Source organism: Arvicola amphibius, chromosome 5, assembly GCF_903992535.2.
Source record: "Arvicola amphibius chromosome 5, mArvAmp1.2, whole genome shotgun sequence".
Taxonomy (NCBI): Eukaryota; Metazoa; Chordata; class Mammalia; order Rodentia; family Cricetidae; genus Arvicola; species Arvicola amphibius.
Genome location: NC_052051.1, coordinates 4,102,984 through 4,246,810, shown reverse-complemented (window position 1 = coordinate 4,246,810; position 143,827 = coordinate 4,102,984). Strand labels below are relative to the sequence as shown.

The window sequence follows — 143,827 nt, the reverse complement described above, 5'->3', positions numbered from 1 at the left end:
TGTATGTGTGTCGAGGGACTGTTACCAAAGCTGAGATGTCTCCGACTTGGATACATGCTCTGAAATGGTCTTACTGCAGGACCTCACATAGAATGGCTGATCTCATGTTCTGCAGAGGTTGGCCTAGTGGGAACGTGTTTATTGGAGGGAGCCGAGATCTTACTGTCACTAGGACAGATGTGCAGACGCCCTCTTCTCTCTCCCCTAGCTCCTGCTCTCAGTTGGTTTTTGCATAGGAAGGGTCAGCTTTCCTCGATGGTGCCCAGCGGGACCCAGCACTCCCCAGTTTGCTGAGAAATGCCCATCAGTAGCTGTGTCTCAGGCCATGTAGAGCTTTGTTTCCCAGGATTTCTAAGCCATCATTTGGTTTCCTAATGTGGCGTGAAACTTTCTGAGTGCACATTTAGAGAGGCTTTGAGAGCGCCCATCCCTGAGCCAACTCCAGGGCACTAGTGACAGATAACTTCCTGTTCTCATGGGGTCAATGGCATCCCATCTCTTTGTGCTCTGTCGCCAGCTGTCTTGGTAGGGGAAATGGCACCGAGACACGAAGAGAAAAATGGGAGGAAGGGCTTTCAGAAGGTCATCATATCGCCAAGTGTGGATTATGGATGCCACTGAGCAAAACCAGAAAGATGCACACACAAATTATTCCCAGCGTGACTGATGAGATGGGCAGGTGGCAAAGCCCCCATGCAGCTTCAGCTCCGTCTCCAGAGGGATTAGCTCTCTTCAGCCACTCCAGTATGTTATGTCAGTGTGTGGAGACATCCTGAGAACGACGGAGAAAGCACCGAGGCCAGCATCCCTCTCAAAGCTAAAACACATTTCCTCCAGGGACTTCAGTGGTCCTGGGCCTTTGTGGAAGGGCAACCTAGGGAAGGGGATGGAGAGAGGGGTCACAGTTATTCCTGTGCCACAGAACACACGGTGGGGTTCGGTGGTGGCATCCCTTCGCTCCAGAACTGGGGAAGTAGAGGTCAGAGGGCTGTAAATTCAAAGCCAGACTGGAGCTTCATTGTAAGTTCTATGCCAGTCTAGGATCCATTGTGAAGCTCCCTATAAAAAAATTTAAAAAAAAATAAAAAAATAAACAAAAAACCCTGTCCCTCCAAAAGGGAAGAAAACCCAACACTTTCCTCCCCCAACCAGAGAGCAAAAAGTAGATGAAACATGTAGAGAAAAAAGCTTTAGCCCAGGCTGAAAGAGAATTGTTTACTGAAATCGCCAATCACCTACTCCCTGACCCCGAGGTGACCCGGCCCTCCTATTTTCTTGATGGGCTCAATTTCCTCATCTCAAAAGTAGACAAAAATGGAACCTCACCATGGAAAATCAGCAGGCCTGTGAATTAGGACGCCATCTAAAAGCGTTAAAATGCAGGCGATGAATCAATTCTGACATATTGCCTTCTTGTCAACTTGGTGACCGTTGAACATGTTGCCGATCTAAAGGGTATTTCATAAAAACACTGCGTTATTAGCACAGGCCAGACAAGAATTCATCTCATTAAGTTTGGGAGAAGAAGCGAAGCAGCTCTTGGGTTACTTGGGGTGACAGTTTTGAGCCACTGTTTTTCACACACCAGTGAGACAACGGAAATGAATCCCCGTCGGCCCCTGGATCCATTTTGCAAGTTTCTTTAAAAACTAATAAAAGGAGAACATGCAGACAGCCCCGTGCATCTTGTCTGTCCTGGGTGTCTGCCCTCCCTGGGACGGCATCATTTTAGGCTGTGAGGTGTTGTTTCCTTGTTTTTGTTTGTTTGCTTGCTTTTTTTTTCTTTTTTTTTTCTGCTTAAAACAATAACTTCTTTTTCTTTTCTTTTTTTCCAAATAGGTTTTCAAATTGGGGATTAGAGACTTGATTATGTGGTGACAGACAGCTCCTGGCATCTCAGGAAGTAGGTGGAAAGTGGGCATTTTGAAGAGGATGAGCCATAGGGGGATTAGAGAGGCAGCCAGAGCGGCTGGAGGCAGAGGCTTTCCAGCAGATCTCAGGGCTTATTCTGGAAGGCGACATGGTACTTGCCTTTGTGAAGGCCAAATGGCAGACCATTGCTGACGCACAGAGAGCAGCGGGTGGGATGGTGGGTGACAGGGTACAGACTGAAGAGACAGGTGGATCGTGCCCTGGACAAGAGGCTAAACCCTCAGCTTGCCTCTGTGGGTATGGCTGTACGAGGGGCTCTCTCTGTGTGTGTGTGTGTGTGTGTGTGTGTGTGTGTGTGTGTGTGTGTCTAGGGAGCCATGCAGGTCAGGCTGAACTGACACTTAGTGGCCTTCTCATTTGCTCCTCACCTAGGGTTTGGAGACAGTCACTCACTGAACCCAGTGCTGAATTGGCTAGATTGCCTGGCCAGCAGCTTCCCTGGGATCTTCTTGCTGCTGCTGTCCCAGACTTTTAAAGTATGTGCCGTGAATGCGAATTCATATCCTTGTTCCTGCACAGCAAAGCCATCTTCTGAGCCCATTTGTTTTCTGAGAGAGGGTCCCATGGTGTAGACCTGACTGGTCTTGAACTCGTGATTGGTTCTCAGGTGGTTAAGAGAAACTCTATAACGAGCCCAAATCTCTGACACACAAGCTCTTTCTTTCCCACCATCTTCAGATCTTGTTGTTCAAACACTGGAATATTGTACTGAGGCCATAATATCTCACTAATGAATTCCTGCTGGGATCACCTGTGTTCATAACCAGAGGGACAGAAACAGAGCATGGCTTCAGGTGTATTTGACATCCTTACTTGGATGCATCTAAATTTTTCTCCGGAAACCTGACCCAGCAATCCCAAGTTGATCAGAAAAGGCCAGTCTGGGCTGGATCTCTTGTCACTTGTCATTGCAAGAAACTTGAATAAACAACAGGAAGTTAATACTTGTTAACTGAGCTGGTCCCAGTTGTGTGGAAAGTGTCCGGCTTTCATGATACCGGTGGGCAGCTGGTAAGTCCCACATGGGTGAGAATCTTGGCTCGCTCTGGTGTTAGGCCTTGTCAAGGATGGCTGCCCCAACCAGAACGGGGAAGGAGGCCGCTTCATGGTCCAGAAGATGGTTGCTCTTGTCACCTCAGCCTAGGGTTGGCACTGCTGATGTGTCTCAGGTTTATGTATTTGTTGTTTATTTATTTATTTTTAAGACAGAATTTCAATTACCCAGGTTGGCCTTGAACTCAGTATGCAGTCAAGGCTAACCTGAACTTCTGGTTTTCCTGCCTTTCTCTCAAAGTGCTGGGATCAGGGCATCAGCACACGTGGTTCACGTGGTTCACGTGGTGCTGGAGATGAGGGCCACGGCCTCATCACGTCAGGCAAGCACAACCACCAACTGTGCTCGCAGCACTAGAACTTGATTTGCATTTTTGTTTTTGTTTTTGTTTTTTTTTTTTAGTAGTTTTGACAGAACTCTAAAGATTCTCAGCATTTCATCAGAGAAAACAGTCCAACCGCATAAGCAAGCCCCATTCCTCTTGTTAACACCCTGGCCACTGACCCGGCGTGGGCTCCCGGGTCTTACATCTGGGCCGGTGGCAGTGGTCATGGCAGGGAGGATGTCCTCTGTTGTTTGGGGGCTGTCTGGAATTCAGTGTCTTTTCCCTTGGGGGACGAATCTCTCTTTTCCCTGGGGGTAAGCGGGGACTGTGTTCTCAGCCTGTGGCTCAGACAGATTGACCAGTCGACACAGACAGATGTCACCCGGCTCTGTCTGAGGAACAGGAAAGGAAAGCTGGGACTCTGTCTCTAGAAGATCAGAGAGAGCTGAGGTCTCTGCTTCATCTCTGCAGACTGTCCATGGCTACTGAACTCAGGTTACATGCAGATGGCAATGGGTCTCCTCACAAACACGAAACTAACGAGGAAGATGGCTCATGATGTTAGCAGCCCTCTACCCCCCTGCCCCCTCCTTCCAAAGTGGAGTCTGCTTCTTCATTACTTGCAGCTGTCTAGGCTGTCTGACTGAAGAATGTGGCCATCTCCATACCTGTGAACTTCAACCTGTCTGTGCACCCTCCGTGCCCCTGGGATTCCCCAGGAATCTTCTGCCTTGCTGGAAGAGCTTGGGACTGCCTGCTTAGAATGGGACCTTTTAGGGGAGAGAGTCTTGTTATCGGGTGAGGTCACCTTGACCCAGCCCACAATCAGATACTTAAGGGCTCTGCTAAGATGGGTAACTCACCAGAATTACAGCCTTGTGCACAGCTGATCCCAGAGGAACCATGCAGCTGACCTTCAGAGCTATGGAAAATGCTTGTTGCCCTAGGCTGTAGAGGTTTGGGGTTATTTGTTACTCAGCAAACGCTAACTATTACAGATACCACTCATTAGGCTTGTTGGGCACTGAGCAAGTACTACTGCTGTGGCAAAAAAAAAGTTGTGTAAACACAATGTAACCTATACAACTCCCCGAAGCGTTGGGAGGTCACTGACTTTGAAAGCACAAGATATTCTTGTTGCCATGGATACTTCCATTGAGACATTAGAGTGCAGCTAGAAACCTAGTGTTGCCTTGACAACAGGGTTGCAAATTGAAATCCGGGAAGGCAAAGGACTATAAAAAATAAAGAGGGGGATTAACTTAAAAAACCCCGTCCCCAACATCTTGCCTTCGTGCCCTTGATGGCCTATCAGAAGCGAGTGTCATCTGAACTGGGAACTGTCACGTGAGCCACAGGCAGCCCTTCCCTCATCAGGGCCGACAACTGCATAGCTAAGAAGCAGCAGGAGGCAGGGCCTCTGAGAGGTCCCTCTAAGAGTAGCAGTTTGCCCTTAGCCAGATTTCACTCCAAAGGTCAGGGTCTGCCTAGCAAGAGGGGGCTTAACAACCTCCAGTGCCCCATGCTTGCCTTCCTTTGGCAGGGAAGGAGATCGAGGCATAGAGAAGGAAGCAGGCTGCCCAGTGCCCAGTAGCATGCAGGCAACACTCTGTCCTGAAGTCAGGCAGCCTTGGGCATGAGCCCAAACGGCCCCGTTCCCCAGCTGTGGGAGGCCACGCAAGCCTGACGCTCTTAAATAGCCTGGAACCTGGGGTCACATGACATTGGCCTCAAGGAAACGCAAACTGTGGCCTGCCGTGGGTGCGAGACCACTGCTTGCCATTTAGTGATATTTACTGTCGTGGTCACTCTGCCCAATTCTCCGGAGTCACTGAAGTCAAACAGAGACCCAACGGGATCCAGGATCTTCTAGGGAAGGCCTAATGGCGCCATGTTTCTGTACCTCAGGGTTTGATGTCACACTTTCTAAGCTTCCAGGCAGCTCTGAGTCCCTATTTCTTCCCCGATGGGCAAGCAAGGTGGGTTTAGACTAAACTAGCTTTCCACTTTATCAAGGAGGGAACTGAGCTGCAGGGAGGGTTGAGTCTGCCCAGAATCTCCAGAAAGTTGCTGGAACTGGAGGGCTAAACTGTTCCCTGGACCGTGTCTCCTTCCCCCACACCTTACTGCCTCCTGCAGAATGGCACCCCCACACAGAGGGCCAGATGTTGGGTTTAATGAAGTTAGAGGGGAAGGAAGAAGTTCGGGGCATCTGTTTGTGAGGGAAAAATCGCCAGTCGTGTGTGGAAATCTTACGCATAGCAAATAAACGGTAGGAAAATGCCCATGTGTGCATGCAGAGGTACAGCGCAGCCATGAACATCTTGTCTCCACAGAAACAGCGTGGCTGAGAAGCCTGCGGGGGTGGAGGAGGTTTGCTTTGCTTTGGTGGGGCTTCTCCAAAGTGGGGAGAAAGGGTCCCGAGGCTGACCGTCACCATCTTATGCTCACAGTAAAGGAGGAACTGATGGGCACAATTTGGAGCAGGAAGGGTGGTCAAGGCAAGTATGTGACCAGTCCAAGGAGAAAAAAAGGACAAAGGAGACAGGCGTGGAAGTGGCACAACTTCCTGGACCCTAGTGTAAAGGTCATAGGTGTGAAGGTCACTGGCGTGAAGGTCACTGGTGTGAGGTCACTGGTGTGAAGGTGTGGGCCTCTTTGAATTCCTGGGAGCCTGAGACTTCCCTGTACTGCTTCTGAGGTTCAGGGGACCTTGTCTGCCTTGTGTCTGAGTGGCAGGGTTCCCCCCTGACTTCTTTCACTGAGCACAAACCAGTTTGGAAGCCCTGCAGAGCGCGTTTGAAGTATGTGCCAAGTAAAAGGATATTGAAGTTTTGACTGGTAACTAGCTCGGCCAGGGCACAAGCAGGCAACACAGGTCCCTTCCTGCCAGACATCTGCCATTCCCTGTGAAGGTCATGGATGTTGGTTCAGGTGCTGAGACTGGAGGGGACAAGGAAGGGGGAGTAAAACAATCTGTGTTGGTGGCAACATCAGGTGATTCTCTGGAGGCTGAAGGGGGAAATTGCTCCTGCTAAGGCTACTCCATTCCTAAGATTTGGGGTGTGTGTGTGTGTGTGTGTGTGTGTGTGTGTGTACATGACTGTTTATGTTCTATTACCTCTGTCTCTAGGGTCACTCCTCAGGCCCCCCTGGCAAAGAAAAATGGCGGCTGTGTTGGTGGCCTTCTCTGGACTCATATTAGGATGTGCTGGCTGGAAGCAGAGCTGCATACGGATTCTAATTTTGAATAAAATTATTGCCTCTCTTGTCCATTGGCAATGTTCCCCAATGGCACGCAGGGTTTGTTTTGGTGTACCTGATTCACCACCTACCTGGTCAGGGTTAGCTCTCTGGTAATGTGAGTTTTGCAACCATGATAAGCGGTGGGCCTGGCTGTTGTTGACTGTGGACATCTAGTTGGGGATTACAGGTATACATAATATACTTCTTGGTGGGCTAAGATGCCTCCTTGAGTGTAATATGTCCAGGAGCATCCATTTCAGTCCCTGGTCCTCACAGTCTGACAAGAAAAAGTCCCACAAGGAGACACCAACTTTCAGTGAGAAGAAAGGGCTCGGACTACATCAAAACTCTCTGACCTTCAGCCCCTTCCAGGAGGAAGGCTCCTGTGAGACACTCACTGTGGATTTGGGGTTCTTGCCTAGTTTGGGTAGCTAGCCTCCCTCACAGTGGCTATATACAAGGGTGAAGCTATCATCCCCAGACAGGCATGAATTCTGACTGATGGTCAGTCCTGGTCATCTCAGCCTTTGATTTGTGCTTGGTTGAGTTGGTGTCTTGAGTCTGACCTGAGACTCAAAAGGATGCTTGCTGAGGGCTCTAAGAAAGGGCAGAGCAAGCAAACAAACCACAGAAAAACAAACCTAAAGGAAGCTCGAGGGGGCTGAGAGGACGATTCCATGGGTCAAGAGATTGCTGTGCAATTGTAGACATGAGCTCAGATCCTCAGGACCCACATAAAAAGTCGAAGTTAGTAACTCACAGCAATAACCCCAGCCCTGGGAGGTCAGAGACAGGAGGCTCAGAAGTTCATTGTTTAGCCAGCCTCGCTGAATCAGAGAGCTTCCTTTCAGAGCCAGTGGGAAGCGACTGAAGAAGACACCTGGAGTTGACCTTTGCCCCTGCACCCACAGGCACAAATCCACATTAACAAGCACACATGCCCTTCCACATACAACACAGCACATACACACATGGATGCACAGTACAGCATGCACATATGCCAGAAGAAGCAGAAAAGTGAGAGTCATAGAGAAAGACGCTCGTGTTGACCTCTGGTCTCTACACATGTACCACACAAGTGTATTCATGTTTGCACACACACCCCCCACACACACGACTGTGTACACACAGCACAAGCACAGGGGCTGACGGCAGGGAAGGTTCTTGCTTTTGGCTGGAGCTGACTGACTGTGATGGTGTTAGCTGTCTTGGGACAGAAAGTCTACATGCTGTGGTTGCAAGATCAGAAATATACAAGGGTCCCAGGTCCCTGCTAGGAGCTGTGGAGCCCCTGCCTTTCCCATCCCTGAGGGTGCTTTGCTGTGGTATGTGTATGTGACATTCTAAAAAGAACCTCCCTTTGGCCATTTTGAAGGCCTGGTTTCAGTTGCGGGCAGAGTAATGTCCTGAAGCCCTTTTTCCTTAGGACGGGGCTCTATCTATAGTGTTAGCACCCTAGCTGCTATACAGAAGTCAGGCATGGGCTGCATGCATACCTGAACTCGCTGAATAATGGGAAGCTGAGGCAGGAGGATTGCTGAGAGTCTGAGGTCAGTCTGGACTACACGTTGACGCTAAACAGGAGAGAGAGGGGGAAGGGAGAGAGAGACACAGAGAAAGAGAGAGGAGAGAGAAAGTCAGAGAGGAGGGAGAGAAACAGAGAGGGGGGGAAGAGAGAGAGGGAGAGAGATGGGGAAGACTGGGTGGTGGGGGGTGGCAGATGGCTGGGATCTACTCCTCGATATTTCCCAGGATGCCTGGATGACGGTGTAGTGGTGTCGTCTGGGAAGACCTGCGGCAGGGGCATGTTTTTCCGTCTGACAAGCCTACTGAGGAGAACTCTGGTTTTGACAACAGTGGACTCAGCTCCGCCCAGGATAGAGAGGAAGGTACTGTCTGTTTGGATTGGAAAGTCTCACGGTAGGCCAGAATTGAGCAATGTTCGGAAAGATGGAGGCCCAGCAGGCCTTGAAGTGACTTTCTGCGGTGCCAAACCACTTTTCATTGACTCCCATTTGGGTACAGCATCGATTTTAACCTTGAGCTGTGAGCGCAGGGAAATCTCATTAATTCAAGCCTCACCAATTCTGAGGTGCTAATTAAGGTGGAGGCTGGGCTGCAGGATGGGCAGAGCGAGTAGAGGGGGAGTGAATGTCATGGGCCCTGGCTCTCATGGTGGCTACAGAGAGACGGTCCCAATTACCGAAGACCCTCAGTGTGTTCAAGCTCAGTGGGAGTCATTCTTGAAAATCAATCCATCAACAAATATCCAGCAAGTGTTCCTTCTGTTCAAGCCCCCAGCTGGCAGAACACACTTCAGTGTTGGAGACAAGTGGATGTTTTTAGGAAATGCAATTTTTTACCGGTCTGTGTTTTTCCTGTCTTCCACCAGCCTCTCCTGGCACAAACCCACCTCCCTCTTTGCTCATCCTGCTCCATCCCCAACCCTAACCGTGCCCCCCCAACCGCACCCCCCGGGGTACTTGTAGTTTGCTGTTATTTCTGTCATTTCTAGAGAAGGAATCTCTCCAATCTCGAGTCTGTGTTTCTCTGGCTACTCTTATTTTGTTCTCTCCAAAGAGTTAACCCTTCTCTGTCCCCGTTCCTCTCAGCTCTCATCCCACCTCCTTTCCAAGGGTGAGCTCACAGGAGGCCAGATACCGCCACAGACTAGGTCTGCGTGCTGCTCTCATCAGTGACCTTTAGACACAGTTGGTTCTTCTGTTTTTCCAGAAACATTTTTTTGGGTTGTGATCGCTGGGAATTGAACACAGGACCTTGTGCACGCCAGGTAAGCACTCTGTCACTAAGCTATGCCTCTGTCCTTGGTTTGTTTGAAACAGGATATTGCTATGTAGTTTAGGCTGGCTTTGGACTCATCATGTAGACCAAGATGACCCCAAGCTTGCAGTTCCTCTATCTCTACCTTCCCAGGGCTGGATTACACGTTGGGTGTGGAAGTGTTTTTCTGGTCCCAGATCTGGATTCTCCACCACCTTAACGGTCACTCCGCTGGCCTCTCCTCTTCTGTGTCTCCATGTTGCTGTGTCGATGACAACTTCTCCTGGCCCTCTCTCAAGAGGTATAGGATCCAAAGCTTTCCTGGCCTCTTACGTGCTAGACTCCAGGTTTTTGCTTGATCTTGGGCCTCTCCACGCTGCAGCTGTCTTTAGTCTTTATTCCCCTGCAGGGAGCTTCTGCACCCACATGTTCACTGAGTCCATTCCAGTGCTGTGTCCGGTTCTGCACGCAAGACTTTTGGAGTAAGCTCTGACTGCGCTCTAGTTCGTGCCTTTCGAGGAGTCCACCGGGTCCGTCCTTCTGGGTCTGGCCTTCAAGAAAGTTTCCAATGTGTTTGTTTCCTAGCCCTCCTTTCACATCTATGCTCTCTCTCTCTCTCTCTCTCTCTCTCTCTCTCTCTCTCTATATATATATATATATATATATATATATATATATATGTATATATATATCCTTTTCTTTCTTGTCTGTTTGACACAGGGTCTTTCTGGGTAGCTTTGCTTGTATTCACTATGTAGCAATTCTCCTGCCTCAGTTTCGAGATTACTTGGACTATAGGTCTTTGCTAACCAAGCCCAGCTCTCTACCTCTTCTCCCAAGCCCAGTCTTGTCCTCCCTATCTCTTCAAGCTACCTGAGTCTTTGATGTTCCTCTGCTGTTGTAACGTCTGTGGTTTAGATTCTGACTCTTAGTTCTCTATGTGCCCGGTGCTCACTTCTTTCATGATCAGCACATGGGCCTCATTTTGTGTCTGTTTTGACAGCTTACTTGGGAGGCATTGTGCTCTGATCCGGGGACTTTAGTAGTGGAGAGCGGCTTCCAGATCAGGCCTTCGTTGTTCTTGTGGCTGTGGTGTCCGCTACTTCCCTGAGTACCAAGTCACTTGCCAGACAAGAGGAGGGCGAAGACTTTTGTGCTCCCCCATGCAATCAGGCACCAAGGTAGGGACAGGAGCTGCAGAGTCCACAGTCAGTGTTTGGCTCCTGCCGTCTGTGGGTCAGGGGGCCCAGGGAGAGCACCACAAGTGCCTGTGTGCATGGGTCCACATGTGTGGGCTGAGGACAGACACCAAGCAACAGAAGAAGCAGGTTGTGGCAGCACACACCTGTCATCCCAAGAAGACTGATTCTGAGGCCAGCCTGGGCTACAGAGTGAGAGGCCTTATCTTAAAAAGCAAACCCCAACAGGAAGGGTAAGGCAAATCACTAGGACTGTCACTCATGGTGAGGCCGGGCCTGAACAAGATGTTAGAAAGTCCTAGGTCCCCTGTGTAGAGTCACACAAGCTGAGTGTGGTGGCACATGCCTGCAATCCCAGCACCGGGAGATGGAGGTAGGAGGATCAGCAGCCCAAGGCTTGCCTGGGTTACTCGAGACTTAGTCTCAACAAAAATGTTTTCCGTTTTTGTTTTGTTTTGTTTTTTTAGGAAATGCCTTTTCCTGTTGCTGTGATAAAATGTTTTGATAAAAGTATCTGACAGGGAAAGGAAAGGGTCTGTTCAGGCTTGGGGTCTGGTCATCAGCTGTGGGTCTAGTCCATCATCACCTGTGGCTTACTGCTCAGTGTCTGGTCTGTCATCAGCTGTGGCTCACTGCTCAGGGTTCAGTCTGTCATGGTGAGGACACTGGGGTACAGGACCTTGAACCAGCTGGTCACTTGCTTCCACAATTGGGAAGCAGAGAGCAAGGAACACATGCTGTTGATTCGCTCCCCTACTTCACGTATTATAGTCCAGGACCCCAGGCAGTGGAATGGCCCCAGCTCAATTCACTTAAACTAGATAATCTGGCGTGGGTGTGCTCAGAGGCCCGTCTCCTAGGTAACTCTAGCTCTGTCAAGCTGACAACACTAACAATCAAAGGAAGGGAGAGGGACACCAGTGAGGGGAGGCTCTTAATTGTGCATTGTCACATTTCAACCTGGTGTAATTCCATGTGGTAACTGCTCAACTGGGTTGAGCTGTTAGATCTGGCAAGCCACGGCCAACGTTTATAGTCACACCTGGGTCACCTCCACTTTTCTTCCTTTCTCATTGATCCTTGGAGGATCTTTGCGGTCAGCAGCGGGGAAAGGTCTCTCTGAAGAGTGATCACCTGAGCAAAACCCAGTAGGAGAGAAGGCAGAAGAAGAGGAGGAAGCCACGCAGAGCTGGAGAGGGCCTAATGCCCCATTGGAAGATCTAGGGGGTGGCAGGCTAGTGAGGAGGGCATAAAAGGGGGCCAGTGGGCAGACTGCATGAGCCCTATTGACCTTGGCCAACCCCATGGTCTTTGTGGCCTCCTACAGGCCAACAGGTGTGCCCAACCTTTTAAAACATCAGCATGGCATCATTGTCCACAAAATCTATGCCCAAGAGCTGTGCAATCAAGCTATTTAAGTAAATTGACAAAACCTCAATGTTCCAAGAAAGCTTATGTTTTTGTGTGTGTGTGTATGTGTGTGTCGTTTGTAGCTATCCAAGGGTGTATGCAGTTTATGAATCTCAAGTTGAACACATCTGTAAAAGTATATGTCTCCAAGGTACTAAGAGGTCACAAGAGTTTAACAAGATTTGGTCACATTCTGGACATACTATTGCATACATACAAGCATGTATCTATTTAGTATCCACGTGTCACAATGAACATGTGGAGGTCAGGTGATACCATTCAGGTGTTGGTTCTCTCATTCCACCACAAAAGAGCTTCAGACGCTGAACTCAGGGTGTCAGACTTGGCCGTAAGCACCTTTACCCACCGAGCCATTTCACTGCCCCCACCCCCGAGGAAATACATCTAGTTTCTTATGACTTAGAAATGATTTTTAGAATTAGAAGGAGTTACCAAAGTCACAGAGTTCCCATGAAGACTTGCCTAACTTTCTAGATGATGACATCTTACATAACCATACACCTTGTCAAAGCTGGGAAAACGACATGGGCCTCCAACTAGAGGCATATCTCCCCAGGTGAGTGTGTGCCTGGTGTGTGTGTGCATGCATGTCTGTGTGTGTGTGTGTGTGTGTTGGGTGTACAAAGGTCTTTTTGCTCATAGATAAGCAGCAGGGATACCAGAAACATTAAATATGCAGTATTATTCCTTCAATGGAGAGAGATGAATAACCTGTTTTTCTGCCCAGAAGACTGGAAATGGAGGTGCTGATCCCTTGGTGATCTGTGCTATCTGTAGGGCCAGCTTTTAGGGCTCCACTCAACTTTTGTGGGTGTTCATCCTGGAGTTCTGAGCACAGAGGCATGTTGTAATAGGCTGCTTGTTTGTTTCCTGACGGCTTAGCACTGAAATAATCACACAGAAACCATATTATTTGCAATACTGTTTGGCCAATAGCTTAAGCATATTTCTGGCTAACTCATATCCTAAACTAACCCATCTCCATTAATCTGTGTATTGCCACGTGGCCATGTGGCTGTGGCTTACTGGGTAAAGTTCCATCCAGCGGCATCTGACTCTGGCGGGGGCTACATGGCTTCTCTCTGACTCTGCCCTCTTTCTCCCAGCATTCAGTTTAGTTTCCTCCCCCAACTAAATTCTGCCCTGCTATAGGTCCAAAGCAGTTTCTTTATTCATTAATGGTAATTACAGCATATAGAGGGAAATCCCATACCACCTCCCCTTTTCTGTTTAAATAAAAATGAAGGTTTTAACTTAAACATAGTAAAATTACATATAACAAAGCAGTTATAGAGCAAGAATTACAATTACAATATTTATATCTACTTTTTTCTTTCATCATAACTAAGGAAAACTATAACTATATATTCTTCAACTCCATCAAAGACTCCAGAAGGATATAATATTACCTAAGTAAACAGGAAGTACATTGTAAGCACTTCCAAACTCTAGAATTGACAGAGGAACATCTCACTGCCTGGAGAGTCACCCAAAGTTCTTCTGTAATGTTGGAGCATCCATCTTCAGCCTATAGTCCCATAATATCCAGCAGATTTTTCCATGAAGCAGTAAATTTCAAAGACAGTTCTACCTGTATTAACAGTTTATCAGTCACTTTCTTCTGTGTCCTGAAGAATATCTTGCAGACTCTTTCATGAAGCAGGAACCCTGAAGAGCCTTTCTCACCTTTAGGCAAGTTCAGCAGTTATTTCTCTGTGGGTCCTGCATATCCAGTTTATATAGCATAATATCAAGCAGTCCAGGCAAGAGCAGTTTCTTGCCCAAATGGCTAACCAGCTCCATAAGTAGCCTCTTCAATGCCCATATTCCTCTTGAAGTAGATTGGTGCTACCAGGAGCAGATGTGTCTCACTGTCATGAAAAGTCCTAAATTCTTAAACATTTTAAATGCCATATTCTATAGTCTTTGAAATATTTGAAAAATCCCTATCCATCTGAAATATATCTAGAAAATCTAACTAACATGACAAGCTTGACTATTATAGATGACTCTCTATTTACCTATATTTCTTAATTATACATTATTTTTTTTTTTTTGGTTTTTCGAGACAAGGTTTCTCTGTGGCTTTGGAGCCTGTCCTGGAACTAGCTCTTGTAGACCAGGCTGGTCTCGAACTCACAGAGATCCGCCTGCCTCTGCCTCCCGAGTGCTGGGATTAAAGGCGTGCGCCACCACCGCCTGGCTTACATTATATTTTTAAATGAATTGCACAAACACATTACCTTAAATCAAAAGCAGAAATATAACAAAATTGACCTTAAATTTGTATCAATAAGCAAGATCTACACCAATGCAAATCTCTATAGCATATACCTCTTTAAATATAAACAAACATTTATAGACAGTATTTGGGAATATAGGCATAGTTCTTTCCAAACTTCTTCCTGCTGTCTATTGTGTGAAGTAATTTTTTGTGGGTGTTCATGGTGACCTTTCAGGGGCTCTTGGTGCATCAAACCACATTAGCCTGGAATGAATCTACATGTTCTCATCCTCTGTGGAAACAAAAGAAGAACCTCTTTTCCAAAGCAACATATTCTTAGACTCAAATTCTGAAGTCAAGATGCATTTAAAGTATATATATTGGTTACTTAGTTCCTTCATAGTCAAAAAATTCAAAGAAAACACAATATAATTTTGGACTCTGTATATAATACAAAGATGAACTCTGTATAGTTCATCTTTATGTGGCTTATTTTTATTACTCTATTAATTTTTTTTACAAGTTTAATATTTTTTATTATCATCACTCCTTTAATCTATGACTGTACTCTGTCTCTTTAAAGACCTTGTTAAATATATATATATATATATATATATATTACAAACCATTTATTTCCTTTTATGACTCTCTATACTCTTTTTCTTCTCTCTTCCAAGCCTACATACATTTATCCAACACTGTGATCCATTTAGAGGTCTTTTTAATGCCTGAATCTGTCTTATTGGTGTACTGTAATTCTTACTGTCTTGAAGAGCTTTTAAAATGGTAAGCAGTCTAGTTGCAGCTGCTCTGGATACTGGCTCCGCCTCTCTCCACTTTCAAAATGGTGGAGGTACCATTACTGCCAGGTCTGGGACTGCCAGGTAGGAGCCACGCTCAGCACTTTAACTCTGAGAATGAGCGTGCAGCACATAAACCCCTTTTATCTGAGTAATAGCTAAATCTGCCATGCAGAGCATTGCGTGGCCTGGAAACACCTTTGTGTATGGTGGCAGGAACCTGCCATGCTCTCCTGCCTGTGCACTCCTAGCAGTCCTGATTCTGCCACCTGCCCAGGTGGGGGGGGGGGTGCTGAACTGTGAGCATAGTCTCAGATACTTTCCCAAGTGGGCATACAAGCACCTGGCCCCACAAACCCCACTCAAGTGTTCCATAGCCAGACCTCCCCAAAAAGCCAGAGCTGTTTGTGCTGGCAGACCAGGAAGCCGCCCTTTTGAAACCTCAGCTTTTTTTTTTTTTTCCTATTACTGAACCAGAAAAACCTCTCTTAAAGGAGCCGCAGCGTGCTGCCAGCAAGCAAAAGCCATTTGGGAAAATAAATACAGCTAAACTTTGTGTGTGTGTGTGTGTGTGTGTGTGTGTGTGTGTGTGTACAATTCCTTTCCAAGCCCTCTCAGGTTTTACATGGATCTAGCCCACGATGGGTGCCAATTTGATGTAATAGGCTACTTGGTTGTTTCCCAACTGCTCAGTCCCAAAATAATCACACAGAAGCCACGGTAGAGGCACCAGATGTGGGTCCTTCCATCTAAGATGTGGTTGTGTTGGGAGCCAGAACAAGAGGCTTGAGGCCATTGGCTCCCTTCTCTCTAGATGAAGAAGCTGAGCCTTATGAGCCTGCCCATGGATTATGGACGTGGTTTCTCTGGGTACACAAGATACTCCTTTGTTACAGGCAGACAGTGACATTGGGAGCTACTGCTGGCAGAAAGGTGAAACCAAGTTGGAATTGCATGGGTGAAGGAGTTCCCAGAACCATGCTGGGCATAAAGATAGGCAGGCTTTGGAGGCTTGTGGGGGCCCATCATGTCTACATATGATGGAGAGCCATCATACAAGGACTGTAGGGTGGTTTTTTAGTCTTTGCTTCTAGGACTCTGGTGTGGATCCTGAGTTATGCTCCAGCTGGTACTTGTCACGTGACTCTAGCTTGTCACTCATCTCTGGAGCTGCTTGTGCTCAGCTCAGGTTGCCTGTGAGGTCCAATAGAGAGGACCCATGGGGGTACACTGTGGGAACTCAGTAAACAGGAAGTGTTTCTGAGTCTTCCCATGTGACATCTCAGGGAACGAGACCCTCGCAGTGATGTGCTCACAGTGAGGTCTGCTTTCTTACCTTCTGTTTCCTCTTCTTTAGTGTAACTTTCTGCCACCCATTGGGGTCACCACTTCCCTTCTTAAAGTTGCCTTTTAGGTAGAGTCCAAAAGTCCTGAAGAGACATGACCCCAGCTAATGACAGTGGCAGCATTCAACCCTTGTGATGATGCCCAGACTTCAGTCCCCACACACTAACTTACATGTGAACCAACGCAGGGGTTTCTGAGACCCTAAAAAGAGGCATTCCATACCTTGATCGACAGAAAGAGCATGGCTTCCCATGCCCACTGACTGGGCTGTTTTCAGAGGCCTTGGCCTCAAGGTATTTCTTCTGTTCCGTGCCCAGTGGCGGTCTGAGTCATGCCCTTCTCCACTTCACAGTCCCCGGCTTAGAACAGGGAGTCCTGTTTTCCTGTATGGGCACAGTCCTGGGAGAGGGGTAGGGTAAAGGCCTCCAATGCAACCGCAGGGAGGTGTGAGGCATGACCTACCCTTGAGCAATAAATGGCCCTTCAGGCTGATCTCCCACCAGGCCTGGCGAGAGCCCATGGCAAATGGTGCTGTTTGTGCTTCATTAAGTTTGTTCCCTTCTTTTAAAATGGAAATGGTTTTTATTGTACTTTTTCTGATTATAAAAATGATGCATGATCATTGTAAAGAACTCAAACTGCACAGGAAAGCATAAAGATGAAAATTAAAACCCCTCTGGTTCTTTCCGCGTAGGGTAGCGTTGGTCCGCTGCTGCTCCGGTGTCTCGCTGTGTGGGCACACGCATGCCCCATTGTGGGAGTAATTTGGCATAAATGGGAACATCGTCCTGTGCTGTTTTGTAACTTGTTGGATTTTTTCCTTCTTTTTTTTCCTTTTTGCTCAATAATATGATAGAGACATCTTTCTAAGTAATAACAACAAAGAAAAGGCAATGTTTTATCAGCATTTTCAATGGCTGCCTTGTGTTCCACTATATGATGGCCATCCCTAGCCAAGCAAGTCTCGGTTGGAAGTTTCTCCTCTCCTCTCTATCCTGGCAAGTCTCTGACATCACTAAACCATCTCCATGGTTAATCACAGTGGTGGTGTTGACACATTGGTCCCCCCCAGAGCTTACCCTGTGTGTGAATTGCTTTCCTTGCTGCTGTGTGACCAAACACAGGAGAAGCCACTCAAAGAGCAAAGATGTACGTTGGCTCATGTTTTGCGAGGGTGTGGTCCATCGTGGACAGCATCAGCCACAGCTGTGGCAGCTGGAATGGGTGGCCTGCTTGCTCACACCTCAGGGGACCAGGAAGTGATGCAGGAAAGAGTGCATGAGGCCCAAGGCCAGGCCATCAGAGACCTGTTTGCTCTAGCTGGGCCCCACTTCTCAAAGGTTTCAGAACCTTCCTGAATAGCTGGGAGCCAAGCCTTCATGCACGCAAAACCGTGGGGGATGTTTTGTACATTAAACTTTGATTCCATGTGACACACAGTCCACAGGGCAGAAGCACTTTCTGTGCCTTACCTTTCCTGGGTAGGTGCACCTGGGAAAGGCTGTACTTTGCTGCCGCTCTGATAGGATAAGCACCACCACGTGTGTTATCTGTCTTCCTTTCCATGCATGAGCAGTGATGTGCCGTTACTTATTCTCTATGGGTCTGGTGGTGTATCTTCTGGAAATGTCTTTTCTTATGTGCCCCTTCTGAAATGGATGCCTCGTCTTCTTCCTAATTTGTTGTATGTGTGCTTGCACATGTTTATGTGTGTCTACATGCATGCATGCATGTGTGTGTGTGTGTGTGTGTGTGTGTGTGTGTGTGTGAGCGCACGCATGTGCGTGCAAATGCAAGTGGAGGCCAGAGTTCAATCTCAGGTATCATTTATTTCTCAGATACTGTGTGTTTGAGGCAGAGTCTCTCACCGTGAAGTAGGGCTAAGCCGGCTCGTCAAGGAGTCCCAAGGACATACTTATTTCTGCCTCCCTGGTGTTGGATGTTAAGTGTGCACCTCCCTGCCCAGCTTTTTTACCTGGATTCTGGGGACTGAGCTCAGGTTTTTACAATGACTAGGCGAGCACTTCAGTCGCTGAACCACATCTCTAGCTCTTGTTCCTACTCATTTTAAACCTCCAAATCACCAGGCTAGTGGGTTAAGTCAAGTTCTCCGTAAACCCTGATCTTAGCCTTCAGCAGCAGATGGGCTGGGGAGGTGGTAGGCTGCTTCCAGCCTTGATGGTTCCCCTGGACACAGGCCTAGACTCACCAGGCTAAGGACTGCTGTGCTGCCACCCCCAAAGCCAGACAGTGGCCCCTTGTGCTTCTGACTGGGGCCGGCTGCTCAGGCGATATGTTAGGTGGCATTCAACCTCTGGTCTTACATGACCACGGCAGGGTAGTCTCGGCAGTTTCTGTGCTTATTTTTCCAGTAGGAAAACACACGTACCTGTCAGACCTTCACCCAAGTCAATTTCCAAGATGATTTCAGGAATAAAATGCCATGCAGCTCTGTACATAGGCCTGTCTCAGCCGAGCCAGACAGCCCTCCCTATGGACTGGCTGAGGGGCTCATGTGAGTCTCTGTTTAGCAGTTGTCAAGAAGGAAAACTATACAGAAAGGGTTGATTGATGGCTCCATGTGCAGGTCTGGGTGCAGGGCAAGCACACACAAAGGTTCATGATACAAGTGAGGAATTCTCACACGCATGAGCACCAAAATTCAAGGACACTTTTAAGCTCCTCTTCCCTCCTCCCCTCCCTTCACAGCTCCGGAAACTGAGACTCAGAGAAGGATACTAATTCACCATGTCGACCAGAGCCAGAGCTCCACTCTGGTCCCCTTCTCTTTTCTTACAGAGCTTCCAGTCTGTTAGGTCCCAGGACTTGAGCATTGATGCCACAAGGCCACTGCAGGGTGACCAACACTCTAGCATGAGGTAACTTGTTACCCAGGGCCACTTTCTTTATCTCCAGTGGCTAAGTTTCTCAGTGACCTCCCTAGAAGGGCCCAAGTAGGCTGAGGACTGCTGCAGAGCTCTCTCACACAGTGATGCTCAGCCTGGCTCTGGAGTATGGACAGAGGGTCATTGTGACAGTCCACAGATTCCCAAACCCTCTCCCTGCTGCAGCGAGGGCCTGCAGGTTCTATGCCCTGACTGAAAGGAGCCAGCATGACTGAGATACAGCTGAGTGTGGCCCCCCATGGCTTGTTTGTTGGACACTGGTCACCCAGGGAGGTGCTGGGAGGTGGGGACCCATGGCAAGAAATTGGGTTTCAAGAGTGTGTCGCTTCGGAGGAATCAATGCAATTTTCAGAGATCCTGGTCCCATGCTTACGAGATTAAGGTAACGCCTGGACCCTCCGTGGTCTTGCCAGGTCACCATCCTTGAAGGCATCCCTGGCCAACATGATGCCTCAGGGTGGTACTGTGCCCTGGAGCCATCCACCCTGATAAGTCAATAAACTTCTTTCTTTGATGGTTTTTCCTGAGTTTTCGGTATCCTGTATTCATCCAGAAATGGCTGTCCAGGTATCTCCATTCACAGTTACCTTCTTACTAGAATTCTTAAGTGGGGCTGTCTTGTTCCCCCTGAAGCCCAGCACCCAGGACACATGTTAGAAAGCGCTTCATGGCTCTCTGAACCAACTCTCCCTAAGCTGAGAAGGGGACATCCATCTCCTTCCGGAGACTCTCAGAGGAAGATGCTCCCATGTCTCTAGGCTGTTGGCTAAAATCAGTTCCAGGTGCTTCTTGAACGGAAGTCTTTTTTCTTACTAGCCATGGACCAGGAGACATCAGCTTCTAGAGGCCACATGGTTGTCTTCTGACCCCCGCCAAGAAGGCAGTCAGCAGTGACAAGAGCTTTGTTATGAGGAGGGCCGCTTGTTCGTTTTCCTGGCTGCCTGGCAGCTCAAACATAGAAACTGTATTAATTAAATCACTGCTTGGCCTATTAGCTCTAGTTTCTTATTGACTAACTCTTACATATTAACTTAACCCATTTCTAGTAATCTGTATATCACCACATGGCTGTGGCTTACTGGGTAGAGTTCTGGCATCTGTCTCTGGTGGGGCTACATGGCTTCTCTCCACTCCACCTCCTTTCTCCCAGAATTCAGTTTAGTTCCCCCCACCTTCTAACGTCTGTACTAACAGGCCAAGGCAGTTTCTTTATTCACCAATGGTATTCACAGCAGACAGAGGTGAATCCCATGTCAGGGCTTTCCATGCTCTGTGTCTTGTTTCTTATTTCTTCTGTTCAGGGCATTACACCAGCCTCAGGAGATAACTGTAGGCAGAGACTGCTTGTTTATTTCCCAGCCCCCCCCAGACTGGGAAATAATTACACAGAAACTATATTAAATCACAACACTTCTTGGCCAATCACTTAGATGTATTGCTAGCTAGCTCTTATATTTTAAATGAACCCAGTTTTATTATTTTATATTTTACTCTGACGCTCGTAGTTTACTGGTAAGCTTCCTGGGTATCTGCCTCCTTTAGTGGCTACATGGCATCTCCCCGGCTCTGCCTACTTTCTCCTCTGTCTCTGTTTAGAATTTTTCCTCCCTCTAGTCTGTCCTGCTACAGAATCAAAGCAGCTTTATTCATTAACAAACACATTCACTGAATATACAGAAAAAAATCCCACATCAGATATCCCAGAGTTTTCCTATCTTAGGGTTCTTATCAAAGGGGCCATCGCAAGATCCCTTTGCAGTAGCATGTAGGCTAAACATAGGCTAGAAATATTTGGGGGACATCTTAAGAACTCTGGCCTTCACATTCACCCCTACTCAGTAAATGATGGGCAGGACCTAGCTCTGTCCCATACCCCTGGAGCCTGGGTGATATTTGGCTTCAGCTTCACACTGAACTCTTGAGTAGACATTGAAAGTACACTCCCCTGTGGTAGACAGCTAGCACCTCCCCTGGTTCCCATCTCTGAAGTCTGACACCCTCTGGACTTACAGGTGACATGTTGAATTGGGCAGTATTCTCTTTCCCACCAGGTTCCAGGCTCATGGAGGGTAACACGGTTCAGGCTGTTCATTGTTCCCAGTGTCTCTTCTGGCTGCCATAGGCACTAATCCCCAGATTTTAGCTGGACCCATGATCATACAGAACAGAAATAAAACTTCCAGGTGCAGAAGAGGCTACCACGCAAAGAGCACCTGCTTCTCTTGCAGAGTTGGGTTCCCATAACTTATGTGGCTCAAAACCATCTATAAATGCAGTACCAGGGGACTCAACACCTTCTTCTGGCCTCTGAGGGCACTGCACACACAGAGCACACATTCACAGGTGCAGGCAAACATATATGTAAAATAAAAATAAATATTTAAAAGAAATTCCCTACTTTTCTGCAGCAGTTACAACCTGATGTCTAGATTCTGGGCAAAGAGCTACATGTTGGGCAAAGGCTGCTAGTTCATTTTCCAGCTGCCCTGACTCAAAATAATAACACAGAAATCTGTATTAATTGCAATGTAGTCTGGCCAATAGCTTAAGCATATTTCTGGCTAACTCTTATACCTTAAATTAACCCATTTCTATTATTCTATGTATGGCTACATGGCTGTGACTTACTGGCAAGGTTCTGGTGAGCACCAGTGGAGGCATCTGTCTCCTGTGGGTAGCTACATGGCTTCTCCCTGTTAAGCCATTGGCCAAAAGCCCCTTCTTTATTGACCATAAAAGCAACACATATACAGAAGGACTTCCCACACCAGCTACATACATACATGTTAATGCCATTTCTTTCTCTAGCCTTTAAGGAGTCATAAAGACAACATTGCCACACTGAGTAAGCTGCCTGACATATGAGGACCACATCAGCTGAGTATGTGGAGCAAGTGGCACTAGACAGAGCAGGGACGATGAGAGAACTCTGGGCCCAGATGTGTTCCTTCTGACTCTGATCCTGACTCACATCCCTTTCTTCCCTGTTTATCCATCCTGGGATGTGGTGACGCACCAACTCAGTCCATGTGAGTCCTGATGTCATCTCAGTCCACGTGAGTCGTGATGTCATCTCAGTCCACGTGAGCCGTGCTGATATGCCAGCTCAGTCCATGTGTGCTGGGCCATTTGGTAAGAAGGGAACAGACCAATGAGAAGCAGTCCAGGTCTGCAACCAGACTGCTGTGAGATGTGTGTGTGTGTATGGTGTGTGTGTTAATGTGTGGTCATGTGTGTATGTGAGAGAATATGTGTGAGTGTGTATTTATGGTGTGAGTATGTGGTAATGTGTATATGTGGTGTGTGTGGTGTGTGTTGTGTGTGTGTGTGTGTGTGGAGTGTGAGTGCAGGTGCATACATTTGGCAGTCAGAAGACAACCTCACCTTCTGCCTAGCTTGAGGCAGGGTTTCTTGTTATTTGACACTGCATACACCAGACTAGTTGGTTCTGAAGCTTCCAGAGACTCCTCCTTCGTCTCCCATCTCTGCCAGGAATACTGTGATTACGGATGTGTCTGGCTTTATGTGGGGTTCTGGGCATCTGGGTTTGGGTCCTGAGAGGTACACAGCAGCACTTGCCCATTGAGTCATCTCCCCAATCCCTATATTGTACTTTTTATGTAAAGAAGAAGGAAAAGAGGAGTGGAGGAATGGAGTGGGGAGAGAAAGAGGGGGAATGGCAAGAGGAGGGGCAGCAGTGGTAGCAACCCTAGCACCTTGATTAATTCACTGTTAGGGTTAGGTTGTGTGTCTATTATGGACATCCAAACTGTCCCCAGACACCAGTCCCCAGACGGCTCCAAGCCACTCACTCTAATATGTCTTCAGTACCCTCCCACTGTGCCTTTGAGTGCGTTTCTGAGCTCATCGTCAAAGTGCTGCCTGTAGACAAAATGTCCCACGTTTCTCACTGGTCACATAGACACCCATCACTGCTAGAGCCCGGTGGAAAACTCCCTCAACATGCCTGACGTTTCTTGATGTCCATAGGTCCCCCAAAGTGGCCAGCCTCAAATGCCAGCTTCTTCAGCTTCTCTCGTGGCTCAGGCTTCCATGGGCATGAAGAGTGACAGAAAATCAATGGGAAGGAAAGACTGAGGAGGTCAGGTCAGTCTGTCGTCTCCAAGCACGTTTGAGCAGCAACGTGGGGACAGGGTGTGGTGGGCTCACTTGTGTTGTTCTAAGTTAGCATCTGTGGGGCTGAACGGGAATGGCCCTAAAGGCTCATATATTTGAACGTTTAGTCTCTAGGTGGTAGACCTGTTTGGGAAGGGTTAGAAGGTGTGGCCTTATTGAAGGACTTATGTCACTGGGGAGGGCTTTAAGGTCTCAAAACCTTATGTCAGGCCGGGGCTTTCTCTGTCTTCAACTTCTGATAAGATGTGAGCTCTCAGCAGTGCTCCAGCTCCATGCCAGCCTGCCCTCTGCCATGCTCCGGTCACGAGGACCATGAATTAGCCCTCTAAAACTACAAACAAGCCCCCAGCTACATGGTTCTTTCATACGTGTCTTAGTCGTGGTGTCTCTTGATGGCAATAGAAAAATAATTAGGGCATTCTTACTCTGGCCTTGCAATCAGACCCCTAGTCCTCCGTTTTAATGCACATGTCACTTCTGACTCAAGGTCAAGATCCCTATCCGCCTCCCTGGCCATCCAGGGAGAGTTCTGAAGGCCTTTTGAATGTCACTCACAGGCAACCTGCTCTCAGGAATATTATTTTCCATCTCCAGCCATCAGGTACCAAATGTCATTAATTACTTGATTATTTAATTACAGGATTAATGCTGAGTCCCACTGATGGCTTAAGGACACACTAAATGTATTATTTTGAAACTATTATACTAAATGTATTAATACCAATTTGGCGACATTTTGGAAGACTAATTAAATGATTGAGAACCAGGTTCTAGTGTTGCAGTGTTTGCTCAGCGAAAGCACATGTGGCAATTAGGTGTAACCAAACTGTCTCATTACACAATTAGTTTTTAAATTCTGTCTGCAGGCATTGGAGCTTCTGGCTGGGATGAAGTTGTCGCTTCCATAACAAACTCAGACTGCAGGCCAGGGCTCCTCCAGTCTGCTGGCCTTAGCTTATCCACCCTCTGCTCGTCAGAACCGCTCTGCCTTTGTGCTTGCTTCTCCCCTCCCCTCCTGCTCCCCCGCCTCCCCCTCTTCTCCCCTCCCCTCCTGCTCCTACTCCTCTCCCTCTTCTCCCTCCTCTCCTGCTCCCCCTCCTCCCCCTCTTCTCCCTCCTCTCCTGCTCCCATTCCTCCCTCTCTTCTCTCTCTTCCTCTCCTGTCTCCACTCCTCCCTCTTCTCCCTCCTCATCTTGCTCTCTCTCCTTGTCCCTCCTCCTCTCCTGCTCCCCCTCTTCTCCCTCCTCTCCTCTTCCCATTCCTCCCTCTCTTCTCCCTCCTCCTCTCCTGTTTCCACTTCTCCCTCTTCTCCTTACTCTCCTGTTCCCACTCCTCCCCCTCTTTTCTCTTCTCCCCTCCTGCTTCCACTCCTCCCTCTTTTCCCTCCTCCTCTCCTGTTCCCACTCCTCCCCCTCTTCTCCCTCTTCCTCTCCTGCTTCCACTCCTTCCTCTTCTCCCTCCTCCTCTCTTGCTCCCACTCCTCCCTCTTCTCCTTCTTCTCCCTCCTCCTCTCCTGTTTCCACTTTTCCCTCTTCTCCCTCCTCCTCTCTCTGTTGCATCCTACCTGCTCCTCTTCATATAATTTTTGTTCTTCTCCCAAGCACATGGTGGACGACACTCCACTCCCTCATCTTCTTAAAACCTGGGTATCCCTAGTAACTAAAGCATCGTGGGCAGAAGGGACATGTACCATTTCTGGGCAGAAGCTGCACAACCCCATGGAATCTACCCCATCTTTTCTCCTTTGCCATGGCAACTGGAGATTTCCCAGGCAGGAGCTCCTCATCCCCTTGGTCTTGACACCAGGATGCTGAAGTTTGTGATAGGGAGTACATAGTTTTAGTGAACCTCTTTTATTTTAAGACACCGAGAACTGTGGATTGTTTTGTGTCACCATGTGAGCTAATATGATCTGATAAATACAGCCAGGTATACCTTTCTTCTCTCCACCTCCCCTGAGCCACACCCGACTATATTTTTACTTTTTTTTTCTTCATGGCACTTTTTGCCATCTGAAACTATTTAATTTTCCCATTGTGTCTGCATTTCATTCGTTCAAAGATGATCATGGTTTTCCCTATTTGTCCTTCCCAGAGAGTTTGGCTCTCATAGTCCATGGCGTGTTATTAACATCATGATGTAGCAGCTGGGTAGATAGCGTGATTGTCAGCTCTGACTTTGATCCCCAGAGATCTATGCAGGAATAAATAAAATAAAAAATAAATAAATAAATAAATAAATAAATAAATGTAGGCTTGGTGGGCACTCATTTGTAATCCCTGTGCTGGGACGGAGAAGAGAGGTGGCTCCCTGGGTCTCACTGACCAGCCAGCCTAGCCTACTTGGCAAACTCCAAGGTAGTGACAGACCCTGTCTAAATCAAACAAAACTAAATAGAGCTGAATTGTAGTTGAGGAATGGCATGAGGTTGACCTCTGCCTTCCTTGCGCGCATTGCCTTCCTGGCACAGGAACGGGCAACACACAGACCATAGCATAGTTGAATTGTAGTGTGTGTGTGTGTGTGTGTTGTGTGTGTGAACATCCCAAGTGGCCCCACGTAGTCCTGAAGCTTTATTCTGCACTTGACAGGAGCCATTCACACTCCAACACATGCCAGAGAGCAGCATTGGAACATGGCAAGAGCATGCAGAGTCCTGACCGCAGGGCCCTCTTCTCATCTCTGTGAGCATCGGTTGTTGAAGGAGCACAGAAGTGGACATGTTTGGGCAGCTTAGGAGACACAAAGCAGAAGCACAGACAAAAATTTATTTCAGAGCCCAGTAGCCATTATTCTTAATCTTGTTTATTGTTTATGATATCAAGTGCCTTCATCTATTACCCTCCATCTCTTATTTTTTGGGACAGAGTCTCTCCCTGGGTCTGGGGCTCAGGGTTTAGGCTAGGACATTTGGCCAATGAAGTCCCATGATCCTTGTGTCTCCCAGCACCTTCCCTTCCCCCAGATTATTTCCTTACGCGGGTCCTGGGGATCTGAACCAGGCCCTCGTGCTGTACGCACTGAGCCATCTTGCCCGTCCCTCTCTGAAGTCTTTGAAGGATTGTTGCCTCAGATGTACTGGCAGATGGAAGCAGATGAGAAAGCGTGGGCGACCCTGCTAGCATGGGTCTGAGCTGAAAGTCACTGCCAGTTGAGTTCAATTTAGAGCAATCTGAGGACTGATGATCAATGATTCTGCATGTATCTGGGATTTTATGTCTGCCCAATAGTAATAAGCGATTAAAAAGTTGTCTAATTAAGTCCCAAAGATTCTTTCAATAAGTCAAATTTAAAAACTTCTCCGCGATAATGAAGCATTGTGCCACGGTTAATTGGCAGCATATTCTTTCCGAGGCAAACAAAGACTGATGACTGTCATTGCAGATGTGGGACTCGGACGGAGGCAATGCGCATTCCCTCGAGTGCGTGGCCCTACCACCAAGGCGTCTGCTGAGTCACCCCTGCAAGTGCAAGCTGGTTGAAGGAAGGCCTGTTGAAGACGGGAAAGTTGGCTCCATGACTGTTGAGCTTCCTGAGGCTTCAGACTCAGTTCGCAGTGGAGGAAGATGTGACTGAAGCTCCTGGGTCACGGCTGATGGGAGACCCTGCCCTGGCCGGGATGGGTCCCCAGCACCCAAGAGCAGCCATCACAGACTACACTCATGTGGGTGCCTCCACCACAGATCCCACCTGTCCTTTCCTTCCCTCTCTTCCTCTCGTCTCTCCTCTGCTTTCCCCTTTCCTCCTTTCTCTTCTCTTCTTCCATTGCCCTCCCTTTCCCCTGTCTTCAATTCCCTTTTTCCTTCCTTCCATTCTTTTCTTTCTTCTATGAGCCAGAGTCTTACCTATCCCAAGTTAGTCTCAACTTCATATGTATCCAAGCACGTCCTTGAATTTATATTCCTCCTGCTCCCACCTCCCAAGTGATGGGATTACAAGTATGTCCCATTATGCCTCCCTAGATTTTATATGGTTCTGTAGGTGGAGCCCAGGGCTTCAAGCATACGTTGTAAGCACTCTATCAACTGGACTATACCCCAACCCTACAGTTTTTATTTTTTATATTCATGAATTATCTGAAGCTATTCAATGAATAGCTTTTTTTGTGAAGCCTCTTATTTCTAATAGGCCCACTGAGAATTCTAAAGAGTCTAGAGAGATCCCACGGACCATTCACCCAGCTTCCCCAAAGTCAACAGTATGTTTTTTTAAGACAGGGTGTTATTATGAAGCCTTAACAGGCCTGGAACTCTGTGTAGACCAGGATAACCTTGACCTCAAAGAGATCTACCCGCCTCTGCCTCCTAAGTGTTGGGATCAAAGGATTGCACCACCATGCCTGGTTAATGGCAAAGCTTTATGATACTGAAGTACACTATCAAAAGCAGGGAACGGATACAGGTTCCACACAAGGAACTGTTCCTAAAGGCTGCAGTCACCATTCAGGTGTTCATGTTCTCACGTGTCTGCTTGTGTGTGGTTCTATGCTATAGTGCTACTCACTCAGGGTCGTGTGGTGCTGGGTTCTGTCCATCACCAGAGCGTCCTTTTGGGTGAAGATGGTCCTGGCTGCAGCCTCATGCTTATACCTTGACTCGCCTTGCTTCTCTGTCTCCTTGGCTGTGCCATTCTCGAGGACGCTATTACACTGAACATTCTAGGACAGTGCTGTTCTCCACTCAGTTTCTTTTCTAAAAAATTAATTGTATCTAACGTTAGTGTTGCTCTGAAGGTATCAGACCCCCTGGAAGTGGAGTTACCATACAGTTGTGAGTTGCATGTGGGGTGCTTGGAATTAAATTCAAGTCCTCTGGAAGAACAACCAGTGCTCATAACCACTGAGCCATTTCTCCAGCCCCTCCACTCAGTTCTTGAGATTTCATCATTTGGTTGGGTGTGTCCTGGGTGTTTCTTTTGTTTGAACAGTGTTTACCCAATTGAAGTGCAGCATAACCCCATCTTAATCCCTTACCTGTTGAAAGTAAGTTTATAATTAAAAAAAAAAAAACCTCTAAACGGTTTACAGTGTGTTTTAAAATATATGTAGACTTGGGAGGGAAAAAAAGAGGATAGAGAAAGTCCTTTAAAACAGAAATAGGTTAGCCAGGTGTGGTGCCACACGCTTTTAAACCCAGCACTTGGGAGGCAGAAGCAGGCAAGTCTCTGAATTTGAGGCCAGCCTGGTCTACAGAGTGAGATCCAGGATCAGCCTAAGACACACAGAGAAGTTCTGTCTCAAAAAACCAAAAACCAAAACACAAAATAAAAGAAATAGAATAAAAACAAAAGAAGCCATGGAAAGATGGAAAATACAGAGTGTGGGTATTGTATGCTATTGTGTTGTCTTTGAATTGTTTGACTGCTGAGGAAGGAGCAACAGCTGCTAAAAGACATTTGATTATAAATGCTGCTGGATTAATCCAACCTATACATTTTGAAGATGCCTTCACTTCAAAATTTAAGTCAAAGATATGATACTTTTGGGAAGAGATTTGTTGTAGGAAGACCCCCTGAAAAATCTCCAATAGGAGCAGATAGCCCAGATGATCCAACATTTTCAGAACATTTCTGCTGCAGTTTTCCCTCTGTGTTCTACATCCAGAATGGCCTCAAGGACTGCTGGCTGAGGTGTGTTGATCCAACCTCAAAAAATACTCCTATCAGGACTTGACCATAATCCTACATTTTCTTTGTGTCCCTGTAAGATTATTAGTGCCCCCAATCAGCAGGAAGTAGCCTAGAAGACAATGCCCACATTCCCAAGACATGGATTATGGATGTTTGTCTTTGTTTAGAGTGGGGGCTACAAGTTGTTATGGATAATGGTCAGAAGAAAAACTAAACAAAGGAGATTCTATTCAGAGTTTTTGTTTTGAAAAGAAAAAAGGAAAGTGCTGTGGGATCATGCTCTTGTGCCCTGTAAAGATTTGTCACTTGTACTGGTTTAATAACACACCGATTGGCCAGTAGTCAGGCAGGAGGTATAGGTGAGGTGACTAGACCAAGAGAATTTGGGAAGAACAAAGACTCAGTGTGCAGTTGCCACACTAGCACAGAGGAAGCAAGATGAGAATGCCTCCCTGATAAGAGGGTGCCAAGTCACATGGCTAACATAGATAAGAATTATGGGTTAATTTAAGTTAGTTAATAGAGTTAGTTTAATAATAAGCTGGGCTAATAGGTCAAACAGCTTATAATTAATATAAGTCCTCTGTGTGTTTCTTGGGACTGACGGACTGTGGGACCAGGTGAGACAGAATCTTCTGTCTACAATATTTGAGTTGTTTTAGGTCTTGACTATTGAAATCAAGGCACTCATAAATGTTCAGATGCAACTTTCCTTGTATTCTGTTTATGATTTTGGACATACACATACAAACATGTACACACAGAGAGCACTCTCTTGCAGGAGAAAGTCAGACTTGTAAGAGTCGGTTCTTTCCAATGCCCTTGGGGCCCAGGGACCAAACTCATCATTAGGGTTGTCTTCCACCCACTGAGCCATCTCACTGGCTCTAAATAGTTTTGAATGTGAAACACAGATTCATTTTGCTGAGCTGTCTGGTAAGGTACATCTGCTGGCTAGTTTTATGTCAACTTGATATAAGCTAGAATCATCTGAGATGAGGAATCTTTCATTAACAAAATTCCTCTAGCCAGGTGGTAAGGGCACACACACTTTTAATCCCAGCACTCAGGACGCAGAGGCAGGTGGATCTGAGTTCGAGGCCAGCCTGGTCTACAGAGTGAGTTTCAGGACACCTAGGGTTACACAGAGTAACCTTGTCTTGAAAAACCAAAAGCCAAATAAACAAAAAACCAAACAGCAACAAAAGTCTCCATAAGGTTGGGCTGTAAGCCGACCTGGAGGGCATTTTCCTAATTAGTGATTAGGGAAGGGCCCAGCCCTCTGTGCTTGGGGCCGCCCCTGGGATGGCAGCTGGGGTTCTGTAAGAAAGTGGGCTGCACCCTCCATGGCCTCTGCCATAGCTCCTGCTTCCAGGTCCCCACAAGCTTGAGCTCCTCCCTGCACTGATCTTGATGGTGGAAGTAATGAGTGAAATAACCCTTTCCTCCCCAAGTTGATTTTGGTCATAGCACTTCATCAAAGCAACGGAAACCCTGAGACAAATTGATACCAGGAATGGGATAGTGCTACCACACACCGTGTTATTTTGGAGAGGATTGGGGAAGGACTTTGGAATTTGGAGTCTGAAAAGCCACCGAGTGTTGAAAGCTTGGTGGTCCATTCTGTAGGAGCTTGGATAATAAGGATTTTGAGAGCAATGCAGACAATGGAGGCCTAGTTCATGAAGTTTCAGAGGAAGCAAGACTACTGGGTCCTTTGTGTGAAGAATTTGTGGTATCTGGTCAGCTGGAGCTGAAGAACTGGCTGTGGTCAAGAAGAGACCAGGACCACTGAAGTGAAATCATTGCTTTGACGGGATAATGGACGCTGGTCAGCTGGAGCTGAAGAATCAGCTGTGATCAACATGAACTACTGAATTGAAACAAGTGAAACCTTATTTTGCTGAGTACTCGATGCCAGTCGGCTGGAGCTAAGAAATTAGCAGTGATTAAGAAGAGACCAGCAGTGCTAGGTGTTGGTGGCACACACCTTTAATCCTGGCACCTGGGAGGCAGAGGATCTCTATGAGTTCAAGGCCAGCCTGGTATGCAAGAGCTAGTTCCAGTACAGGTTCCAAATCTACAGAGAAACCCTGTTTCAAAAAAAAAATAAGAGAGGGGGAGAGAGAGAGAGAGAACGCATCCCAGCGTTACTGAAGTGAAATCTGGGAAGTGTTTCCTGAGAGCACAGAGAAGCTATGTTCCATAGGTGGCTGTGGTTGTAATTCATGCTGGCAACTGGACTTGGTAATGTGTAGGAGTTACCCAGGTGGTACAGGTTTTGAAGGCATGAAGGGGTCATGGAGAGCAGCTGAGGCTTGGCACTGAGAGAGGCCAGGAGAGGCCATTGGTGAAGGTGTAGCCCCAGGACAGTTGGAGCCCAAGACTGAAGGGGTCATGCAAAAAAGCTGAGGGTTTAGCACCATGAGGAGAGCCTATGAGAGCCTATTGGTGAGAGTGCAGCCCAGTTGCAGCGTGTGACCCTGTAGTGAGTCTTTAAGCAACATGACTAGGATTGAATTCGCAGTTTAGGTGACTGGATCCGCCCCACCCCTTGACTTCCTGAGAGTCCAGCTTCATGGTAGAGGTACTGGCGGGAGCCACTTTTTTTTTTTTTTTTTTTTAAATTACAACTCTGTAGAGTTTTAGATCCATGCAACTATCAAGAAGCCTGTTGCTGACTGGTCATAAACACCATTTAAGTGTTTTGTGGCAGGGTCTCTCAAAAGAGTTGCAAGGTTTTTGCCACTAATGCTGAGTCAAGGAGCTGAGCCTCTGCTCACCTCTAGAAAACAGAGTCCACCCGAGAAAACGCTTTTACGAAGAAGTCGCGCTTTATTCTGTTCTTTTATGTCTATAATCTCTTCTCGAGCTCTTTCGGGTTTTATGTGGACGTAGTTGCCTGATTTTGACACTATATGAAGCACAGTTAATAAAAACTCAGAGAGAGAAATTGGGGTTCAACCTGAAGATCTGAAAAGCAAAACAGCCAGGCGCTGGCTCTTACTTCAACCTCAGTCCAAAAAATGATGACCCTGCCTCCAGGAGTCTCAGAATGAGACTGTGAGGGACAGCTGTCTCCTCCAGTTTTCTAATCCTCTCTAGTGCTGGGATTAAAGACATGAACCACTTGGTTTCTATGGCCACTGGTGTGGCTACCGGGATTAAAGGTGTGTATTACCATTTCCTGGTCTGTAAGGCTGACCAGTGGGGCTGTTTTATTCTCTGTTCCTCAGGCAAGCTTTATTTATTAAAAAGCAATTGAGATGACACTACTGCCTGAGAACTGGCTGTGTCCTCGTCCTTCCCCATAACCACCCCCCCCACACACACTCCTTAGCTTAGGATCCACAGAGAGCTAGGGGTAAGATGATCTTAGGGTGCACAGAACCTGGCTCTAAGGAGTGGGACATAGCATAATGGAAAAGTTATTCTGTTCAATGACTTTGACCAAAAGCAGTGGAATGAGGGCCAACACCTGGTCCTTCCTCGTGCCCTCCACACAGGCAGGAAGTATAGGTGGGCAACCAGGCTAGGAAAATTCTGGGAAGAGAAAAGGCAGAGATGCAGTCACCAGCCAGATGCAGAGAAAGCAAGATGAGAATGCCTTACTGAGAAAAGATACCAAGCCACATGGATAAACATAAAACAAGAATTGTGGGTTAATTTAAGTTGTAAGAGCTAGTTAATAATAACCCTGAGCTAATAAGCCAAATGGTTTATAATTAATATAAGCTTCTGTGTGTTTTGTTGGAACTGAATGGCTGTGGTACCAGGCAGGACAGAAACCTCTGTCTACACCAGGGTCAGAGCATGAGAGTGGGACTCTCAAGGCCAGACTTTAGCAAGACTGTTCTGTTGTAATAGTTTTTAAAATCCATTAATGTGTTTGTTCACGTTTGTGCACATAAGTGCACATGTTGCCTGTGTGGGAAGGTCAGAGATCAAGTTCTGATGTTTTTTTGGGCACTGTCCACCACTTCCTTTGGGTCAGGGTCTCTCACTGCCTGTGACTTGTGGATTGAGCTGGACTGGCTGTCTAATAAGTCAGGGATCTATTTGATCTTTCTGTCTTCTCACCCAGGCTGGAGTTACAGCCATACATAGCTTTCTGTTTTTATGTGGTGATTCAACTTGGGTGCTTTTGCTTCCTGGACAGGCACTTTACTACCTAAATACCATAGTAATTTAGCAGCCCATGTTCCCTTCCTTAGGTATTGTGTGGTGCTGGGAGGAGGTTATAATTGTCAGCCAACCAATAATTGATTTGGATCTCTTTTGGATTCCTCTTTAATTTTGTTCACACCAACCAATTGTGACCCTTTGAATTATGTTCCCAGGGCATAGCAAAGCACAAGTCCAGGAGACCAAGAGCTTAACCACCACCTTCCCAGTGTTCCATACCAAAGCACACGTGTGCTAGAGGAAGGTGCATGGCAGTCACGTTTCCAGCCTTGTTCAGGTCCCCATCAGCACTTGAATGCTGCTGGAAGGTTTACCCACCTACTGGGGCATGGCCTCATAGACTATTTACCTGGAAGCCAAAGTGCATCTGGCCCCTTCTCTCTTCCCCTCCTGGTTCCCGTTTTGCTCGTCTGGATTGTTTGGATCTCATCTCCATCCACCGTTCAAGCAGAGAATCCTGATTTGTAAGTTTTCACCCTAAATAAATAACTGTCTATCTCTCAGTTCTGAGCCAGTGCGAGATTTCTTTTAAGCACCCAATATCTCTGCCTTCACATGAAGGCTGTATAGCTCTGTTCTGAGCCACCTTGGGAACTTAACTGCCTACTCTTCCTCCATAGTTGCTTTGTGGGGGTCCCTCACACGGTCTCTCTTCCTTGTGCCCAGGAGGGCTTTTCTGTGCCTCACTGGCATGAGCCTACCTAACTCTACAGGGTGTGGACCACCCTTTCCTGGGCCTGGACCCTGAGTTGGCGTTCCTGTGGAAGTGGGAGGCCAGAGTGTGGCATAGTCTTCTCTGAGGCCGTGCAGTCTCCAGAGCATCAATCTGTGCTGTGGCCTCCTGTGATTGGCTGTTTAATAACTGTCCTGTTCCAAGCACCCCTGCAATTCCTGTTAATGCTTTACTTAGAAGAAAATCCTCAACCCAGGCCTGGCACATTTACGTGTTGTCGACATAGCCACTCGCCTCCTTCAGAGTGGAGGTCAACAAATAATTTTCAGCTTTGTTTAAAGCCTTTCTAATGGAGTCTAGAGAATGCTCTAATTGCGAGCGATTATCTGCTGAAGTGCTCCCAAGCTTTTGAAGGCTTTTCTAAGCTTCTCCACACCGTTTCACTCTCGTCAGAGAGTTCAAGTTGTTGGAGGAACTTATGAAAGATGAGGCAGGTTTTTTTTCTTTCCTTTTATTTCTTTCCTTTTTTTTTTTTTTTAATCACATAATTTGGACTGTTTACAAGGAAGGGCTAGTGCTCTCCCCTTTGGCTCTGAAATAGAGATTTTACTTTCCACCCATTTCCATCCCGTCCCCCACGTGAGTGAAAACTGTCAGAACGACCTGGAAGTTTCTTTCTTAGCTAAGGCGTGGCTGCCTTCCAGATGCCTGAGGTTCCTCACCTGCACAAGTTGGTCACAAGAGGACCAATTCAGCCCTGGTGTTATTGGGGACTGGACGCTCTTTGTGGGGCTGCCGTATGCCCCGAAGGACGTTCAGCAGCAGGCCCTAGTTTGTACTCTTGGCCCTTTGCTCTAAGAAACAAAAGGTTTCTGTGTCCCCTGAGGAACAAAATTACCCGCAATTGCCAACAGTTGACCCAAACCACTCTGTGCTAAGGAGAGGCATCCATATGATGGGAGTGGCCCTGAGGGTTGAGGAGGTCACCTCTTACCTTACATAGTTAGGTTTTGTCAACTCAACACAAACTGGAGTCACCCAGGGAGAGAGGACTTCAAATAAGAAATTGCCTCTATCAGATTGTTCTGTAAGCAAGACCATGGGACATTTTCTTGATTGATAATTGATGTGTGATGTGGGAGGTCCCAGACCACTGTGGATTGGGTCATCCCTGGGCTGCTGGTCCTGGGTTCTATAAGAAATCAGGCTGAGCAAGCCATGGGGAGCAAGCCATTAAGCAGCATTCCTCCATGGTCTCTGCTTCAGTTCCTGCCTCCAGGTTCCTGTCTTGAGTTCCTGCCCTGATGTCCCTTGATGGTAGGCTATAATTGTAAAGTGAAATAGTCCTTCCTCGCATTGCTTTTGGTCATAGCGTTTATCACAGCAATAGGAAGCAACTAACTACCGTTCCTTATGTGTGCCGATGACCTTCAGCCACGCTCCAGCTCGTGGGAGGCTGTGTCCTGTCCCCTTTTGTCCTGCTGTACTGACATCACCATCTTCTTTCTTCTGCCGTTGTCACCACAGTATGGACCCTTCAGTCACCCAGAGTCACCTCTCCAGGATCTGTGCCTCAAGGTTCTGATCTTCCCATCCCTGGAGACAGTCTCTGAAATCCCATCTCCCAGCTTTGGCACGGTCTATGGCTGGGAGACCCTGGCAGATGGTGTTACAGAGACCCGAGAACACCCTTCTTCCTCCCATGGGCTCTGAGCTGTAGAAATGAAGCAGGGACCCACCTGGAAAGGAGGTCCTAGCAGCTACTCACCGTTGTGAGAAATCAGAGTCATCCACATTTTGCTCTTGTTCATGACAGAGCCACGGTCTCAAGTTCATTGATAGCTGTGGTGCCAATCAGAGAGAGTCCTGAGCTGGTGGACCCTGACCTGCTCATTTGCACTGCTCTCTCATCTAGGGTCTTACACATTCTAGAAATACCTAAGTGAAGTGAAGCAAGCCTTGACTGCATGACTGTTCAGACCCTTTCCCTGCCCTGAACTGCAATTCTTCCTGGGCACAACTTCGAGGCTTCGTGAAGTAGTCTGAACTTGGAATCGGTTTCCCTTTCGAGCAGGATCCCCTACCACTGTTCTCGGGATGTCCTTTGGGGGGAAAAGTCACAGAGCAACAGCAGTGTTCTCACCTGGCTTCTTGCTGACTTGTTCTAAGGTAGCTTCAGAACCAAGAAAGACACCGCACCTCCCAGTATGAAAGTCAAAGAGGCTTTTCAGTCATATGGCTTTGAGTGGGACCCTGGAGGAGAGAGTGTGGCTTAAGTGAATGGATCCCAAGGCTTGGTGAAGGTTCTTGCACCCTGGCTCCTGTCTACACAGTGGTGGTGGTGGTTGCAGGGGCGGAATGGTGGAGGAGAAGCGCTCAGGGGAGATCTGAGGGGTCAGCAACCACCCTGACCTTCCTCTTGGGAAACCCTGGAGCAGAGGAGAAGGGGAAAGTGTGGAGTGAAAGAAGGCAGAAGTTTCCTTTTGTGCCCAACGGGTTTGTTTTTTTATCTGTTTGCAAATGTTCAGTGTAATGGTTTGAAACCCAGCCGTGAGCTGCCGCCGCCCACACAAAGCTGCCGTGGTGCTGAGCTCCGGCAGGCAAGCCATCTCCCCTGTGTCGGCCATTACCCCGAACCCACACCAGGGCAGCTTCCTCGCCACCCCCCAGTGTCCTTCTGCCACCCCCCACCGCCTCGGCACCCCGACTCCCACCACCTTCCACACACACCATCCTTCTTTTTTTAAATCTCCAGCTCTCGGTTTTCTCTAGAGGAGGCACAGAGAGAAAGCAGAGATGGGACGAGCAGGGAGAATGCTCCTGCCTCTTCGGAGCCACCAGCTTTCAGGAGAGCGCGGCAGCCCCCCTCTGCCTGTGGACTGACCACTGACAGGTGAGAGAAGACTTTGTGCTTTCTTTGTGCACCTGGAGCTCTGGGGTGCAAGGCCAGGTGCAGGGCTCTGATTCTTCCTCCTGGGCTCTCGCCTCACAGTCACCCGGAGGCAAGCATGACGGGTGCCTCCTTCCAACACACGCAGTTGTTTCCGACACAATCCCCCACTCGGGCACACAGGAGCTCGGAACCCTGGGGTTCCCTCCTCCACCTCCAGCACAGCGTCCAAACCCTGAGGTGTGGAGCAATGTGTGAGCCTGCCTTCGCCTTGACCTGTTGGTTTCCTACTGAGGCTGCTGGCCCTTCCTCCCTCGAGTGAGCAGTGACCCACACTTTGAGGGCCATATGGAATGGTCCTCCATCCAAGGGGCTTTGGGAAACCTCTTTTCCCTAGTGGCCCCGAGCCCGGTAATCAGAAGCAATCAGACCCAGCTGCCCAGCTAATCTGTATGAAAGAGGCTTCCTTCCTTGCAGAAATCAACAAAGTTTAAAATAGATGGGACTGTAATCGGAAGCGAAGCTATAGAGCTCTATGTGATGTAACAGGCAGGGGCATCCGCATGGAAAATATTAAGTACAAATGACACGGTTTCGGACCCTGGGAGCCAGGAAAAGCAATGATTTCCTTGCTTATTAAGCATGTTTGTGGGTCAGAGGGTAGCTGAGTGGGACCATCACTTCCGGAAGTGAAACCTCCCAATGCAAAGAAGAGAAGGACAACAAAGATGGAGAGGAAGATGAGAGAGGAATGGGGAAAAAGAGAGGAGAGAGACAGAGACAGAGACAGAGACACAGAGAAAAACGCACATGTAGAGCAGAAGCTGGGAGAAAGGCTCTGAATTCTGTGCAGTCAGAGATGAGTCAGTTGGCAAAGCTCTATTTTTAGTGTTCAGACTCTGCTGTTACAGTTTGCCCGGCATTAATTAATGTCACAGGCGTGTTCCGCACTCGGTTCTGAAGGGCCTTGGCGTGCCGTTCAGACTAGAGGTGTTGATCTTAAGCACAGACTCTCTACAAGGCCTTTCGGGCTGGTCTCTGACAAAAACGTGTCCAGTATGTCCTGCCCTCTGCCCTTGGCCTCTCCGGGTGTATCCGTTCGTCTCTTGGCTTCGGCTGTTAGCTGTCTGGCCATTGGCCAAGGGAGAACTACAATTGTTATGCCTTGTTTTTCCAAAAGGAAAGGTTGTACAAGCTGAAATTAGTGCGTGTTGTGGGGAGATGTTGGGTCAGGGCTTGGCATAAGAAAGGGAGGCCCTAGGGCATTTCTACCACTGCTAGGAAGAAGGATGCTGACTTTGATAAAAATCAGTTTTATTACCACCCCCAAAGCTTGCTTCTGTTTCAAGAGGTATGTCTGTTCTTATAAAGACCCATACCTGAGCAGGAGAGGCCACTGGCATGGAGCCATGCTTTGTGAGGGGATGGAGGCAATGGGCAAGTTGAGCAAAAGGCAGAGGGAAAATTGGAAGGCCAAGTGATATCCAGTGTCTGTGATAGATGGTGTGTTAGCATCACCATGGCCAATGAAAACACAGGAGTCCCTCTCCCATAGTCCTGTCTGAGGAGAGCACCCTTATGCTCTCTTCAGTGATCCAGAACACTTTCCTACAACTCAAGAGTGAGCCTGAACCATCCATGGTTGTGTCTTACATCCTTGGAGGCCAGCACACAGGTTTCACTAGTGAAGAAACACTCTTTGGTTGGCCAATCCAAGGCCGGGCCACTGATGAACTCTTCAAAGTGGGATGGGGGATGTCCCCATGTGCCCGGTAGCATGTGAGAGGCCCCACTGTTGAGTGAAGAAATCTGGAGTGTGAAGAAATTCTGATAATCCTGGACAGTTTTATTTCCTGGCCCTGGAGAGGAATTGCCTTCCCTCAATCTCTGAAGACTTTGAGAATAATGGCCAGAACCAAGGGTGTGCGCCATCAGGCCGCTGGCTTTGGTTTTGAGTCCTGACGTCTACTCTAGCCTGGCATTCACATGGCGGCATCAAGAACCCTGAGCTGTCCCACCCCAGGTTCACAGGCCCGGGTGTGATCTATTCCCCTAGACATCCCCAGGACCTCTGATCACTTTCCCACAGTCCCCCTCGGAAGCACCTTCAGCCTAGGAGAAGTTTCCAGGTAGAAGCTGTAGGCCAGGGATACTGTCCATGAGGGCAGAGACAGAAGATGGGTCTCTATTGGTCATGAAAAAGTCCCTAGTCCTTTCTAGGCTGGCCATACTTGTAACTACAGATCTATGGTTACATCTTGCCAGTCCGAACAGGAAAGTGACTTGTAGACCCCTGGCCTCTCTCTGTTAGAGGTGTGACAGTAGCAATAGCATGCTATTAGCAACTCTGCTGAGAGCCTGGTGGCTGCTTCAATGCTCTAGCTGCCTTTGCTGCTTAGGGTTTAACCATCCACATGGAAGCAGATCCCACCGGCTCCGATTCAGTGGAAACCTAAGTTCCCAGAAGGAAGGTCTCATCAAGGCTGGTGGTGTCATGGAAAGGTGGTGCTATGTGTTGCGTCATCTTTGCAACTTGCCTGAAGGATGGGGTCTTCCCAGCACTATGTATGGGGGAGCATGGAAAGCTTCTGTTTTAAATTTGGGATTTTATCTGGTACTACACTCTGTAACATACCCACTGATCATACCGTACAGGTTCCCTTCTCTATAAATCTTGATGGAAAATAGTCACTCTTGGGTGAGGTACATGTTTACCAATAGTGTCCCAGCTCCCCGGTGTGCAAAGCCTGGCCCGACAAAGCCTCCAGGCACAGAGCTGATGCCCTAATCACCACACATGGCTCATGCAAGCTTGACGTGTATTCTCTTCTCTTTCCCCTCTGTCTCGGGTCTCTGGTAGCCTAAGATGGATGGCCTGGAACTTTCTTCCAGGCTCCACCTTCCAATGCTGGAGTGACAGGTGTGTCACACAGTGCTACAGATCACACATGCAGGGCCCTTGTGCACACTCGATAAGCACTCTTCCTCCCCAGCCACACGTGGCCTCTAACTCCCTTCCTAGTGGTTCTCAGTAACTAATGGAGCTGGACTTGAACTCAGGTACTGATTTCTGCCCCACACTGCACAGTGCCCAGCTTAGATAAAGACTATAATCAAGTAAACCTAGTATGGCTCCGAACTCTCCAACGGGGTCCAGAGAACTGAAGGCTGATGGAGGGATCTGCAGGTAACTACAGGTTGGACTCCTGCTCCAGACCCTGGACTGAAGCAGCCTAGCCCACGTGCCCCCCCACCCAAGCTCCAACCCCCACCATGGCTCGCCCTCTTCCTCTGTGACCTGCCACGGGCCTCACATCCTGTGAGGAGGCCCTAGAAACGGGCTCTGTTGATGAAAACACGCGTGCTCTCACCACAGGAAGCATGGCCTCACGTTCGCAGTGATAACTGCCAGGCTCCTCACAGAGAATGGAGGGGAGCACCCGTTAGCTCTGTACCTAGGTTAGGAAGCGCACGTTCTTTCCCCTCCCCCTCAGCAACTCTCAATGTGCCTCCCACGAAGCCTCCTGCCCCCCCTTCCTATCCCAGAGTAGGAAGCAGGACATTTAGGAAACGGGGACCATGTACCCTTGATCTCTGGGAGAGCAGCGAGAAAACAGGATATTAGTAATAACTGGAGCCCTGGGGCCTGGGCCCCAGGTATGGTGTTTTTATAAAATCTAGGTCACCCGGCTAACTTTTAAATTGCAGTTAAGCAGTGACAATTGTCTTGATAGAGGATTGTATAGAAGCTGCTCTTTCTAAGACATTACGCACCATCCCCTTGAAATAGAAATTTAACCAAAAGTCCTGTACTTTTGGGTCCATGGCAACAGGTCCTTGAGGCCTAGGGGACCCACTTCTTCACCTAGCACAACTCTTGGCCCTCCAATACAAACAAGAGCTCTCTACACATTAGCAGTACTTCCCTCTGGAACACCTTGTGTCAGGAGTTTTGATACACAGCTGTCTCGGTGTCCACTGCCCAGAGGAGAAACTGAGGCAGGGAGGCTGGTGTGAACCACTGATTTGCAGCTCCCAGCCAGTCTTGATACATAGTGCTCCCTGGCAGTGGGTGGGTTAAGTGGCGCCAACTTTAGAGAGGCAGTAATAACAGGTTAGCTTGGGAAAGCTCTGTGCAGAGATGGGGAGGGCTGTGTCGACACATGCAAATTATATGCAAATACACTTGGCCCTCCTGGCTGGCTCACCTAGGTGGGAGACCCAAGAGCACAGTCTCAGCTGTCCATGGGTTCTAGTATGGGCAAGAGTAGCAAGCTGATAGTCGCCGGCTCCCTGGGAGGCCTGAGCTCCCTGCGCACGTGGGCTGGGGTAAATGCACACACGTGTTCCGTGTTCTCTTGGCATGGATGCGGATGTGAGGAGGCTGGTGTGGAGGGTGGATGCTTGAGGCTGTGGGGCGTGGTGATGTGTGCATGAACCTGCCACCTTGATCTGTGTATTCCCAGCAAGCCACATGGCTCCTGTCTCCTGGGATGACCTTCCCCCAGTGCTCTGGCGTTGCTTTATGGAGAGAAGAAAGCAGTCTTTCCTGGGGTTCCTCTACTGAGATACCCTTGGAGACCAATCCTAACACAACAATACTGCCAATGGCATCGGCAGGGACTGATGCTACACCTGGCCCTGGGGTGCGCACCTTGTGTTTAGGTCTACAGGCCCCGGGGTTTGTGCTGCCCTAATCATACACCCAGTAGTTGGCATTTGATACTTAGACACAGTGACAGAGGGGAAGGTACAGCCACTTGATCACAGTTAATGGCATGTTAAGCCAAGATTCAGCTGCTCTGTAGTTTGGCCATGCATCTTAGCATGGAGGAGCAGGAGGGTAAGGCATGCTGCATCCTGGAGTGGACTTACCGCAGAAAGAAGGTTCCATGGTAGTTTGTATTAGTCGTGACAAAGGTTTTTTTTGGGATTCGTACTTTTAGAGTTAGTAGGTTGGTCTTCAATGTTGATTCTCAGTGACATTATATGTTGAAAGATACTCTCCTGGACAGGAGGACACCCAGGAGAGGACCTTCCCTGGATTTTCCATCTGGCAGTATGAGGGGAAGGTGTCTATCACCTAAGGTCAGCCTTACTTTTCTGTAAGTTAGAAAATGGGTCATGAAGCCTGGACCTGTAATTGTCCTTACTGATCCCTTGCTGGCTGGTTTAGGGTAAGTTACTTTACTGCTATGGGCTTCCTGTCTCCACTTGTGGCACAGCGTGTCTGGTGAGGTGTTTCTGTCCCATGTAGCGTGGAGGTCTCACAGGCATCTCATTAGCTGGTCACACCTCTCTCTCTACACTAGAGAGAGAAAAAGGAGTGTTTCTCACCTTTGAAGATCTTAGGGGTCTATGAAGAAAGCTGAGCCCACTGCAACACAAGACAGGCAAACATTCACCCAAGAAACTCATAGAGATGGTGCTGGCAGTGTTCAGGATATGGAAAGAGCATTTCTAGTTAGGAAGAGACTCCTTAAGGCCTTTCTTGAGGAGGCAACCCCTGGGATCCACTATGTAGGGGAGGATAGGCTTTGGGCGTGTGAATCCAGGACAGGATGGTCGTTCCAGGTGAAAGGGGCAGCATCTAACAACTGTGGAGGAGAATTCAGAAGAGGAGAAACTGTAGCTGGCGTGGAAGGTGCCACCTACCAGTCATCTACTTATCCATCTACCCATTCCCTTACTCAACTGCCCATCCCCTCATCCTCCAGCCGTCCATGATTTGCGTACCCATCGATCACTCATTCATCCATCCAGTCCCCTATCCATCCGTGACTCTCCAACAGGCATCTCCCCAACACATCCATCTCTGGCCGTTGCGTGTGGGACAGCTAGGAGAATATGTTGCCCTGTGGAAACCAGAGGACAATAGGTACATTAAGGAATTACCACTGTGCTAACGTGTACTTGAGGATCTGAGATGGTTGTAGCAGCAGCCAGGGCTAGTGGTTCTCAACCTGTGGGTCACGACCCATTTGGGGTCACGTATCAGATACCTGCATATCAGATATTTACATTACAATTCATAAAGAGTAGCAAAATCAAAGTTATGAAAGTAGCAATAAAATAATTTTATGGTTGGGGGGTCACCACACCATGAGAAATTATATTAAAAGGTCGCAGCCTTTGGAAAACTAAGAACCACTAAGGCAGGGCTCCCCTAAGGATGTGAAAAGTCAATGGGAAGTAAGGAGGGATGGAAAAAGCATCCCAGGCCATGAGTGCAGCTCTCCAGGGATACAGGCAGGAACTCAAGAAGCTAGAGGCCAATGTGTGGCTTTGCTGTAGATGACAAGAAATGGGGATGGGAGGTAAGCGGAGGCAGCAAGTGTGGGACCGTCTGGACCAGGGAACGTCACTGTCTCATGGGATAGAGGTTTAACTTCATTTGTACAAGGTTTCTCTTCACCTCTGAACACCTTGACTGAAAGAGTCCTCAGAGACTCACCAGACAGTGTCTTGGACAAACTCCGTTCCTAAGCTCTGTGTCCCACTCGGCTCCCAGCACCGTAGATCCAGAGAACACGTGCATTGGCTCTGGACATCTAGCTCTGAGTTCCTTCTAGTTGAGCCAAATCTCAAGGAACTTCACCCAAAGAGAACAGGAAGTCCACAAAATATTAGACATGCTTAAGACCTGGTCCTTAGCTTTCACGAAGGTTAGAGAGTGATTTCTGTCTGGCCCTTCTTGCTGTGCCGGGTGTATCCTCACAGAGTGGTTCCCTGAGGAGCAAGAGGCTTGGCAGAAGCTGTGATTGCTTCATGCAGCATGGACTCTAAGGCATCCGAGGTGAAATGCTTACTTGTGCCCACCCTGTCTGGCCTGTCTAGGTCACTCACAGCCAAGATTTCTGATCATGAGGCCCAAGCAGATTGAGTTTTGCTTCTCCCTAGGGCTACCAGCATGTCTTAGAAAGTGCCAGGCCATGAGGTGCATGTTCCCATGATCTCTAGAAGGTCAAGGGTAGGGCGGAAGAGGAACTTTGGTCACTGTGGTCTGGAGAGCAAATGATGTCCATGTTCTCTGTGTGGTAGTGAACAAGCTCTTTCTTAGATAAAGCCGCAGGCAATCTTCACTTCCATAGAGCATGCTTCCCTGGGCACTTGCTTACCATGTGACCACTTGGAATTAACTAAATCAAGCTAGTTTTTTTTTTTTTTTCTCCACATTTTCAAGGAGTGCATGGTTTTGTGGAGAAGCTTGACCTAAGGTTTCAAAGTGTTGAGAATGTGCCAGGGACAATGAGACCCTAGAGGCAGGCGTGACTCCCTGTGCCTTTTGGCTGCGTCAGGCCTTATAGAGAGGAACATTTGGGGCCTGGATCTGTTTTCCTCACTTCACAGGGAGGAAACAGATGTATCCAGAAACTGGCCTTTCTCCAAAGATACCTGACATACATTTCCACACACGGCAGTGCACTCTATAGAATGCACACGTAACCCCCACAGGAAGTGGAGCCTCCAGTCTCCGAGCTGGTCTCTGAACAACAGACTTGGAGGTACAAAGACTTGATGACTCTAGTTCTTCCCGGTGTCTCTTGTGAAGAAACAGGTCCACGTCAACCCTCCAGAACATCTGCTTTAATCACCCTGTCCACCATCCCAAGAAAGCACAACATCCGTGCTTTCCTTCTGTCCTGACACAGGCGTTTCTCTCAATCATCCCCCTCCACCCCACTCCATGCCCAAGTCCTATACTACTTGGCAGATCACTTACCCTGGAGACTCTGTGCCACTTGTCCCCTGCACGCCCTCTGGCTTCTCCCAGCTCTGTCCTCACTAGCCTCTGGTTGGCTTTTGTGACTTGTAAGCAATGAGCCATTTCAAGGTCTTTGCGTTTGCTGTCTTCTCCGCCCGTGTCCTCAGATGCCTGTGGTTGGGCCTCCTGTTTCGTACAAACCTATGTCGTAGGTTCACTGTAATGACCTCACTGTGCCAGCTGCTCCACTTCACTCAATTCCCCTCTCCCTTGTATTAAGTAAACAGGGAGTTTACTTAATATATTTTCTTATTTATGGACATCTCTACAGGACGGTCAGTCTATGTAGACCCATCTTCTTCCCAACTGGTCCTCTAGCTTCCAGGAAGCCTAGGAATAATTTGGCTTTCTACCTGTATTCGTTGAGCAAGTGTGTGACGGTTGAATGTGACTTGCCTGATACCTGGGAGAGTCTGTGTCTTCTTCCCTTCTGGATTTTTGGGGTTAGAAGCTGCCCGTCGAGGTTTTCGTCATCTGTTATTCTCTCTAGTTATCCTGATTATGCCCCACTCAAAAGACGGTAGGAGAGTTGAGCAAAGACAAAAGTGTCCTTGGCAGGAGGAAAGAATTGAAACAAATTGGAAAAAGCCAGGGCTCCTTTTAGCCACAAGGAAGTGGGTAATGCCGGACACAAAACACACTGATGTTTTTTGATCTGCACACACCTGTGTGTATGTCTGTGTTTGCACGTGTGCTCAGAACACACTGGTCTGAACAGGAGCACTGGAACCATGGTGGTGTGGTCTGCTGAGAGGCGGGGCTTCTGCCACATGCTCACTAGCTGGTCAACAGTCTTCCCTGTTTTGTGACCTTTAAGATAAGAAGGTGACAAATTGGTTTTAGCTCAGATGCTAACTCTGACTGGGAAGTGATGGGAGAATCATGTCGCTCAGCAACACCTGCCTTAAGTGTCAGAGGAAGGAGGGATGCTGGGCTGGACTTGACCTTGCTTGATTAGATGATCTCTAAGGCACCGTTGCTGCTCAACTCTAGACTCCCCTCATGTTCTGGGAACAAGAGTTGAGTTGGGGACTCTGAGAGCAGGGAGGGGTCTCTTTCTCTAGGATTTGGCTTTAGAGGACATAGGAGGAAGACCCTTGGGGACAGTGGGAGGTGACCGTCCCTTGGATGATGAAGGCATGAATTTCACCATTTCTCTGAATTTTCAGCACTGAAAAGTGAATCCCTAGGAAAACTGTATGCACTGGATAATTTGGGGGATAAACACACACACACACACACACACACACACACACACACATACCAATGAAACACACCGTTAAGGTGACTGGTGACTAGAACCTCTGCCACCTTCTATAGTTTCCTCTCTCATTGAGACATTGGTCGTAGGAAAGCATTCCTTGGTTCCACTTCTTTGGAGGGTCCCTGTGGGCTCTGCAAGGGCTGTTAGCTGCAGTGGCCAGCTTGTGTAGATCTCTGGAAGGCATTTATCATGGTTGGCATTGATCATCAAATCACCTACAAGACAAACCTCTGGGCATGCCCGTGGGTGATTATCAGGATTAGGGTAATTGCACAGGAAGATGGGTGCAGGAACTGGGGTCTGGGGTTGGCAAAGCAAGCTGAGGACAAGAGCGCATTGTTCTCTGCTGCCCAACTGTGAATATGATGGGAAGCAATCAGCGGCTTCCAGCTGCTGCCAGTGTGACTTCCCCACCATGATGGACTGGACCCTTGAGCTCTGGCTGAAATCAACTCTCCTTCCAGTTGCTTTGGTCAGGCCGTCTTGCATGTAAGCCAGGAGAAGTAAACTGATAACTAATTAGCTAATAGAGCATCCGTCCCTCTGACAGTTGCTGCCACCATCTCCTGCTCATCGTCATTTAACTCTGGCCTGCGGGACAGGATGCGGAACTTGTGGTCTTCATGCCTGGCTTGTTTCCCTTAGTGCAGTGTTGTCAATGTCTCAATCCTGCTGCGAAGGCCAGGGTGCCTTCTGTTTTTTAAAGAGTGAATGACTATTTCCATAAAGTGCTTTTAATGAAGAATAAAAATATATGAAAATAAAAACAAAGTCCTAGTGGGAGCCAGCTGGTGAGCCCTGTGCTTAGGGAAGAGATGAAGTCACACCAGAGCCCCCCCCCTCCTTTGGGAGATGTGCTTCTGAGCTTTTACTTAGGAGTCAAATTGAGTGAGTGCCTTTTGATCTGAGTTCTGACTCTTTGCAACAAAAGGATTTGAAGGGACTTAGAGTAAGAACACAACCAGAGGGCAGATGTGGAAAATAAGCCACAGGGAGGGCTCAACAGGCCACAAATCAAAGCCCCAAGGAGGGTCAAGGCCTCGCAGAGCAGCCTTTGGATTCAGGGACCTGTTGTCAATGGGTTTCACAAGGACAAAAGGCTTCTTGTCTTGTAGAGATGGCTAGCTGCGGCCAACACACAAATCTGTGTTTTAATCTGTTTATTGAAATGTTTAAACAAGCTGCTTTTATAAATATACTCAACAGGCACTGATTTAACCAGCTTCCCCACCCCATCATGGTGGTGTGTCAGGGTCTCAGCCAGCCATATTGGTCCCCATCTGGACTGATGAACCCATCTCTTAAAAATAAAAAGGAAACAACTCCTTTCTCAGGGAACTTCGCAAACATAAGGAGAGGAGGGAGCAAGATTTGGTTGTTTGTTTGATTTCACTGAAATTTCAAGATTTTTTTTTCTTTCTTTCTTTCTGGTCTCAAAAATTTAATTTACCAAACAGTGGGTGATGCCAGCAAAATCACTTCCGGTGCCGAAAAAACAATTTCGTTTTTACACTCTGTAATTCGAAGTGGGAGAGAGCCAAGTGCTCAAGAGCCACATCACAGCTTCGTAAACAGGGACACAGTCTTAGGGGACATAAACGCTCTGTTTTTCCCTGATTTTTCGGCTGTCACTCAGCCACCTTCATTACATGTAGCACTGCGTGAGCTCAGCCCGCAGCGGTGGTTTGGGCAATTAACCTGCAAAAGAACATTGGTGTGCCAGCCCCTGGGAGGTGAGCCATTGTACCTTCCCCCCAGAGCACCAGCCACATCCCTCTTGATGGAGCCAGCTCTGCCAATGTGAGGGGAACTGTTCCAAAATGAGCCCCAGGAGCATTTATTTCCCAAACAGCCTTGGCTGCCCAGGGAGAGGATGGGGCTGCGGGCTAGAGGAGGTGAGCGGGTACATTGTGGGTAAAGTTGACTGTTTGGGGGGTCAGAAGGATCTTTTCTTTAGAGATTTGGCCCATTCTGAGCCCACTGGGTCTCTGTGATGGCGGTGTGGAGGGTCCATCTCACTGCCATCTGTCACTACTGTCCCTACAGAGTTTTGAGCCAGAGAGACCAACCCCAGTGCCACCTGCCTGATTATTGGATGTATGGGGGTTCTCAGATGTACAGTCTGGTCTAAAATTCCCCCAAGATTGGTCTGTAAAGCTCTCTGGGTACAGGGTAAATTTTTCTTTTTTGTTTTTGTAACTTCTCTTTTTAACTTTAGAAGGGACATCTATTAATAATGATAATTATTATTAATAATAAAAACACCTCACTAAACGACTATTAAATATGTATTATTAAATATAAAATTATTGTAGCCTCTGAACTTTTCATTTGGAATTATTTTAGATTTGTAGACAGTTTGTAAACTTACCACAAATGTCCTTTTTCTCTTGGACACTGTGACCCTCATGTGTCATTGGCCATAGCTGAGAAATGCAAAGACTGAGGTCAAACCATCTCCCGTGTACTACCAGTCTCCTGGATACTACCCTCCAGCTGTCTCTTCAAGCTGTGCTTGACGGTGCCTTTTATAGCACAACTCTTTAAAAAAATATGTTTTTATTTCATTTGCATTGGTGTTTTGTTTGCCTTCTAATGTCTGTATTGAGGGCATCAGATCCCCTGAAAATGAAGTTACAGACAGTTGTGAGCTGTCAGGCAGGTGCTGGGAATCAGACCTGGTCCTTTGGAAGAACAGCCGGTGCTCTTAATCTCTGAGTCATCTCTTAGGCCCAAGCAACACGACTCTTTAAAAAAAAAAACTGTACTACATAGGGCTGGGAGCAATGGCTCCATGGATTAGGAGGCCTGCGTTTGGGTCCCCAGCACCCATGCAAATGCCAGGCATAGTGGCATGTGTCTGCGTCCCAGCGAGACAGGTCCCCAGAGCTTGCTGGCCAGTCAGACTAGCTGCTTCAGTGACCTCCAGGTCCGATGAGAGACCCTGTCTCAGAAAACAGGGTTGAGAGCTGCTGAGGAAGACACACAGTGTCAACTTCTGCATCTACATGTGCAGTTGAGTGTGTGTGCTCCTATACACACACACACCGCCATGATTATGGAATATTTCGATGGATAAAATACATTATTATGAAGTACAGATTGGACAAATTAAATGATAAAAGCAAGTCGGCAGGAATAAAGGTTTCATGCACACAAATAAGAAGTCAGAGAGAGTGAGCTTTCAGAATGGGACATTTATTTGTTCCACAGATCCACTGGGAGGCTGGGCTGCTTCCTTGTCATTCTGCAAGGTCAGAGCCCTGTCCCGGTGTGCTGGGATTGGATTTGAGGCACCATGTCCCTTTGATCTCCCTTCGGTGCTGCTTTGAGTGCCCCATGAGGACCCGCACCCCAGCTGGGGAGCCATGGGAGGAAGGGGGGAAGGAACAGAGAGAAACTTCCAGGTGGAATAAAGGTTCTGTTCCAATGATTCAGCTGACCCTTGACCCCCATTACCACGGGTAATCAAAAACTGGCTGCATGCATCACGCCTTAAATAAAAACGTCATTTACCTGGCCAGAGGACGTGCAGACAGGTAATTGCATGGGGCGCTGGTGCAATCACACTTGGGGAGAGGCACTTTTCTGTGTGTGCTGGTAGAACAACGGCCCGGCATGCTGCCTCACATCTGTGAGGGCTCCTCCCAAAGACACTCCACAGGCACGGCCTGTTTTTCTCAGGACACAAGGGTGGTGATTAGTCCCTGCTTTTGACACTGGAAGGAACCCCACAGAGGCTGTCAGGGGGACCAGACCCCCATAGGGCTCCAGTTCAATGTGAAGCCCTGGTATATGTGTTTACAAAGCAGGGTGTTGTTAAACCCCACAGAGAAGCCTAATATGGGGTGTGACAGACAGCTCTTGCCTTTGTTCCTGGCTTGGGTTTTTTTTTTTTTTTTTTTTTTTGAAGCCTTTGAGGTCTCTCACTATGCAGAGTTTTCACCTGGCCTGCGATTTAAGTGTCTCCTGGTCATTGTCAGGAGCTTTTCCACAGCATCGTTCAGCAGCGAATGTGGCCTGAGAGTTGTTTGTTCTCTGAAGGGGTACTGGGGACCCCAGAGCTGAATGGGTAACCCTCTGTGTGAGGTGGATGCTCAAGTCTCCGATGGCAAGTGGTGTTAATAAGCCAGAGAAGGGGTGGGAACACAAACCCAGAGTCAGCTGCTGGCCATCCTGAAGACAATGAACAGCTGTTTCTCACAGCTGGGTGGGGAGTGTCAGCTCTTCTCAAATTGTGTCCTGTGGTATAAACATCAGCACCGAAACATGTGAGAATATTGCCCGACTCCACTCATCTGGTCAGCACATACTTTGAGAGTCACGAATTTGGTCCTTCAAAGAGCACAGAGAGACGTGCGTGGTAATAGGGCCCTGGCTCCCGCACAGAGCTCAGGGAATGTGTCTTATGGTCACCACGGATTTGACTCACGGAACACCAGAAGCCTTGCACATCACTCTGGTTTGTGATTCCATCTTGAATACCCACGCTCAGCATCTGTCATGTGGGATTAGGGAAGCCCTGCAATTGAACCCCGAGCTCCCAGAGACAAGGTAGCCCATTGTTGCTCCCAACACAGTGGCCTACAGGGACGAAGGAGCCACAGCACGAGAGCAGCAACGCCAGGCCCCTGAGCGTGCCCTTGCAGCTGTGACCATTGAGCGCGGGCTCCTGGGGTCCTCTCGAAGTCTGTGTCCTGTTCACTTGGCTGTATTAGAGTGTCTTACCTTTAAAGGCAGGTTATATGAACTGCAATTTGCCCAAAGAGCCTTGATCTTAGTATGGAGCAATTTATCATTCTTGTTGATTTCTTGTTTGAGAAAATAAGAATCCTTCATTCTTATTTGAGCTGGGGAAATGGCCTCAGAAAGCAAGTTAGCTCTGAAATGTTCTGGTTGGTTTTCTTTGATGACTACCACCATCAAAGCTGCTCGGGTGCTGGCTGCATGTTGTGGACAAGCCTGTTGTGATCTTAGAAGAATTTCTTAGTGTTCTGATAGGATTCACATACCGCGCAGCTCACCCTTTCATTTTTATTGTTTTATCAGGGTTTTTTTTTTTTTGATGGCATCTCATGTGTTTCAAGTTGACTTCAAAGTCCCACTGTAGCCGAGAATGACCCTGATGTCTCCTCCTACCTCCCTCGTGGGTGCTGGGGCTACAGATGCACAATACCTCATACAAGCATTTGCACCATGTACACATACACACCATGAACACACTCAAACACACTTGGACACACACACACACACACACATACGTTATAGTGAGTCCCAATAAATCAGAGGGGATGCTGACACAAGAGACTGGTAGCTTCCTCACGTGCTGCAGAGGAGGCGCTGGAGGCCCTTGTGAGGCATGCCGTGGCTGCAGCAAGGCCCTGTGCTTGCTGGGTACTAAACCTGGCCCTGCGGCATCGTTCCTACCCCAACTTCACGTTCCCGGGGCTTCTTATACCTGTGGTGACTTGCGTGGCTCAAGCAAGGGGTCATGGGAATTTGCTCCATCTGATCCTTCCAAAGTCCAGAGGAAACATCCCCCTCCTAATCTAGCTGAGAACCAGGCTGAAGCTTCCAACCACCTGGAAACAACTGATGTCAACATGGAGCGAATCTGTGGCCGTCCTTTGAGTTTCCAAGTCATAATCAATCAGCCTGCAGGAGCCCACAGTCAGTAGGGCTTCTGGCCGGCCATGTCTTAAGATCCTCTCTTCTGACTGGACCCTTCTCTGCTTCTCAGATTGCATCTAGAGAAACTGTTGTTTGAGGGCCAGTAGAGGAATCACTGCTTTACCATTGCCGTGCTCAGAGAGAGCAGAGGAAGAAACTCCTCTGGGGGGAAATCATTCTGGTGCAATAGTCTAAGATAAACATAACCATACTGAACAACTTCACAGCAGTTTAAATGAAAATGGCACTCCAGGGATGACTGGATGCTCCCCGCTCCTGCTCCCTGCCATGGCCATCTACAACGGAAGTACTCATACTGAGCCTTGAGGATGCTCACGTCAGACCCATCTCCAGGAAGACCGACACCCTGGCTCTCACCCAGCCCCAGAACAGACTCATCTATAGGCTCGAATGTTGCACTGGCACTTTCAGGGCCTCTTGGGTTTCCAGATCAATAGTTACGGTCCCCAGAGAGGAGACGTTTGAAGTCTCTGCTTCCTGTTTCTAAGTGTTGCCACTGCTGCCTTAAGTACAGCACAGAAAACAATTTACTTCCTTTCTCTGAGGCAGCCCGAGCCTCATCTCCACTGGAGTGTCCTCCAGGCTTCTCAAGATGCTTTATTTGCTTTTCTTCAGAGAAACATGGAGTTGACTCAGCCGCCAGCACCTGGGGCACCGTCTTGTTCTCTTTCCTCCTCTTTGCTGAGGTGTGTGGGGTGTGGGTGCAGGACGTCTTTCTGTGCTGAGACTGCTTGTGCATCAGGCACCAATCAAGAGTGACAAGATACCTCCCTGGTAGAGTAGCAACTTCCCCAGAAGATGAGGAGGGAGGGGGAGGAGAGCAAGCAAGCAAGCGAGCCAGCTTCTAGGCTCCCCTCACCTCCATGGACCTGTGACTGTATCTCTCAGGATTGGCCCGGGCCACAGAGCTTTAGAGCAGAGATTCACTGGCTGAGAACTCACCATCCTTCGTAAAGGTACGTGGGTGTTAAAGGGCATCAACACGTAGAAGCTGCTCACGGTGTTTTTAAACAGCTCCTTTGCCTCTGGTGTGCTTACCTCCACGGTTGCATCTCTCAACATGTTTACTGCAACTCATAATGGTTGTCAGAAGCCAGGCCCACGACTGATGTTATGCTCAGCAGAAAAAGACAAATAAGGGGGTTGGAGAGATGTGTCAGCCGTTAAGAGCACTGTTACTCCTGCAAAAGACCTGTGTTGGATTCCCAGGACCAAGAGGGAGGATACCCGTGACTCCAGTCCCAAGTGATCCAATGCCTTCTTCTATCCTCCTTGAAAATCAGGCACACACATGGTACACATATGTACCTACAGGCAAAATACTCATATACATGAAGTAAAGTGATCTACAGTTTTAAATATTAATAAACAAACACATTGTTTTATTAGCTGGTCTTCACCAAAAGTGGCCTAATTAAACCAAAGACGTGAATTGACTAGAAACATATATTAGCCCAAGAGTTTGTAAAGTACACCCATCTACACACATCTCACACCCCCACATCCACCCCTAAGTATCCAATATATTTGATAGTAACAGTATTTACAGATGTTCCCTTCAGCCACCCAGCAGAATCATTTTTCAGTGAGGCTTTCAAGGGTTAACAAACCATAAATTTATACACAGGCTTGGCTTCCCAGACTTCCAGATGGCTAAGAATTGGAGGGAATCTCAGTTGAGGGGAAGAAGGTCTGAGGATAACTAACCTCTCCTCTCCTTAGAGAAAGTGCATAGTTTAAGGCCAAGATGCTAACTCTAACTGCTGACCAAACAAAGGACAGGATGTGACTGAGAGAGGTGCAGTAAGCTCCCAGGCAGGCAGAGTAAATGTTTGGACTGATTTAAAATAGTACTGTGGCCCCTAGCCACCCTACCCATTATTCCTGCGAAGAGCAAGTTTGGGATCACAGGTGAATGCCAATCAGAGCAGGACCTTGCATTCTGGAGCCATCTCAGGTTCTGCAAGGAGACTCCAAGACCAGGGTGTGAATCTGGTTTCCTTTGGCACTTGGCTGGGCAGCCAGGGGAGGGATGGCCACAAAGGAGGAGCCCCATGTTCGCAGGGTTACCCAAAAGGGCCCCAGTGTCTCCTGCACAGCTGCCTGGGGGAAATGAGCTCACGGTGAGGGGCCAGGGGTCAGCAGCCAGAGACACCTTTCCCCTGGCAGAGGCCACAAACATTGTGTACACAGATCCAGGCCTGGAAAAGGAAGGTGAGAAGGCCTTGGCTTGATGCAGGGGCAAGCCAAGGGGGAGTGAGCTTGGGTGGTCAGTCACAGCTGCTTTTAAACAAAGGCCCAAGAGCCTATTGTGAGACACGGCAAACACCCCAGAGAATAGAAGCCTGAGGTCCATAGGTAGGAAAGATGCAAGGACAGGGATTATCTCTGGGGTCTCAGGACTTTCACCCTGGAGCATGGGAGTGGCATACAGCTGGTCTTGGGACAGAAGTGCCTATATTTCTCAGCAGATGTACAGTGCAGGTCAGGCAATGGGTGACTACCCCAGGCAGGGCCTTGAGTGTCTCCTTCACACCGGATGACGTTTGTGATGGTCTCCAGCTCACAGCCACACTGAAGCACTTCCACGTGTGGCAGTAAGGCAGATTTCCTTCCACTATCAGGAAACTCAGAAGAAAGTCAAGTGAGCTAGAATTAAGAAAACCATTAGTGGGATATGAATTTTGCCAGTCGTTCTGGCTTGGGGGCTTCAGGCAGGAGCATCACTGGAAGTTCCAGGGCAGTCTGGTCTATAAACCAGCCTATGGTACAGAAAACGGCTGGTCAAAGCCAGTCAGTGGGACACATGGCTGAGGGTGCACAGTCAATACTCTGGGCTCATTCGATTACACAGCATGGGCTTTTCATTTTGACTCTATTTATTAACTTGCTTTTATTTTAATGAATTAGTCTTTTACTTATGGAAGTAACTGCAGACTTGTGAGAAATGAGCGGACTTCCTTCTTGTGTTTCCCCCAGTTTCCCTGCTGGTTGTGGTATAGACTGTCCTAGCATGACCTGCTGGTGGCCAACTGACTACCCTGCCATTCCACCCCCTGCTCTTCTCCCCACCTCGGTAACCATTCTCCTGTCCCCTTTACTCCACAGTTTACCACTTTAGGAATGTTTTATACTGGGGTGGTGGGATGACCCAGTAGGAAAAGGCACTTGCTGCCAAACTTGATAACATGATTTTGGTACCTGGGACCCCCCATGGAAGAAGGAGATTTTCCTCTGGCCTCCACATTTATGATGTGGCCTGCTCATACCCACAGACCTGCACGTATGCACACAAGATAAACAAATGCACAGTAAATGAATGCATTTAACCTCCAATTCTACTTCATAAAATTATTATTATTATTATTATTTTTTTTTTTTTGGTTTTTCGAGACAGGGTTTCCATGTAGTTTCTAGAGCCTGTCCTGAAACTAGCTCTTGTAGACCAGGCTGGCCTCGAACTCAGAGATCCGCCTGCCTCTGCCTCCCGAGTGCTGGGATTAAAGGCGTGCGCCACCGCCACCCGGCTTACTTCATAAAATTATTAAAAGAATATTTTATAAAGAAGATTGCATAGTGTGTAACCTAATTCTCTGGAGAGTCACCCAACTTATTATTTCATCCTCTTATTTTTTATTTCCACTTTAGATTTGTTTTGGTGTGTGCGTTCCTCATGTGCAGGTGTTGGAGCTGTGGGAAGTGCCATGTTCATGCTTAGAACTTGCCAAGTAGATTAGGATAGTTGATCAGTGAGCCCCAGGACTCTCTTGCCTTTGCCTCTCTGGTGATAGGGTTGTAAGTGTGTATTACCATGCCTGTCTTTCTTCGGCTGGGGTCTGGAATTCTCATGCTTGCCTGCCTGGTACTTAACCAACTGCGATACCTCCCAGTCTCCCGTCTGAGTCTTCTTATTGCTGAGTAAGATTCTGTGACACAGATACGCACAGTTAGCTTAGACATTTGTCTGGGGAAGATCAAATGGACTGTACTGTCTTGGGCTATGCAGAATGGAGCTGGGATGAACGTGTTTGGTGCAGGCTTTGGTGAGAGTCTGCTTTCTTCTCTTTGGGAAGCAGTAGTGTTGTGTAAGACAGGTAGCTGACCACACGTTTGTAACAACCACACGGTTTTCCAGAACGCTCACGAGCCGGCTGCCACAAGTACATCTTTAGAGACCTGTCTGTTATGCTTTTCATTAATTTTCTACCTGTATTAATAATTGATTTAAGTTTTCATGGCTCTTTATATATTCTAGACATGAGTCCTTTAGTAGCTCTGTTAATTGCAGCTATTTTTCCCATGTATGTGGCTCTGGTTTTCTTCTCCTTTTATAAGCAGAGGCATTTACAGAACAAAGAATTTTTATTTTGTTGAGGTCTAACCTAGCAAAGCTCTAACCTTGTCTCACAGTTCCTGCTGTGTGAGTGACTCCCACCTTAGATCTGCAGGGTTTCCCCCAATCCCTTTCCCTCCAATGTTTAAAAGTTTCTCAATCTGTGCTTAAGCTCACTTTCCAGTTTGAGTTCATTTTTGTCTAACTAAGAAAGCTCAGGCTGCAATTTCTCTTTCTGCTTTTGTGCACAAGAATCGATTCCCCATTCCAAAGAGCTGATACCTCAGTGCCATGCGTGGCAAAGCTAGGCTTTCTGCACTGAATTGCCTTGAACCTTTGTCAAAAATCACTTGGGGTGTGGTGGCACACACCTTTAACCCCGCACCAGGGAGTCAGAGGCAGGTGCATTGCTGTGACTTGAAGCCAGCCTGTTCTACACACTGAGACCTTGTCTTAGCTGTTTCTACTTTGTGTTGGGATGACATGTCATTGACCAGTGTATCTCTTCTCCTGAAAGCACAGCCTTGGTTGCCATGGCTCTATAATGAGTTTTCAAACCATGTAAGTCAGTGTTTTCCTCTTTTATTGTCCTTCTAGATGTTAAGAAATTCTTACTTGAATTTTATAAGACCTGATTTACATCTTTATACCAATTAGGGGGATAATTGAAATTTTTACTAGCTTGAACCTTCTAATTCAGGGATCCAATAAGTCTTTTTATTATTTATATTTGCTTTGAGTTATTTTGTCAATGTTCTGTAAGATGCAATCTCTGAGGTCTTGGCATGCTTTGTTAGAGTATCATGTAAGTAGTTTTGAGTATAAATGACATTGTAATTTGAATATTGATGGAGTTCACAGGTAGCATAGAAACATAATTAATGTTTGTATGTTGATCTTGTGCCTGCGGAACTTCTTATTCTGAAGGGTTTTGTTGTTGTTATTGTTTAATTTTTTGGGAATTTATACCTAAACAGTTGTACCAGCTGCCAATAAGTGCACTTTTATTTCTTTCTTTGTTGTCCGTGTGTCTTTCTGTTGCCTATATTTTGTATTATTTTTCCCCACTTTAGTTCATTGGTTAAAGCTTGAGAGGTATTGGTTCAGAGTAATGGACGCCTCCCTCTCCCTTGCTAGTTCATCTTGCTGGCTAATGTTTGCTTTGTAGCGTTATGAATGGCACTTTTCATACTGAGATGAGGAGATCTTTTCTTTCAGTAATGGATCTTGGCTATAACTATGTGGCCTTTTCCTTTACTCTATTAATGTGGTAGAGCACATTGAATATATCCCAAACCCTTGTTCATGGTGTGTGATTTTTTTAATGTCTTAGTATTTCATTAATAATGCTTTGTCAAGGGTTTGTGTTTAGATTCATGAAGGGTGTTGTTTTCTGCTTGACTCTCTTCATACTATAGATGTCAAGATGGTATCTGGGTACATAAAACACTCTCTTTTGTTCAGTTTTCAGATAGAGCTGGTATTAATTTCACTGTGAAATTAATTTTCTACACCAGCACCTAGAGACTTCTTATTTGTGAGTTTTGAAATTACAAATTCAATTTGATAATAGTTAGAGCACTGTTCGTAGTATTGATTTCAGATGAGGTGGATTGTGGCAGTTTATGCCTTTTGGAGAACTGGTGCATTTCATGCACATTATTGAGTGCGTGGGGGTTGAATGATTCCCTTGTGAGCCTTTTGAAGTCTGTGGGGTCTGTAGTGATAGCCCCTGGTTCATTTCTGATATTGATAGTTTGTGTCTTGCCTGATTTTTTTCCTTTGTCTGTCTTTGAAGAGATTCTAAATCAATTTTATTAAACTTGTCTAAGAACAAGCTTTCTGTTTCATTGATTTTTTTCCTCTGTTATTTTTGTTTCAGTTTTATTGATTTCTTCCTCAACCATTATTATTTTCTTCCCTCTACTTTAGGATTATTATAGTGTCTGTCTGTCTCTGTGTGTGTGTGTGCTTGTGTGGTGTGTGTGTTTGGTGTGGGGGGGGTGCTAGATTGCAGAAGGAACGTGGCACCTCCCCCTCAAGCCCTCTTTCTAACGCTAACATTCCACGCTGCAAGCTTCCCCTCAGTGTTCTCTAAGGTGTGGTCCACTGCCTTTCTGGTTTTTCTCAGCAATGTGCTTTCGATTGCCTCTGAGACAGCTTCTTTTGCCCATAGGTTGCATTTAGTTTCCAAGCATTTGGAGTTTTTCCAGTTTCCTCTCTCTTATTGATTTCTAGTGTTATTTGATATTGTTTAAGAATACACTTGATCTTATTTTAAGCCTTTAAATCTGCTTAGGCTGCTTCATGACTTAGGATGCAGCCTCTCTTTGGATAACTGTTTAGATCTATTGAAGATGCAGAGGCCACACAGTAGGTAGCACAGAAAACATTTAGAAGAAGAATATCTAGCTCTTCAAGAGTCACTGTGAGACATAGTAGTATCCCCACGGATGATGAAGAGAGTACCAAGAAAGGAGAAATGTGGGGGTGAGACTGGACACTAGGGTAGCAGATCTGGACACTGGGGTAGCAGAGCTCTTGGCTCCTGTCACCTGACGGTGACTTGTAGGGAGTTGCCAGGCACACAGTGGGTAACCTTCCAGCATGTAAGCTGGAGACAGTCCACTCCCAGCTAGAGACAGAGGTGTGTACTGAGAGCCCGGGTGTGGGGCATATGGGTCTTCTGAGCTCCGAGGTCACAGGTGAGAACAGGGTTGTTCTCCATGGACGTGCCAACCAGAGACAGACTGCCCAGATGGCAGATGTTTCTGAGTTGCTAGACCTCAGGAGGCTGCTGAGGCTGAGCTCCGGGTCTGTGCTGTGGGTATTGTGGACAGGTTGCTTCTCGGATGAGGCTCTCCTGGGGCTGAGGAAGTATGTTTAGAGGCTTGTGGCTAGGATAGTTCCATGGTCTACCCCATGCCCACACCCAAGGCCCTCAACTTGGAATGTTCAGGAAACTTCTTTCTCTTGAAGTATCCCTCCAACATGCCTTGCTGGGTAGAATCACTCTATTTCCCAGACAGCACACAGCAAAGGGTGTGTGGGGTGCTGAGTGATGATATGTTTGTAATTGACACAATTATAATAGGCATGCAGCAGCATCTGCTCTTCTATATGGTGAACTTCCTTCCAACTGCACAGGTCTCTGCTTTTGCCTCGCAAGAAGTGAGCATCTGTCCTGCTGAGGAAGCTCTTACCTGTCTTCAGGGTGAGAAGACAGAGGTGCTGTCTGCTGCCAAAACTCTGCTTGCCACTCTACTAACTCAGCGAGGGTCTCACTAAATATTTTACTCACTGAAGACCAAGTTTTAAAGTTAAGCGCCGGCATCTCATGTATGAAACTCAAAAATTAGAAGCAGAGCCAAGAAATGCAGCCTGGTCAAACAGAGATAAAGATATTTGTGCAGTGTTCAAAGTCATCCCAGTGGCTTCCCAAGTGAGTAGCTGCCAGTGAGCTACTAGGAGATTCAGCTTTGTTCTTCACTGGCCATTCCACAGCTTCCTCTCCATTGCTCTTTGCTTCTTGGAGCCTCTGCTAATCCTGAAGACTCGGAGGAGTCCCTCCTCTGATGCTGCAGACAGCCTTTGTGATGGGGGAGGGGCATGAAAGCTGTGGCTCCCCACCTGGGCACTGGAGTCAGGCCCCTTGCTTTTGTGCTAGCGATTTTCTCATATAGAGGTACCAATATTTAGCAAGCTGATAATTCTTAAACTGCTAGGGACACCATGGCTTAGCAGTTGCTGTCACAAGTCTCCATGTGCCAGAGAGATCACCTTGTGGGTGTATCACCATTCCCTGTAGTTGTCAAGCCAATTTTGCCTTTGACAACCAAGTGCTACCACATCTGGCCCTTGCTCTACTATTCTGAGATCACCTCTGCCTTGTGATGGTAGAATTACTCTTCCTAAGGACATCACCCACAGCTCTCCCTGTCTACCCAGTTTTGGACTGGACTTCTCAGTGTTCCACCCAGGAGTAGTTATGAATCTTCATGAGAAGTGTAGTTGACTTAGGCCTTTGGATTCCCTTATCCTTGTCATGGGAGGGAAGCCCTGATGCTCTAACTTCATGAGCTGGAGGCTACTGTCACATCCAGATCTCTGCCTCCTGGCCGAGGACACAGTTAAAGCTTTATCTACCTATTTAGCCACATTAAACCCAAGAATTTCTGGCATAGTCATCTGTGCCAATGAACTCTTGGGATCACTGCTTGTGGTCCCTGCCCTCTCTCACGGAAACCCTCAGGCCCATTTGCATATGGTGCTTGGTGTCTGCTGGTAGATGGTACAAGCACGGGTTCCATGATAGTGCCACCTATTTCTTCCTGGGTTATATAGGGTGCCTGATCCCAGCCACCCTGGTCATGAGTTTTGGCACACTGGGGGTGGTCATGGTAAGTTCCAGGAAGGCTCAGCTATCTTTTACAAGGTTTTTGCCCCAGGTGAGGGTCTCACAGGGATCCCTAGCTGAGGACAGTAACTCTGCTAAGAGAGGGAGACACAGGAGGGTTCAGAGCAGCTGACTCAATCCAGTTCTTTCTTGTGAGTCTGAGATGTCCTCGTTCCAAGTTCCAGGATTCCCACTAACACTCCCTGCCCCTGCTAAGTCTCACATGAAAAGCTTGGCAAGACTTTGAACTTATCAACTTGCACCAGTAAATTCTGTTTAATTTTCAGCTATGTCAGCCCCACAGCTCCAAGAAACAAGAAATTCTTCAGGGCTGTCATGGAAGCTGTCTGACTTTCAGAGCATGACTTGAGCTGGGAGTTAATGGAACTGAGATTGTCATTTTCTCTGTGTAAGCACTCAAGGCCTCTTAGGAAAATCCATTTAACACCGCAGTCCTTACACGCGCCACCACTGCTGTGTGCACAGCCATGCCACTCCAACTCCCAGGCCACCTGCTCTGGGTGTCACTTTATCTCAATTGACCCCAATTGACAGCTTGATTAATTTTGATGCCCTGGCATGCCAGGGGTTGCAAGACTCAAATTTCTCATTGGAAAGGAACTTAACCATCATAAAGTCCATCCCAATATCCCATAGGAATCTATTTTTGGGACTGTGTATCCATGATCAAGTCTGGACATTCTGTAACTAATCAGAAGATTACAACCACCCTGGAAGTCATCTTGGGAAGTGTGACATAATGATGTGACAATCAGAGAAGAGCTCTTAGATATCAAGGGGCTCTAGGCAGTACCCTGAAAGGGCACATATGGATGGTGGGCTTCTGACCTCCTGGGGAAGCTATGGTTTAGACTATCAGAGAGGGGTGCAGTCCCCTGATTTGAGCAGATAGGGTTAGTCTGGGAGCTGAAAGAACGGTGATCAATGCATCTGGAAAGCAATCACAGCAAGTAGGTTTCAGGAGATGGTCCTACATCAGTGTTGTGGTTGTTGGAGGTATCATGTCAGGTACAGTCAGGTACAGCACTGTGTGGATTCAAACAATTATGGATCGAACATATTTGAAAAGGAGGTAACTCAGGAAAAAGAGAAAGTTCTTTGGGCACAGTGCCTACTAGCCAAGCGCAAAGACATGACTTGGGATCCCCAGCTGTAATTGGACATTTCCTGTCTCGACTACCTGCTCCCAAATAACCGACACAGAGGCTTAATATTAATTACAAATGCTTGGCCAATAGCTCAGGCTTGTTACCAACTAACTCTTACAGCTAGATTAATCCATATTTCTATTTATGCTCTTCCACGTGGTGGTACCTTTATTAGCATGGCACATTCATCTCCTGCTCCCTGTGTCTGCTTGGTGACTCCTCACTCTGCCTTTCTTCCTATCATCCTTAGTTTGGTTTCCCCACCTATACTTCCTGCCTGGCTACTGGCCAATCATCATTTTATTGAATCAATTCAAGTGACAAATTTCTCCATCTTTAGTGGCAGAAGTTTAATGCTGGCATTCTTTGGGTTAGGGTTAGGGTAGGGTTAGGTGTTCAGATTAAAGGCTAGTTGTTATTCTTAGGCTTAGTGTTTAGATTTGGGCTAATGTTTGTATAAAATATCAGGTTAGTGTTCGTTTTACTTTTTGTAGATATAGTTTTATGCCTTTTGCTGTATTGGAGTTTCCATTATTCTTTCTTGAAAACTTTCTTTCTTTTTTAATTTTGTATTTTGAGAGATGATCTTGCCCTATAGCCCAGGCTAATGTTGAACCTGCAATCCTCCTGCCTCAACCTCCTACATGCTAGGATTACTGTAATTCACTAACAAGCCATTCGTCATTTTGTAAGTGCATCTTTTTATGTGTGTGATGTTTGTGTGTCTGCACATGTTTATATACATGACTACAGACGCTCACATGCCAAGGAGTGCCTGTGGAGGTCAGAGGGCAATCCCGGTGTCAGACATCACTCTCTACCTTGCTTAAGGTGGTGTCTGTTCTGTTCCTTGTTGCACTGGCCAGACTAAGCAGCTCTCAACCTTGCTGCAATTCTCCTGTCTCTGCTCCCACCTTGCCATGAAGGTGCTAAGACAGTAGATGTGTGGCCACACCCAGCTTCACACAAGCTCTTTGGTATCAAAATCAGGTCCTGATTGCATGGCAAGGACGTTCATCTACTCAGCGACCCTCAGACATCTTCATATTTTGTAAGTCCCACTTTCCTTTTCCTGTTTTTCCAGAATTCTGATGTCACAAATGTCAGATCCTTTTTAGTCTCCCGGGCCTCTGGCCCTCCTGTCTCTACTTCCTAATGTGTTTCTTTATGTTGTCCAAAGAGGTTTGCCTTGCTTATCTGTTTCCAGATCTCTAGTTCTTCTTATTACTTGGTCTCTTTTGTTTGCTGCTGAGCTCTAAAACTTTTGGTTATAGTGGTTTTTTTCTGTCATTCTAAAGATGACTGTTTTAAAAATCTTTGATTTCTTTGCCTGTCTTCCCATTTCCATGTGCTCAGGATTTATTTCCAAGTGTTCCTCAAAGCAGTGCAGTTAGGCCAGATAATCAATGGCCAGATAGCTGATGTCACTGAAGCAGTGCAGTTAGGCCAGATAATCAATGGCCAGATAGCTGATGTCACTGAAGCAGTGCAGTTAGGCCAGATAATCAATGGCCAGATAGCTGATGTCTCTCATCTTTGGCATTGTCTCTCTAGCTCTCTGTTCCCACTCACTTTGAGGTATTCCTGGGTCTTGATAGGACTTGCGATCTGGGGGGGGGGGGGGATTCTATTGTAAGATCCCGGGCCCATCGAGCGCTCTGCTACAGCTGGTGTGACTGATGTCACTTTCCATTATTGACTTGATTAGGTCATGAAACACCTGAGCTCTTAGGAGAGGTCCTCTGGGCACACCTGTGGGTGCATTTCTAGAGTGGATTAGCTGAGTGGACATAGGAAACTCTGTCTTGTAGGCTGTAGGCCCAGACGGAAGGGAAAAGGAGGGAGTGTTGGTGCAACCAGCTTCTGTATTGGTGGAGATGTGGGATCTCAGCCGCGTAGTCCCAGTGCCGTGGTGGACAATACTGTGGATCTCAGCCACATAGTCCCAGTGCCGTGGTGGACAATACTGTGGATCTCAGCCACGTAGTCCCAGTGCCGTGGTGGACAACACTGTGGATCTCAGCCACGTAGTCCCAGTGCCGTGGTGGACAATACTGTGGATCTCAGCCACGTAGTCCCAGTGCCGTGGTGGACAATACTGTGGATCTCAGCCACGTAGTCCCAGTGCCGTGGCTCCCTCGTGCCTCTCCTGCCATGATGCACAATACTGTATCTCACTTAGCCACATCAAGCCTTTCTCTCAATATGTTGCTTTCAGTGGGGACCTTAGTCACAGAGATAAGGACAATGATAGCTCCTGTCTTCCTTTGATCTGCAGGGGAAGGGGTGGCTGAGATGCAGGTTCCTTGATCAGCTTCTCTATCCTCCTGCTGTGCCTTCATCCCTGCCTCCCTGTCTCGTCCCTGTCCCGTGCGCCCTGCCCTCACAGTGTAGCACACCTCCCCAGTGGAGCTACCCTCAACAGTGGAAAGGAGTGGCTCCTGAAGCACACGTGGGCGAGTCTTCGCGTCATTGTGTCTGACAGCAGAGGCTGGGCTGAACAAGCTCTGTCACCTGCACCTCCATTTAACATGATAGGCTAGAAAAGGCACACTTTGGGCCTAGAAACAGATCTTTGGTCAGGGTTTGAAGGTTGGTCCATCATGGCAGGTAAGGCAGGGCAGCAGGAGAGAGCCACAGCTTGCTCACCTCTGGCTGAATCAAAGAATAGAGAATGCTAACGTTCACCCAGCTTCCTCCCTTTTTCGTCTGTGCTAAGTCTGGACTGGTACTTCCTGCGTTCAGGGTATGTGTTCCCTCTGCAGTTAGTCCCCTGGAAAGACCCTCAGAGGTGCACCCAGAGATGTGTCCCCTAGGCAGTTCTGAATCCAGCCAAACTGACAGCCACCCGTGCAGCTAAGAGCACTCTACGCTGGGAGTGTCCAGCCCCAGCCTTAACTGTGAATGCAGCCCCAGACCAAACCTTTAACTTCATTCTAAGTGAGACTTGTTTGCTGTTTTAACTTGATTGCCCGGTTTCCAAGCATAAACTCTGTAGGCGACAACATGGGCCAGAGTAGCCAAACATTTTTCTTCATCCAATCAAGGTGACAGTGGAATCAACCACCACAGGGGGTTAAGGCTTCTGGAACTCTGACTCACGCAGGCTGCAGGGACTTGTTCCTATCTCCCTTTGAACTCAGCATGTTATCTGTTTGCTGGTTTCCTGGCAAATTATTGTAATTATATGAAACAATAACCATCCCCAATACAGTGCTCCGAATTACATTATCTCCCAACCCTGCTTATAGCCCACGGCAACCGGGAGCAGCATCTTTTTATCTGAAATGTTCTAGGCTTCAGGGATGTGTGGACAGCCTCCAGCTAGCTGGCCGTGGTGTCTGTGAGGCTCTGTGTTCACTGGAGGAAGGAGAGCAGCCTGGGTGCTTTGGTCTCAGCACCATCTTCCAGCAAGTAGAAAGGCTTAAGATCTGTGTTTCCCACTTACTACTCAGCAAAAACTGTTCAGGTCTGAGACCTGCCCCTCCCTTGTCATTGAACACAGCACAGTCTCAAGATTCTCTCACTTCAGGCCATTTTGTACATGGATTGGTTTGTTCTTTCCTTCTTTCCTTCCTTCCTTCCTTCCTTCCTTCCCTCCCTCCCTCCCTCCCATCCTTCTTCTTCCTCTCTCTCTTTCTTTCCTTTTCCCCCAAAGCCCCAGAGAAATAAAAGACTTGCCCAGAAAGAATTGCAAAATATCATCTAGCATCGACAAATGTGGTTCCTTTAACTTAGAGGGCTAAGCCTTAGGTCCAAGAATGTGGTTCAGTGGAAGAGTACTTGCCTAGCATGTGTGAGGGCCTGAAATCCCCAGGACATGATATATGTACATGTCTCAAACATGTGAGGCGTGCTCCTGGCTCGGGCTCATTGCATTGCTGTCATCTGCATTTGGTTTTGGCCTTCTGCTTGTGTCTTCCCCCAAGTACTCATGTGTGTTCCTTTATCAGATTTCCAGCAGGTTTATTTAGCTCTCTCAGTGAGACTCACCCAGCCCATGCCATGTAAAACTGCCGCCTTCAAGTCCTTCCTTCCCCGCTCACATTTCTACGTGAGACCTCACTCACCCTTTTCCATGATGTATTATTTTCCAACACGTTATATAATTACCTTTAAAAAGCAGTCTCTTGCAGCGTCACTAAACCCGAGTCCCGCAGTAGGAGGTTCTTTCATTTAGCGGTGTCCTGTAGTGCCAAGCCCCTCATCCTTAGCGCTCCCTCTGCCCAGAAGAATCGGGGTCCGCGACTGCCAGTACACAAGATAGTGCCGCCATAGAATGAACGGATTTTTTTGCAGGTGGAGGCTGCGTTGGAAGAGTGTTGCCTGGATTTTCGAAGTCACAGGCCTGTTCGATGTCCTTCCGAGCGTCACTTTATTGCCACTATATCAACTCACTGATCTGAGAAAGCAAGAGTCCTAAGTGGTGCCAGCTGCTGAGCCACGGTGCGGCAGGCTCAGTGTGCCATAGGACCTAAGCCATCTCCATGTCCTGTTTGGTGTCGTGTAGTCTTGCTGTCCCTCTCTCTTGCTTTCTTGAATTCTAGCAAAATGTTTGGCCCGAAATGGTGTCCAAAAGTATCTAAACAGGACTGGAGAGAGGCTCAGTGGTTCAGAACACTGGCTGCTCTTCCAAAGGACCAGGTTTGAATTCCCAGCACCCACATGGCAGTTCGCACCTGTCTGTAACCCTAGTTCCAGGGGATCTGATACCCTCAGACAGACAGACATGCAGGTAAAGCCACAATCTATATTAAATAGATAAATATTTTTTTAAAAAAATTATCCAAGCATTGGGCAGGGAGATGCTTGCCATATTAGCAGGAGTTTGATCTCCACCCACACGTAAAAGCCAGGTGTGGTTACATGTGCTAGTAACCCCAGTGCTTGGGAGGGAGAGACATGTGGGTCTCAGGGGCACGCTAGTCAGGCAGCCTAGTCTGATGGATAAGTTTCAGGAGAGACCTCAACTGGTTTAAATAAAGTGGACAGTGCCTGAGGAGCTATATCCAAGCTTGACTTCCGGCCTCCATGTGTGTATCCTTACACTTGCACACACATGAACACACACACACACAGACACACACACACCACCCCCCAAAAAGGAAAAAAGGATACAAGTGATTCAGTTGGATGGAGACAAAAACCCAAGGCAGGGAGCGCTCCTGATGTTAATGCTATGAGCAGAGCGTCCAAGGCCCTTGAGGATGCAGGTAAGAATACACAGGCTGCGCACTGGCCTTGAGTTCCCACAGGCTGAAGGCACTCTGGTCAGGAACGCTGGTGCTCAAGTCTTTTGATTCAGTCCGGAACCCCATCCCTGGAGAATAGAGCCTCTCACGTTCAGGGGTGGGTCTTCCCACTGCAATAGGCCCAGTGTAGATACTATCCTACAGAGGTGCCCAGAGGTTCATCTTCTAGGAAATTCTGGATCTTGTCAAGTTGATGAGCAATCTGAACAGACCAAAGCTGGGATATGAGCTTAGGTTTTCTTTCCCAACTGAGCTCAGGACCCAGGCCCTGTCTGCGGCAAAGCCAGCTGGACATCAGGGTTTCTCCTCTAAACATCTGCAACCCGTTACCCTTCTTCACACGAGCCACGCTATTTGCTCATGAGAACGAGGGAATTGCTTTGTGCTTGGACTCACTCACTCTCTTTCTGCGCATTGTGTCTTTGTAAACTCTCTTGCCCTGCCCAGTTATCTTAATTTGTTTAAGCAAAATATAATTCCATCACCAAACAGAATTAATTTAGGTGAAGCTATAGTCTGACTAACAAGCAGTTGAGCCTGACAGGTCCTGGGCATCCTTGGTTCTCATGTTCAGGGAATGGCATACAGAACCAGGAACCCCACCATTAGACAGACTCTTCTATGTTCTTCTTGACCATGAAAAAAGTTACAAAGGTCCTTTTTCTGTGGGAAAATTCACACATATACGTAATTTAAGTTCCAGTTCGTGTGGGCCCTGGAAGGTCAAACACATGCACGGGGGTGGGGAAGAAAGAGAGAGAGAGAGAGAGAGAGAGAGAGAGAGAGAGAGAGAGAGAGAGAGAGAGAGAGAGAGAGAGAGAGAGAGAGAGAGAGGAGAGAGGAGAGAGAGAGGGGGGATGGAGAAGAGACTTGCCCGCATAAACGGCTCAGAGCGTGGTGGGGTGCTGTTTATACAGAGTGGGCCTCCTTGAGGGCTGTGGACATTTAGACAGTAGCAGAGCTGTGGAGGAAGGGTGTTGTCATCTCGGAACCATGATTAGGATGGGAGGGGACCTCCTGGAAGAAGTGTAGCCAGAGGCCATCAGAGCTAATATCCACCTTCCCCCTTTTAATCTGCAGTGTCTCCCACAGAGCAAATCAGCTCGGTGCCAGACACACAAAGCCATTGCTACTACTGTGGGTGCTCAGAGAAGGGAGGAACTGAGGGTGTCACAGGTTAGGATTCAAATTAGAGAAGTCACATAGCGCACAACCACATCCAGCAGCCCCTGACACACACTTAGAGCAGTCTAGCTGACTGTTTATTTTAGTGGTCCCTGTACTGACAAAGCCCTGCAATATGGTGCATGCTGTTGTAGTAAGGATGGATGCCAGTTCATGCCTAGCTCTTCTAAACATTGCCTGGATAAAAAAAAATGGTTAGATGATAACATTTTGAGACTAGTTTTAGGCAAATTAAAAAGTGACTTGGGAAACAGCTGAGGCTGGGGAAAGGTTTCATCAGTGATATACTTATCTCAAAGGCCAGGGATCTTGACTTTTGAATCCCTAGAACCTACATCTAAAACCAGAAGTGATGGTGCATGTTGGAAAATGAGATCCCACTTCGCAAAAGCAAAAACAACTGAACACTGTGAAGAGAAGCCTAGGGAGTTGGGAGCTGCTGTGCTGAAGGCCGTCTTCCACGCAGTTCCTCCTGCTATTGTGTCCTGTGTTAGTGCGGTACGTATGTGACAGCTGGTCAACCCAGGCTATGCTGCAGAGGTCCATGCTTACCTGAGAGCCCACTCTTCCCATGGTGTATATGGCTTTGCTTGTGTTTGCACATGTGTCTATGCACATGTGGAGGCAAGAGGTTGATATTGGGTGTATTTCTTGGTTGCTGTCCACCTTTAAGTTTTGAGGCAAAGTCTCTCACCAAACCTATGTCTCACTGATTTTGTGACAGCCTGTCCAGTGAGCTCCAGGGATGCTCCTGTCTTCACCCCCAGCCTTGGTGTTGGGATTACAGGTGAGCTCTGCCATGCCTTACTTTTAAGTAGCTTCTGGGCATCCAAATTCAGGTCTTTACGCTTGCAACAGCAAATGCCTTATCCATGGAGCCACCTCCGCACTCTGGGTTTTGAGAGTGGTCGGCCTGGAACCCCTTGACAGTATCATACAGATGGTTTCACTGCTGCAAATGTTCTTTAGGCCATGTCTCTTCATTCCTTCCTCCCCTCCAACTGTGGCATGCACAGATCCTATTGTCCCACAGTTCTGTTTGTTCTAGAGTGTCTGCAACAGGAAGCAGCCTGTTGAGCGTGGCTTCTTTCGCTTAGCAGCATACACCGTTCCTTGTGTCTCTTCGTAGCCTGATGGCTCATTTCTTCTTATGGATGAATAATACTCTATTGTCTGGCTGTGACAATGTCTGTTTATTCTTTCGCACACCGAAGGACATCTCAGGCACTCCCTGCTTTTCTCAGTGATGAATAACCAATATTAATTATCTGGGTGCCAGTTTTTGTGTGAACATCAAGTTTCCAGCCCATTGTGGAAGGATGAGTATTTGTTCCTGAAAGTCACAGTAGATGCTATGTAACATAAAAGGGGCATATCCCGTTCACGCTCTTGGGTATGCCATTCCTTCTTAAAAGGGGTCTTCTGGCAAAAGTGGGATTTAAGCAGGAAGGAAAAGATATCAAAGCTGAGTGCTGACCCAGTGGCCAAGCCGGTCACTGGGGCACATAATGGGCTGGAATTAGCTAGTGTTGTTTCAGAAGCTACTACCTCTGCATCCAGTCCCTTCCAACATGCTTCCATCAGCGGGTTTCTCTGCTGCCTCTCTTGCATCTCACCTTGACTATGGATTCTACAAACCCATCTGGCGTTTCATTGAGTTTCATCTCTGCCCTGGCCCACTGAGGGGGCTGCTTTTGCTACTGAAAGCTTTGGAAATCATTATTCCTTTCTTCTACATGCCTTCTCTTGGACCACCTTTCCTCCATAAAGCCACGTGTTTCTACTGGAGAACATGATCCTCGGTGGGCAGGACAAGGGTGTGAGTCCTTTTTCTGTGTGACAGCCCTCAACATGACAACAGGGTGAACACTTGACACTGGGCCAGTTGGGGTGACAGGGGACTCTGGATCCTGCTCTTCCTTCCTCTCAGTCACTGTCAGTCCAACAGGGGTGGCACCACTGGTCCCTCTTTGGTTAAAATCAGCTGTGTCCCATGTAACTTTGCCTGGGACAGGAGTGGCTGTCTCCCAAGAGGAGGGTATCATTTACTCGGTCACAGCAGGGATCGGCTATAATTACAGATCAGGCTTGAGAGAAGAGAGCTGTAAGGGTGGCAGGTGGGTCTGCAGCATTTCAAAGAACTGAGCCTCCTACCCACGACAGGCAGTTCTGGCTGCAATTTTTGTTCTCCCTGGTAATGGGCATGTGTTTGCTGGAGCCACCTGTCACTGGGCTTCAGCTCCCCGGGTACCTGCTGAGAGCCCGCCCTTCAGCAGCAGGGATACAGCTCTGTGGGAGGACACGGGGTCTAGGGGTTATTCCCTAGCAGAGCACTCCGTGGGCTGCCTTCCTCTTCCCATCAGGACACTTGCTGCTTTGTGCAAACTGCCTGGCATGGGGTCCCACTTACCTCTCTCTCAACTCCCTATGAGGCAGGCTGAGGTGGGAAGCACTCCTCCCTTCCTTCTGGCTCTCCTCCCTTCCACTTCCTCCCCACCCACCCACTGAAACTATCAGAGAAGCATGAGTTAGAGTCGCTTGGTCTCTGCTCATTACGCTTCCTTCCTTAGGATTAGGGCTCAGAACTCAGAGTCTGCCACAAGAACTCCAATAGGAGCCTCACACATCAACCCTCGGACATCATTTTAGAACCAAGTCCCTGCTAGGCAGGAGAGACTTCAGAGCCTGCCGCAGTACCCATGTGCCAGTTGACAGTGTCATCCCAGGGCAGTCTGAGGCAGCCAGCCCCAGATTTGTGGGTGTCAGCCTTGGTTGTCCTTGGTGAGACCTGTGGGGTGACATACACTTGACAGCCTCCTCCGCTACAGCCTTCCTGCTCCTCTTGAGTGTATTATGGAATTGCCTTTCCTAGGGAACTACACTAGAGACACATCCCAGGAATGAGTGGGGACTGCTTGGCTGAGGGATAGAGGAAGAGACAAGGGTGGGAAGAACCATTGGGTAATAGTTCAAAATATTATGCTTTGTTACTGAAAACACAAATGAATCAAACTCTTATCCATGGTAGGCGCAGATAGCACTCTGTGTTTTTATGTAGATTGGTTCATCCACCAGTCCTGGTGGCACACATCTGTAATCCCAATATCCAGAGTGCTGAGACAGGGGGACGGTGAATTCCAGGCCAGCCTGGACTATGCAGCAAGACCTTAACTCAATATTAACAAAGGAAGGAAGGAGGAAGAAAATGAATTAAGTTGGGCATGGTGGCACATGCCTGTCATTCCACGAGACCAAGGCGGGGGGGGGGGGGGGCGGCGTTGCTATATGTATTCAAAGTCAGACTGATGACCTTATCTCAAAACAAAACAGGACAAAATGAAACAAAACTTGGTGAGCCAATGAGCTTATTGGAGTCACAGTAGCATAGTGACTCAAAGGCAGCCACACCATCCAAAGCTCGCCCCAGCATGGGTGACACATGGGGGAGGGCCACCTCCCTGGAGCTCACGCACAAGTTATAGGCAACTCCACCGAAGAGTCTCCTCTCCCAGCATAGCTTCAGAGTGGGCCCTGGTGACTTCACCAGTGTAGGGTGAATTCTAATTGGTCTTAAGAATAAAAACCCAGAGTCAGATATAGGGTTAAATGCTGAAAGATCAAAGAAGTAAAGCAGCCAGCCTCTAGAGAGACTTTCTACCTTTCCTGAATACTCAGACCAAAAGGGGCAAGACCTTGTCTCCACGAATCCTCAGACTGAATGCCTTGATCTCCTGTCTCCTCTGTCTTATATTCCTCTCTCCACCCATCTATATCCCTTCCTGACTCCACCTCCCTAGTGCTGGGATTAAAGGCGTGTGACTCCCAAGTGTCAATAACAGCCTGGCTCCATTTCTCTTTTAGACTGGATCAATCTAGTATAGCCCAGGGTAGCCTTGAACTCAGAGAGATCGATCCACCTGCCTCTTTCCAAATGCTGGGATTAAAGGTGTGCACCACCACTGCCTGACCTTTATGGATAACTAGGGGCTTGCTCCACTCTGATCTTCAGGCAAGCTTTATTTGTTAGATTATAAACAAAATATCACCACACACAAACCTTGAATCCAAGAAGCCTACTTCCTTCCTGCAGAAGAGAATGTTTGAATTCAGAGAAATGAAGCCACATGGGGTCACTCCTGCTGGCCACAGTGGTGTGGATTTCCCATCCTCCAAACCCTTGCAAAGATCTGTTATTTTCAGTGTATTGCCCTTATTGCGCCTTGCTAGTGAGTTCAGGAAGTCATTTGACCAATTTTTTCCTTCCAAACTTCTTTTGAGACTGGGTCGTCCTAGATAGCTTAGACTAGCCTCAACTTTGGGATCCTCTCATCTCAGCCTGGCCAATACCTTTGTTCATATAGTTAATTTATTTATCTGCGTATTTGTATGTATTGTGACATGGTGCATGTATGGAGGTAAGGGGACTATTTGTGGTAATCAGTTCTTTCCTTCCACATTTGTGTCCCAGGAATGAAATTCATGCTGCCAACCTTGGCAGCAAGGGCCCTTACCTGCCGGGCCATCTTGCAAGTCTTGCTCTTTTTAAAATGGAGTCCATTTGTCATCAAGTTATAAAATTCTGTACATGTATGTGTGCGTACATGCCCGTGATCACATGTGTGCATCTGTGTGAAGGTCAGAGGTTAACCCTGGGCATCTTCCTCAACCCCTTACTGCCTTATTTTTATTATTTTGAAGACTTTTTGCTCTTTATTTACCATTATTATGAGAGTGTGTGTATGATAAGGTATGGTGTACGTGTGCCAGAGAGTGTGTGTGGAGGCCAGAAGACAATCGCGTGGAGTCAATTCTTTCTTTCTACCTTTGTGTGGGTTCTGGGGATCGAACTTGGGTCATCAAGCTTGTGCACCTTTGCCTTCTGAATGGTATTGCTGGACCCTCCACTGTCTTGTTATTTGCAACAGAGCCTCTCACTGAATGTGGAGCTCACTGATTCGGTTAGAATGACTGGGCATCGAGCTCCGGGGATCTGCCTGTCTCTTCCTGGGATGGCAGGTGTACCATGCACCTGGCTTTCGCACAGGTTCTGGGTATCCAAGCTCAGGTCCTGGTGCCTACATGGCAGACGCTTCCCTAACTGAGCTGTCGCCGCAGCCTGAGTCTCTCCATTGCACAGACTTCTATTTTCTTGATAGTGTTTCGGATTCACAGATGTTTTAATGAGTCGATTTTTTCCCTGCTTTTCCTTTTGCTGCCTGTGCTTCTGGCATCGTATCTTGGAGCCCTTGCCAAATGCAAAGTCCAGATTTCATTCCATATCTTCTAAGAGACTTACAGCTTTTGATCTTTCATGTATGCCTCTGATCTGTTTCTGAATTATTCTTTTTCAGATGGCATAAAGCAGAGGCCAGCTTCAGTTATATGTCTAGAGAGCGCGCGCGCACGCGCGCGCGCGCGCGCGCACACACACACACACACACACACTGCCTAAGGTTGTAAGACTTGGCAGGTAACGGGGTCTGCTGTGAAAACCCAGCTTCAGTTCAATCCTGGGACTCACATGGAAGTAGGACAGAACTGATCTCTCAGAGTTGCCCTCTGACCTCTCCGCTCCCGCACACAGTGCACATATGCACACACAGTAATGAAAGCTTTTAAAAAAAGAATTATGTAGTTGTAGTATCTTTTCTTTCAATATGATTTATTTCATAGCATATTTATATAATTTCTCCCCCCCCCCCATTTTTAAAATCAGGGCTTTGTTATTTAGCCCAGGTTGACTGAAAATTCCTGATCCTCCCGCCTCAGTCCCCCAGATGCTGGGCTCACAGGCATATAGCACCTTACCGGCACGATTTGATTTTAAGTAAAGCTAGCTTGCAAGCTTCAAGGAAGCTCTCTCGTGGGTTTTCTGAAGCCAGTGCTGGCTCAGGTTGGTCCTGTCACCCCAGCACTTTAACTGTCTGGGACTTCAACAACACAGAAGACTGAAGGTTGTAGGTGCCCAGAGGAACTCTCAGGAGGGAGGAGGTACAATGCTCACGGAAACTCAGAGAAGGGGTGGCTGTCGCTGGCTCACCTAACATTTCCCTCCAGACTCTGACTTCGTGACTTGAAGAACAGAATGTGACTTGGTGTTAGTTTATCTTCTCCTGGCCTAGTGACAACTGACTTAATCTCAACTGTTCATAGCAGGGCTTTGAGTAGAGACCTAAACCTCATCCTGAAGTTGGATGAGAGCGCCTTATAGCTTCATGAGAGAGCACGACACGGTCATAATGTTTTTGCATGCACAGACCCATCGTGTTTGGGGAGAAGCTTATACCGTGAGAATTCACCATGCACTCTTTGGGCCATACTTCTGTGGGTCGAAAGAATGATACACAGTTTGTCTGATATACAAGTTTGTCTTACAGTCCTGCATTTTAGCTTCCAAATCTAGGAAGCCCCCACCTAGGAAGGTCAGTTCTGGTTCCTCCTGTCATCCTCTTGACTGATGGCTCAGGACCGCAGGAGGGGAAGGGTCTGGATCTGGACATTTCACGGATCTAGAAACGCCCTCGTAGGCAAGGAAGGGATTTGAATCTGCTAGAGTAGCCACTGTGGATCACTGTGTGTGCATGTGTGTAGAATATGTGTGTGTATGTATGTATATATGTAGGGAGTGTATGTGGTGTGTGTGTGTGTGTGTGTGTGTGTGTGTGTGTGTGTGTGTGAGAGAGAGAGAGAGAGAGAGAGAGAGAGAGAGAGAGAGAGAGAGAGAGACTAGGAATTCAACTGAGAATCTTGTTACATGCCAGGCAAGTGCTCTATCACTGAGCTACACACCCAACCTTTTCTGTATGTTTTATTTTGAGACAGGGTCTCACTCCGTCATCCAAACAGAGCTAGAACTTGTAATCCTCCTGCCTCGGTCTTTTGTGTAACTAGGATTATTTTTTGGCAACACCTTTCTTAACTTGGGGACAAGAGTGCTGCAGGCTTGTTGTTGGGGCTTATAGGAGGTACTGTAACACCTTCAGGAGGGAGAAGAAAGACACCCGTGGTAAAGCGTGGGTCTCGTTCACAGGTTGACACCAATCCTGGCCCACAGAGGTGATGAGGAATGGAGGCTTCAGAAGCTACCCACCCCACCCCGTCTGCCAGCAACCAGTCAGCTCCTGCTCCTGGTGTTCCCGGGGGCCCAGGTGGGCAGGCCTCACCTCGCCTGACCCTGGGTCCGGTCATCCTGCCGCCAGAGCAGGGACTGCCCCCAACTGTGTTCCTAAAGGCCTTGCCTGTCCCACTGTACCACACGGTACCTCCCGGGGGCCTCCAACCACGTGCGCCCCTGGTGACAGGCAGCCTGGAGGGGGCCAGTGTGCCCTTCATCCTCAGCCCCTTGCTGCAGTCTGAAGGGCTCAGTCCCACCCAGATGGGCAAGCCAGCCACCCCAGCGCTGACCGTGAACATCGTGGGCACACTGCCTGTACTCTCCCCGGGTGTGGGGTCCACACTGGTCAGCTCGGGCAGGCTGAAGAATGCTGGGAAGTACCTGTGCCCCCACTGTGGCCGGGACTGCTTGAAGCCCAGTGTGCTGGAGAAACACATCCGGTCCCACACGGGCGAGAGACCTTTTCCATGCACCACCTGTGGCATCGCCTTTAAGACCCAGAGCAACCTTTATAAACACAGACGAACACAGACACATCTCAACAATTCTCGGCTGTCTTTAGAGTCTGAGGGGAGTGGGAGCAGCCTTCTGGGGGATGGAGACAGGCCTGGAGAGCCAGCCTCACTGGATAGCAGGGGAGACGAAGGAGCGCCAGAGAGCGCTCTTTCCCCTGGTGCCCACCCCACACTCCCTTCTAGGAACAGGGAAAGGATGGTAGAAGCGGCTCCCTCTCTAGGGGCCAACCTTGCCCCCAAGGAGGCTCCTGTGGACCAGACTCCACCCGAGTTTCCACTAGTCAGCCCGCAGCCTAGGCGGAAGTTGCCAGAATCAAAGCCATCCTCCCTGCAGAGACAGCAGGAGACATGCTCAGAGAAGCCCTGGGACTCCAAGGCCGTAGAGGGCCAGCTGAGGAAGTGTGAGAGCACAGACTCGGGCTACCTGTCCCGCTCAGACAGCGTGGAGCAGCCTCCCGTTGCCTCCAGCCCCTTGCACAGTCTGTCGGAGCACAGTGCAGAGTCTGAGGGGGAAGGAGGGTCTGGGAGCGGGTCTGCAGGGAACAGGGCAGAGCAGGGAGCACCAGGATCCAGCCTGGAGCTGGAGAAGAAGAGACTGGAGGAACGCATTGCCCAGCTCATCTCCCACAACCAGGCGGTGGTAGACGACCCGCAGCTGGACCACGTGCGGCCCCGCAAGACTGTGCTATCCAAGCAGGGCAGCATTGATCTGCCCATGCCGTATACCTACAAGGATTCCTTCCACTTTGACATCCGGGCACTGGAGCCCAACCGCAGGAGGGCTGCCCTCGGCCCAGCTCGTTCTACCTTCACGCCCCTGGAGAAGGCCAGACCCCTCTTCTTCCACTCCGTTCCCACCCAGCTCTCCACCACGGTGGAGTGTGTCCCTGTCACCAGAAGCAACTCGCTACCTTTCTTTGAGGGTTCTAAGTTGTGGCCAGAGTCACGGGACCCACAGGATGCCTTCCCTTTGATGCAGAAGTCCCTGAGCCCCAGGCTCACCCCAGCCCGGCTGGGAGACCGCCCAGGACTGACCTTGGCAGGCATCCCCAGTGGTCACCCTCGGGCCCTGGTGAGGCAGGCTGCCGTGGAGGATCTGCCCTGCACCCCTACTGGAGACCCCTCAGCTGTTGCCATAGACCCAGATGGAAAGAGATCTGTGGTAAAGGAGGGGATGGCGTGCAGGGGCAGGGCCAGTAGGAAGTACAGCCAGAAGAAACAAAAGATGTTCTCTCAGGAGAAATGGCAGGTGTACGGGAATGAGACGTTCAAGAGAATATACCAGAAAATGAAGACCAGCCACCAGGGAGGACAGAAACACAGGGACGTGAAGCAGGGCCAGGGGTCGGAACTGGACCTGCCCTCGCAGGAAGAGGTAGTAGGGGCTGAGGGTGCAGGCCTGTCTCAGGACAACAGGGTCCCTGTCCTTGGGGATGCTACAGTAGGGGCAAAGCCAGGACCTTGGGGAAGTAGGCCATCCCTGGAAGGCTCATTGGAGACTGAGTTTCCTAAGCAACTGAAGGCAGTGGCCAGAGCCAAGTCGTCTCCCACCATTGGCAGCACAGACATCCTTTGTCTGAATAATAAGAGTCCTCTGCTCTCTCCACATGGGAAATCAGACGTGGGAAGCCAGTTGCCTCCAGAGCCTGTGCGTCTCCAAGGAAGAGACTTAAAAGCCCCTGGGGTGGCTTTGCCAGACCGCAGTGGGGAAGTTACAAAAGAAACTTGCCCTGGGGACCAAACTATCCTCAGACAGCCCAGTGGTGGGTCTGTGGGCCTCCAACTTGTAGAAGACAAGTTACCCTCAGAGAGAAAGAGACTGAAGGTGGAGGGGCTGGACCACCAGGAGCAACCAGGGCCTCTGGAAACTGAGCCCTCAGGTAGCTCTGTGCCAGCTGATTCCCAGCCACCCCAGAAACAGGACAGTACCTCTGAGGAGGTCCTGAATAGCTCAAAAGAGGGTATCCAGCATGTGACAATGGCCCTGGAGTCTTCTCATGCCTCCTCAGCTGTTTCTGCTGCTGCCTTGAGGTGGCCAGGGCTAGGGGACAAAGATCCCTCATTGCCTTCTGTACCCAGGACTCCTGGGCTCCACTCCCTGCTGGCTGCCCAGCTCCAGGATCCTGGTGTCCCTGCTGCTGTGCCAAGTGGCTCCTTTGCTCCCAAGTACCTGCTCAGGTTACCTCAGGGAGAGAAGCCCTCACCACAAGTTGCTCCAGGGCCTGGGAAAAGTCCAGACTCTCTGTGTACAAGTGCACAGCCTGAAGAACAGTCCCTTCTTGCTGAATCAGAATTGGGAGTGAATGGGCCACCTAGAGCATCCTCAGACCCAGCTGAGGCAGGTGGTAGCCCAGAGGACCCTAGCTGGTCCAGGTCAATGGATGGAAGAGAAGAAACACAGACAGGAAGAGAGAAAAGAGACAGGACCAATAGCAGCATCCCCACAGCTGAACTCTCTTCTGCCAACACTGGCGCCACCCAGGAGACAGCCTCCATCTCGCCTGCTCACACATGTGACACTCATGTGACCAAGGATGTAGTGAATGAGACCCGTGCCATCTACTGCCTTTGCATAGACAGCCCACCAGCAAAAGCTAAAATATATGACAATCTCTTGAACCCTTGGACATCGTCCCAGAAACCGGGGTCACCTAAGAATGCCCTAGAAGGTCCTTCAGAGACCTGGGAAAGGCTGCCTGCCTGCTCTCCCTCCCAAGCGCATTATTTCTTCACATCTTCCACAAGGCCCCAGGGTTTACCCCTGGGCCAGCAGAAACTGGCCTTGTCACACCACTTAGGGACCCCCAAGAGCTGTGAAGCCCCAAGCTCCTTCCCCTCACTTAAGGCGGAGCCCCAACTCACCTGGTGTTGCTTGAATAGCAGCCTGGCCCTGCCTGCAGAGCAGCAGAGGGCAGCTCCCAGGGACTTGGCTTCACACTCACCTGATGGGAGCCTCCAGGGCAAGAGCAGGAAAGTGCTGCCTCCCAAGAGCAGTGGAGGAAGGACCAAGACAAGCCAAGGAGGAGGAGGGACCACGCAGGCACCTGAGGTAACACTGGGGAGGGCTGGGGACGTGGGCAGCATGAGAATGAGACATGGAGGGGAGGGAGAGAAGGGGTAAGTAGGGAGGGAGAGAGAGAGAGATAATGGTTATATTCCTGTGGATATTACCACCATTGTGATATTTTCTGTCCCCAAAGGAGACTAGGGCTGCCATATGTGGAGCAGGAAAAGTAAGGGTCCTAGACATGAAAAAAACTAAACAAATTCACAAAAATAAAATGGTAGAGAGCTGCTGTGCTAGGGTCTGGGTCATGGCTGAATCAAAGTGCTTGCCTTACAAGATTGAGGACCCAAGGACCTACATTTAAAAAGCTAGGTGTGATGGCAGGCATCTCCAATCCCAGCACTAGGAAGTAGAGACAGGAGATCACTGAGCTAGCTTAGATTAGCCTCAGCTGTGACTCCAGGCCAGCAAGAGACCCAAAACACAAGCTGGTTGGCTCCTGAGAGAAGACACCCAAGACTGTTGTTCTCTGGACTCTACATGCGCGCACGCGCGCGCGCGCACACACACACACACACACACACACACACACACAGAGAGAGAGAGAGAGAGAGAGAGAGAGAGAGAGAGAGAGAGAGAGAGAGAGAGAGAAAGAGAGAAAGAGAGAGAGCGCTCTCACTAGAACATCCAGATAAGATATTTGCGATGAGATATAAAATTTCATCTTTTCTATTCCTAGTAATAGGCAAAAATAAAAATAAACCATACTGCCTGCACACAACTCTCTAGGTCATCTAAGAGTCAAAACTATATTTTTAAAAGAAATTTTATTTTCAGTTATGTATGTGGGGTAGGCGATTCACAGGTCATCAGCTCCTCTGGAGCTAGAGTTGCCAGCAGTTGTGAGCTCCTTGATGTTGATGCTGGGACTCAAATCTGGGTTCTTTACAGGAGCAGCAAGGGCTCCTAACCACTGAACCATCTCTCCAGGAACTGAAAACTCATGTTGACAGAACACTCCAGACAGAAAACCAAAGCAGAACCAAAACGGAATGAAATAAGTAAAACTCTTAAATGGAGAATCTTATTATCTCGGGTGCGCTGGAGAAATCGCTCCACTATAATCACAGTGACCAGACTCAGACCTAACTCTGAGGTTTTAGGAACAATGATAAGAAGGAGAAAGTGATAAACGTTCAAGGACAGTCTTACCAGGGAATTAAGCCACGCGTTTATGGCTTCGTCTGACAGCAGTTTTATCCTGTTAGGAGATGGCTTGGGTTGGGAGCGGACAGAAGCATTGAAGCCTCGATCCTAACGGGCTTTATGGAACAAAGATAAGGATAGGACCCAAGACTTGCAAGCAATCTCCAGGGGCTGGAGGTGGGGATTCAAGGTCTGGTTTAAATCTCCTCTCTCCAAGTTGTGGGGATTCCTGAGGTGGGTGATGTGGACTATAGCATTAGGTAACTTTCCACTCACATCAAAGGTCTACTGGATTTCCACTGGAGGTCTAGTCTAGCCATGGTTCTGGAACGTTCTGTCGTGGCATACAACTAGTTGCCTGGTAAGAATGTCACACAGGTTCAGACCATTTGGTACTACAATGTGTTGGTGCCTTAATTTCCATAGATAGGCATCTTGTGTCTAGAGAGAGAACGCATCATGGTGTCCCCAAAACGAGGGCTTTGAATGGCACAATAACAATATGCCTGGTATTTTCAGCTTCCATACCCAACAGTCTCAGGGATGAAGGACCAGGACCAGGTGTCCAGTCCACAGTGGAAGAAAGGACTGTGCCATAGGAGGGTGAAGATATCTCATGAGATCAGCAAGAAGAAGAAACTGAGGCTTCATTCCAAGAGGTAAGATATGTGGCTTTCTCTTCCCCTTCCATGCTGGCCTGATGTCAAGAACCCAGGAACTGAATGAGGAATTCAAATGGCAGCTCACGCCCAGAGGGAGGCTCCTATTCCATTGGTTTGGAGTTCTGCCGCTCCAGATCTGCCTCTGTTACCCATAGCGTACCCAGCATGACCCCATTGATCATTTAATTATTTACTGCTGTCTTTCTAAGGCAGGAACATAGTAAATATTTGAGGTAATCAGGTTGAAAATATGTCTATCTAATTTTAGTCCTGAGAAAGAATGTGCTAATTATTGCTTTTAACACATTTTTAATATTTGCAAACAAATGTATCTTTTGAGAAAAAATTAAAAATCTAGAAAAGCAAAAAGAATCTCTGAACAATCTCAAGACTTGGGGATAATCCTCTGAACATTCAGAGGCACTATCTTCTAGACAAAATGGAAGACATCTTTTAGGAGGCCTTAAGAGCTCAGCAGCAGCAATTAGGACAAGTTCATCAAGCAAGGGGTCTACATAAAAATTACAGCCACATCATAAAAATCAGATTTCACACTGTATCTCCCATTCCTCTCAAGTTATCAAAAGTTCTGAGGACATGTGACTTGCCTTCGTGAGTGGCCATAGGAGGCCAGAGAGGAGGAGTAGACATTCTGGTAGGGTGAGAGCTGTACATTGTAAATGTCTCATTTCCCATCTTTCTCCAGCATTGGATTTTCATCTATGTTTCTCAGCTGTGTTATATGTCTACCCCCACAGACACTTTTATTTTGAAGATCTTAATAGTTGACCTTGCGGGAGTCAAAAGAGGGCATCTCTGTCAGAGAACTACTCTATAAGCACCTTAAAGATGAACATGTAGAGTTGGGGCAAAGAGGAATGAGGAAGTTCTGAGAAAGGGCCTTGTCTTAGTTACTTTTTAATTGTTTTATAAACATCATGACTAAGGTAGCTTATAAGAGAAAGGGCTTAATTTGGGGCTGATGGCTCCAGAGAGTTAGGGTCAATGACTATCTTGGTGGGGAGTATGATAACACGCAGGCAGACATGACACTGGAACAGTAGTTCATCTGTTCTCCACCCATATGTATAGCAGTCATCATCCATCTGTCTGTCCATTCATCTGTTCGTCCATCCATCCATCCATCCATCCATCCACATAGTGTCAGGCTTTTATCTCATCTATTTATCCATTCATCCATTTATCTATCAATCATCTACCTCATCTATGTATCATCTTCCTTTCTTCCTTCCTTCCTTGCTTTCATTCTAACTACAAACCTACCTACTTACCTACCATTTTTCTGACATTTGCTATGAGGTGTTACATTCTGTGAGTGAATCTGGCCTTTGTTAAGCTTTTTTTAAAATGCTTGTTAATGTTGATTGTTTTTAATCGTTTAAATGATGAATATAATTTATAGGAGCCTGTGAGAGTATATATATTATATAGATTCTTATGTGTTAAAAGCCTTCTTCTGCATTCTTCTGTCTAGCATTTAATTTTTAAAGCCCATTTATTTATCTTGGTCTATGGAATTGCACCATACTACCTTTTCATCTCTTGATTCATTTTGGACCATTCTTCTGGTATTTGATTCTTCCCAAAGCATACTGTTCAGAATTCCAGAAGAGAAGAAGCCTACCCTTGTTGTTATCAGCTCAAAATAGCTGCATTTCAGGCTAGAGAGATGGCTCCACAGTTAATAGCACTGGCTGCTCTTCCAGAGGACCCAGGTTCAATTCCCAGCATCCACATGGCAGCTCACAGCCTACACTGGTCATCCTCCTGCCTCAGCCTCCTGAGTGTGGGCTTACAGTGGGTACCACCAGGCCCACCTTGCATGTCTTCTACCTTTAATAACTTTGGCCTGTCTATGCCACACGTGGATGCACTGTTCAGGAGTATACTAAAAATTTGCTAATTTTCTTAATTCATTAGAGAATTTCTTTGTTGAACTTTACTGAAATATAATTGAGTTTAATTAATTGCACATATTTAAGACATATAATTTAAATTATATATATATATATATATATATATATATATATATACTCATGACACCCATAGTAGAGCTAAGATCATAGACAGATAATAGTCACACCCAAAGTTTCCACTATCTCTTGGCAATCTCTCTCTTCTGTACACTTTGCCCCTCCTGTTCCCAGTGAACCTTGAGTGTGCTTTCTGTCCTTCCATATTTGTTATCTTGTTCTAGACAGTGAGAGAAACAAGCTCACATTCTCGGTATGCCTGCTGCTCTTCTCTGAGGTTGGTTTTCCCAGCCACCTCTGTTGTTCTGGGAGTTATCCACCTACTCGGTGTAACTTATGCTGCTATACAGGATAAAAAGAAGAGTACAGTCCCTCACAGCAGGGGAACCAAGGCTGCAGCAGCTTGAAGTAGCGGTCATGTCCTGTCCACAGTCAAGAGCAGAAAGAAATGCATGCACGCACACTCACATGCACGTTCACATGCACACTCACTAGCTTGTTTGCTGGCTCGTGCTTAGCTTGACTTCTCCACTCTTATATGGTTCAGGATCCCCTGCCTGGGGAATGGTGCTGCCCGCGTTGGGCTGGGTCTTCTCCCATCACTGAACACGACCAAGACAAGCCCCCAGGGCCACATTTCTGGGGCAGCCTGATCTAGAGAATCCCTCATCACGACTCTCTTCCGAGGTTGTTTTAGGTAATGTCGAGTTGCCAGTTTAAACGAAACATCATGTCCATATAGTGGCGTATTATTTGTTTTTTTAATAAATAAAACATGCCTAAAGATCAGTGGGAAGCAGCCAGACTAGTCAGCCATGCCAGACGGTGGTGGTGCACGCCTTAAATCCCAATACTAGAGAGGAATATAAGATAGGGGGAGATGGCTCTCAGGTACAGTCCCAGTCTGAGAATTAGTGGAGGCAGGATTACCATTTTAAGACTGAGTTAGTGGTAAAAGCCAGTGGCTGGCTGCTTTGCTTTTCTGATCTTCAGCTTGAACCCCAGTATCTGTTTCTGGGTTTTTATTATTCGTGCTACACATCCATGTTGTATGCATCTTGGTTTCTGAGTAGTGTACCACAGGTGGCTAGGTCACCGCCTGCTTACATGCTCCCTGAGGACAGACATGGTTTGTCTCCGTCGAGGCTGACATGAAGAAGGTGACTGTAAATTTTCAAGCCTTAGTATGCTATGTACATATGCATTCACTTCTCTGGAACAAAGCCCAAGAGAGGAGTGGCTGGACTAGGAGTTTGTAAGAAGCTGGGCAACTGACTTCCAAAGCTGCCTGTAGCGTCCCATCTGCCTAGCACATGTGTGCAAGAGACCAGCTGGCTTATAGATTCAGCTTGGCTATCTGGTCAGCACAGTCCAGGCACCCTCCACCTCCCAGCACTGGGGAGACTCCAGCACCACAAGCAGACTCCTGCCATCTACGGTTTTGGATGGTGCCGTGGATCTGAACTGAGTGCCTGTGCTTAGTCTGGCAAGTGCCTCCCGGACTTAGCCATGCCCCTGGTCCCTCCATCCTTTTCTTTTTAAACCACACTTTTAGAGTTTGCTCTTGATGATCCCACATGTGAAGCCTCCATGTCTGCCTCTGTTTTACATATCAACTTACAGCATCTGAATTCCTTGTGTTCATGGTATTGGAACTTTGAGACTTGAGTTGCAAGCACTGTTCTCAGGGAGGAGGGAGAGTACTTGATTTGCTCTTGCTAAGTAGCTGTCAGATTCTGGGATAAGTGAAGAACTGGACTGAAGGTTTTCCTGGTCTCAGTCCCTCGGGGTCAAGGAAGGTGTCTTCTCTTTATGAAATCAATGAGGGATTTCTTCCGGCTCCTTGTGGGAGCACTCAGTTCTCAGTCATCCTGTGCTGGTTGCGTGGCCTGCTGTGGCCTCAGGTCTCTACAGCAGCAGAAACCGCCCTTGACTTCTACTAAGGTCCTGTCCCACCTGAGCAAGGGAATATAGAATTCACCTGGTCTGGCAAAACCACCAAGAAGAAAATAATCTTACCGGCCCAGGTTTTCTTTCTTGTGAATGTTAGCTGCTTTGCGGCTTCAATCAGACTATCAGTACGTTTAAGTATATTTAATTTTTAAGAACAACTTAATTGAGGCTGGAGAGATGGATCAGTGGTTATGAGTACTGACTACTCTTCCAGACGGACCTGGGTTCAATTCCCAGCACCTGTAACTCCGGTTACAGGGGATCTGACTCCCTCATGCAGACATACGCGCAGGCGAAACACCAGAACAATAAAACACAAAATACATCATTAAAAAAAGAACAACTGAATTGTATTTTCAGTATAAGGAGGGCTGTGATGGAATCAGAGGGTTAGGTCGGGAGTTCTCATTTAATTTGCTGTGTCTTTTCAGGAAGAAGTTGTTTTTGCCGGCATGGCGGCCCACACCTTTAATCCCAGCACTTGTAAGGCAGGTGAATCTCTTGTGAGTTTGAGGCCAGCCTGGTCTACAGAGAGAGTTGCAGGACAGCCATGATGTTGCACAGAGAAACAGAAAAAAGGTTTTTTTGTTATTGTTGTTGTTCTTATTATTTTTTAAGCTGTGATTTCGGTAACGTGACCAAGCTACTCTCAAACCTTTGATCCTCTTGCCTAAGCTCTTGAGAACTGGGATGGTGTGTTAGAAGTTACACATTTCATAGACCCACAAGGCCACCTTTTCTTCAGCAACTTGTTAAAAAGTCTTCCCTCACTCTCAGTCTCCTAATGTCAGGAGCATATGAAGATTTCCTCTGATTTTTTTAATATATATAAATATATGCACTCATATCTATGGAAGGATTTGGTCTGTGACCTAGCCAACCAGGGAGCATGGATCAAATATGATTTTTTCATTTGTTTTAACAGCTGGGTATGACTTCATTTTTTTTGAAACTACATATTTGCTTATATATTGCTCACACATATTTCACAGATAGAGATTTTATTTGATTGGAAAACTCTAAAGCATTATGTGGGGTTTACATAGAAACCTCTCGGACCCATCTATCAGTCCAGGGTCCCACACTGTTTGCTGATTTTTAGCTCCCTGTTTATACTTGAAGTTCATCTCAGGGCTTTCCATTCTGTTTCCTCTCTCTCTCTCTCTCTCTCTCTCTCTCTCTCTCTCTCTCTCTCTCTCTCTCTCCCAACATTATAATGAAAATTGCTGTTTCATTAATGAAGCTACACGTTAGCTACCCCACGTGTCTAAAACATAGGGGTCCATCTTGAGAGAAGGAGCGAAAACACATAGAAACTTCATGCTTGCATGCCTAATTGCTCCTGTGTTAACTTGAGGCCCAGAGACTCACGAAGTTCTCAGAATCCATCTGCGCCAGGCCCACAATAATCACTGAACCATGGAATTGGGTTTTTTGATTAATTCGTGGCTGTGTACAAACTGAAGTGCTGAGAGGGCTTGGCTGAGGAAGCTTCCGGCAAATGCAGCTGAGATAGCCCCAAGTGAGGCCATGCGGGAGAAGGGCAGTTCTACCAGGCACACGCACCCTCTGAAGGAGTGAGGCTCACCTCAGTCCCCGAGGACAGGATTCTATTCTTGTGAGGGTCTTCCTTATGTATTTACGGTTCCTGTTTAGGGCTGTGGAGCTGTTCTTCTGTCATTATGTGATTTATTCAGTTAGAGAAATCCATGAGGATAAGGATAGAGGCAGGTTGATCAATGGTGGTCCTGAGCTTATATGACCTCTGCTGCACGTGTGTCTAAGACCTTGTGACAGGTCACCCACAGGACCAGAGCTTTGAGTCTGGTCTCTATCCGCTTCTGTTCTTTGCTTCACTGTGTCCTCGGGGCTTGAGAGGAGCTGGGAGACACAAACGATGGGCTGGAGTGTGGTCTTTGATTGGGTGAACTCATGTGAGGCTGGTCTCTACCCCCATCTGCCAGTTGTTCTTAGATACCTAAGCACACAGCAGTGTTTAGAGCAACAAGGGGTTAATACACTTCAACCACTGTTAAGATTCACGTCAATAATCTCAGTCCTCCTCTTTCCAGTCCACACAGAAGCCCCTTAGATCAGTACCTTAACCTAGCAGTCTTCAGAAGTTCCTACTGAACTGACCTGGGCAAGAAATGCTTACAATGACTGGTCTCCATAAAACCAAGGAATAATCGTATCATGAAATACATAAAGAGAACCCAAAGGATAGAGAAGCTTGCATGGAGCCCAAGAGCCCAGCTCAAAATCCGAATCTCGAGGGGCTTCCTTTTAAAAGTATAAATGAGAAAATGGATCAGCTCAGTGTGGCAAACTAGACGTGACCTTGGAAAACTGAGGTGATCTGAAACTCAGCCTTGAGGAAACAGAAATAAGAAGGGACAGGTGTAGCGTCACGTACAAAGTTGACTTGTACTTAGGATTGGTCACGTGCATGCTTGAAGTCCTTCAGACCAAAGCAAGCATTTTGAGAAGGAGGCTATTCACATCCAGCCCCTGAGTGTTTCTTAGAAAGTGGAGCCCGAGGTGAGGGTTTGAGAGTTAGCGACTGGGGAGGGTGAGCTCTTAGGAGAGCAGGAAGGCTGTGGAGGCAGGTGAGGGCAGGGAGAAGGGAGTGCAGCTGTGTTGTAATGGAATGGGGGCCTCAACCTGGGCCCCCAGGGCCTCTAGAGAGGGAATTGTACCATATTGATTGTTCTAGAGGTGAGTGTGTAACTGGACTGCCTCATCCAACATGACCAGGTTCCCTGATGCAAGGGAATGGAGGTGAAATTGGAGGTTTCCCAGGCATCCATAAGCAAGTGAGTCCCCACTGACCCAAGGATATGCATGTCCCCACACCAATGGGGGGGGCAGAGATGTGTAGCCTCAGGGAGAACAATTGGATGTTGCCTCATAGCTCCTGACATGCCTTGGGGGTCCCTGAAGAACTGCCCCACCAGGCTCATTTTCTGAATGCAGCTGTTTGGGGGAGGGGACTGCACACAAAGACTCCTCTGAGAGGATTGCAGAGAGATAGGAACACCCCAGCCCACAGCAGCCCCAGAGTCCATGTGGGACTGCACACAAAGACCCCCCTGAGAGGATCACAGAGAGATAGGAACACCCCAACCCACAACAGCCTCAGAGTCCACGTGGACACTCCTTAAGAATGACAACATCCAGGCCCCACTTTGGTAAGATGGCCTCAGGGACCAGGAACTCTCCTGACAGACCCCCTAGCAGCTTTGATGAAATGGCATCCCCAAGGTTGAGGTCATGTGCCGTCCTTCACGCCTGCAAGTCCGCAGTGGTTACCGTGGTCTTGGGGGCAAAGGTGACCCTGCACACTCGCTGGCAGACATTTCCCACAAGTCCCACTTTCCTTCCTTCTTTTGTCTGTGCGCTTTGAAATCACGCTGTGGGAGCTCCAGGGGTTGGGGTGGGGGGCGGTTTATGATGCGTGAGATAGCAGCCTGTCCCCCTCCCCTGATGGCTCTTTAAGGAGCTAGTGGTCTGGACAATTGAGACAGAGGCTTCAGGGAAGGAGCCAGGTCCCCCACCCCAACCCCAGGGGTGACAGTTCCTGTTCCAGGTACCCCCACCCCAACCCTTAGGAGCCACAACTCCCGATCCAGACAGGAAAGCAAGTTTTTTTTTTTTCTCAAATGTAGACACCTAGAAAGATAAACAGAAAGCCACTTTCTTATTGTTGGTGCCAGAAAAAGGCAGCATCTGGGAGGACGCTGTGCTCTTCAGCCCTTACTGAACTCCTGCAGGCAGCCCCTGTGACTCGCTCAGGTGCCTGGGTCTTTGCAGAAGTTTAAGCAGTCGAGGCAGAAGAGTGGCTATGCATGTTGTTTCCTCTCCAGACGGTCTGTGGAGCTCCACGGGAGTCAAGTGTTTGGCAACTGCAGCCTGCACAGGGAGGGGGCTCCCACAAGTGTCTGCAAACAGGGCTAAGAGCCTTCAAAGGAGCTTAAGGCATGTGGCTAGAAGCCTTCATCTCAGTTTGCTTACCTGCAAACTATGAGTGCTAGGCCCGATGGTGGGTCCATTTAGGACCCTACCTGCTCGTTGGCAGAACACGGTGAACCTGCATTAGAGGAAAGGGCTACAAGGTCATTAGCAGATTGCTCACTGGACACGCACCAGCACCGAGAGGGGTGGGAAATCTCCATTACAATCAGTGCAAGTGAACTCCCAGCCTTCCCACTTTTTCCATCCTTATGACATCTTCCCTCTGGGTTGAGTGACATTTTGTTTTGGGGACCATTAGATCAGATGTTCTGGCTGGGACTCACTGATGGGGAATCTGTGTAGACCCCAAGATGCAGGCTGCCAACACTGCCTATGGTGGCACCAGTGACCGTATGTGACTCTTAACATAACTGTTGCTGACACGCTCAGTAGCCCCAGGAAGATAACAACTAACATACGGGTCTATGCTGACTGCAAAACATTTACATCTTTGTACAAAGCTCTCTGCAGCAAAGCATTTAGCGAGTAGCGAAAGACCAGAATCTAACATCTGTATTGACCTGCAGAGTCACTTCCTGTTCCTAGGCAGCATAGCATGTGAACATGATCTCGGGCTGGGATTGTGCCTCCCTGGGTAGAGTGCCTTCCTCACGCGCACAAAGTCCTGAGCTCTGCCCTCAGCATTGCATAAACTAGGCATGCTAATGCTCACCTGTGATGCCAGGACTCAGAAGGCTGAGGCAGGAGGATCAGAAGTGCAAGACCACCCTCAGATGTAGAAAGTTCAAGGCCAGGTTGGGCTCCATTCGAGCTTGTTTTAAAACAAAACATCAGCCCCATCTCACAGAGCCTCATGGGCTGTGCTGTTTCTATCCTCACATCCTGGGGTTAGAAGGTGAGTTGGGAGAGGGGTGAGGAGACGTGGGTGGGGGCGGGTGGCGAGGAGGTGCTCAGAGCTGATCAAGTACTTCAGGTCCAACCCCGAGATTCTCAGCCACCCTCAGAGCCTCTCTGCTTTTCCTGTCACGCACTGTTCTACCTGATGGCTACGTAAGCATTGCTCTGCCCCACAGATATGAAGGAAGTTTCTGGCAGAGAGCCAAACGACTGTGCAAGCCACCCTGGTTGCCAAGAAGAAGCTGTCTCCCCCACCGACTTGAGGGATTGGAGCCACGAGGGACCCTTGGGAAGGCTTCATCAGAAGCGGCAGGTAACACTTGCCTTGGCAGCGAATCCGGATGCAGAGAACAAATGCACCACATCCTGCCATTTATGCCAGGATAGCAGTAAACGGGCCAGTGCCAGGCCAGATCCAGAGGGGCCACTTGTATGAAGGGCCATGGTGAGGTTTTTATCTGTGAGACAATCAGACTTGATCTATGGAAATGGCAGGGGGTACGACATCAAGATGTCAGTTCTGGGCAGTACAAACACTGGGCGGGGTGACAGCAGGTTCTGTACAGGTATAGATTCCCTCTGGGATCTGGGAATGACCTGGGGATGTGTTCACTAGGAGTCCTTGGTGCTTCCCCCAAGAAGTGAGCTCAGTCCTTTGTACAATGCTATCATTGTACAAATGGGGAGGGGGCATAGAGGCTGTGGCTGGTGTCAGAGCCATGGGCAAGTATGATCGCTCCTTGTGCAAAGCTTACCTGGCTGCAGTGAGGACCAGGCCCAGAGAGAAATGCAGCCTGAACTCGAAGAGGCTGCTTTCTGGAAAAGAGATGGTTCAAGCTTCCATCCCTGAGCAGTTAGGACAAGTGAATTTTTCTGGGTCACCATGCCCCTTTCACCCGACAGCCGTGACTCCAGCCTTGCTCTTGCTTGCACAGGCTTTGACTGGAAGGAATGGAGCCACCCGTGAGAGGCTGTGGGGCCATGTGGCCAGCAGCATCTGAGTTTGTGGCTGATTGTTGACTGGTTGGTTTGAGAGCTGACCCTGAGCTTTGTCCTTAGGACCCATGGTGGGGGCATTTACTTCTCCACCTCTGTGTAGCTCCAGCACCCCCTACAGGCAAATGGCACTTGCTCCACCCCGTCCCCCCTTACCCTGTCCCCAAAGTCTTCTCTTTACATAGAGAGGAACATGAGGTCTAATGCTTTGCTACTCAGAACCAACTCATTGTGGTTATTCACTCTTACTGTTGGATGGCCAGCTGCAGATGGCAAAATTCTCTTCTTGTGAAGGAATTTCAAGGGGGAAGGCTGGGGTGCAGAAGGATGAAGGAATTGAACCCTGCTCTTTCTCCATTGCCCATGGTGTTCACCTCCATCTACATCCCTTTGTTCCTTATTCAGTGAAACCAGCTCCTATGCTGTGGTATCCTCTGTGGAGGACATCTCAGAACTATTCACGGGTTTGTCTGTAGATCAGAATAAGAGAACAGTCTTCCATACAAAGGCCGCAGGATACCGTGTGACTGTGTTTTCTCAGTGGGCCTTCATACCATAGTATTTATGGCCTCTGTGCTGTCTGGACTCTCAGAGTACGGGCTCTTCCTGTTGCTAGAGTGGTTCTTCAACTCACATCCCATTGTCTCAGAGCCCTGGAAGGTGAGGAGCTGTAGGCAGAGTAGTCCCATGTTGAAAGGACTCCGTGTTGGAATCATGGCCCCGGCTCTTCATTCCTGGTTAGCATGACCCCATCCTCCCATGTTCTCAGAGAGATTGGTTCTAGGGTTTTTCCTCAACGTGGCTTGGAGCTCCAGTAACTAACATCCCTAACGGGACACTGCGAATGAGCTGCCTATGGCTGTTCTGTGGGCAAGAGGTTGCCAACAGCCACAGGTGGCACAAGTGGAGCCAACCGAACTCTGGTTGTCGTTCTCCAGGATGGAGGTCTCCAGCTCTCTTCCCGAACAACTTTGGAATGGTGAATCCAGCTGTGTTGGGTGCTTACACCAGCCTAGCCATGGCCATAGGCTCTGTGTTGTGCAGCTGGGAGGGGCAGAGAGAATCCCTGCTCTTGGTAACAGGCCTCCTGGCTCCTTGTCCGTCTTTGACCACACTGGGAATGTCATCGGTCACCTGCTCGCTTCCCCGTGGAGGATTTTGATGGTAAAGCTAAGATACATAAACTCTGGTCTATAGACCCAAATGCTCAGTATGATGTGGCAGTAGCTTCTCGGTGTGGCCTTCCTTCGCAGCATCCGAAGTAGCCAATGATGTTGGTTGTTAGTATGCACATATGTGTGATAGTGGTGTGTGCAGGATGCCGAGTGAAAGAGAGACCATGGCGACTAGTCCTCATGTTGGCAAGAGGACTATCTTGGTAGGAGGTGGGTATGGCTTTCTGGCTGACTATTGGGCATGTGGAGGAGACTCCTCAGGAAGGAGGAATGTGGGGGACAGTGCAGGAGTGGCCATGTGGGGTGGTCTAGTTAAGGGTGTATCATCATCCAGTATGCCTATGGGATGCAGGAAGCTCATACTGGTTTCCCATACGACGCTTCCTGTCCCCTCACAGTTCTCCCTGGCATCCCCAGAGCCTCGTGTTCCCCAGAGGTTCAGGGAGAGGTTTCTCCCTGTTCTTCCGTCCCCATGATCCTAGTTTCTTTTTCCTGTGGCCTCACCTTTCCAGTATGGCTCCATTGTCACATCGCCCTCAGCCTTTCTCTTACAAGGACACCTGTCATTGGGTTCATGATCCTCACTAAACCTAGGTCACTTCATCTTAAGAACCCTGAATTAGTGAGTTCGGCAGACCTAGCAACTCCGTTTTCACAGATCCCCAGGGGTGGTCAGCCTTTGTAATCCACTCTCATCCAATCCCGCATCAGTGACTGCAAACGTCTTCTTAGATGACGGAAGGCCATGGTGCATGCGGGCATCAGTGTGGACACATCACCTGGGATCACCGTGACAGTAAACACACTTGGCAGAATATTCCAGTTAGCCTAAGCCGTAAAAACAGAACCATGGGACTGGGGAAATGGCTCACTAGGTAAAGTGCTTGCTGGGTAAGAGTGTAGGCCTGAGTTCAGTCCCTGATGCCCAAATGAAAGCCAACCACATAATGTCAGCACTGGGGAGGTGGATACAGGAGAATCTCTGGGGTTCACTGAGAAGCCAATTTGGACAAATTGATGAGCTACAGGTTCATTGAGAAACCCTCTCTCAAAAGATAAGGTGGCAAGTAATTGCAGGGGACTCGATGTTGACTTCAGACTTCTAGCGACATCATCATCATCATCATCAACAACAACAACAACACACACACACACAGTCCCCACCTCCACCAACCCTTAGCATCAGACTCTGTAACACTCAGGGATGCAGAATTCTCAGACTTCAGGTTGCATCCCTGTCAGTAGCCATGGGACACAGCCATGTCCCTTTAAAGAGAAGCTTGGGGGACTGGCTGGGAGAGTCATAGGCAGGGCCTCCACATGTGGCTTTGGGGGCTGTGTAGACATTCAACTCAAAATTCCCCTAGAGTGTGCCTAGCCTTACCCTCTGGCCCCAGCAATGGGAATTATACAAGTCAAAGAAAAGAGCATCTACTCTATTTGGGCCCTGCTCATGGGACATGCATTGGCTTGATCACTGAGATCCAGGGCTCTCATAACCAGAGTGACCCCTTTCATCTCCTTAAAAGCCCCTCTTAACCTCAAGGGAGGATCTGTATCTACCCCGCAGGGTGTCTGAGAGGCCCCAGACATCCCCCCACATCCCTACATTTGGGGGTAATCTACTCTGTATAGTCCAAACTCAATAGTAACCTTCCATGACTTTGGCACAGTTCCAAGAACAAAGGTGTGAGCTAGTGAATAAGACCAGGTCTCAGCAGAAACAGAACCCAAGGATAGAGAAAGCTAAGTTAATTCTCCCAGCAGGGACCCACCTCCTGGCTCACACCCCATATGCATAATAGTACCCTGACCAGCCTGCACAGTTCTCAGGTGTCTAGCTCTTCTGGCTGATATTTGAGCAGCAGACTGAGCCCGGGGATGGGGTCCTTAGTACCCATTTTCAAAGGCCTCTTGCCCCTTCAGTTAGGAAGAAATGGAAACCATTGCAGGACAGGTGTAAGCCTGTGTGTCTTTATTGAAGTGTCAGAGGAGACTTCAGAAAGGGTGATGGGCAGCCCTGCAAGCTGGGGTTGACAGAGTGTGATGGACACCTGCGCTGGGGGTGGGAGAGCATGTCAAAGTAAACTCTGCTTCTAAACCTAAGGGCCAAGGGCTTCATCCCCGCTGCTAGCCAGTGTGACCATGAAGAGAAGTGAAGGGCTGGGGGGAGGGCAAGGCCGCAGAACTCAGCCTGCTCTAACTTCAAAGGATGCCGCGCTGGGCCATGGTGGTCCTCCATTTATAAATGACTGTGTGTGTCTGTGGCTGTGTGTGCCTGTGGCTGTGTGAGCCTGTGGCTGTGTGTGCCTGTGGCTGTGTGTGTCTGTGGCTTTGTGTGTACCTGTGACTGTGTGTACCTGTGACTGTGTATATGCCTGTGACTGTGTGTGCCTGTGACTGTGTATACCTGTGACTGTGTATATGCCTGTGGCTGTGTGTGCCTGTGACTGTGTATACCTGTGACTGTGTACATGCCTGTGACTGTGTGTGCCTGTGACTGTGTATACCTGTGACTGTGTATATGCCTGTGGCTTTGTGTACCTGTGACTGTGTGAATCTGTAACTAAATGTACAGGTGATCGTGTGTTTGTATGGGGGAGAGAGGAGGAACTGCATCCCAGGGCAGGGCAGTGTTTGGAGATTTGTTGTGGGCTGTCCAAGAGGCTGTAATTGGAATCAAGAGAAGAAATTGAAAATCCCATTACTTTGGGATAAGGGATTTGCCAGTTTTAAGGTTGGAAAACTGTGGGTTTTCTCCCTGGAGGCTCCCAAGACATAGACATCTTCAAATATTGGCCAAGAGCACACATATCCAAAAACAAGTTAGATTTAACATTTTTTCTTCTCCTTTTTTTTTTGAATACTTTTCCTGTCAATAATTTAGGATGAGACTGAGTGAGAGGATGGTTTTTTAAAAATATTTTTAAAGATGTTTGATTTCTGTCTAAACCATTTCAATAGCTTGGAGCTAATCAGTCAGATTAACAGATGGTGTGGGATGAAGCCATCCGTAAGCAGAAGGCCAGGGAACTTACGGCACACAACTCTACACTGACTCCAGGCTGCAAGGTGCTCCTGAGACAGAGCAGAGCCTTTTGAAAATTCCTTAAACCTAAATCCAACATTACCTCAGCCAACTTTCAGCAAGGCAAGGAGGAATCTAAAACTTTCTTGGTAGATATAAGACTTACTAGGCCTCCCAGTACAATAGTGTGAACACGCGCGTGTGTGTGTGTCTGTGTCTATGTGTCTCGGTGTGTGTCTATGTTTATGTGTCTGTGTGTGTATATCTGTGTGTGTGTCTGTGTCTATGTGTCTGTGTGTGTGTGTCTGTGTCTATGTGTCTGTATGTCTGTGTGTATGTCTGTGTCTGTCTGTATGTCTGTATGTGTGTCTCTGTGTGTGTCTGTGTCTATGTGTGCATCCAATCACAGGAAGCAGTTTTGTAGATTTAATCTAGTAGGCTTTAACTACCTCATTCAAAAGACTGGTTTTTAAATAGCAAGTCAAGTCACTGAATATCCCAAGAAAGCACCTTAGAATCCAGATGGTTGGGGTACCAGCAGATGGTTGGGGTGCCCCCAACCATGAGGGTGGCTGCTTAGCTGGGAACAGGGGAACCTCCCCAACTCCCTCTAATAAGATGAATGCTGGCAAATCTAGGCCCATGGCTGTCCTTCCTCTATTCCTCCTTCCCCCTCCCCTCCATGCCTCTCCTCTTCCCGCCCTGTGATTCCCTCCTACTTCCTCATCTCTGCCTCTCCTTCCTGTCCTCAACCTGCTCTCACACATGCCCTTCAGAATAATTTTCAAATAAATGCTCCTTCTCCATGCGGCACCTTCTGCCATTTCGCTTTACCCGTCACCTAGAGTAGTGGTAAAAGCATTAAGTGGAAATTTCTGGAAATAAACAGTTTGCAAGTTCTCGACCACTTTCATAACAGTATATTGCTATAAATATTTAACTTTATTTCTAGTTAATCTCTTCATGGGCCTAATTTATAAACTGCACACTAATGTAGGCAATGGTGTCCAGGTAAACACAGAGTCTGTTTGGGGCTTGGTACTGGCTGAAGTCCTAGTCACTCATGGTGGGTCTTCACACATGTTCCCTGTGCGTAAGGGGATGGCTGTGTAGTGATTGTTAAGTGAAAATTAGAGCCAGGATGCTGAGGGTCGTGGGGGTGATGAGAGAGGGTGTGAACGAAGCCCACTTCAACCCACTTCATTCACACACTGTGTGGGGAGTCAGGTCAGGTGAAAAGCAGACAGGAGGAACCCAACAAGGATGGTAGCGGGGAGAGATACTGGGGGTCTCAGCTCCAGAGAAGCACCTCAGACAAGTTGACGAAATCCTATAATGTGTTTATGAAGGGAAAGAAAAAAATGCATCCTTCAAGGGGTACTTGCTACAAAAGTCAATTAGAAGTGAAGGAAGCCCCTTGATGCCTCATAGTTAGGTGTCACAGCGGACTCCACATTCATCAATACCTAATTGGCTTTTATTGATATTCCTCGTTAATGCAGAGCTTGCTATTATAACCTCTATTAGTGGGTTTACTTTGATTTTATCTTTGTGGGCTCTTCATCTTAGTTTTCTGTTGTTTTTTTTTCCTCCCCAACTTTAAACTACATTGTTTTTCAGGACAATGAGATTTGTGAGTTCTTTTCTACGTACAGTGAGGTCTTAGCCCCACTGTTCACCTCAGTCACTTTCTCAGTAGCCGTGGCCTCAGACTGGCCATGCTGGTGGCCTCTGTGCCTACTTCCATGGTGAGCTTGTGTCCACCGAGCACACACCTGCACCAAGTGTCTGCTCCGGCAGCTGAACATCATCAGACAGAACAGTCACAACCCAGTTCCCGATCTTCAAGACTGAGCAGGAAGGACTGGGCTGTCAGCCAATGGTCAAGCCTTTGCCTAGCATGTATGAGACCCTGGATTAGATCCTAGCACATCAATAATAAATTAATAGATAAATATAAGTAAATAGATAAATGAAGTCAAACCACACATAGTGGCATGTGCCAGCAATGCCAGCACTCAGGAGTTAAGGCAGTAGGATCAGGGGTTCAAGACTATCCTCGGCTATATAGCCAGTTTGAGACTAGCCTGGGATCCAGAAAAGCCTGCCTCTAATCAATAAATAATTAGTATGTAAGTAAGATTGAATAAGACCAAGTATAGACTTGGACATTTGGTTTCTGGCTGTGCTTTCAAGTTGTGTCAATCATGGAAGAACCCAGACAGCGGGTGTCTAGTGTGGCTGGCAGTGGGCAGACCAGAATAATTCAATTTCACAGAATCATAATCTTCAATCTTAGGGTGCATGGGCTTTCACCTCATTTTTACAGATGAAAACTCTGGAGGGGTGGAGGTAGCGAGGGTCAGCCTGTGAATGCAGTTTTCATCCTCCTCGGTCCCCTCCTACACTGTACTGGGACCAGATTCTTGAAGGGTGGCCTTATTCTTTTCTATGAAAAAAAAATCACCCATAATGAAAGTTATCTTTGAAAATTCTGAAAAATCCATTCTCGGGTATGAATTGTGTGCACAAGCGGAAGCAGAAATGTTCTCGGTGTGTTGGTGGATAAGCTAAAAGGAGGCGAAGAAAGGCCAAGCAGCCAGCCACCCACCTGGGCCCCTCTGCAGCTAAGCAGTAAATCCAGCCACAGAAGACAGGGGTGTGAGGAAGTCTCAAGTGTCCCCGCTTCTGTCAGTGGCATGGGCCTTTTGGTTTTAGCACTAAGCCTCAGAAAGGCCTGTGACATCTTCAGGGAGTGGTTTGTTGTGGTTGGGATTAGGAAACTAATAAAGTTGCAGCCTTCCTGGGTCAGGCGAGGGTGAGCAGCAGGTGTCCCGACGTCATTTGCATGCATATGTGATGGGGTCCAGCCTTTGCCCTGAGTCTTTTCTTACCAGCTTGGAGGCAGGGGGGCAATTTTCCACCAAGTGCCAGCTTGAGCCAGCTGGAGCCAGCTAGTTCAGGACTGACCTTTCAAAGCCATGGGGGAAGTTCACAAATAAACAGTGTTCTGAAAATGATTTTTCCACTGTGTTGCCCAAGGCGGGGTCTCACTTGAGAAGCCCTGAGAGTACTGCATGTGCGGGTGCATGGCCATTCAGTCGCAGGCTCTGGGGTCATGTTCCTATTGGGAAAATCAGCTAAGGGGCTGGGAGATGACTCAGCCAGTAAAGTCACACAAGAGAGAAGGTCTGAGTTCAGTAACCAGGTAGGGCCCGGGCTGGAAAGAGGGCTCAGCACTTAAGACGATGGGCTGCTCTTGCAGAGGACCTGACTTGGTTCCCTAGCATACACTGCAGGCAACTCGCTACTGTCTCTAACTCCTGCTTGGGGATCTGAAACCCTTCTCCGGCCTCTCCAGGCACCTGCACCCACATGCACACACCTTACATGCACACACATAGCCCTTTTTCCTGTTTTAAAAGCTGAGTGTGATGGGGTGCACCTATCCCAGTGTTGGGGAGGTAGAGACAGGAAGATCTCTGGGGCTCAATGGTCAGTCAGTCTAATCAGGGTCCAACCTTGTCTCTAAAAAGAGAATAGACAAATACCCCAGGTTAGCCTCTGGCCTTCACATGAGTGCACACGCACACCCACATCTGTACCTGCACACATGTACACACAGGAAGAAAAAAGAAAAGAAAAAGCAACTGAAAGCCCCATCAGTCTGTGCAGACAAAGGGCTGGCCCCACCTGAGCAAGGCTGTTGAGGCATTCTTGTTGTGTGACACAGCACATGTGAGCCTCTTGTTGTGTGACACCGTACATGTGTATGTCCTGTTGTGTGACACAGCACATGTGAGCCTCTTGTTGTGTGACACAGCACATGTGAGCCTCTTACTGTGTGACACCGTACATGTGTATGTCTTGTTGTGTGACATAGAACATGTGAGCCTCTTATTGTGTGACGCCGTACATGTGTATGTCTTGTTGTGTGACACAGCACATGTGAGCCTCTTGTTGTGTGACACCGTACATGTGTATGTCTTGTTGTGTAACACAGCACATGTGTGCCTCTCGTTGTGTAACACAGCACATGTGTGCTTCTCGTTGTGTGACACAGCACATGTGTGCTTCTCGTTGTGTGACACAGCACATGTGAGCCTCTCGTTGTGTGACACAGCACATGTGAGCCTCTTGTTGTGTAACACTGTACATGTGTTCTTGAATGTGCGGCACCCTGGCTCTCAGAACATAACTGGGGGAGGTGGAGGTGGGTGCCACATCTCTGGGACTTGTTTGTGTTTCCAAGTGGGACATTTTCTTCCCGGTGAGCTGGAAGCAACGCAGCTCCCAGCCTCATTATCATTCGCCTAATATCACAGTTATTGACCCAGGGCTGCAAAAAGAATCTGGTAATTAGCTTGGCCCGTTGTTGTGCTCCTATGCACATCTCTCTCGAATGGATGGCATATCCGCTTTGATTATTATTATTATTGAGATTTCTTGCAGTAAAAAGGCCTTTTCCATTAAGTGAGCCCTGTCCTGTTTACTCTGGAGCTGGGGGCTGGGGTACATTAGAACATTCTGTGGGAGAATGATTACTCTTATATATTTCCTTAGAAACGAATTTTGCAGAAGCGGAGGGAGAACATTGATGTAATGGAGGTTAATTATTTGGGTTTTTATTTTTCTGGGTAGATTGGAAGGCCTGCCACTCTTCTCATTACACAGACTAAAATTGGAACACCAAACAGGAACTGAGTGTGGCCTTGTGCCCGATGACACATCTGAAGTCACACTGATTGAAGGAGCTGTTTTATGGAATGAGAAGAAGTACATTGGGTTTATGGTCTGCAGCTTCCGGCATTCAGCATGGCTTACAGCAGTAAACATGGCCATGTTCTTGCTGCGTCTCTAAAGGGAGTCTTTAGAAAATGCTCTCAAATTTAAGCTTAGGAAGCAGTCTCTGAAAACTAGAAGACTCATCTATGTCTATACCTCTGGGCAGACTTAGGAGGAATGACTCTTGTCCTCATTGAGCACAAAGAGAAACTGAGGCTCGGTGACGTGAGTCTAGCAACCTGTGTGGAATCACTCAGATGAGAAATCTGGTGGACAGCACAGCAGTGGGCTTTGCTCAGTTCAGCACTTCACGTGGACCCTCAGAAATGGTACTGAACTGGAGTGGGTGATGACACACACACACACACACACGGGGGGGGGGAGAGAGAGAGGAGAGAGAGAGAGAGAGAGAGAGAGAGAGAGAGAGAGAGAGAGAGAGAGAGAGAGAGCAAGCAGACCTCCCAGACCTGGAGAGGCAGATGCAGGAGGATTATTGCGAGGTTGAGAATAGCACGGACTATGGAGTAAGATGCTGCTCAAAAAGCATCAAAACCCAACAACAACAAAGCCCAAAACAAACAAACCAAACAAAGGGAAAGGGACAAAACAAAACAGGGTGGCATCCACATGACCCCTCAGTGTAGTGATGGGCTGCAGGCAGGCCTGCTTTTCATCCCACCCGGATCCCACACGGCTAGCTTTACACCCGAAATAATTACACAGAAACTGTATTCTTTTAAACACTGCCTAGCCTATTACTCACATCTTGCCTAACCCATATCTAATAATCTGTGTAAAACCATGAGTGGTGTCTTACCAGGAAAGATTCAGCCTACGTCCATCTTGGGTCAGAGCTTCATTGCATCTTTCTCCCTGAGGAGAGGCTTGGCAGTCTGTCCCAGAGAGGAGAGGCGGGGCAATTGTCTGAGCCATCTATCTCACTTCCTTCTTCCTGTTCTGTCTACTCCACCTATCTAAATCCTGCCCTATCAAAAAGCCAAGGCAGTTTGTTTATTGGCCAATGAGAATCCTCCATCACCCTCAGTAATTATTTACTTGTGTTCTCTTTCAAGATCACTCAAAAAACAACCAAACAAAACAACCAAAAAACAAAACAACCCCCCCAAACCTTACATTTATTTTAAATAGGAACTGCTTACCATTTCCGCAAGCAGAAGACTGATATGGTATGCCCCAGGCAGTGTAACAAAGATAAACAACACCCTAAGCAAGGTTGGTGAGTCCTGTGAGCTCAGGCCCAAGCTGAAGTTGCTTTGTGCCTCTGAAGGACTTTGCTAGTGTGGGGAGTGTCAGAGACTGGTTGAGACCTTTCTGTAGAAGGTAAATGCTGGGAGGAAATAGTTCCGTGCAGCAGGAGAGGAGGGTACAAATTAGTATAGGGAAGCCTTCCTGTTGACAGAGAAATGCTGTCCCGTCAAGGCTCTCAGGAACAGAGATGAGCAGGAGTACGTACCAAGATAAATCCGAAGTGGGTCCCTCTTTTCGACAGCACCTGCCATGGAGCTCCCAATGTGTCATCTTTATCAAAGCTTCCCTGCTACTCTCCATGTGTCCCTGTCCATTTCTCCTTGTTCTGAACACAGGGATCTAGAAATGACAGTGTGTGTCCCCTGCACCTCAATTCCTGCCTGTAACACTGGTGGTATTCACTGGGAAGGAGCTAGTATTGAGACTTTGTCTTCTAATTGAGAGAGAGAGAGAGAGAGAGAGAGAGAGAGAGAGAGAGAGAGAGAGAGAGAGAGAGAGAGAGAGAGAGAGAGAAGAGAAGAGAAGAGAAGAGAAGAGAGAGGGAAGCAATGGCGAGCAGAAGAAGGGAGAAAATGATGAGGAGCAGAAGGACGGGAGGAGAGAAAGAAGGAAGAAAGAAGATAGAAAAGGAGAGAAGAGAGAAGAGAGATAAGAGAGAGAGGGAAAGAAGGGAGAAGATAGAGAAGAGAGGAGAGAGAAGAAAGAAGAGAGGAGAGAAAAGGAGAGAAAGAAGATAGAGAAAAGAGAAAGAGTAGAGAGAGGGAGAGGGGAGAAGAAAGACAGAAGAGAGAGGAGAGAGAAGAAAGAAGAGAAAGAGATGATTTCTCTTTAATGACTTCCATAGTCATGGATATACCATTTCTAAAATGTTGCGATACAATAATAAATGAGGCTAAAGCTTGGGCACCCCCCCATCCAGCACCTCTGCTGGTGAAATTGAAGCTTGGAGAATCTGTGTGTTCCTGAGGGGTCATGTGGTATTGGTATGGAGGCTAGAAGTTGATGTTGGGTCTCTTTCCCAATTGTTTGCCACCTTACTTTCAAGGCAGGGCTGATCACTGAACCTGCAGCTTGAAGATACTTCTAGGTTGGCTGGCCAATAAGCTACCAGAGCGTTGCTTGTCTCTACCTCCCCAGAGCTGGGGCTGACTGTAGATGCGGATGCTATGCCTGGCTTCTCCTTGTGTACAGGGATGAACTCTGGTCCTGTGGTTGTGTCGTAACCACCAAGTCATCCTCTTAGCCTCCTGCTGCACAGTTTCAGCAGAGACTCCCAAATTGCTTGCTAATTAATCTCTGCCAGTAGCTTATTAGAAAATCCTTCTGCCCCTTCATCTTAGCCAGCTGTATCCTCTGATCCCCATTATGTGGGGCATGCTTCCCTGGGAACCCATAAAGCCCAGGCCTCTGGGCTTGCTTCTCCTCGGGGTCTCCTCCCCACGTCTCAGAGTTGTGAGCATCATCCGCAGGCTCCTAGGAACCAGAGAGTTCTGCTCACAATCTTTTTCTGGTTAGAGCTCAGAGAAGCTTCTCCTGAGCAAACTTGAAGTCCACTGGGCACAATTTGATGTTCCTTCCAAATATTAATTATTTGTTCTCCGGCGGAGGCATGATGTCTCAGCCCTGCTCAGGGACAGTCTTGTCACTGCTAGGACACAGAGCCACACAGGACTTCCTCTGTGCCTGGCCAATTCATTAGACCCGGTTTAGCAATTTGCAAAAGAGATTAATTGATTTGCAGGCTGCCTGAGCCCTGAGTGTTAGTCAGCTCCCTCCTGGCAGCAAGCTCAGAGAAGCACTGCCCACCCTGGGAACCCAAGAAGAGCCACAACACTGTGGAGGCTGTGGGAAGATGGGCGGGCGGGTGGGGGTGCTTCATTTTTCATCATAAACAGGAGCCTAGACATGGCTGTCTTCAGTCCCTTTCTGGGTCAGGGTTGTATGCAGGCCTACACTAAGGACTTCTGGGATAAAGTGAGAAGTCTGGCTATAGAAAATGTGAATTTCTCAGTTCTTATGGGTGTGTGTGTGTGTGTTGTGTATGTGTGTGTACATACCAGTGTGTATGTGTGTGTGTGCAAATGCACATATGCTCCATCTTTTTCCCTCTTTCTTTCTTTCTTTCTTTCTTTCTTTTCTTTCTTCCTTCCTTCCTTCCTTCCTTCGCTTCCTTTCTTCTTCTTCTTCTTTCTTTTGGTTTTTTAAAGACAAGGTATCACTATGTAGTTCGGGCTGGCCTTGAGCTCACTGTGTAAACCAGCTGAGCTGCCTCTGCCTCCCCAGTGCACTGGGATTATTAAAAGTGTATATAACCACCATGTCCAGTGTCCAGTTGAGCCATTTCTTTCTTTCCTGCCTTCCTGTCCTTCCTTCCTTCCTTCCTTCCATTCCGTCCTTCCTTCCTTCCTCCATCCTTTCCCATCCATCCCATTCTTTTTATCTTTCCTCTCTCTTATTTTAAAATTATACTTATTTTGTGTGTGTGTGTGGTGTGTGTGTGCAGCGCGACGCGCTAGCGCGCGCATATGTAGGAGAAGGAAAAAGGAGGGAGGTCAGGGGGCTCTCAGATCCCCTGGAGCTGGAGTTACAGGCCTGGTGTGGGTGTTGGGAATCAAATTCCGGTCCTCTGCAAGAACAGTATGTCCTAACTACTGAGCAATCCTTCCAGCCCTCTCCACCTTAATTTTGAGTCAGGGTCACTAGGCTGACTAACCAGAAATTTCCCTCAAATTCTCATCTAACTTAGCATAGACAGTTCTATGGGGGAGCTGGAAGTGGAACTCAGGGCCCCATGTTTGAGGGACAAACCATCACCCACGCTCTTTAGAGCTTTATTGTTGCCCAACTGGTCTGAACACTGAACATTGTATACCTAGGTTAGGAAGATTCTGTTGTGAGGAAAGGGGGTTTGATTCCAGTTTGTCTACACACACACACACACACACACACACACACCACACACGCACACGCAACAAGAGGGTGACAAGAGGAGGAAGGAAGGAGTCATTATCTCATGTAGAAGGAAAATAAAAAAAATGGTTTCAGGCTTATCTGGGTTCAGGTTCTACTGATGTCCGCTGGACTTGGGTCTCTAGGCATCAGGAACCTCCACAGCCTCCCAGAGCTTCTGCGATTTCAGCTGCTTGTCCCAGCCCAAAACTAAATCTTTCAGGCCTAGTCTGGGTTACTGCCTGCCTTTAATCCAGCCACTGAGATACTGTACAGCCAGCCCTGGGGATTTAATCACCTCTGTGGAGCTGTTGAGAGCAAAGGAGAAATGGCTGCCTTAGAGGAGGGGGTCAGGCAAGTGACAAGAGACGTTGTTCATCCATACAAACTTGGGGATGACTTCTCATCCCTAGGCTAATGCAAGGAAGCATGCTCTTATGAGCAGGTACGTGCCTTAACACCCCATGAGAGAGAGGAGGGAGGCAGAAGATGCTGTGGTCTCTCCTCAAGGTGCTAGGGACTAGGGAGAGGGCCATGATGCCTTTCCCAAGGAGATGAGTTCTGAGGTTTGCATGCAATTACCGGCCCTGCTGTGTGCCAGGCAGTGTGTGGGAGCAAAGACAAGCAAATGAGAACACGACATGGCTCTTGTCCTTTGGGAGAGCTGGGTCTGGCAAGGGGAGCCTACAGAGACTGGTAAACAAGTCATTACAGATGCAGCGCCATGAGCTTGCTGATGTGATTAAGCTTCTGAATGAGGGGTCTTGACAAGGCCGGCTGGGGGAGGAGAGGAGCGCCCGCGGGCACAAACAGGAACTGTAGGGAGGGGGGCTGCAGCGTCTGCACCTGTCCCCCAAGGCCTCTCCATCAGCCCCCACTGCAGATGGAGGGTGGGGCCCTGGGGGCTGGCTGCTATCTCCATCCTCCTCGCTTCCCTCCCCGAATCATAAAAGATTTTTTTTTTATAAAAACCGTATGTACATTCTAAAACAGCAGTTCATTGCTATTTACTTGTTTATCTAAAACTCTGTTTCCTTAGCAATCATTAACAGAGTCTTGTTTACTGGAGTAACTAGCGCTCTCTCTCTCTCTCTCTCTCTCTCTCTCTCTCTCTCTCTCTCTCATCCTCCCTCCCTCACTCTGGTTTTGGTTTTGTTTTTTGAGTCAGGGTCTCACGTAACCCAGGCTGCCTTGAGCTCCCTGCATCGTCTAGGATAACCTTGAACTTCTGATCTTTCTGCCTCCACTCCCAGTACTGGGTTGACAGCTGTGCACCATCAAGCCTGGTCTATGCAGTGCTGGGGATTGAACCCAGGGAGTTGTGTATGCTAGGCAAACACTCTACTGACTGAGCCACATCCCCAGCCTTCAGAAGCTAGACCCCCCACCACCACCACCACCAACACACACAGAAAATGGAAAGGCAAGAATGCCTCTAGGTAGTAATGACTGGATCAGCTAGGAGGTGGGAAGGGAGGCTTGGGAGAGTCCCTTCCCAAAGGTCCTACAAATGCCGTCTGAATTTTGTTCTAGAATTTTCTCATGTGAAATGTTAGCAAAAGATGGAGTAGGATGAAGAGCATCCTCATCCCTGTTGGGTCCTCCGCTCTCACCCACCACCTCTCCCGTTCTCAAGCAGCCTTTTTGGTTAGATCCTTGGGACTAATCCTAACTAAGGTGCTAGCAGGAAGGTGAGACAGAACAGGTCCCTCAAACAGTGTTGTCCTGGAGGAGACATGTTAGGTGATAATGCCGCAACCTTAGGTGACAGAATCACAAGGGAGAAGGGGATTTGCTGTTTAGAATCCTTTAAGCCCCCTTGATGACGTCACGGGGGAACGTTGATTTTGATGCTAATAGCACTTCCCACCTGCCTGACCTTTTCCTAATCCCTTTGCATCAAGAGGGGTTAGGTGTCCACATCTGGCTGGGAAATGAGAACAAGGTTGTTTTGATGAAACTTGTTTTTGTCAGAGCATTTGCTGCCCCAATGTTTTGCCTTGAAATCCCTCAACTTGTACCCAGCTCACCTGGGAAGCCGTTGTCCTCGCCTCTCAGCTTCTTGTGAAGCGCTGGGCGGGGGGCGGGAGGGGGGCACACCAAGACCGGTAATTTCATTTGTGAACTTAGAATTCATTTGTTTCTAAGTCAAGGGACATCTGTCTCTTTTTGCCTGAGGCCCCTCTGTAAAATGGTGTATAGCTGCTGCCTCTGATTCATCTAAGGGGGCTCATAAGGAGGGAGGTCAGGAGTGCTGTGGGAGGCCCACCTTACAGGGGTCCTCAAGGTCCCAAAGGTCTTATTTGCTGTTACAGAATGTACTCAGTAACATGGTGACGGTGACGATGGTGGCAGACAGTAGGAGGCGCACTACCATTTTCGTCCCAGAGACGACTTTTTAAGGCCACGGGTGAGCCATGAGCTGTGAAGTCCGTTCTACTGTTCAGTGAGGAGTGGGTATCTAGGGAGACGCAGGGAAGGCTAGGGGTTAGCTTCATGAAACACCTCCGAAGGCTGTCCCAGACGGAGTCCAAAGAGTCCCTGGTGCCCGCTCCAAGGTCCCTAGCGCCCTACTCCTGCTGGCTTTTCACCCCAACCTGGATGCTGGCAGGGAAGTAAGAGAATCAGCTCCAACAATAAGCAGCTTCCTGCTTCCTCATTTGAGGGTTTTTCATCAAATGTTTCTCCTCATCTGATTTTCAACATTGCCCTTGGGTCTGAGGGGGTCTGTCAAAGCCACCCTCTCCCCATCCTCACTGGCAGGGAGTCTTGCCAAATACATATGTGGAGGAAAAGAAAGGTTCCCTAGATACCCCCCCCCCACACACACACCGTTAAAACTCTTAAAATGTTGGTTTATTCCTTTAACTTTCAGAAGATTTTTTTTTTTTTGTTCCAGCCTCAATTAGCATTTGATGGCTACAAGGCACCTGGCATGCCGGAAACGGACAAAAGCCACTTCTAAGCACAAACGTTCAAAATTATTAAGTGTTCATTTAAAGCACCCCCGGGTGCACAGCACTCTCAGGGATGTTTGTTCTTCTCAAGTTTTCTATAATTTCCTCTTTTTTTTCTTTTAGCTAAAGGCAGATGAAAAACGAACTCCCCTTATTTGAGTCTCTGAATCATAGTTAATTTGTGACGCCCCCTCCCTTAACTGCGCTGTTTCCCTCTGCCTCCCTCCTGTTCGCCTTTGTTATCAATCGGAATAAACTTCTTATTCCCTTTTAACCCTTACTCCGACTTCCACTTGGAAAATGCAATGCAAAAGCCGCTAACAGCTCTCTCCACCACCCCCCCACTCTCTTTGGGCAGGGGGCTGCAGGCTGGAAGCCGTAGAAACATCGAGAAGGCTGAAGCGTCACAGCCGCCTGGGAGCGGGCAGAGACAGGGGGCAGCTGTCTGGCAGGTGGCTGCAGGCTGGGTGCAGAGCACACCCTGGGCAGCCGCCCACGGTCCCCGACCCCCCCGGACTGACTTCCGGGGGGACTGGGGAGTTGCTGCTGAGTGTGGACTGTTCTGGAAAAACACCAAGCTCCAAGCCCCCTCCCATCCGCTCTCCTGTGACTCTGGTCTTACATGAGCAGAGACGGAAAAACAACAACTAAAAGCTGTTTTTCCTCTTTTCCCTTTTCTTTTTTTTTCTTTCTTTTTTTTTTTTGACAAAAACCTTACATAACCTCAAAAAGTTACCCATGAATTTACCAAAAACTTTTTATGAAACTTATTTTAACCTCTGGTGGGGGTTAAAAACAAGCTCTGTGGATTTATTATCCGGGAAGAAAAAAAAAAAAAAGAAGAAGCATGACTCTGTATTTGCTGGAAAATCGTCTTCCAAGTTTCAACGGCTCCCCCTACCGCCGCCTGAGAGGAACGGCGGGAGCCAACTGCAGCAAGAGCTGAGGGCTACAGGCTGCCGGGGACCTGGTCCCCAACGGTTGTCTGGATCCCCACCACTGCATCCCGGGTCTGCTCCGAACCCGAACCTGGACCCCTTGTCGGGCCTTAGCTTATATTCTTCGGAGCTCAAGTGGCTAAACCAAGAGCAGGCCGATAGCCAGCTGTGCTTGTGCTGCAAGCTTGTGCTGCAAGCTTGAGCTGGACCCCTGCAGAACAGGCGATGCTCACAGTCTGAGCACGCAGGCGACCCTTGCTTGTTTATTCCTTTTCGCTGCTTTCACGTAAATGCCACCTAGATGTACTGAGGGAAGAATGATGACCCCCACCCCCTTCCACAAAGGAAGAAAGGACAGGAGCGCAGGCCGGGGGCCTCGTAGGAGACGGGGACCCAGAGAAGTTGAACATTGCAGAGAGCGGGGTGAGAGGTGTGCAAAGGGGAAGGACCGACCGACTAGGAAGGACCTGGCGATGGGGTGAGGGTCCCTGCGAGGAGGTTGCTGGATGTGGTCACACACACACACACCCCGCAACTTTGAAACACCGGCTTTCGTTCAAAACTAAACATGTTTTTACGAAGCACACGGGGAAAAAAAAAAAACCGTTCAGAAAGCAAATGTAAAACAGAGGCAGACAGGAGCCGGCTCTGCCGCCTGCCCAGCAGAAGCCGCAGCAATCAGCGGCTCGCTCTGGGCCCCTGGAGTCCTGTTGCTGAGGACCCCGCTATGCTTCTGTGCCTCAGTGTCCCGCCTGAAAAAAAAATAACGACGGTGCTGAAATTAAATAAAAATAAACAAGAAAAAAACCCTTATTATGAGAAACAGCTCGTAGCGTCCTGGTAACCTCAACTCCTATACATGGAGAAAGTCTGCTTTATGGGGAAATCTAGAATTTGACACTAAAGAGATAGTCCAATGTTTACATGATGTGCGCGTGCACACACACCTGTCTTTGTTATTGAGGTCGTGGTTGGTGGGGGACTCACTGCTATTTCTCCCTGTCACCTGACACCGACACATCCAGCATCAGCCCAGGAAAGCCAAATGCCAAACCCACTGTGGCCGTCGCTCTTCTGGGGTCCGTGGGTTGGTTTGGAGGGGGAAACGTTCCTTTTCCTTCTGCCCCCCCCCCCCCCCCCCCCGGCCTGGGAGACTGTAGGGCGAAACAGCAGCTGTTCCACACAGGCAACTCTCTAGAGGTCCCTTGGGGGTGTGGTTGCACTTGGAGAGGGGCGCTTTCTCTTCTTATGGGGGGGTCCATACCCCTCCCCTCCTGGTGGATATGCTTCCTTCCCAACTTTTCATTGCACCAGGCCCATTTCAAGTTTGGCACTTGGCTCCAAAGGTTTATTTGTGGTTTGGGGGCGTGTTTTCCAAGTCGGACTTCCTTGGTATACAGAAGGTTCCTACGCCAGTGCACCTGAGAGCAGGGCTCTGACCCAGCCTAAGCGCCTTCTTCCCCGTCGGATGGTAGGACCTGGTGTTCTGATGCCTCTGGTGGTGGACACCAGAATAGCACCCTGTTGCTTTAACACCTCAGACAGGCATTCCTGTCCAGCAGCCATTTCCTAGGGAACTGCTTGGGTTCTAATTGTTCCTTCCCTTTTTTCCCTCTTGACATAAGATCTGGCTAGACAGTCCATGCTGCCTCAAACTTGTGATAATCCTCCTGCCTCATAGTTGCAACCCCACCAGGCTTTTCACATTGCTTCTTACAAAGGGCGACCTAACATCTTACTGTCTCCCCATTGCATCCGAAGCACTGAAACACTGCAATAGATACCCTCAAAAACCATCAAGAAAGGACACGTACGCATCTGCCTCTGCCCAAATGAGTTCAGTAGAGTATGATGTTGACTTTCACAAACCCACAGGCTAATGACTCAGAGGAAACTTCTGGTATATGTTTTTAATCTTAAAGCAATTATTTTTCCTTTTCCAGTTGCTCCTGGGTTCGGCAGAGATTTCATTTCTGTAATTTTTGCTCCTTCCTTTTTTGCGCTGTAGAGTGAGATACTGCTGAGTGGCAGAGGAAGCTCTTCATTTTCAGCTATTAGTTTCTATCTTTGTGTCCTGCTGTATTAATTTAATTAATTGAAGTGACATTTCATTATAAATGTGATGCATAATTTAGAAAAATTGGGGGAAAATGAGAAATCTTTTTAGTCCAGCCTAAGTAACTGCATTTTGAAGTTCAGAATGACAGGGATCTGGAATGTTCTGGAAGCCTCTCTGAAGGGCAGGATCTGGCTTCTCATTTTATTTGGTTTTGTGCTTACTTTGTCTGTCTGAGTTTCATCTGCTTGAGTTTCCAGATCCTGAGGACATGGGGCATGCTTCTCCTTCACTCCTCATCTGGACTCTCCATAAATTTGAGGATCTGCCATGTGGTCATCTGAGGAGTTAGATAAGGAAGGAATTGATGGTTTCTCTCAGTGTGCAAGGCAGACTGGGAAGCCATAGGAATCGATGTTGGCTGGAATTGGCAGTTTCTAGACAAGACCCTTGGTCTGTGATGTGTTTCTCAGATGCAGTTCCATTAGCTACATCCTGGAAGACAGGGGCAGATGACCAAGCCTTGCATTTTGTGCCTGCCATTAGGTAATGTTAGGTAAATCTTTCATCCCCCTTTTGGTGTGAGCAGAAGGTGCTGGGGGTCACCTGACTTGGGGGGTAAACACCTACTTCATCCTCTGGGGTCGAAGTAAATGTCAGTGTCCTTGTGGGTTGGGAGAATGATTGAACATCCATCAATACTCCTGGTACCAAGAGTCTAAAATCCAACTCAAAAAGACTTAGGTAGGTACAAAGCAAATCTGTTTGTTTTGAGGGTATTTAGCTGGACTGGGAACTTAAGCCATGTCCCTACATATCTTCCTAAAATCAGAGTTAGTATCCTTCTTGGATACCTCTGGCCATCTCTGATGACTTGCAGTGGCTTCTAGTGGCCCCACAGAATCCTCCCCACTTAGTAATTACAGTAGGGAGATTCTTAGCCAAAGTCCCAGCATGGAGTCTAATTTAGGGAGATCTGGCTGTAAGTAGTTCTGGAGCTCCCTCCTTGGCCAGGTGGGAGGTGAGAGCTAAGTGGAACACCCTGTTGAACAGAGGGCAACAGATGTTGGGGGTCCTTTCACCCCCAGAGAGGAGGAGGAGAGCAAGAGTTTTCACAGCCAGTGAACTTTATTCTGCACTCTATGGGCCACACGTGGGGTCTCAGTAGATGCTGGGCACTAACGCAGATGGCTCTCACTCCCATTCCCTGTCTACAGCCCTCACCTCTCTGATGGATAGCTAGCTCTTCATCCCTCTCTAGCTTCTTCCTGTATGGACTTCTCCCAGGAGCACATGGAAAATCATCTCCAGGAGAACTGGACACCAGTTCTATAAGTTCCAAGATGGAGCCCTGTACCATACAGGCTCCATACTTTTTTTTTTTTCTCAACACAAGGCAGAGTTTGGGGGACAACCTAAAACATAACGGAGATTAGACGAAACAGGCCAACTTCCACTTCCAACACTTAATTGATTACTCTGGTGGCCTGGGTCCCCTGAAGTCCCTGTTACATAAAGTGTTAGTTGGTGACATGTGTTCTGCTCACATTTCATGAGGCAGCTGAGCCGAACTTGCAATGTGCGTCTTTAATAACGTCTTTGTCATCGCCGGCGCTGCTGGCTTGAGTCACCTAATGTAGCTTTCAGAGCACAGCTCTTTGCTTTCATCCCAGCTCTTTGAGATTTAGTACCTTTAGAACCCGAGGACAATGCCATCATAGAGATTTATCCTCAGCCCTAAGAGCCCATTTTCACTCAACATTAGGACAGTCACTTTCATTTTTCCAGTAGATGCCTGTTCGCAATTTTCACAAAATATGTTCTATTTTGCTTTTCTATGGCGGCCTTCAAGAGATTTGTTTGGAGCAACATGTAGGGCTTATAATTGTATCCCAAATGTCTGGGACTAATGACTGTATTTGTGTTAAAATCACCCCCCATTACCTTTTCCAAAACTAATTTTCTCAGATAATGTCTCTGAATAAACCAAACCAGCATCCATTGGCGTCATATCAGGCTAATGTGTTTTTCTGAGCAGCATTTTTGTAATTCAAAGTGAAGGACTCATGTTCTTCAGCCCGGGATGGGGCTGTGTCCTGATATGCCCATGGCTAAACTGAGAACACCCAAAGCCCGAGTTCCTACCTCACCCACCATGTGTCCGTCCTTGACACGGGACACTGTGGGGTGTTAACTGTTGTCCTTCATGGTGGTGGGGCGGACTAGTGGTTGCTGTCACCTTTATGAGACTGTAGGGCCCCACAGATTCAGCACCAAAATGGGTGATGCTCAGAGACGACTGGATGCATATTACATTTTCACCCATGTGAAGCTGTAGTCACCAAGGCAACGTATTGTAAGATGCGAACCGTTTGGTAATTGAGCGTGCTTCCTGTAAAATGGGAGACTATATGGATTTGGCCATGGCCTCTGTTCTGAGGGTAACTTTTGGGGATAGTCTTTAGCACAGTATGTACTTGGCGAGGCCCCAAGGGACTGGAACGGGCTAGCGTCTGTTAGACTAGAGCGCCGTGTCTGAGGGTCAGATGAGAGTCGACGGATGTGGGGGCAGAAAACGTTTGCTTTATTCTAATATAAACTGAAATCCTACCACCTAAACAGTACCCTGCACATGGCTGCTTAGAATCAGTTCTACTTCTGTGTGTTATTTTAAATAGTCATCCATTTTAACCTTCCTTAAGCATGTCAACCAGGCGACACATATAAACTCATGGAGACTGTGGCAGCATACACAGGGCCTACATGGGTCTGCACCAGATGGGGTCCTGGAGCTAAAAGGAGAGGTAGGCCTTTTCTCTAGCCTGGAAACTATATCCAGTTGATCGCCACTTGGAAATAAAACCCAGCGTTCTCCAAGGGAGTCTTGCTGGGCACACACAAACCACTATTAATGGTAGGCCTTAGGCCCAGCAGCGATGACCAACACAAAATGAACTCAATGTCATTTTTGGAGATTTCTTTGTTTCTAAATTTCACAATCAGAGCATTTTCTTTTAAACCTTACTCATCCTTTGTGTATACATTATGGCTTCTGATTTTGTGTTTTTATTTATTTATCTGTTTTTGTTTGCTTGCTTTTTTTTTTCAAGATAGGGTTTCTCTGTAGCTTTGGAGCCTGTCCTGGAACTTTCTCTGTGGACCTTTGCATGCAATTTTCTAGATCAAGAGTTGACAAAATTCCGCTGTGAAAATCAAGTCATGATGATTTCTGACGGGAAGCCCCACCATCTCCACGGCAAGCACTCAACCACACTTCTGGAGAAAGCATCTAGCAGTGAATGGGTGTGCACAGATGTGAACAGGTGTGAACGTGTGCCAGTCAAACTTTGTTTACAACGTCAAGCAACTCAGGTTTGCTCTTCAGACTGCTGTTTGCTGGTTGCTGTTCCAGAGAAGCTACGGATATGAAGGAATGCTAAATTCTTCATATTTGGGGCTCCTCAGACAGGACATATACGCCAAGGACATAGGCAGATGGTGGCATTAGGGAAGCAGGTGAAGGGCGGGGCTTTCACGGGTGCTTTTCATTGTTGTAGAACTAAATATGACCAAGTCTGGACTTCTTTCCTAAAATCCAAAAACCACAATGGGTTTAGGGAGTTCTGTTTCTCTCAGCAATAACCACTGGGGTGGGAATGGTGTGGGTCTCCTACAGGGCGCAGTGGTGTGCTGTGTGCCTGGGCTCTCCCTTAGCCATCTGCTCTCTCTACCATAGGTTTCCTTTTCTGCATCCTAACAGGGCTGCAGCAGTTGCTGCTGCTGGGTCTGTGTTCTAGTGACTGGTGAGAAAAAGGGGAGGGCAGCCTCACTCCCGAGAGAGGCTTGTCAACTGTGTGCCTGCTTCTCTCATGGCGCCCAAGTCAGAGCAAAACGGGAGTAAACAGGTTTCAGATCCAGCAGGCCTACGTGCCTGCTGGGAAGTGGCACCCTACAATGACAAGGCGAGAGGCCAGGAGGAAGCCACTCAGAGCTCTGCCACAGAAGCCAAGATACAGTCAGGAGGTCTCAAGAGTCTCCACCTGTTTAGTGTCTGGGCCAGTGATGCTGTCTTGTTGGAGCTGACCGCCTGACTCTAGAGGTCTCCTTACATCTTCTTCACTTCCCATCTCTTTGACTCAAACTGGTAAGGCCTGGGCCTTGTGTCTTTCCAAGCATAGCAAACTTATTCATTAGTGTAGTCCTGGGACAGTGAAGGTCAAACTGGAGAGAGAGAAAGGGCTTTGAAGCTCTGGTCAGCAGCATGGCTCTGTTTTTTGACACCTCTCTCTTGTTCTCTCTCTATCTCTCTCTCTCTATGTGTGTGTGTGTGTGTTTGCATATATGTATATCTATCTATCTATCTCTCTCTCTATATATATATATATGTATATATATATATATATATATATATATATATATATATTTTTTTTTTTTTGAGACAGGGTTTCTCTGTGTAACCCTGGCTGTCCTGGAACTTGCTCTGTAGACCAGGCTGGCCTCGAACTTATAGAGATCCACCTGCCTCTGCCTCCCAAATACTGGGATTAAAGATGTGTGCCACAACATCCTGTCTTTCTTTGACACCTCTTTAAAAGTTTTGTTATCAAATGCGCCACACTGTTCATGAGCTTGGGGACCCTTTCTCTTCTACCTCCTGTTTCCTCTCCTGTACCCCGAAGAGTGACATTTCTCCCTTGTCTGCAGTGGTTGGCCCTGTGTCTTTTTCCACACTGTTGCTGTTGCTTCCCACTGCCAACCACAGCAGAGGCCTCAAATTATATGGCGAGCCTCAGTAATAACAGCAGAGAAACACCTCGCTATTGTTTATACAGAGTAAGGCGTGAGATTCCATCAAAACTTCAGGAAAGTGTCCTATTATTTCTTCGTGTTCATTCTCCTTCCCAGCCCCCCACCCCACCTGTCACTCAGGAAGAGCCACTGAGAAGTCTACACTGTGCGGGGAGAGAGACCCTCCCCTCCACCACCCACTATCAGCCAGGGTGCAACAGGCCTGAGTAGGCTGGTACTTCCTGTCCCAGCAGGTGCCTGCTATCCTAAGGCTGGTAATCAGACGCTTTTCAAACACCTTCGGTTACCTTTAAACTTCGTAGCCTTTAAATAAAACTTCTTCTTTAAAAGAAGGAAGAAAAACAACAACAACCCTTGATGAATGCACACCCGACATTAAATGGAGTTTGAAAAAAAATGATCAGGGTTTACAATATCATTATAATCAGCGAGAAGAGAGGGACCTAGTCCATCATTATCGCTCTTGCTCACGGATGGGAGGGGAGAGCGGCTCCAGAGTAATCAGAAGAAGAAAATTTTCTCTAATGCTGATCTGACTATGCTGTCTTCCTGGAGCCCACCTCAGCCCTGGGCTCCCTCAGATGCTGTTCCTTAGTCTGCCCTGGGACAAGCCTCCTTCAGAATCTTGATAAACGTGGGGGAGGGGGTTGTGCTTCATGAAGAGCCTGGGTCTGGGATTCTGGAAATAACAGACAGGCTGGTTTTCATCCATGAAATTCATTTTATTGCTTGTCAGGAGTCAGGAGACAACTATCAGGACTTGGCTTTCTCCTTGCACCAAGAGGGTCCGAGGATAAAACTCCAGCCAACAGTTGGTGGCAAGCCCTTTGCCCTCTGAGCCATACCCCCAAGGCCCGAACTGCTTTGGAATTAGTACCCATGTTAGGAACTGTGTTGACTGAGCCCAAGAACTCGAGTAGCTTTCGATGAGCTAGAAGGAAAGGACTTAAGATTGCGGTGGTGAGGGTCACCCTTGAGGAATGAGCAAGAGTCACAGTGTCAGCTCTGTGCTCTCCTCCTTGGGTTTGGGTGTGAGGGCTACCATCAGTCACCAATGGGCAGGACCTGGAACCCACCGAGGAGACAAATCCCCAGGCATGTTTCCAGAGTGAGATGGCACCAGATGCACAGAGACAGATTAAATAAGAAGGTGAGAGTGAGCGGAGGACTAGCGTTCACCTCTCCCTGCTTCCTGCCTGGGAGAGCCACTGGACTGGCTGCCTCACGCTCCTGCCGCCATGACTCACCTGCTGTGAGGGACTGGACCCTGGGACTGTGAGCCCAGATCAACCCGTCCTTAAGTTGTATTTGTTAGACATTTTGTTGAAGCAAGCAACAAGACCAGCAAGCCTCAAGAAGCTACCCTCTGTGTGGACGGTGGCCACAGTTTAACTCATACTTCCGCCTCATCTTGAATGTGCAGCAGGCACCAAGGGAAGGCCTTTGAAGAGCGTCCTGGAGCCTCTTCAGTCTTGTGGGCCAGAAACCACAACTGTGCTCATTCGTGTCAGTTGTTGATGACTTAATTTAGGGCAGGTGTTTGGGGAGGCCACACCCCCATCTTCTAAAAGAGAGTAGAGGACTATTTACCCCCCTGTGGTGTGCACTAGTGACTGGAGGGCATGGTCTGCCAGTATGCCATATGCTCTCGGGACATCTCTTGAGCTTTCTGTTCTGTTGATTGACATTGCTGGCATCAGACCTTCATCATAAGCAACAAATCCCTTCTGCGTTACCTGTCTCATAGAGGTAGGTCCAAGCCTCTCACTAGGTTTGCTGCTGGATTGCCACTGATATTCTCTCTCTCTCTCTTTCTCTCTCTCTCTCTCTCTCTCTCTCTCTCTCTCTCTCTGTGTGTGTGTGTGTGTGTGTGTGTAAGAAATCACGTTAGAGCTTGCTCTTCAGAAACCATCACCCTGGTTTTTGAGACAGGGTCTTCCACTGGCCTGGAGATCTGCAGGTGGGCTAGCCTGGCTCCAAGTCCAGGGATCCTCCTATCTCCGGATTAAGCACATGTCACCATGCCCAGCTTTCTTACATGGATCATGAATCTCCACCTCAGGTCCTATGTGCAAGGCAAGCCCACTTTACCAATGAAGTCAACTTCCCAGCGCTGAAATTCTTGCTGCTTTTGAATAAAGGCCTCACATATTTGCTGGTGGGAGCCCCACCAGCTGGTGGTGCTGACAGTACAATGTCCCCAAGACTGTTAAAGAAGAACGCTAAAAATAAAGACAGAAAGCAAATGTGTGCTAATTTCTAAGACTATCAGGAAAGGGGTGACATTGCATGGTCACATCTTAGAAGAGAACAAGGAGAAGATGTGGATTTCTGGACGATGCCTGGAGTCTCCCGCAGAGAAAGGGGAAGGACACTTGGGGGTGTGGGTTGTTTTCATCTTTAAACACACTCTTAGAGAGGCTGTGACATGTAGTCAGTTTCCCCTGTTGTAAATATCTTCTGGGAGCAGGGTGGTTGTGGAATAGCTAGTGAAATTCCATTACTCCATGATCATTAAGAAATTTCAAAACCTTTTCCTTAACATAGAATCCCATCTTGAACACCACATGACATATAGCTGTATCTCTGGGCTCCTCTTGGCTGGGACCATTTTTCTGAACGTCTCTGTGATGATGCTTGCAGGAATGCTGGTGATCTTGCAAACTGACCCTCTGTCCAAGTTTGCCTGATGTTTTCCTCATGTATGGACAGGGCCTGTGTGCTAAAAAAGGGGGCCACAGAAAGGAAAACCATTTTACCAAATCTGTGGTGCTTGTCCCTGACCACCTGGCCAAGGTCACACTTGGGGTCTCCATGGTCAGGCTTTTTTGTCTCCTAGAAACCTACAATGTTAGTGTCATTCTCCCCTCCTTCTACAGTGTTCCCCCAAAGACACACTCTGCTCTCCAGCCTTGGGGTCTCCTCTGCACCCCTCTCCTGTTTCCTCTGACATGAGACCCAGTTAGTATTCCTGTACCGATGTCAATGCCTGCTTTTTCAGAGCTACAGTGTGAAGCTTAGGCCACCACAGTCTTTACCAAACCAAACTGTGACTGGAGAAGTAAATTACTTATATTTTCCTTCAAAGTATTTGATAAGAACCACATTAAAATCCTCACCGAGAAAATACACCCCAAACCTATAATCAGAGAGAAGATGATGTCTATAAAACATAAAGAACCACGGGGTACATTCCTGTGCAAAAACCTACTTTAAAGTTTTATTATTTACCCCGAACTATTCCATCAGCTCCTGGCTTTTCGCTCCCTATTTATCAGAAGGTGGGTACAGCTTTCTCCCTCAAATAGGCACCCTAATAGCAGCTCCTGAGCGGATTTTCTCTCAGCAAGCAGGGGCCGGTGATGTTTACTGTAGAAAGATGGATAAGCCCTAGGCCTTCATAAGGCGGGAGACATATTTTGGAAGCAAATAGACTAATACTTTTTAAGATAGGGCTTTTGAAGGTTGAATTTGTATACAAAAGTTTCAAATGACTCAGAGATGGCCGTTTACTGCAGAAACTGACTTTTTCCATTCTGGCCACTGCTCAGCTTTTACCTCTCTCTCATCAACTGTCAACCTTATGACTTCCTGAGTCTGTTTGGTCCTTCTAGATGCATCCCTCCTCCTGGATCTACCCAAGGACTCTCTGCCATGGCTAGGTTGTACCCTTTTCTAGATATATGCAGCAACAAGATGCATACATCCGGGTCTATATGCCCTTAGTCCAGTCAGTACTCCACTTTAGATTACCTCTTTCTTCTCCCTGTCTCCCCTCTAGGTGTGGAGGAAGAAATGACCGCTGATGGGTCTCAGTTTGTGCTGAGACACCATCTTATTCAGAGCCCCTGGCTGGCTTGGAACTCAGTTTTCAGACCAGGTCGGCTTGGAACTCACAGCAATGTTCTTGCCCCAGCCTCCTGGGTGCTGGGACAACAGATGTGAGCAGGTCCAACTGGCAGAAGAGGTCTTGACTTAACCCTTCAAAGATCTTTCCTCTTGAGTACCAATCCTTTTTCCTGTGAGCCTGGGGGTTTTCTTACAAGCCCCCTTGACTTCAGAAGTTGAGCAAAGATGTTTCTGGTGGGGAAAGTTTGCACTGGCCTGTCTCGAACTGTGTGCTGGGGACAAGTTCTACCACAAAAGCCAAAGTCTGTGGGTTTTTCCTTTTTCTTTTCGGTTGTTGTTCCATCCTAGTTTAAGAGAAGGCCCTTTGCTTCTTTTTCTTTTTTTTCCTCCTCCATTTTAAAGATCTTGAGGGGAAAGTTAGGAGCATAACAAAACTCTCATGTAGAAAATGTCCTCGAACCTGCAATTACTGGAGCTTGGCCGCCCTGTTCAGAACCCACAGGCTTGTTTCTCTCTAATGAGCTTTTTAAAGGTTATTATTCCCATCCGGCCACTGTGGCTCTCTCCCTGGAGTTTAGGGGAGGCCGGTTTGGGCTCTTCACCCTGACAGAATCTTCAGAGTAATAGACAGTATTTACTAGTCTCTCCTAGTGGTTAGGGGGCCGCTGGGAGGAAAATGGATAGCCTTGGGTTTCTTCAATAATGGCCAGAACAGAAATGTTTTTTGAGATCAGATGTACTAATCATTTTTCAAATGGACTTTTTGAAGGTTATTTTACATGCTGGTCTTAAACACACAGATGCACATCTACCACAGAGAAAGGGCGTAAGGACTATGCTGGCCATGTACTGCTTCATCTCGACTTTTCCCTGGCAACAAAGTGCCTTGAGTTTTTCAATGCCCTCTTCAAAAGCTGTTTTCTTCTGAGGCCCATCAAGAATTCTCCCACTTAGAGGGTTTTGTTAAGTGCCCGCTTCAATAAAGGCATATTTATTGATAATTACTGCTCATTCCAAGTTAACTGGCCATAGCCAACCCCAGGTCCGCAGTCTCTTAATGATACAGAGCTTTGGGCAAGGATGAGTACAGTGGTTGGCTCTCTTACTCAGTCCTCAAACAAATTGCTTTTTGACCCATGTCCCCGCCCTCCATCCTAAGGTAGAGTGGTCAAATCAAGCAAATAAAAATACCAGATACCAGTTTAAGTTGAATTCTAGATGTTAAATTTGAATTCTAAATGGACAACAGGCATGTATATGTCTCTTTAATTTTTGTTTTAGATTTAATTGTTTATTTTGTGTGAGTGTTTTGTCTGCATGTGTGTGTGCTACATTCATGCCTGCTGCCCATGGCGGTCAGGAGAGAGCATTGGTTTATCTGGAGGTGGAGCTAAAGATGGTAGTGAGCTACCACATGGGTGCTGGCAAACAAGTCCATTTCCTCAGCCAAAGCAGCGAGTGCTCTTAACCACAGGGCCAACTCTCCACACTGACATGCATATTTTTAAGAATAAATATGTTATATAAATATTATATAACGTGTGTGTGTGTGTTCACAATGAACTGTTATATGCCTGGGGTTCATATGGACCAGACACCCATATTTTCTTGGCAATTCTCCGCTATAGCAACACAGAGGGGTTAGCATCTCTCATGCTCTGGCATAGCTCTCCCTGTGGGGCGTTTCAAATCTGATTTCTCTTCTCCGTCCAGGTCAGTTGGAGACTTCTCGCTCATGTCTGCCCAGGCTGCCTGGGGTTTTTCTTCCAGCAAGGTTGATTTCTAGGCTGTTATTCCTATACTTAGCTGATTACCTCTTAGGAGACAGGAAACTGCTTCCCACCTGCTGGGCATCCTGCCCCCCTGGGGTCTCTGAAATCAGTGCTTTTGATTTGTCTCTCTTTTCTGTCCACCTGGTTGTCTGAGCTCTGATGAGCTTGTCGCCTGCTCAGATGTGTCCACCTCAGCAGGGCACTGTGGCTGGCCGAGGGCTGGAAGATGTCCACCCTGAGAAGTCACATCCCTTTTCTCCCTTTCCGGAAAAGCTAGCACGCAGAAGGGGAAGGGTTAATGGCCTGTGCTCTTTGAAATGGATGAGGAGGACATCAAAGGTGGGACTCAGGGCAATCAGGAACTCTGATCACACAGGAAGGGTGATCTCCACAGGAGAACCCACTCCACTCTTTATTATCCACCTCACGCTATTTCATCTCCTGTATCCTCTCCACCTTGTATTTATTAGAGCTTGAGGATGGGTTTCTTTCCCTGATGGAACTTCTGCCATAATGAAGTATGCTTGAAAGTCCTTTGCAGCACACATGGGACTGGAGGGTGCCTTCATGAGAAATCACTTAGCCCTATTTTCCTCTGGAGGGGGCAAGGAGCTGGGTTAGCCTAGGCTAACCTTCTTGAAGTGATAAGCAGGCATGTAGGGGGAGTGTCCTTTTTACTACACTCTTCCCCAGAAGGCCTTGGGGTGTTGTCCCCCCACCACCACGGTCTGCTCCTTACCTCACTTTCCCAACTGTCGCCTGGACCGTTCTGATGTTCATTAGGGGCCCAAGAGAGGAAGCTCAATGCAGCCCACTTCCCGTGTTTCCAACCCTCATTCCTTGACGATCACTCATGAATTTTCTCCTTATGCTTCTGTCAGCATCCATGCAAACCGTGTGAGCTGCTTTATTTCCAGACCATTGTGCTAGTTTATGAGCCCCTGAGCTGCGTATGCCTTTTCTGGGTTGAATTTATGACTTCCGTGTTTTACAAACCAGGATGAGACCCTCTGTAAAATCTCAGCAGCCTTGTCTGGCTTTTAGGTCTCCTTTCTCTGCCTCTACGGGGTCCAAGTCAGTGTTCTCTGTGGGCATGGTCAGAAGGCCTTTGATTCCCATCAGGGGACAGTTGGAGGAGGGTCACCTTGTATGTGTGACTGTCTCTACTTTGGGAAAACATCCACGTAGACAGGTATGCATGGGTGCAGGCGAGCCATGGTGCCTCAGCTCTGCCCAAGACCATCCCAGGAGAGGAGCCTGGGAGCAGCCAGTTTCTGCCCATTGCCTTCTCTTTCTCTAGGAAGGCCTGAGTATTTTTTTGTTCTTTCTTTTTTTAACCATAGGCCTTCAGTTTCTCTATGTAGACTCCAAGATTCACCTTCCAACACGTGCCAGCCCCAAGGAATAGTCAGGACACCTGTGTAGTTTACGCTTCTCCCCCAAGGGAAAGGCCCCTTCTACATTCTTTCCTGAAAGCCTCTCCAGTCACAGAACAAACTCCATGGTGAGTGTTGGAGTAAAATCTTTTGGGAAAGACCAGGCTTCTTTTTATCACATTTCTTTGTTTGCACGTGGGAACTGGGGGTGCTGCTCACGCCACAGCGTGAATATGTGGAGGTCAGAACGGTGAGAGCAGGTTCGCTCCTACTGCTCAGGTTCCAGGGACTGAACTCCGGTTATCAAGCATGGTGGCCAGTTCCTTTACCAGATGAACCTTTCTGCTTTCCTGAGTTGATGGTTTGCTACTTGCTTTTTAGATTCCACTGTGTATGCTTCTAGGTGGTTCTTGGATGCCAGCTGCTGCTCTTTAAAGAGAGGGAAAGGAAAGCTCCAGCAATATGTTGATGATTTTGCTTGTTAGGTGTCGTACACGTGTGTGTGTGTGTGTGTGTGTGTGTGTGCACGTGCGTGTGCAGGTCAGAAGTAGGTCAATCCAGAGTGTTGTCCCTCAGTTGCTTTTTACTCCCCCCCCACCTCAACTTTTTCTTTTTTTGAGACAGGGTCTCCCTATGTAGCTCAGGTTGTTCTGGAACTCACTCTGTAGACCAGGCTGGCCTTGAACTCAGAGCTCCACCTGCCTCTGCCTCCAGACTGCTAGAGTTAAAAGCATGGCCCACAATTGCCTGGCTCACTTTGTTTTTTGAGACAGGGTGTCTCATTGGCTTGGAGCTGGCCAGTGAGCCCCAAAGACCAGACCTGCCTGTCCCCGCCTCCCTAGTTCTGGGATTACAAGCAGATACTGCCATATCCGGTTTGTTGTTTGTTTTTTCTTTTCTTTTCTTTTTTTTTTTTTTTTTTTCTTTTCTTTTCTTTTCTTTTCTTTTCTTTTCTTTCTCTTTCCTTTTCTTCTTTCTTTCTTTCTTCTTTCTTTTCTTTCTTTCTTTCTTTCTTTCTTTCTTTTTAAATATGGGGGTTGTTTTGTTTGTGGGGTCAGCACCTTATCAACCAGGTGGTCTTTCAGCCTGGTGGAAAGATTCTTTCTGAGGCTGAACTTTTTACTGTTGGTCCTCTCTCAGAATTTTGCAATGCATCTCTTTGCCCACCTGTGTTTCTGGGTCCACTCGCAAGCTTGTGAGCTACTGAGGCTTTGGATTGCAAGTGCAGTTTTACCCAGGCTGATTGCATTAGTGTGAGCCTACCAAGTGCTTCACCTCCACTTTCCTGTCATAAAAGGGAATTTCTAAAGCCCGTGTGAGTTTGTAAAGTGACTTTGTAGGATTCTCCAGGAGTCAGGGCCCACCTGTCCCATTATTGTGAGCGCTGCCTGGGCTTTTAAGCCTCAGGCCCTACCTCCGAGTTCGAGACCACGTGATCCACTTCTGATCCAGCTCAGGTTGAGCTGACTCTTGAGATTTCATTCTCCACTTTGGTCTGAAAGAACTCGTGACTGCCCCCTTTATTTTGTAAAGGGAATCCATAGAAACCACCCCATGCCTCTGCTGAGAAAACAGTACTTCAGTGGGTTGCTGCGCAGCCGGATTGCAAGCTGGAGCCAGGCTGAAAACACTCCAGCAGCCCCTTTGTCCTCCCGTTAATGTCTTTTACACACTCGTAAGTCAGAAAGAGTTCTCAAGCGAGTTTTGGCATGAACATTTCTCCTTTCTAAAGAAGAGTTTGGTCAACTTTTATTCTTCTCCCTTTTTCTCAGTTCCCTCGTTCTGAAGGGGATTTCAGGCCTCCACCATTCCACTAATACTGTTTAGAAGTTTCTAGGTGCCGGCTTTCCCAAGGCCTCCCTCCTACTACAGCCCAGAAAGAGGGGATGGCAAGGGCCGGCGCCATAGTGGGGAAGAGCCACCAAGCTCTACACTCAGTCAGAGCAACGGCACTCCCACCCTCTCTGCTTTTCTGAAATTTGGGATTGATCAAAGACTATGATTCTCTCTGAACATTTATCCTTCCACAGAGACTGCACCTAATTTTGTCTCTCCCTAAGGTGATTGGAAAACCAAAATTGATGGAGCCGCTCCCAGGTCTTCTTTTTGGCTTCCGCTCCTCCTTTGACGTAAGCCTGTCCCCCCTCCCCAACCCACACCCTCAGGATTAATGGGGAACCGAGGGAAGCTTTTTCTCCCTGGCTAGGCTATTATCATTGAAATGGATCAATTTCTCCTTCTTAAGGATGCAAGGAAAAATGAGCACTCCCAAATAACTCAGTTATGTTTTGAGGAATGGGCCTGCCTTTCACAGGCTCATTCGATTGCAAGAAGCATTAAAAATGATTCAGATTGAGTGTGTGTGAGGTGTGTGTATGTGTGTGTGTGCACGCACGTGTGTCATGTGGGCATAGGAGCATGGAGTTGAGTGGTGATTTCTCAGTAGCTGTCCACCTTGTGTTTTGAGACAGGATCTCTCCCTGGGACCTGGGGCTCAAACACTAGGCTAGACCGCCAAGTTGCCTGTGTCTACCTCCCCAGCGCCAGAGATTACAGGTGCACAGGGCCACACACAGTGCAGGGAATTGCAATTTAGGTTGTCACGTTTGCAGAGCAAGTGAGTGCCTTCCTCCTGAGCTGCCCCTTCAGCCTTGAGGATCACTGGAGTTTGGCTCTAGCAATCCAGATCTCAAAGAGTATTTCAATAATGGCATTTCTACTTCCTCCTCTTCCTGCTTCTCCTCTGATCATCCTCCCGATCACTTCCTTCTTCACCTTCTTCTTGTTGTTGTTGTATTTTTAGGGGTAGGCTATGATTTGGTCAAGAGCTTTAACTTGAGGGCTGATTGTGAACATGACTGTACGTACATTGATACGTATTTCAGAAACGGAAAAATAACCTTCAAAAGAGAAATGTTAAATTAATTGGCTAAATTAAATGTTAAATAATAAGGAACTGAGCCTTACTAAGAAAGGCAGTCTCTGCAGTAAGATGTACGATTACTTCAGAGACCAACTTTCAAAGCCTCACATGACAGAAGAGGGAACGCTGGGCTACAGAGTGAGAATTTGGAAACTGCTTTTCTGTTCCTCTGACCCCATCTCTCTGGGGAGCTGGAGCTGAGGCTCCGTGGCCATGGTGTCCCTTCTAGAGTGGTTTTGGGAGGTGACATTTCTGTGATTCCGTAGGCTGTCCATCTTTGACACCTGAACCAGATGAGGAGCTCTTACGGCTTGATTTGCAGCCCATCTCATTGTGGCATTTGCCATGCAGCAAAGGAATTATAATTAGGTTTAATTCTTTCTCTTCAGTCACGTGAACACTACATCAACTGCAGAATTTCATTCCTTCAGTTATTAGCAATGAACCTGTATATAACTCCAGGCCAGGGCAGGGAGAGGGAGGTCTCCTGTTCTTACTCCTTGTCTGCATTTACTTCATGGAATTGTCACATAACTAACTGAAGTTCTTAACTGAATGCAGACACAAGTGTACATGCACAAACATATGAACACACTTGTGCATGCACACACAAACACATGCACACATACATACAAACATACAAATACCTGCACACAGACACATAAACATGGATGCATTCACACAAACACATGCACACACAACGTGCATTCATGTACACACACACACACACACACTCTTATGCAGTTGCCTTTCTGCTCTGACTGGGGCATTCAGAGATGAAAACATTTACCTATTATGCATACGAGGCAGAAGAACCAAGTGTTCCGTGTGTGTCTGTTACAGCCTGTGCGTACTGTGGAGAGATGGGGGTTGTACGCAGAGGCCTGCACACTCTCATGCACCATCCCAGAATGTTTTCTTTAGCAGAATCAAGATGGCAGCCTGAACTACAGGGCTCCCTCACCCACGGACTCCCTCCTTTTCTCTGATGAGAGCTAATGGGTCTGCAACATTATTTTTCCTGTCAGAATTAATAGGAGATATTCTTTCCCAGAGCCATTATTTAAGCACTATTGCTCACAGAGTAGCTGAAGCAGGATAACCCCTCCTTCTGCAGGCTGTAAATCTTCAGGAACGATGAAGCAATGGCTTAAACACATCAATTATCTTCCCAAGCCTGAACTTTTCTCTCTACCATTTCATTTAGAGTTAAGAAAGTTTGAAATTAGTGACCCATAAAGTAGATTCTCTTGAATTAATTTTGACACTAAAGAATTCAAATAATATTAGCAGTCCCTCCCCCCCACCCCCGCTTCATTTGGTTTCCTTTCTTCTCCATAATTTGTTCTTTCGTTATTTTGGAGTATTCTCTTCTTGTCTGGGCATGATTAAAGTTTTGACTTAGAAGAAGATTTTAAGTATACTTCCCCACTCTGATATGATGATTTTTTTTTTTTTGGTTGAGTCAGGGAAGGATGGTAAGTAAGTTTCCTCAGACGGATTAACTGTCATCAAAGAAGAGAAGAAAAATAAGAGAGAGAATCAAAAGATGATTTGGAAGAGGCAAGGCTGAAAAAAGTCAGTAAAAAAAAAATCATGGATTTAGTTAGAGATGAAACAAAAACACTTTTTTTCTCTTCTTTTCATGAGCCTTTCAACTGTGCTAGAGAAGCTCAGCTTTGGTTACTGACCTGTGAGAGTCTAGCTCACTCTCGGCAGCCTGCTCTGACCTGTGAGGGTCTAGCTCACTCTCGGCAGCCTGCTCTGACCTGTGAGGGTCTAGCTCACTCTCGGCAGCCTGCTCTGACCTGTGAGGGTCTAGCTCACTCTCGGCAGCCTGCTCTGACCTGTGAGGGTCTAGCTCACTCTCGGCAGCCCCTTCTGGCCCTCTGACAATGACAGTGCTCACTGACTTTTAAGTGCATCTGAACACATGTGGGCACCTGCTGGGAGGGATCCTCATGGTTTCCAGTCCCAGTTTTAGTCCCATAATTTACCTTTTAGTTTTTCTTTACAATAAAAAGAAACAGCAAAGAGCAAAGGAAAATGCACCACCTCCTGGCCTCCCTCACACTACAGACACACACGCACATACACACACACAGATACACACACACACACATATATACAGAGACACATACACATATACAAAGACACAAACGGACACACAAATACAAACAGACATACTCATGCATACACACAGAGAGAGACACACACATACACACAAACACACAGACACATACACAAAGACACAGACAGACAGACACACACACACAAGCACGCACTATTAAGGCGGTGCTTCAATCTCTTTAGCTTAGGTAGGAAGCCCATTGTGCCATTCCCTGGACAGGAGACTGTGGACCGTACAGATGGAAACAGTGAGATGATGCTTATTGCTCTTGGCTTCCTGACTGTGTGATGAGATGCTGCGAGCTCTGGCTGCCTGCCTGCACTGCTCCGCATGATGGGCTGTGCCTGGAACAGGAGCCAGACTGAACCCTTTCTCCTGTAAGTCGCTTTTGTCAGAACTTTTAGTCACAACAACTAAAGCAACTAAGATGAGCAGCAGGCAGCAGCTCTCCCCTTCTTCCTACATCTTATACACACATCTCTCTGTCCACATAATATATAGCATATATTATTTATACAGTGGCGAAAGGTCTTTCCCTGTCATTTAGTTACCCAACCTTTACTCTGCTGATAGCTGTTTCTGATTTCCGTTCCTACTGTCTCCCTGCCTTTTCTTCTAACCAGCATTCTCACTCCAAGAACCATTTTGCCTCTTGGATGCTGTTGTCAGTATTATCTCACTTTTGGAGGCTACCAAATTACCTCCCAACACAATTTTCACAGTCTGGCAACTATTTTTTAGATATCTTTGTTCTTTACTTTTCTCTTCTTTTCTTTCTTTCTTTCTTCTTTCTTTCTTTCTTTCTTTCTTTCTTTCTTTCTTTCTTTCTTTCTTTCTTTCTTTCTTTCTTTCTCTCATAATACTTCCTGTAGCCCAAGCTGGACCCAAACTCACCATATAACTGAACACGACAGTACCCTTCTGATCATCTTCCCTCTAACTTGTAAGTCCCAGAGGCCTACCATGCCTGGCTACATAAGATTTTTGCAAAGGGAAATCCAAGGCTAAGTTTGCCCTCATGGTCCTTATACTAAAATTGTCTAAAATACTAAAGGGGAGGAAGCTGAGTCACAGTGCTGACCTCTAATGACCAAATTCAGGCCACAGAGATATTTTGGGTAAACACAGCTGATGTTTAGAAAATAGCAATGATAAAAGGCACATAAAATACCAATTTCTAGTTTTTTCCTTGTATTCTCTGGGCATATATGATGAGAGAGAGCCTCTGTCCTCCCCTGTCTCTCTCTGCTGGATCCGAGCAAGGGTCAGGTCTCCAGGAGTTTGCTCATGATGTCCCTGCATCCAGGTAGCCTCCCTGAATGTGCTGTCTGTTAAGTCTTTTCCAGTAAGGACACCTTGGGAGCAGCCCACTCTCTTTAGTCCTCTCTGCTTGAGAACCAGCGTTTCATACAGACCACCTGGACTGTGTAGGTATTTTTCCTCAGGAAAACCCATGGCAAAGCATCCAGCAATGGCCCGTAGGCAGTTTGTTTCATTCACTGGCAGGGTTGAATTCCATCCCACAACCAGCTTTTTAAAAATTGTTTTTATTGAGCTATACATATTTCTCTGCTCCCCTCCCTTCCTCTCTCTTCCTCTTCTACCCTCTTCTGTGATCCCTAGGCTCCCAATTTACTCAGGAGATCTGGTCTTTTTCACCTTCCTATGTAGACCCATGTATGCCTCTCTTTGGGTCCTCTTTGTTGTTTAAATTGTCTGGGGTTGTGGACTGTAGGTTGTTTTTTTTTCTTCTTCTTTGATTTATGTCTAAAAGCCTCTTATGGGTGAATACATATTCTATTTGTCTTTCTGGGTCTGGGTTACCTCACACAATATGTTGTTTTCTAGATCCATCCATTTGCATGCACATTTCAAGATGCCATTATTTTTTTCTGCTGCATGGTACTCCATTGTGTAAATGTACCTGCCACATTTTCTTTATCAACTCTTTGGTTAAGGGGCATCTGGGCTGTTTCCAGGTTCTGGCTATTACAAATAATGCCACAATGAACATAGTTGAGCACATGTCCTTGTGGTATGATTGAGCATCCTTTGGGTATATACCCAAAAGTGGTATTACTGGGTCTTGTGGTAGGTTGTTTCCTAATTTTCTGAGAAATCTCCATGCTGATTTCCAAAGCAGTTGTACAAGTTTGCACTCCCACCAGCAATGGAGGAGCCTTCCCCCTTACCCCACATCCTCTCCAGCATAAGCCGCCATCAGCGTTTTTGATCTTGTCCATTCTGACTAGTGTAAGATGGACCCTCAGAGTTGTTTTGGTTTGCATTGCTCTGATGGCTAAGGAAGTTCAACATTTCCTTAAGTGTCTTTCAGCCCTTTGAGATTTGTCTGCTGAGAGTTTTCTATTTGGGTCTGTACCCCATATTTTATTGGATTATTTGTTCTTTTGATGTCAAGTTTCTTAAGTTCTTTATATATTTTGGAGATCAGCCCTCTGTCTGATGTGGGGTTGGTGAAGATCTTTTCCCATTCTGTAGCTGTCGTTTTGTCTTGTCAACCGTGTCCTTTACGAAGGTTCTCAGTTTCAGGAGGTCCCATTTATTAATTGTTGCTCTCAGTGTCTGTGCTACTGGGATGATATTTAGGAAGGGATCAGTGCCAATGCGTTCAAGTGCACTTCCCACTTTCTCTTCTATGAGGTTCAGTGTGGTTGGCTTTATGTTGAGGTCTTTGATCCGTTTGGACTTGAGTTTTGTGCTTGGAAACAGATCTATTTTCATTCTTCTACATGTTGTTGTCCAGTTATGCCAGCACCATTTGTTGAATATGCTTTCTTTTTTCCATTTTGTATTTTTTGCTTCTTTGTCAAAAATCAGGTGTCTGTAGGTGTGTGGATCAATATCCGGGTCTTTGATTCTATTGGTCCTCCTGTTTCTATGCCAATACCAGGCTGTTTTCATTCCTGTAGCTCTATAGTAGAGTTTGAAGCCAGGGATTATAATTTCTCCAGAAGTTCCTTTATTGTACAGGATTGTTTTGGCTATGCTGGGTTTTTTGTTTTTCCCTGTGAAGTTGAGTACTGTTCTTTTGAGGTCTGTGAAGAATTCTGCTGGGATTTTGATGGTCATTGCCTTGAATCTGAAGATTGCTTTTGGTAAAATTGCCATTTTTACTATGTTAATTCTATCCAAGAGCATGGGAAATCTTTCCATTTTCTGATTTCTTCTTCAATTTCTTTCTTCAAAGTTTTAAAGTTCTTGTCATACATATCTTTCACTTGTTTGGTTAGAGCCACCTCAAAGTATTTTATGTCATTGTGGCTATTGTGAAAGGTGATGTTTCTCTGATTTCTTTCTCAACTCGTTTATCATCTGTATAAAGGAGGACTTCTAATTTTTTTTTTTAGTTAGTCTTGTATCCTGCTACATTACTGAAGGTGTTTATGAGTTGTAGAAGTTCCCTGGTAGAATTTTGGGTGTCATTTATTTTGTACTATCATATTATCAGCAAACAGTGAGAGTTTGACTTCTTCTTTTCTGATTCGTATCCCCTTGATCTCCTTTTGTTGTCTTACTTCTCTAGCTAGGACCTCAAGTTCTGTATTGAATAGATATGGAGAGAGTGGACAACCTTGTCTTGTTCCTGATTTCAGTGGGGTTGCTTTGAGTTTCTCTCCATTTAGTTTGATTTTGGATGTTGGTTTGCTGTATATTGCTTTTATTATGTTTAGATACATTTCTTGTATCCCTGTTCTCTCCAAGACTTTTATCATGAAGGGGCGCTGAATTTTGTCAAAGGCTTTTTCAGCATCTAATAAGATGATCATGCAGTTTGTTTGTTTCAGTTGGTTTATATGGTGGATTACGTTGGAGGTTTTTGTATGAAAATAAATCTTTTTTTGTTTGTTTGTTTTGTTCTTTGAGACAGGGTTTCTCTATATGACAGCCCTGATTGTCCTGGAACTAGCTCTGTAGACCAAGCTGGCCTCGAACTCACGGAGATCTGCCTGTCTCTCCCTCCCGAGTGCTGGGATTAAAGGTGTGCGCCACCACAGTCTGGCTCACAACCAGCTTTCAAAACATTTCAAACCAGCTCCACTCACAGAATTGAAAGAAGCAGAGAGGATCGTGTGATGCAGACATGCTGAGTTACCCTGGGAATGAGACTTGTGGATGATGACAGTAACAGGTTCTAAAGTAAAAGTTTCTGATAACACACATAGCAAGGCTACAATTTCTCAAATACTATATACACATGACTGCATATGATCCCAGTAAAAAAACTAGGCCCTTCCTTGGTTGGCTGCTCTGCCCATCTTGGGTATCTCGGCTGCTCCAGGCCTCTGGGCTGGCCTTGGGGTTCTGTCCTCAGAAGGGGTTTCTGGGGTATGGAAGACAGGCTCTCCTATGTCTCTTCTAATGCCCTCTCTGCACTTTTTATTATTATTATTATTATTTTATTATTATTATTATTAGGATTAATGGAGGAGTGTTAATTCTTTCTCTACAGCTCTTAGTTAAATCACAGTTCTCTGAAATTGCTGAGACAAGGTAATTTCTTCCCGTTCGCGGGTGTAAATCTTAAGGAGTGCCGACCCACTGCTGCAGGTGTGTTGATTGCATCCCAGGAAGAGATCCACAGACAATCTTCACTTGGCAACAAGAGACTTTAAAACCCAGGGTGTGCAGAGTGCCCATCTTGGTTCACCTCAGCATTTAACACCTGCAATCTCTCTAATCACCATCCATTATGATTTCAGAATCCCATCTCTACTCTGTATTGAAGGGTTCACTTTTACAGAATGGACATTTAAAAAAAATTCTTTTTTTTTCAAAAAAGAGTCCAGGCAAGATTTTAAGTACCATTTTTTGTCCTAAACATAGTCAAGGTACAGGGATGTCCATGAGGGGAGTGGAGCCTGATTGCCTTTCATCAGAGAAAGCGAGGTGATGAGAACCACAGAGAAAGTGACCCTGAAAGAAAAGGCTCCTGATGGCTCCAAGGAGAACTTTCCAAAGATTGCATTAGAGCAGAAATACCAGAGGCTCCCCTTGCTAAACAGGCTTTTCTGGCCCTCTTTTGGGTCCCTCCTGCTGGTAGAGCTGGAGGCTGATGCTGTTTCTGCCAGCTCTCCAACCGCCCAAGGGCTTCTAGGCTTCCCATTACTTCCTGGCTGCCGTCAGCATCCAAAATCGCCCATCTTCTCTGGCTGAGAAGACCGAAGGCCTCGGCCACCACTTTGCACCATACTGTGCCCTAAAGAGACTACATGAACAGTAAGACATCAGTAACACATGAAGGTAGCCACTCAAACAACACACCAGGGACTTCAAGAAAATGGTAGGATAGTTACATGGCTGAATACTCAGATTTATTAGTGACACAGCCCTAGGAACAGGCACTGCCTGGATGGCTTCAAGTCTTATTTTGTTTTTGTTTTTGTTTTGTTTTTCGAGACAGGGTTTCTCTGTAGCTTTGGAGCCTGTCCTGGAACTAGCTCTTGTAGACCAGTTTGGCCTCAAACTCACAGAGATCTGCCTGCCTCTGCCTTATGAGTGCTGGGATTAAAGGTGTGTGCCACCCAGCGGTGGTGGTTTCAAGTCTTTCTGTGGATAGACGTGAGGTTGGGATATCACCTTACTGTCTGAGCATCTACTTGCTGCGTCTTTCATGGTGTTGATAACCCCTGCTTGGTGACATTTTTGTGTGTGTGAGTATGGCATTTGTCATCCAACCTAAAGGCCTGAGTTCAATCCTGGGACCCACAAGGTGGAAGGAGTGAACTGACCCCTGAAAGCTGTTTCTGACCTCCACATGTGCGCTGTGGTACATGTGCCCCCCAACAATAATAAAAACGTGTGAAGAATAAAACGAATCTCTGTCCCCTCTTAGACTGTAATTTCCGTGAGTGGTATCAACCTCCCTTACTGCTCTTGGGGCAGTTTTGGCCCCACTCAGTGTTCGGTCAATACTGCAGTTCAACAGGAAGAGTTCAAAAATATAGACTTACAATGGATTCAATAAATACTTGAATAAATGAGCAAATAACTATTCACAGTATGATTAGTTTTAAAGATCTGCCCATCTCTGTTTTAACCGATTGCTTGTTTTAATTGCCAGCACATTGTGTGTTCCTTAATGGCAGAGACACTTTTGAACAATTTAATCTCAAATCAATTTCGAGTTCCAGAGCCAAACCCACCTTCCTGTTGATAATTTCCGCTCGCTTAGAAGGGCAGCAGGCTGATACTGGAGGCTGACATTCCTACCTCAGATTTCTGAGTCTATGGACTCCACATGAATGGAATTTGGGGAGCTATTGGGACAAACCAAAAGAAATTATTCAAATTACGCACATTTTGGAGATAATGATATTTGAGTAATACATTTATTAGCATTTTAATAAGGCCTGGAAATGCGACAGCCCAAAGCAGATTGACATTAAAGAGGCCAGTAATCCACTGTCAGTTTGTCAAGTTGTCTCTGCCTGCGTTTTCTTTTTATTTTACAGTTTCTCATAGTCTTTTCACGAGGGCTAAATTCGCAGTTGCTGTAACTGCTTAAGCAGTCTCTTCCTCCTGACATGCCATGGCAATTATTTCTGAGAGAAATTATTAAGAGTGTGGCCTTTAATCAGGGGAAGATCACGCAGCAGAGAGCCTGGGTGAGAGAATTCTCTAATAAGATTCCTGTAATTGAGTGTGGGCAGTCGGGCCCTGAAGATGCATGGAGACGGTAGAATCTGTGATTCTGAAGAAGGGGGTGACTCGGAGTTTGTGGAGATGAAGCCTAAACAGATGGCATTTTGTACTTTAAGGTCTGACCAGAGCCCAGCTTGCTTTTTGAAAGGGGCCATTCATTTCAAAGCAAGTTAGTGTCCTGCTTCAATAATCCAAATTAGTTTAACACACTTCAGTGACATTTTTTGGACATTTTTCACAATTATTAGAGATAATTCACTTTTCTCTGTAGACTGTAGGGTTGAAAGCAAATTAAATCAATAGATTTTCTTCCTTTGCTCTCTCAAATGAGCCAGAAGCTACCGGTCAAATGTGCACACGACCTTTCTGCTCAAGCTTAAAGACCCAAACAACCTGTTGGAAAGACGTTTGGCCAATCTGATTATTTTCCCTATACTAATTGGTTTTATTTCTTCATTAAATTGAATGAATTGCCCGGTCATTTTGTCACCGTGGGGATGAAGCGCGATCCACTTAGAGTGAGTGGCTGTCCTTGGCAACCGTGGAGCCATAAACATGGCTACTGTGACAGCTTCCTGAGGAGGAAAGAAGCAGGTCCTAAGTCTAACCCTCTTTCTCCACCCTTTTATCGCCCTGGTTGGGACATGGAATCTGGACCCCCAGGAGACCCTAGAGACCTGGGAACTGGTTTCTTATCTCTGATGCTTTTCTCCCTCCAAGCCAATTTTCAGGTGGCATCAACATGTATCTTTGAAAAACCAAATGTCAATCTGTAACTGGCGGTTTCTCTCCTGCCTGCCAGTTCCCAAATAAACACTCAGATGCTTGATATTAATTACAAATGCTTCGGCCTGTTGCTTGGGCTTATTATTAACTAGCTCTTACCTCTTAAATTAACCCATTTCTATTAATCTATGTATTGCTGCATGGTTGTGGTGTTACCTCACATCTTGGTTCTCAGGTGGCTGCTGGCATCTCCCTGACTCTGCCTTCTTTTCCCCTGTATCTTTGCTCGGATTCCCCACCTGACTCTGTTCTACCTGGCTACAGACCAGACTAGTTTCTTTATTAACCAATTGATAATAAACCATATTCGAAGTATACAGAAGGCCGTCCCACATCATCAATCCACACTGAAAACATTGGCTTTTCCAAAGAAGTCATTTGTACTCTGAGGTGAAAATACCTGTTGACAGCCCTGCCTTTGCTCCACTCCCCCTTGCTTACACCCTCCTCCCACACTGGTGGCATTGGCCCAGCTGCAGTCTCTTAGTCCCTAGGTTCTTTCCTAGCTGCTGTTTTTCCTTCCTCTAGAGTATCCTTTGCATGTGGACAATGCAGTCACTCTCAACATCATTTATCATCTCTCTCTAGTATTTCCCCACCTTCATGGCCAGTTTCTCCCTTACCTTCTGTGTCTTGTTCTGTCTACAACAGTTCCTAATTGCCACTCTCTGCCATATCCCTACCCTCTGCCTTGTTGCTTCACGAGCCCTGCACTATCTCAAACTCTTTTCCGTGTCTCTCCCCCCTCCTAGATCTCTGTCCCCATTAGCACAGGATCCTGTGAGGACCAGATTCATCTCTGTTGTGTTGTCTCTGAGTTCTCGTGAAGTGTAGCACCTACTTTGCTGAAGACCAGGGCCACACTTGCTGAACAGGAGTGCCAGCAGCTGTTGCCTTCATCACGGATAGCTCTGTCACATAGGTGCTCGCTGAGGCCTTACTGAAGGGAAACCCACCACTTTCTAAACCTTTGTCTTTCTCTGTTCTTTACCAGAGCTGGTTTGCTCAGGATGAGTGTACACAGTAAACCTAGAAACTGACGGTGGAGAGAGAAGATCTTTATCGATGATTGTGCTCAACTCTAAGGGGCAGCATATTTCTACAGACCTTGTTTGCTTTTAAAAGCCCATGAAGATTTAGGCATCTAATTGGTTTGTGATATCCGTGCCCATAGGAGACGGTTTGGGGAGGCAATACCATGTGTGACCAGAGGACATCAGGTGTCATTGACTGGGTTTATTTTCAGATAGAGATTCCCCTTGGTCTAGGACTTACTCACTGGGCTAGGCTGGCCAACCAGCAAGACCCAGGGACCCTCCTGCCTCTGCTTCCCTGGTGCAGGAATTCTAAGTGCCTAACATTGCACCCAGCATTGGTTGTAGGTCTCTAACTTGACAATGTGGCCAGATGACCCTATAATAGTAAGGCCTACAATGGAAAAACTACTGGTAAAGACCACCAAATTGTTCATTATTATCATTATCATTTTTTTCTTTTTTGTCTTTTCCTTCCTTCATTCATTCTTCCCTATTCAATTTCTTTCCTTTCCTCCTTCTGTCTCTTCCCATTCCCTCTTTCCTTCTCTCTTCCCCTCCCTCCCTCCCTCCCTCCCTCCCTTCTTCCCTGCCTTTGTCCTTCTCTCCCTTCCTCCCTTGTTCCCTCCCTCCTACCTTCCCTTCCATTTTTTTAAAATGGGAAAAGAGAACCCACAACATTTAGTACAAGCTTAAGGCGTGAGCTTTAGTTTGTCCAGAGAGGAATCAAGTGTAAGACAGTTTGGGAGTCTGGGGGTGATTTTAAAGTATCTGCAGATAGGTACACAGAGGACGTGGCTAGGACGTCAAAACTTATTAACTCTGAGGCAAACAACTTTGCTTATAGAAGGCAATGCAGTTTCAGTGCTCTACCAGCTCAGTGGTGACTTAGAATCTCCACCTACATAGGGCGTGGAGTCAGGGCTGTGCACATGAAGGTCAAGAGGATGGAGCGAGGCAAGTGTGCTGTGTCCTAGCTTAGCGCGAAGGTCTTAGAAGAATAGCTGCTCTCTCCTGGCCTTGAAGGAGGTCTTAGGTCATCCTGTAAGCATAGCAACAGGAGGGAGAGAGATGAAGCTCTAAGGACTCCAAATGGAAAAGGATAGCTGGGCGGGCAGCAGGGGTTGCCAGCTTTCCTAACAAGTAGAAAGGTTTGACGTTTTCAAACTCTGGGCATGTATAACTTTAATCAAAATAAGAGCAGATTTGACAGTGTGCCCAGTGCATTTCCAGGGATCCAGGCATTCTAGAAAGTGGGTTTTTTGTTTGTTTGTTTGTTTTATCTCATAATGCAGTCTGCCTTTTTGGGAAAGATCACCCTGTGTTTCTTTTGGCCTGATTGTGGGGTCCTGCGAGGAAATGGAGGAGAGAGTAAGGGGAACAAGGCAGAGCAGCCACAGCAAATGACAGCATCCCAGGTGCCCACCTCTCCCCCTGCTGCCTGGCACTCTGGTGGTGGCCAAGGCATGTCACCACCAAGGTGTGCTTATCCATGGTCTATCAAGCTCTCTACTCTTGCCACCTGATTCCAGGACCAGGTTACTCTAAGGGGTCTAAAATTAACCCCAAGAAGCCCAGATGGAGGGTGGCGCCATGATGAAAGTGGACACCAAGCCGAACTCTGTGTACAATGTTTATGGTTATGGAGTCATCACCTTGGTGTCCTGGCATTACTGTTTTCTTCCTTGGAGGATGTGAAGACAATGCGTTTGTCCAAGTGTGAGTTGGAGGTGATCAGAGTCCTGGACACACTGTGTGAAGGGAGGCTCGCTGTGGAGACTTGAACCACCTCCTCATCGTTCTTGGTCAGCTTCATGATTGTATATATAAAACATGCTCCTTCTTTCAGGTCTGCATCTGCAAGGAGAGCCATCCTGTGCCAGCATAAACCTGACTGTTGGTCATGGGAGCAAAGAGAAGGAAGGCGACTGTCAACAATCTTCAGAACCCATCTCCCTTGGCACAAAAACCGTCTTGGAAAGAGACAGCTTGACTCTACAGGTGGGAACCACCATTCTGAGGCACCAATGTCTACCCATCATCTCAACTTATGCCTTCATTTCCATATCACTGTGGTCTATGTGGTAAAATTACCTGATCTCCTTCTAGGACTCCCTAGAACCTAAAACCAGACCAAAAAAATTTCCCAAACATTCTACACTGAACAATTAGCCACCTTTGGAGCTGGGGAGATGGTCCAGTAAGCAAAACACTTGCTATTCAAGTATGAGGACCCGAGTTTAAATCCCCAGTACCCACATCAAGGCTTGAGGGTCTAACCTCAGCACTCCTACAGGGAGATGGGAGATGGAGACAGGAAAACCCCTAAAAGTTCTGGTGCCAGCAGTGTATGCAGTGGGAAACAACCAAGAAAGCCTGTTGTGGGCCAGGTAGACGGTTGACTTACACCCGGGGCTATCCTCGAACTTTCCTATGTCACGATGCGACTGGTCAACTTTGGTTGTGAAACTGTTGGCAGGTTTTCTTGAAAACCCCAAGTCTGTGTGATTAGTTCCCCCAGAAAAAAGATGCTTAGCATACGTTGGGTGTTACTGCAATGCGAAAGCACCCTAGGAGACAGGAAGTGTGGGACCAGCTGGGTAATGGAATTGTTTGGCTTTACACAGAAACCTCTTTTGTATCAGTCAGGAGCTTGGCTGAGGTTAATGGTCTGATCAGTTATGAACAGAAGCTTATTGAGGACATCCTATTGAGGTTCACACTCAAGGAGGCGTCGTCGGGACCTCAAGACCTTGCTTTCATGGCGGACCATGTTTCAGATCACAGTTTTCTTAGTGCCAATTAACCCTTTTCCCTTTGCTCTTTGTCGTAGGATGTTTCTCCATCTGCTGGTGAGCGTAATGACTGTTCTCAGGAGAAGGATCATGGCAATGGGTCAGGACAATCTCTGCCATCCAATGTGTGCTTGACAATGTTTCAGGAAGATCCCCTGCCCCAGGGCAAGGGTTCTGATGTGGAACCCCCAGGGACTCCACTGCCACCTTCCCAGGATCAAGTCTCCGTAGTTGCCAGCCTGTGTATCTCCCCAGATGATTCAAAGCTGCCTCCATCCCTTAGATCAAAAGGAACATTTCCCCACCGTGACATTGCTACCTCTGTGGCAGCCATCTGTGTTCCTGCGGGGACACGAACAGGACACAGAACACTGGGGGGTCACAGTGTGGAGTCCCATGTGGAGGAGACACTGGCCCAAAGCTCCCCAGATAGAAGAGCCATTCCAGAAAGCATAGCACAGGCACTCCTGCCTAGGAGACCTTCACCTAGCCCAGTATCACCTGGAAGAACACGTTTAGAAATGCTGCCATCAGGTCCAGGTTCAACTAGTTCACACCAGGAGGAAGTGAGACCCCAGGCAGATTTTCCCTCCTGGACCCAGTATGGGCATGGGGAAGTGAGCGTCCCGTGTGCAGCTTTAGGAAGTGAGAGTAGCACATATCACACAGAAGGATTCATTAACCCCAAGAGTGTCATGGCTCCTTCTGACCAAGGACAGCCCTCAGAGGTCTCTGAAGCCCCCTTGAAGTCCATCTGCAAAAGGAGTTTGGAAGGAATGAGAAAACAGACTCGGGTGGAGTTGACCGATACCAGCAGTGATGATGAAGACCGACTGGTTATAGAGGTCTGATGTGCTTCAGGAGAAAGATGGTGGCCATGGCCAAGGACTGGGGATCCTCGGAGATGATATCACCACTCCATACAACATCCATAGGCTGTGAAAGCTGTCTGAGGTTCCTTCAAGCCAGCTCTAACCAACACCACGCCCAGAGCCAGCCATACCTTTCTTCAGCATCTCTCAGACAGACTTTGGACTCTTCCACATTGAGCTGGAAGAGCCAAGATGGCCAGAATTACCATCTCAAGAAGCTCAGCATAAACAGCTCCTACATGACACAGTAATCCTCACCTGCCTCATCCAGTAAAATCACACTAACTGGAAGAGCCATATGTGACATTGTTCCTGACCAGGGAGACCCACAGGGTCAAGCTCCTGACATCTCCATCACTAAGTGAAGAGTGGCAAACACACTTGGGGTCACTGGGGTGGCTTGAGGGAAAAGGATGGGGTACGAACTGGGCACCAAGATAGTTCTGTGAACTTTGGAGACTAAGTCCGGATGCATTCAAAACTGGTCAGGGCCAGCCATCCCAGTGGACAATGTAAATACGTCATAATGCCCTTTTAAGTGTTGCGCAAATGGTTAGTACCTGTTTCTGTTCCAGTAACACGAGCACGTATGGCCCTTGTACATGTGCCTTTCCTGTGAGACCCCCCACCCAGTGCCAAAAAAAGCCTTGTGTTTTTGTTTTTTCTTTTTTTAGATCTTGCAAAGGAACATTGCATTAAGTCAGTAAAATAGTCACTGCAATGAGTCATTTTTTTAAAAGGGGGAAAATTCACTTATTTTCCTCTGATTATTTTCGTCATATTGGGCTCTGAGCAATTTCAATTAGAGGGTTACATTTTAGCAATCTGTACAGATTGAACTGATGCCTGTTCCTCATGATGGAGTCTTTTAGGCTTCCTCTAGAAGCTTCCAGGACATAAAACTAATTGGAGTTCTGATGCTGTTTTACATCTTGGTAATTTTATTTTGGGGACTTGGTGTTATTTTGCTGTCAAATTAAATCAGCCTTTGCGTTGGGTATTTCAGAACAGCATGGATCAAATCCCCCAGTATTTCAAACCGGTGCACCCTTGTGCAGAGGTAAATAGGTCTGCGTCAGCCAGCCCTCTATGGAGGCCCCAGATTCCCAGACTTCCTCTTCGTCCCCTTAAGTGCAAGGGGGAAACTTGAAGAAGTTTACACTGCTCATTCCTCTACAATTTTCTCCTTGCCTTGGTTTGATTTTGTACAATTTGTGATTTCTGGCTGAATGTTTGGCTTAACTCTAAGGTAACGATGCTCACGTAACATCTTGTGCTCCCAGGCACGAGAAGCATCTCATATGTGTGAATCTAGTTTCCTAAGTCCTTACCTGTGAGGAAGTTTGATACACTTTCGAGTATTTTCATGTCACCTTTCCAGCTTGGCTGTTATTCACTGAGAACTTCAATGCCACAGCAAAAGCAACTTCCTCATAGTAGGTCCTTCTGTCTATGGTCTTCACACACATGTTTAGGTAGTTCAGTGATTGCAAACCCAGCCAACAGGAGTTGAAAAGACCTAGACATCACCGCTGTATGCTTCTTAAAGCAAATGAGAATGACGCAGTGATCTCTGCCCTTGGATGGCCTGTGCCTAAGAAGGGCAGCTGAAGATGAGCTCTAGGGGAGACACAGTCCTGACCCAGTCTTTGGCTGGAAGACATTGGGGATAGCTGTCTCTGTACATGACAGTGAGACCTGGACAGAGGAGCTGAATCCTGGTGGGAGTAGCTGATAGAGAGACCATGGCTCCGATAGCTGTGTCTTCCTGGTCTGGAAATGTCCCCATGGAAGCCATTGCTCCAGAGTCATCATTTTGGGGCACTGATTCACAGATATTGCTAGGCTACTTCTGCTATGTAGTATGTGAACTGAGGGAAGGGTCCTCTAATTTCTCCTCCATTGGAATTCCTGATTTAGGGAAGCACGAGGCTCTTAATCTCAACGTCATGGGTTCAGGCCCCACATTGGGCACCATTTTGCATGTGGAGGCTGTGTTTTGTTTCCAGGCCACCCATACCCAAATAATCACACAGAAACTATATTAATTACAACACTGCTTGATCTATTAGCTCAGGTTTCTTATTAACTAACTCTTACATCTTAAATTAACTCATTTCTACTAATCTGTGTGTTAGTACAAGGCTATGGCTTACTGGTAAGGGACCAGTGTCTCCTTCAGCAGCTCCATGGCATTTCCCTGACTCCACCTACTCCCTCTATATATCTCTTCCAGTCTGGATATATGTTGCCTTGCCATAGGCCAAAGAAGCTTTATTCATTAACCAATAAAAGCAACACATATACAGAATGACATCCCACATCACTGCAGTATAATCACCTATCTTATAAATCAGAATTTATAAAACAATGAACATAAACCTGAGTGGAAGAGAACATGTATGTAGGTGGAACATGTATGTAGGTGGAACTCGCTCCTTTGTCTCAGGAGGTACAGGGCAAGGGAAGAAAAATTACCTTTCAGGTCAGTGGTTCTCAACCTGGGGGGTTAAGACCCCCTTGTGGAGGTCAAATGACCCCTTCACAGTGTTATCTAAGACCATCAGAAAACACAGATTTTACATCATGATTCATAACAGCAAAATTACGGTTATGAGTTAGCCACAAAAATGATTTTATGGTTGGGGCTCACCATAACTGAGGGACTGTATTAAAGGTCACACTGTCAGGAAGGTAGGGAGCTGATGTTCTAGACCCTGATTTCCAGGTGGCTGCTGACACCTAAGAGTCACCAGGCCCATCTCATAAGCATAGCCCTAAAAAGCACACGATGCCACGTCACAGTCACCATAGCCAGCTGCCACCCCCTAGCCTATATCCAACGGTGCAAAGTATTGATTCCATCTCTTTAAAGCTCTGTGTTTATGACAGAGACAGACAGCTTGCCAGACCCCCTGCTCTACCTGGTCATTTAGTGAGTGTCAGTCTTGCCAGGGGTCCTTTACTTTAAACCAATGTGAATTTGTGAACCTTGTATTTTGATAGACTCTCTTATTTTTTTTTATCAGACATTTGTTTTGAAAGACCTTGGGAGGAACTAGCTACTGAAAAATACCCTAAAGTAAGATTTTTTTTGGTTTGGTTTTAATGGGGAGTCCTTTATATAATATAAATTATATATATACAATATATAATATACATAATATAACACATGGTCACTGGTTTTTTATAAATCTAACTTTCTTAAGGCAAAATACAATGATAAGAAAATTATAAGAAAACATTTACCCAAAGAACCCCAAACTCAGCTTGAGTTATTAAACTTCTAGTATTTCCAGTTGGTCCTTGCTGCCGTTTGACAATACCCCAAGTACCATCACATGGCAGTTCAGGCAAAGCCCATCTATTTTCAGTGCTGAGGATGCAGCTTGGTGGTAGAGCGCTTGCCTGGCAAGCATGGAACCCTGGGTTCAATGCCAATCTCCACACATAAAAAATGTTTCACAGCAAGGCCAGTGCATTCTTTGCCAGCACCGCTACTCCTGTGGACCCTCATATAGGAGGCTGAAGCAATGGGTGCTTCAACTTCCTGCATAAATATCATCCCAGGGTTACCCGCATGGACTGTGAGAAAGAAGGCTTCAGGTTCTAAGCCATGCAAATGCCATTGCTCATGGTGCCTGCCACTGGTCATTGACTGTCCCCCTTAACTTCTGTGCCTGGCCACATTTTGAGATGCATGGAGGGACAAGGCATCTCTCTCCACTTGGCCAACTCTTAAAGATTTGTGAGTTTGGGTGGCTAGCCGCATCTTCCTTGTTATAAGATGCCGTGGGAATCGCTCTTCCCTCCTGTTAAGTCTAAACTTGGCATTTTAGAGGAAACGAAGGCCTAAGACCCAAGGCTTACACCTCACAGTAACCAGGGCAGTCTGTGGTGTTGGGAGGGAGAGAAACAGAGAAAGAGGGGAGGGGGTGGAGGAAAAGAGACAGAGAGGGACCACAGAGAAGGGGATGGGAAAGGGGAAAGGCAGAGAAGGTGGGGGAGGGAGAGGAGAATGAAAGAGAGAGAGAGAGAGGGCTAAAGACAGAGAGGGAGACAGAGGCACAGGGAGAGAGAGAGAGAGAGAGAGAGAGAGAGAGAGAGAGAGAGAGAGAGAGAGAGAGAGAGAGAGAGAGAGAGAGAGAGAGAGAGACTTCTGGATTCTAATAGAAGCACAGCCAACACCTTGGTGGGTAACTCAGAGCCAACTGGAACCTCCCTCTCCTGAGTGCTGCCCTTGTGAAGCTGGATCCGAAGGACGCCAGCTTTGCCACAGTGCAGGTGACCGTTGTCCTCCGCGGGGATGACAAATGGTTCCCAGTCTCATGCCGAAACGTATTTCCTCGAGCTCACATTCATCACTTATAACGATAGCATCATTCATTTCTTCCCCCAGCATAGAAATTTGCATTTTGCACAAAATCTGCCTGTTACAGCAGATTTTTATAGTTACAGGAACGTGCAGCACTCAGCTCCCTTGATGTCATTTAATAGGCGAAGGGGAACATGGTTCACCTGGCTCTGGGCAGTCACAGCCCTACAATTGCAGCAAGAGGAGCTTGTGAGGTTTTCTTTACTACAGTCGTTGGTCTTCGGTTTAGGCAGCACCACCTTCTGGAACACTACATTTGTCTATCTCTTTCAAAACTCACTAAATATAGATGTCCAGACCTCAGACACCCTTGAGTGCTGAATCTCAACCCTTGTGTCGTGTTCTCCATGCCTTGCATTGATGTGGTGATTTGCATAATTTGTTCCGAAGGGGTACGCAGATGTGTGAGCATATTGCATCACCCTGGGGAGAAGGAGCCTGGGAAAGAGTCAGTCCTGGCCACTGGGAGCACTGAAGACTGACTCATCAGCGCACACAGGCAGATAGTAGGGGCTCACAGCTCTACCCCTTGTTCATGATGGGGAAGCGCTTGGCTTCTTGGTTGATGAATGTTCCCCCTTCTTTATATGGTTAAATTATTTTGTTTTGATAAAAATAAAACTGAAAAATGAAAATGTCTTGTGTGATTTATTAATTTTAACCCAAACCACCCACCATAAACAATAATTTCCTGTAAGACTTAACTTCGGATTGTTCCCAACTCATTAACCAGACACTCTGTCTGCCATATTGGAATTCCATTCCAGTTAACGAAAGGGTGAGATAATAGCAAATTACCCTATTTTCTTGTGCTGTTACTTGCCCCCCTGTGCCCCATTTGTCATACGACTTGCCTTAATTTATAGTTTTTAACTTAGAAATGCTTTGAAAAAATTCTTAAGTGTAGCTAAACTTTGAAACCACACGAGAGTACGATCCACAGTGCAATAATCAGAAACTTTCCCCGTTGGAGTTGAAGCTTAGTGTCGCTCATCCACAAAGAAGACACTCGCACATCAAAGCCAGACCTCGTGGTGGAGACGGCGTATGTGCTCATCATGCAAGAATCCTTTACAGCCCAGCACGGCACTGTTCCTGCGCGCACACAGCTTTGTGAGGTCAGTGGGTCTGCTGTTTTGGAAGAAACAGTGTG

At 47.4% G+C, this 143,827-nt stretch overlaps 1 protein-coding gene across 1 annotated transcript; it reads left to right on the top strand.

The window, feature by feature from the left end:
* The first annotated feature begins 74,879 nt into the window (after nucleotides 1–74,879).
* Nucleotides 74,880–138,278, top strand: Znf831 (zinc finger protein 831). The gene is made up of 5 exons (XM_038329266.1): nucleotides 74,880–78,491; nucleotides 80,175–80,314; nucleotides 89,313–89,449; nucleotides 136,482–136,633; nucleotides 137,466–138,278. Exons 1-5 carry the CDS (start codon nucleotides 74,880–74,882, stop codon nucleotides 138,276–138,278), a joined length of 4,854 nt encoding a protein of 1,617 aa, XP_038185194.1.
* Nucleotides 138,279–143,827: the final 5,549 nt, after the last annotated feature.

Excerpts from the sequence above, each read along its gene's own strand:
- Znf831 (XM_038329266.1), top strand. The coding sequence starts at position 74,880 with ATGGAGGCTTCAGAAGCTACCCACCCCACCCCGTCTGCCAGCAACCAG. Across the intron at positions 78,492-80,174 it reads GGACCACGCAGGCACCTGAG|CTTCCATACCCAACAGTCTC; the intron begins GTAACACTGGGG and ends TGGTATTTTCAG. Across the intron at positions 89,450-136,481 it reads GGCTTCATCAGAAGCGGCAG|GTCTGCATCTGCAAGGAGAG; the intron begins GTAACACTTGCC and ends TCCTTCTTTCAG.